Source organism: Emys orbicularis, chromosome 5 (genome assembly GCF_028017835.1).
Source record: "Emys orbicularis isolate rEmyOrb1 chromosome 5, rEmyOrb1.hap1, whole genome shotgun sequence".
NCBI classification, from domain to species: Eukaryota; Metazoa; Chordata; order Testudines; family Emydidae; genus Emys; species Emys orbicularis.
Window position 1 is genome coordinate 109,879,513 of NC_088687.1, and position 144,179 is coordinate 110,023,691.

Below are 144,179 nucleotides of genomic sequence, written 5' to 3' on the forward strand. Positions count from 1 at the left end.
TTTCCCTGAACCCATTTTGATTGGCATTAATTATATTGTCGTTCTTTAATTCTCTATTAATTGAATCCCTGATAAGCTGCTCCATTGTCTTCACCAGGATTTGTGTCAGACTGAGAGGCATATAATTATCCAAGGTACCACATTAACCTTTTAAAAATATTGGCACACATTAGCTTTTTTCCAGTCTTCTGGAACTTTCCTGGTGTTCCAAGACCTACTGAAAATCAGAATTAGCTGTCCAGCAAGCTCCTCAGCCAGCTCTTTTAAAACTCTTGGATGCAAGTTATCCTGATTTAAAAGTGTCTAACTTTAGTAACTGCTGTTTAACATCCTCCTGAGATACTAATAAGCTGGAAAAAGTGTTACCATATGCTATGACTGCATCACCTGTTTCTTCTCCAAATACAGAACAGAAATATTTATTGAACACTTCTGCCTTTTCTGCATCTTTATTGATAATTCTACCATTTTCATCTAGTGATGGACCAATACCATTGTTAGGATTCTTTTTGTTCCTAATACTTAAACTCCTTCTTATTGTCCTTAATTCTGCTGGCCATAGATTTTTCCTTGTGTCCCTTTGCTTTCCTTATCAATTTTCTACAATTCCTAGCTTCTGATTTATTTACATTTCTATTACCTTTCCATTTTTAAATTTTTTATAGCTGCCTTTACTTCCCCAAGTCAGTTTTTTAACCAATATGGCCTTCCTTCTTTCTTGATTGTAGCTTTTTGGGCATCTAATAGAGGTCCCAATTATCCCAATTCCCAATTATCATTTACATTTTTCTGATTAAATTCTTCCTCCTGGTTGATTTTTGTTGATTGTTTTCAGATTTGTGAAATTGGTCCTTCTAAAGCACCAAGTAATATGTATTATTGGTTCTGGCTTTATTCTATTTGCACATTTGTACCCAAGCGACCATTAATTTTTAGTTCTGTGATCAATTTCTTTTTATCTGTCAAGACATGGCCTAATACAGAATTCCCTCTTGTTGACTTCAACACTTTGAATTGTCATCTATGATATTTCAAGGATTTCAAGGATGTTTTAGTACTGGCAAAATGAGCCCTCCAGCATATGTCACGCAAATGGAAGCCCCCCCCCCAACACTTTATAGACAGGTGTGTAAGGAGCTGGTCATCCAGTTCCCTAATGCCACTTTATCATCTGTAGCAGACACAACTAATACCCCATCTTGTTGCTTTATCTGTTAGGACATTGATCCATGTGCATTCAGGATCACTTTCTTCTGAGTTATCAGGGATTCAGAAATAGGTGATGCCATTTTTGATGGAGTGCCACTCCCCTCCCCTTTTGCCCACTCAATCCTTTTAAAATAGATTATAACCATTTATTTTAACATTCCAATCATGGTAATCATCCCATCAGGTTTCCGTAATACCAACTTGATCAAATTTATGCTCATACCCACTGTGAGACAATCAGCTGGTGTGGATGATATGCTGGTCTCTCTTGGCTGGAGACAATCTAGAAAAAAAGTGAAGAAAGATCATTCATCATAAATTGTACTAAATAAGACTGAACCACATACTGTATATGAACAGCCTACCTGCTAGACCCATTCCCAAAGCTAATCTTTTAAACACTTTTTATTAAAATACAAGCCAAAGAACAGACTTGGTACTATTCCCAATTAAATGAGAAAGTAAATCAAGAACCCTGTACAAACACTCCTCTGCAATAGCCAAAGACCCGGTAACTTTTGCTCCCTTCCCCCCCCCCCGCCCCCCCAGTAAAAGCAACTGCAGCAAATTTATGGCTTAATTCTGCAATCCACACTCAGGCAAAACCCACATCATCACCAATGACGATGTTGCATGAGTAAGGATGGTAGAATAAACCCGATTAGAATGGCCCAAAAGACCATACGCCGGCAGGAGAGAATTAGATATGGATAAGGGAAAAAACAGGGTTTCCATCAGTGATCAGCAAAAACTTGTGTTCTGTGATTCTGCAGCTGCAGAATCCACCATTGCTGCATAATTCTACTCCAGAGTCTAAGCTTTCACTTAACAGATAGCTCCTAGATGAACTCAACCTAAGCTTTTGGGACCTCTGAGTTTCTTTTCACTGTGTTTCTGTGGGGACTGACCTGGTTAGATTTAATTTGTTTTCTTTATGTATGTTTATGTATAACTGTGCAGATAATGTCTGTGGACTATAAAATAGCCATGTTATGTTGTAAAAATTAAGTTACTGTTATTTATTATGTTTCTTTATAAGACATATAAAGATGATAATTAAGTTCATTCCTTTTGTTCTTTTGGGGATTTGAATGTGGGGAGGTTGACCCTGTGCAATCCTTTCTGAAAACCCTTAGAGACTGAATTCTGGGTGTCCATCTGCTTTTCTATAGGAACTGCATTTTTGTAAGGCACTGGAGAAGGGCAATGAAGGGAATTCTAGCCCACCCAAAGGTTACAATCGCATCTCCAAATTAAAACCCTCAGGAACTTAAAACTTCTCAAAAGCTTTCCTTCAAACTTAAATTGTTCTTTATGTCTCAGTATGATCTACAAACCAGGCAAGTTTGAAGCTTTTAGACGTTCAAATTGTGTATGCACAAAATTTCTCATTTGAAGGAGTGTTTTTTTAACATGTACTTATGTCAGAAAAACCCACTTCAATTAGTTCAAGCTTTTTTGTTTTAAATCACCTGTAAGCTGAGAGCACAGAAAGTTTTGCACAAATCTAGATGTTTGCTACCAACTTTTATTGATGTATCTAAACTTTAGAATTTTAAAATGGCCCAGGCTTTAAGGCAGCCTGGTTCAGAAGTCTTAAGATTATGGATGTCTGTTTAGGATAGGTCAGTTAGTCAAGATTGCTCAAATGGAAAGGCAAATGGTACCCTAAAAGGAATTTACAAGCTGCATTGACAATTTTTTCCTGTTTTCCATGGTAGAAATATTCCTGAGAGATTAATACTACACAACAAAAGATGTTATACTGAAAAATGAAGCACTTAGTAGGCAGTGCAACCTTATGTTTGAAAGCTCAGCATTAACTCTGGACCCCTATCATTATGTCTGTTTCTCTCATATTTACCTGTATGCCAGCATAAGTGATTTGTCAAGTAATTAAATACATAGCATCAAATTGAACTTCATAAACCTTACATATAAGTTATATTAGAGACTATACTGTTCTTCTGACTTGGGTTGATTTTTAAACCTCTTAGATCTATAAAAGTAGAACTGCTCAGAAAATTTTCATCAAAACATTTTCAGTGAAAAAGCTGTTTTGACAACGTCAGCTTTTTTTTCATGAAATCATTTAGATTTCACAAAAAAATCCTGCAGAAAAAAAAATCAAAATGAAAAATTACATTTTGGGAAATTGTTTGGAAAACTTTGAATTACATATTGGAATTTTGAAATGTTTTGAATGTTTTATTTGATGGGTTTTCTCATTTTTAAAATATTTTACAGTATTTCATTACATGTAAATGGTAGGAGTTCATACATGGAGTAGTATTCCACTATTACTGACATGTCATATTATGACATAACAGTTGAAATTCTGATTTATTTTAAAAATCATTAATAGCTAACCATACATTTACAAAGTGCTTTAAAAATATAGGCCCCAATCCTGCAATGAGTTCCATGTGGTTAAACCTCTATGGCCACATGGAATTAATTGTAGGACCAGGGCCACTGACAAAACATGTGCCCTACTCAAGGAACTTACAGATCAAAACAGCAACTATTACTCCCGAGGGAATTCTGTGCCACTGCGCAAGCACAGAATGAATGTGCCCTGCTGACTCCCCTTCACCCCCTCTCATCAGAATCTGCAGGGGTGTGGGCAGGAGCAATAACACTTTTTGCTCACCAGCTGTTGCCAGAGAAGGGGCAGTGGGCTCAGGGGCTGGAGCAGCCAGCTGTAGCAAGGGAGAGGGGTGCCTTCCTCACAGCACCCTGAGGGAGGGGGCCAGGTGAAGAGGCACAGGATATGAGGGAGGATGGACAGAGCAGGGCACACAGGGCTGCTGAGGGCAGGTCACAGAACGGGGGCTCAGATGGGCTAGTGTGGGGGACAGTCTGGGGCTGGGACACAGGAGATAGTGGGGTGACAAAATTGAGCCAGGGGCTGAATGGGAGCAGAGGCGGATTACGCTTTTGTGAGGCCCTGGGCCAGAGCAAGTGGAGGGCCCTCCACACCCCCTCTGCCTGCAGTCCCCCTGCCCCCTCACACTCCTGCTGGGGAGCAGGGTCAGGGCACTGGGACTTCCCCAATCCCTGGTAAAAGCACTGGGCGGGCAGAGTGGGGCAAGTCCCCATGTCCCAACCCCGCTCCCCGGCAGGAGTGCCAGATGGGCGGAGTGGGTCAGGGTACAGGGGCACCCATTTTTCCAGGGCCCCCCAATTGGCTGGGGCCCCTCCGCATGAGCTCCACTGGCCAAGTGGCTAATCCGCCACTGCATACAGCAACCATGGCTTTCACAAGTCAGTGCATGTGAAGCTGTGGTTATCCTTAATATTCCCCAGCGTGGAGTGGTAGGGATAGAGATGCAGCTCCTAAAATCATGTGGAATGTGTAGGGAGGTGCTGTAAAGGAGTTCTCCATGGACTGCAAAGAGAAGCAAGCAAGCCTGTCTAGGAGCATGTAGCTGGTACAGTCAGCTGGGCAATTGCACACAACAATGGAGAGCTGCTAGATGTCCTCACCAAACTGGGCAATCAGGAAAAGGCATTTCAGAAATTCCAGAGGGCTTTACTAGGGAGAGGGGACTTCTGGTCTCTGTGCCTTTTGGGCAGTGGAGTTCACAACTGTGACCAGAGTAGTTAGTATTGGGCATTGTGGGACAGCTGCTGGAGGACTGTTAAGGTTGACATAAGTAACACAGTGTCTACACTCGCATTGGGTCAACTTCAGGACATCACCTGTGGCTCAACGCTGCTCAAAGAGCTGGTGTTACTTTGCTGATGTAACAGGCACTTACACTGGTGGGAGACACGTTTAAGTGCAGACACATGCACAACTAGGTTGACGCCAGGGGGCTCACGTCAACCTAACTTTGTAGTACAGACCAGCCCTAAGTTCCTCCCTGCCCCCGCCCTCAATCCTCTTGCAGGTTTCCTGTTTCTGCTGTAGTTAAAGAAACTCTTATTTGTTTTTATGCTATAAGGTATTTGCTCTTCAAATTCCATTTCAGTCCCCATAATTTTCTTGTGTAGTGCCTGCTGTAATTTATACCCCTTTGTTTGGCTTTGTGAAGGTTGGATTTCCATTTTCTGAAGGCTATCTATTCTTGGGGACATGGGGAGAATCAGCAAAATTCTTAAATGTGGATAGCCAGTAAAATAAAGAAATGAGTTCAAACATGACTACAAACTGTTGAAAACAAAAACAAAAAACAACCCCGCAAACCCTTTAAAAAGAAATTGTGGCTTTAACGTTAAGAAATTAAGCAGGAAAAACAACTCTGAGGTTCCTCAAATTTGCCCATTGGTGTTAATGCTTTTTAGAACATAATTTATTCCTAGGGAAATCCTGTGCCAAAAAATTAAAAATTCTACACACAATATTTTAAAATTCTGCATATTTTGTCAAAATAGCACAATATATTGACACCAGTTTCAATTTTTTTTATTTCTTTCAAAATCCTTGTCAGCAAGTTGGTCCGTAACAATACAGACAACAAAAAAGATTCAGGAATTTTTTTTGACAAATAGATTCCTTACTAGACATATTAATACAGAACTTTGAGTAATAATTCATTTAAACTACAATACAGAACCATTTTCCCGCAGCCCTCAGAAGCAGTGCAAAGGCTTGTTGGAGTCAGGGGTAATGGAGGAGCTGAGAGAGAGGGAAATAATGCTGGGAAGGAACCTGGGAGTGAATCTGGAGGGCTGCTGGGTGTGGGTGGGAGAAGTATGGAACAGATTTTTTTGGTGGGGAGGAATTGTTAGGGAGTTGGGAAGCCTCCCCACTGCAGGCCCTGGCTGACCCCCTAGCCTTTTCTGTTCAGTCAGGAACATCTGCTCCTGTCCTCATGTGTCCCTGCACCCCCCTCCCCATTCAGCCAGGCATATCTGCACGTGTCCCTGCATCTCCATTCAGTCAGGCATAGCTGCCTCTGTCCCCATGCATCCCTGCATCTCCATTCAGGCACCCCGCTCCCTGCTGTCCCCATGTGTCCCCGCACTGCTACTCAGCCACCTCCATTCCCCTTGTCCCCATGTGGCCTGCACTCCCTCTTCTCTCTGTCCCTATGTGGCCCTACACCCCCACTCCCATTCAGTGGCAGATTAGCCATTGGGCCAACAGGGCCCATGTCCAGGGGCCCCAACCAATTGGTGGGCCCCCAAAATGGGCACCCCCAATGCACCACCCGCACAGCGCTTCTGCTGGGGAGCGGGCTTGGGACATGGGGGCTTGACCCACTCCGCCTGCCCGGCACTCCGGGAAGCAGGGGAAGCCCCCGTGCCCTGACCCTGCTCTACTGCAGGGGCGTGAGGGGGTGGGGTGGACTGCAGGCAGAATGATGGGGTGGGGCCTCTACTTGTTCTGGCCCAGGGCCTCACAAAAGCTTGATCTGCCTCAGCTGTATGTATGTATGTATGTATGTATGTATAGGTAACATGAACATGAATGTTCTTTCCCCTTATTAAGTTCTGTTCCATTAATATATTAAGTTTTTAAATTGCACAGATTTTGTTACTGAATAAAATTCTATTACTGTATCTGGAAAATAATAATTCTTTATTAGTTCACAATATATGCCGCAGCATGCGTAGCAGTTCTGAAAGAACCCACTTGGTACTGTATTGTGTGACAGCTCACAGGGTTACAAACAGTGTAATAATCAAGGATACAGCAAGTACCACAAAATTAAAAGGTGCATTGATGGAGTTATATTCATAAATGTATGCCAAGCACCACAGCATTCCTAACAGGCCCCAAAGCAGCAGGGCCAGGCAGAATACAGTACACCACAATGCATTAGTGTGACTGACTGTTAAAGTGCTCTTTTCAAAGCCTTCCTGAACCATATAGCTTGGCATTGAGCTCTTCTAATAGCCCTTGTGTCTATGTTTGTTCAAATCAGCAGACAGCCACTCCACTGCACCCTGGCAGCAACTTTCCCTCCCTTTGTTTCACAGATACTATGCAGGAAAGAGCAGGCAGCTATAACCATTGGAATTTTTTTCACTGAGATCCAGTCTTGTGAATAAACAACACCAGCATCCCTTCAATCTATCAAAAGCACATTCAGCTGTCATTCTGCACGTGCTGAGCCAGTAGTTAAATCTTTTCTTGGTGCTGTCAAGGTGCCCAGTGTACGGCTTCATGGAGTACGGAGCAAGGAGTAGGCTGGATCCCCCAGGATCACTATTGGCATTTCAATATTCCCAATGGTAATCTGCCATTTGGGAAAGTCCCTGCTTGTAGCTTTCTGAACAGTCCTGTGTTCTTAATATGCGAGCATGATACACCATCCCCAAGCAGTGAACACTGATGTTGGTGAAGTGTCCCCAGTGATCCACCAATGCTTGAATAACTATAGAAAAGTTGCCCTTTCTGTCAATGTACTCTGTGGCAAGGTGCGCTGGTGCCAAAACAGGGATGTGTGCGCCATCTATTGCTCCACTGCTGTTTGGGAATCCCATTGCTGTAAATCCATCCACTACGTCCTGCATGCACATTGCTGAGAGCCACAATCCTGCCTAACAGATTATTAATGGCCCTGCACACTTACATGACAACAACCCCCCCCACAGTGGATTTTCCAACTCCAGAATGATTTCCCATTGCCCAGAAGCAGTCCAGTGTTGCAAGTTTCTACAGTGCGATCACCACTTGCTTCTCCACTGTCAGTATAGCTCTCATTTTGGTGTCCCTGTCCTGGAGGGCTAGGGAGAGCTCAGCACTCAGATCCAGGAATGTTGCCTCGCACGTTTGAAAGTTCTGCAACCATTGCTCATCATACCATGCCTACATTACAATGTGATCCCATCAGTCAGTGTTTGTTTCTCGTGCCCAGAAATGATGCTCACAACTGCAGCTGTTACGTGAATGCTACAAACAACCTTGAATTGGTTCTCACTGTGTCCTACACAGCAAGCTGTCCTTCAAAAAATTGTCATGTTCCACACTGATTTGATTCCTCTTACAGCTCTGCAAATACAGGAGTATTGTGTGCCTTGTGCTTGCAATGCTCATAACAATAGTGCAGAGCCGTGAAGGCTCCATGCTTCTGTCACAGATGGTGTATAGCAAGAAGGGTCATGCAGGTTCATGGTTTTTTTTAAAAAAAAGGCACAAAAAGTTATGGGTGGAGACAGATGCATGCTGGGAAGTTGACCCCTTGCTCCGTCACCCCATGCAACTTGTTTCTGCCCCCACCATGCATTGCCAAAACTTCCAAAAGGACTGCACTGCACAGCAGCGGGTTGCAAAGTGGGATACCTACCCATGGTGCACCACACAGTGCATCAAGACAAGTGCTCCTGGTGAGTATGCACAGCACCGACACAAGGAGCCAAGTATGCACGTGTACAACCAATATACTAACTGCGGCAGTTTTATGCTGACTTAACTTGCCTCAACCAAAGTTTGTAGTGTAGACATGACCCAAGGAAGAAAAATGATTTCTTCGAATAAGTCTTCACCACACAGGATGTTGTGTAGATACTTAGGCTAGTAACAGTACATCTACTAGCTCTAGATGTACTAGATGAGATACTATCAGAGACGGAGGGTTTAAAAAGAGAGGGATGCTAGAACAAAGTGGTTCATGGGGGGGGGGGGCAAAACGTCACCAAGCACAGATGGTATTTACCCAAATTTTTTTAAATAGGCACACATTAAAATCAACTCCTCTATCAGAGGATTGGAGGGTAGTAAATGATGTATCCCTATTTAAATAAAAGCAGTAGATATGGTCCAAGGAATTTCAGACCAGTAAGCCTTACTTCTTACCCTGACAATTCGTTGAAATGTTAATTTAAAACAGAATTATAAAACTCCTTGAAGATCATACACTAGGGTCTAAACAACAGAGCTTCTGCAAAGGAAAAGCATACCTTGCCAATGTATTACATTTCTTTGAATACATCAAAGAAACAGTGACTAAAGGAGAACCAGTTGATATAATTTATTTACACTTTCAAAAGGCAACTGACGAAGTCTCTCACAAGAGGCTACTGTAGAAACTAAGTCATGGCATGAGACACACTTACAGATCAGAAACTAGCAAAGAAACAGAAAACAGTAGTAATAAGTAAGGCTAAGGTTTTGTCAGGGATATTTTTTAGTAAAAGTCACAGACAAGTCACAGGCAATAATGAAAAATTCATGGAAGCCAGTGAACTGTCGCTGACTTTTACCAAATATATCCATGACAAAATGGGGAGCCTGGGCAGCTGCGGGCGGCTGGGAGTGCCGTGGGTCCCCCCGCCACCCGCAGTGGATGGGAGTCCCTTTTGCTGCCCATGGCAGCGGAGAGCAGCGCGGGTCCCCCCTGCGGCCCGGGGTGGCCAGGAGCTCCGTGGGTCCCCCCTGCCGCCCACAGTGGATGGGAGCAGAGGAGGTCCCCCCAGCGGCCCAGGGTGGATGGGAGCATCGGGGGTCCCTCTTGCTGCCCGTGGTGGCAGAGATGAGCAGGGGTCCCCCCCTGCAGCCCGGGGTTACCAGGAGTTCCGTGGGTTCCCCCTGCCACCCACAGCAGCTGGGAGTGGCAGGGGTCCCCCCTACCACCTGGGAGGGCAGAGATACCCCGCAGCTCCCTGCCTCCGTAGGCGGCAAGGGACCCTGCAGCTTCCAGCTGGCACTGGCTGAACTCACATAGGTCTTTGGAAGTCACGGATTCCATGACTAAATCACAGCCTTAGTAATAAGTGATCAATATTTATCATGGCAAAAGCTTAACAGCTGGGGTGCCACGAAGTCCCATAGACTGTTTAATATAGATTAGATGATTTCTTCCCACCATTCTTTTTTTCCTACTGTACCACCAGTCTTATCTCTGTCAATGCCTCGTCCAAAAGAATTTCCCCATTTCTGCGGTCCCCAAATGCCTCATAATCAACTGCAATGCAGTAATGGAAGTGGAAAGGGGCTTTAAAGTGGATTTAAGTGTAATTTACATCAACTTTGGAGTCTATTTATACTTCCAGACCATCCTAAAGGATCTTAGTATAAGTGAGAATCAGACTCTTGATGAGCAGTCAGTGGTTCCAGTGTAGTTCCAACAACACTCCCTGAGATGCGGTGCCTTAAGAGGGCCATTTACTTTGACTATTCTTAAGGCCACATTCTCCCCCCCCCTCTTCCTCCTTCATCTCTGTGCAGCTGCAAGGTATCAGGAATCATACCTCAATTTATGCAGACATGATTCCTTCACATCATGAGTCTTCTTCTACCTTAATAAAAAAAAAACCTGTTTCTAGTGGTGGGCCCATTACCTGTAAGGACCAGCAAAGTTCAAGTCTTAGTTATCAACTTTCTCCATTTTGTTCATCTTATACTTTGAACTAGCACTTTTACATGGATACTACTCAATTGTACCTATCTTTCAAAGGTCTAAAATAACTCCTATGGTTAAAATCCTCTATCAACTTACTCCAGTTTATGTCTTTGTCCTAGTAATGCTTTGCTTATCTAGCAATAGCCTCCTCTTTCCTGTGCATCCCACAATCTCACTACTGTTAATGAGTGCAATGTCTGCCACTCCTGCCATTCCCAACCATTTTCCGGTATGCCACATCTATTCCCCATCTCCTTTCAAGAGTTTTGTATCTTTATGTATATAATGGAATTAATCCTGTGTGATGGCAGCCCAAACAGGAGATAATCTCAATCAGCTGTAGCATTTGGACTTGCTGGTTCAATGTTCTCCCTAAAACCAAGGCACAAACTAGCTTGTTATATATTCAAGGATGAAAACGGAGCCTAGCTATTAACCAACATCTGAAAAATGCTCACCCAGACAGAATGCAACTACAGACTGGGATGAAAAATAAAACAGGTTAAGTAATTGTAGTAGTAAGGCTGCTACATTTAAACAATTAAACACAGTTCATTTTTTTCTTATTTAATAAATAATATCAAAAAAGTGAACCGGTTCTTTTTTTACATTACTGGAAAAACAACAGTCACTTGTCTAACTTCAGCAATTATACAAGCTGTAGAGAAACAGGTTTAGATTTGAAACAAGTTTTTTTACGTGGATTTTCCGTATGCAGTTTAAGTGGAGGCCAGGGTGCCTGCCCTCACATCTATTGATGACTTTTCCTCTCCTGGGCTTGGTCTTCTGCTGCTCTGGTTCCACAGATGACCTCACTGTTTACAAGCCAAAAAAACCTGATTTCTTGTTTAACATTGTCAGCAAAAATGTAGCAATTTTCAACAAATGTGATTAAATTATATTACTCCCTATATAGTATCATCATACAGCTGTTAAAATAAGTTTGTCACAGGAGTAGTAACATGACATTTCATCGTGACTAAAACCTTATAGAAAAAAATTGAAACAAAATATTATATACGCTTACACACACTGGACAAAACACTTATGTAGTTTACATTTCATTTTTATTTATTCCTTGAAACTGCCCATATTGCAGATTTTTTTGATGAAATATGGAACTGAGCAATTCAAATTTTCTACAAAATTATGGTAAAAACTTGCTCAATTTTCTACCTTATTGCTAAGAAATTTTACAGGTGCACAGTTTGTAAAATATAACCCTTAAAGGACTGAATGCATATTCTTGCTGCAAGATTCAAGAAACAAACTAAAACTAAGCATAGCACCTACAGCTGGACAAATGCAGTACTGACTGTAGGCAAATGTTTACAAAGCTGGAACTATTCATCCATTTTGTAACTTTACGAAGGGAGGAAACAGTTCAGTCCTAAAAGGGTTAGGTAGAAACCCTAATATATTACTGTTTCTAACAAAGCTGCCACTCAACCCCACAGTACAGTGCTTGAAAACAAAGTCAACCGTCTGGCACAGGAAAGTACACACATTTTTTCAGTACTCGTCATAAACACAGCTGCTTTTGAAAGTAAAACGTAAATAACATGGTTAATAATTACAGAGCATTTTGTTTCAAAATTGACACCTCTATAGTCATTTGGTCTAAAGTGGGTAACTCACTTGTTTCATTTGTGTCAGATTTGTATTAGGGGTTTTTATGGTTTTATTTCTTTAGGTTCATGTCTTTTCAGGTAACCAGTATGATACCTTATAAGTCTGTGCAATGAAGACAGAAGTGAAATAGTGTATATCAGAATTAACAAAAAGACAGATGCAGGGAGCCTTCAGATAAAATTAGGAAAATGTCAGCAGCAGGTTATATTATACTAGTGTTGAATTCTGAAGTGCAGTTCTAAACAAAAACAGAACATAGGTAGCTTTGAGCATTTAACTTGCTTTCTCATCCTATTAGTTGGAACTATAAAAACATTCTGAACAGACTCAATTTCTATGTATACTTTTAGAAATAATAAGATAAGACAAGACTTAACAGCTACAGTAGAACAGTTCTATAGTTTCATATTGAAACATTCTATAAGTAGTTTAACAGAAATTTTTAGCATTCTTGGGATATTATTAGTATCATGAAAGATGATCAACAGCTCTTGATGCCATTAAAAGTAACAAAGCCACTCACAGGAAAGAGTTCAAGAAAATTAGTTATTTGAACTTAAATTACAACTGAGCATCTTTCTTAGTGACAGTGTGGATCTGGAAGACAATTCCTGTGTTACTAATTATCTACTAAAGACAATGGAGCCACAAGTCCAGGAAAAAGCCAACAAAAAGAGCTGTAAAAATTGTACATGAGCAGATACTGCTGAAATGGAATTTAATGTACTTTTTCACCCACTAGCCTGTGGTATGTAGAGTGGCAGAAATTAGGCCAAATGCATCATGTTTGTTAGATTCTTTAAAAGTCCAGGAATATTGTGTATACTCCATTGGGCAAACTTATTGCAAGGAAAGAAACTGAATACAAAAGTCTATTGCATTTACATGTAAAAACATTTTAAAATAATGTATATAAAAGCAGGTGCCTCTTATGGTTTGAAAAGCTATTTAAAAATATTCCTTGAAAGTTAAAAAGCTTGTTATGGTTTTATCTGCTGTGTATGTAATGGTTTGTTCTTTAATATTATAGTAAATCCATTACTAACCACTTCCTTTAATCCTCAAGCTAATAAGTGAAGAAAACCTGAGGCCCATAAGTTAAACAGTACTGTATAAAACATACTTCTAGCAAAAACATTGTGAAATGATTTCTGTCAACACAACCAAGAGAAAATTAAATAGCACACAGACAAGTAAACAGATTTGCAAATAAATGCCAGTAAACAGCTTAAAACAGAGATAAGGCCACAATGAAGTCTGCCCTTGGCCACTGAAATAGAGATGAGGCAGTATTTGTAACAATGTTCAAGGGAAGGTTACATAGTATAAAATGGCAAATAAGAAGGCCTGTGGTAGAATACAAGCACATTTTAAAAGGACAGTGGCACTGATTTAACAACTAACTGAATATGTTTTACAACGGATTTCTTCCCTTAACCACATTGTCTTCAGTCTTCAATGAATGCAAAACCAACATGTTCATCAAGCAGCTGAGGCAAACACATAGAACAGAGCGTCAGAGAAGACAAACATATTGCAGAGAAGCAATGCTTTAAAATGGTGCTGGTGCTGAAATTGGAAACTTGTAAAGTGGTCAATAGAAATCTATTCAAATAGTCAATGGGTAAGCCTGCAGGCCATGCTCTGTAGTAAACTACAGGTTCACATGTACACAGTAGTTGTGGCTCTTGTTTCATGGGATGGTTAAGGTTGAGCAATTCATAGAGCTTATATTCTTGTCCTTGAAGGGTAAGGTTACACTACATCCTATAAGCCTATCCCTGGTTCTGGGATTGCAAATGAGCCACTGGGATATATTTTCAAATATAGTTGAAGCGATCAATTACATAGAGAGGGATAAAAAAAGGCAAGTTCAGAATGAGAGTAACACAAATCAACTGAGTCAAACTGAGCCTTACATTTATGGTGGAGAGAAGGCTTGAACATTGCACTAATTGTTCGCAGGGAAAGAGAAAACCCCCTGGAAATAGAGATGGGAGTTGACTTCATTACAGTGCTTTTGTAATCTTATAATTGCCCATTTCTAAGTACTAAAATTTATTTCTAACTATTATGGTATGATCACTTCACAATGAAAGCACATCTCAATACAAGGATTACACCAACAGTTGGCCTAATTTACTGAACAGTAGGAAAAAAACCCATGCTTTTTGTGATTTCTCTCGTATAATGATGGGCATCACCTACCAATCCCATTTGTAGCAAATACTTCTCATGATATCTTAGTCACATGCCAACAAGACAGAAGACATGCTGCCAAATGAAGTCATTGGGAACATTCCACTTTTGAAATAAAATGTTTAAGTTACACTTCATACAAATTATGTACAAGATTAGAAAAAACCTGAATGGATCCTGAAACACTTTATGATACATTTCTGACTTTTAGGAGGGAAGGGGGCAAAAACCACCCTTCAAAACACCAACGTATTCCTGTGACATGACCAATCATAAACATGACTGTTTGAGATGTCACATATTTTGAACTCATGTAATGTTAGACCCTCATGAATTATCACTATAAATACATATTTTTAAAAAAGGAAAACAGAGAAATAACTATTAACAATGACTGAAAACAGAGCACTAACGTTAACATACATTGCATGTATTGCAGGCAAGGCAGAGGCATTTTATTTTAAAGCTTTTGCACAGACTTCATATAATCTTAAAAAAAAATATGCTGGCCTTTACAAGGTTCTACTTGCTGAAATAAAAACAATTTCAGTTCATAAAAAGTCATAAGACTTCAGTTTAAAAAAAGGAACAGTTCCAGCCACAGACCAAAAATATATATATTTTTTAAAACTGGAAGAGTATGGTAATTAGATTATACAAGCATGGTCAGGCTTGGAACCTGAATATACTTCAGAGCAAAAGCTCAGAGGAAAAAAAATAGAAACTATTTGGTAACAAAAGTGTACTATATGTTGTGATACAAAAAAGGTATGGTGAAAATGTACCTTTTATACTAAAGCTTATACAAGTTCCTTGGTCCGTAAAAATTATGTCACGTTCATGTTTTCTAGTTTGCTTAACTTGTATCCCAGCCACATTTCAATTTCTTGCCCATTTAAAAAAAAAATAGCTGAAAAATAGATTTTAATAAAGTTTATACGTTTTGGATTTTTTTTTTTTATTGTGGCTTCTATTTTTAAGATCAGCACTTGCAGGTAACAAGGTTCAAATAATATCACTTAGAATGGAAAGGTGTTTTCCCATGAAACCACAAAATTGTTCAGTTGTCTTGTCTGTAGCACTTGAAAGTCTGTTAAAGTCCAAGCAAACACTGTAGTTAGGAAACTACTGTTGCTGTAGATGATGTGACATTGGTTGGATTTGTGCTGACATTTGTGTAACTTCCCTCGCTGTTTGTATTTGTTTCACTGGAAGCCATGAGGCTTGAGTTGGCTCTGAGAATTGCTCCTGCAGCACTGCAGTGTGGTCGTGGGCCTGGCTCCGGTGTATATGTAAAGGTAAGGCTAGTGGAGTAGATTATGCCATCATTACGGACCAAAGTTACTGGAACCTGGACTGGCTGACGGACCCACCTCCAACCCTCTCGGAATGCAGAAATGTCTGGAACAACACACAGCATACTTTCTGCACATCTGACAGGAAAAAGGACACACGTTAGCTACCAAGCAGGTAGGTATTCAGTAAAAAAAGGTAGTAACTCAGAAAACGAAGAGATATGTAACAAACAGCAAAAATCAATTTATACTTGTCAGAACTTCAACACCAACTGTAAACAGAACTCCATCCACCAAAAAAAGAAGTAGAAAATAATACTGCACCTGTACATGGTTTCAGCTTCCACGTCCCCAAACCAGACACGTAAATTTGGAGTGAAATTCTGACCTGTAAGTTCCAGCATTGCTACATCTCCACCACCATTTAACTAGAGAGAAAATAAACCAGACATACAAAATCAGAAGGAATTACTCTTGTAGTACATATGAGTACCATAAACACTGGTTTATTACTTCTTTTCTAATTGATAAAAGCAGCAAACAAATTCAACTCAATAAAAGAAATCACATGATAGATAGCTCCAAATGGTTTGGTGTTCTGAAGTGAATGGCAACGCTTGAAGAAAGACCATTTATTTCACAAAATATAAATAGCCAGCAAGCAAGCAAGCATCTATGAGTAAAGAGCCTGCACTGTCTTCACCATTTGGTAGTTCATCAAAGCCCAAGGTAGTAAGAACTTCAGGACACAGGATATGACCTTTTGTGTAGCCAACCTTTTGAGTCCTCTTTCAAACAGAACGAGGGTTGTTGTTAACAAGGAAGGGTTTGGTCATAGTGTGTTAATTGGTAATTAGTTGTTATTGATAAGGAGTCAATATAAATTTCTAAATAAACAAAAATAAAGATCTTCGAGGATTTATTACAGAGGGCAATTTTAAGAAGTTCAACAATTCTTAAGAAATACACAAAGTCCATGTTCTCTTTATCGAGCATGTGTTCTTGTCTTGCATAACAGAGTTGAAAAATGTAGCTAAAATTTTATGGAAATATAAACAGTATTTTTACTTAACTTAGCAAAACACTTTTGTGGATGCAGATATATAATGTAGGACTAGTTCAGAATTGTTCTGCTTAAGAGAGTTTGTAAGATGTTTTCTAAGTGTGAGAACACAGTCTATTGATTAGAGAGGGAGAGACTGGGAATCAGAACTCTTTGCTTTTACTCCCAACTCTGCCACTGACTCACGAGTGACCTTGTGCAAATTATTAAAGTTCTCTTTGACTCAGTTTACCCATCTATAAAACTGGTTACATAATACTTACCTACAGCATCTCACAGGAGTACTATGAAGTTTAATTAAAGACTATGAAGTATTTAAAGATGCTCAGATGAGAAGCCCTATAGTAAGTGCAAAGTTTATTAACAAGAACAGAAAAAGTAAACAACTGACTTACTTGAAGACTTTCTACAACAGGCACAGGTGTTACTGGAGCATGGACTGGTCCCATCCCCTCATAAAATGTATATTCTGCCTTATCTGTACTAATGATTGTCCAAGAAGCTCCATCATTAATCATCTCTTTATTTGGTTCTTTTGGGCATGGAGTGGCCTTTAAGAAAGAATGGTTAGAAGTTTGGTCTTTATATTGGTTTGATATTCACACCAGAATAATGAGTAATTAGAATTGGTAAGAGGAAGTGGGTCACAATGTCTCATTTCAAAGTTATGCAACTTAGTTTCCCTGTGGCTCTTCCTATAACAGAATGTAGTCAAGGAACAACCCCTTGTACAATGCGGAATGGATTGAAATTTGCAACACATCCTCCTGTGCTAAAATAGTCATCAAGAGCCTTACAAGGCATACAAGACACAAAATAAACAACAAAAATATTCAGACAGAAAGATGGGTTCTAAATATGGGAAATGTGAACAGGTCCAGGAGGAACACCCTTCACTATTTTTAATGATTGAATAGGAAGGAAAATCTTGATTTTTTCCCTCTGTTATGACATGGGGTCATGGTATGGAAAAGATTGATAACCACCGCACTAGAACAAGTACAATTACTGAATGAAATACAGAGCTGAAAAATGTCAGTTCATATGCTTAAGTGTTCTGTGTTAATGCTTTGTTAATTTGTGTGTGTGGGGGGGGGGAGTGGGAGGAGGTGGCTGCATTGCCGTGTCAGGTTCAATGTAAGACATCCAAAAGATGTGACAAAAGGAGAAATTTTACTAATCTGTAAATTTACTTTATTTGATCCACTTTAGAGCCTTGGGTTATAGTTCCTCCCAACCAACAGATGGAGACAGAACATTAAAACTTTTGATATCACACCCGTGACATACAAGATTTGGCAGTTTGTCAACCTCCTCTTGAATTCATTGAAAGAAGTACCAAACAAAAAAATGGATTGATGTTATTCAATAACCATTAACAAATAAATTCAGTAAGTAGAAGAAGCAATCTTAACATGGGATTGACTCAGTAATGGCATTAAACCTCTCAGTAATGAGGTAGATGGCCAAGCAAGGGAGGTGGGGGCTGAACTGATCTAGAAGATTCCAAAAAAGATAATAAAATTTCCCCTTCTATGATCTTCTGTACCAGTCCAGGAGCTTGGAACTTTCCAAAGCAGTTCATCATTTTAGTATGGATGGGACTATCATTAAACTACTAGTGCCAGCAACAACCTTCTACAAAGGCTGTGAATGCAATCTTATTCTCCAATGTTTTCGCAAAGATGTGGGCAGAAGCCCTGAGGCAGCCTTGCAAATCTCTATTAAAGAGGCTTTGGCTCTTTCATAGAATCACAGAATATCAGGGTTGGAAGGGACCTCAGGAGGTCATCTAGTCCAACCCCCTGCTCAAAGCAGGACCAATCCCCAACTAAATCATCCCAGCCAGGGCTTTGTCAAGCCTGATCTTAAAAACCTCTAAGGAAGGAGATTCCACCTTTCTGCCCATGAAGATTCTACTGACCAGATAAAGAGAGCTTTAAAAGATTCTAGTGTTTTTTTTTCCTGCTGCAACATAAAGACACTCTGACCAATTCCCTAATCCATCATCTGATGAGGAATTCAGAGGTACATGATGACCTTTACATTTTGGTGTGGGACGAAATACTTTTATTACTGCTTAAATTTGGTTATTCTTTCTATTGAGTCTATAGAGCCCAGCCAATGTAGCCTTCCCTCTTTATGATTCTAGGGTCAAATGTGGTAGAGTGATTTCCCAATTCAGGTGAAAGACTGATGATGTCTTGAGCCTGAATTCAGGCAGAGTTGTCAGCATGACCACACCCAGGTGAAAAATCATATGACTGCTTGCAGAAAAGGCCTGGAACTCCCCAACTCCTCTTGCTCCTATGATTATTAATAAGGTTAGCGCCCAGAGTCTTAACCAGATCAGAACCCCATTGTGTGAGGCATGATATAACCATGCTTTTAGAACAGGACTTGAAAATAGAAGTCTAATCAAAATACTTCTCAGAAGGTTCAAAATGGTTAGTTAGCACTAGTTTCAAGTCTTAGCTAAGAACCATGAGGCTAACTACAAATCTCACTTTATCTGCTGCCTTCAAGAACCTAGAAATATTGGTCAGTCCCAGGTATAGTAGTAGTTCCTCGGCTTTCTTCCCTGGGATTCTGTGTCCAGTCCTTGCATCTTCAGCCTGACTGCTCAAAACCTGAAGGGCCTACCCGTGATGTTTGTTACTTCTTCTCTGGTGCAAGCCTATCTTTTTACTGTGATTCTGTCTCCCTTTTCCTGAATTATAGGTAGGGCCCTATCAAATTCATGGCTATGAAAAACACGTCATGGACTGTGAAATCTGGTCTCCCCCCTTGAAATCTGGTGTTTTGTATGATTTTACCCTACACTATACAGATTTCACGGGGGAGACCAGCATTTCTCAAATTGGAGGTCCTGACCCAAAAGGGAGTTGCAGAAGGGTCACAAGATTATTTTAGGGGGATTGCTTACTTCTGCACTGCCTTCAGAGTTGGGCAGCCTGAGAGCGATGGTTGTTGGCCGGGCACCCAACTCTGAAGGCAGTGCCCCACCAGCCGCAGCGCACAAGTACTATACCATGTCACCCTTATTTTTGTGCTGCTGCCTTCAGTGCTGGATGGCTGGAGAGTGGTGGCTGCTGACTGAGGGCCCAGCTCTGCAGGAAGTAAGGGTGGCAATACCATACCATGCCATCCTTATTTCAGAGGTGGGCAGCTGGAGAGCGGCTGCTGCTGACCCGGAGTCCAGCTCTGAAGGCAGCGCCACCACCAGCAGAAGCGTAGAAGTAAGGATAGCAGTACTGCAACCCCTCCCTGCAACTCCTTTTTGGGTCAGGACCCCTACAATTACCACACTATGATATTTCAGATTTAAATAGCTGAAATCATGACATTTACAATTTTTAAAATCCTATGACCATGAAATTGACCAAAATTGATCATGAATTTGGTAGGGCCCTAATTATAGGTATTAGTTGTGCTGTATTTGTTCCTGTTGGACTGTAATCCTAGAACTCATAGGGCAGTGGTTCTCAAACTGTGGGTTGGGACCCCAAAGTAGGTTGCGACCCCATTTTAAAATGGGGTCGCCAGGGCTGGCTTAGATTTGTTGGAGCCTGGAGCCCAAGCCCAAGGGCTTCAGCTCTGGGCAGTAGGGCTCAGGTTACAGGCCCCCTGCCTGGGGCTGAAGCCCTTGGGCTTCGGCTTTGGCCTCCCAGCCTGGGGAGCTGGGGCTTTGGTTTTGCCTCCCCGCCCCCCTGCTTGGGCGAACTCAGGCTTCAGTCCCCCCTCCTGGGGTCGTGCAGTAATTTTTTTGTCAGAAGGGGGTCACGGTGCAATGAAGTTTGAGAACCCCTGATCTAGGGCCTCAGCTGGGGGAGGCCTCACTACTTTGAAGCAGTGAAGGACTGTTACCTCTTTTCTAACTCCTCCTTGAAAATAAATTTGCCTTTGAAGGGCACAGGTGGTAGTCTGACATTAGAGGACGAACCCATTACCCATGGTTTGAGTCACAGAATTCTCCTGCCTGCCACTAAGGTGGCCATGGCTCTAGAAGATTAATAGACTGTCATATCTGGTTTCACACATGAATGAGAGTATGAAGTCCAGAAATGGGAAGGCCAAGATCAGTTCAGCATCCTCATCTTTGGCCTCTGCATACCTGCTCTACTTCTGAAGCCACCTTGCCCTTGCCTGGGCATAAACTGGAGTTTGCAGTGACAGGTCTGAGATCTGACAAGATCTTTTTTAAGGGATACCTTACTTCTGTCAGGGAGATCCCTAAGAGCTAATCCTTCTTCCACAGTAATTACTGTCCTCTTTGCTACCTCCCATTTGGCAGTGTCTGCCCAATGATCATCTCCACATCTGACACTCAGAGGACAGAGAGCCTTTAACGCCATGCTTAGGGTCCGCTGATTGTCAGTCTTCTTTCTGAAATAGGGGTGGATGGTCAGCAGCAGATTAGGAAAATTCCCTGGAAGAGGTTCTAGCCAACAGTTTCTGCAGCTCCAGAGTATGTGCCATCCTCATTAAGAGCATTGGCAGGTCCTGCTTAAATATGTGAAGTTCACCCTTCTCTTGAGCTTAGGGATCCAGACTGATCTGCTAATTTTCCATAGTCTCCTTTCCTTTGTCCTCTCTCTCTTTCTCCTCCTGGCTATCTTCACTCTGCCGCTAGTTGCCCTTTTCCTCAGGTGGGATCTTATATGCTGGCTGGTGTTTGGATAGGCTGATGTCCACTGAGTGGTATTCAATAGCACGTGCTCAGTGATTTCCGCTCTGTAATGGGCAGGTAGAAGGAGCTAAGATGTTCCCTTCATCTCCGCTTGTTCTTAAACTATAGAAGGTAGAGTTTCAAAGACTCCATAGAATCTGGGTTGTAGTTCTGGAATAAGCAGTCTGGTACTCACGCTTGATTGTGTAGGAAGAAGCAGGTGAAGATGAGACTCTGCCTCTAGCAATAAATGTAGAGGCTTCTTTTCCACAGAGCCTTTGCCCGCAAGAAGATAGTGTGCTGTTCCACAAATAATCTGGAAAAGGGGGTGGACAGTGAAGTGGCAAAGTTTGCAGATGATACAAAATTGTTCAAGATAGTAAAGCCCAGAGCAGACTGCAAAGAGTAACAGAGAGAGCTCATTAAATTGGGTGACTGAACAACAAAATGCCAGATGAAGTTCAACCCTGATAAGTGCAAAAAATAAACCCAACTATCCACATACAATGATGGGTTCTAAATTAGCTGTTACCACCTAGGAAAGAGGTCTGAGAGACACTGTAGATAGTGCTCTGAAAACTTCCACTCAATGCACAGCAGCAGTCAAAAGGTCCAACAGTATGTTAAGAACTATTAGACAAGGGATAGAAAATAAGAGAAAGTATCATACTACCACTATATAAAGACATGGTGTGCCCACACCATGAATACTGAGTCCAGTTCTGGTCACATTTCAGAAGGGATATAGTGGAACTGGAAAAGGTTCAGAGAAAGGCAACAAAGATGATGAAGGGTAAGGAATGGCTTCCATATGAGGAGAGACTAAAAAGATTAAGGCTGTTCAGATTAGAAAAGAGATGACTAAGGGTGGCGGGGATCTGATAGAGGTCTGCAAAATCATGAATAGTGTGGAGAAAGAAAACAGATAAGTGTTATTGACCCTTTTAGATAGTACAAAAACCAGGGGTCACTTAATGAAATTAATAGACAGCAGGTTTAATACAAACAAGTGAATGTACTTTTTCACATACCTAACACCTGCAGAACTCATTGCCATCATATGTTGTGATGGCCACAAGTATAACTGGGTTCAAATAAGAACTGGATAAGTTCATGGAGGATAGGTCCACCAATGGCCATTAGCCAAGATGGGCAGGGACACAACCCCATACCTTTGACTATCAGAAGTTGGGAGTGAAAGACAAGGGAGGAACACTCCATAACTGCCCTGTTCTGTACATCCCCCCTGAAGCTCTGGTACAGGCCACTGTCAAAGACAGGATACTGGGCAAGATGGACCATGGTCTGACCCAGTATGACAGCCTTTATGTTCTTATGAAAGTGGGAAGAGGCCCATGTGTAGCCTGAGCTGGGTTTAATCAGTGGGGAGGGGAAGCAGATGGCAGCCTTTCCTTTGTTCTCCCCCTCCATTCTCCAGGGAGAAATTAGAAGAGTTGATGGTTTTGTTCTTTAATCTTGTTCCTACCCCTGAGAAGAGCTGGCTCTGATCTGACTGGGCTTGATGAGTGCTGCAAGAATAGTTACAGTGGTAGGGTACCTCTTGAGTCCCCACAAGCATTTTTCAGGGAGGCTGAATGTACTGCACTCTAAAGCAACTTCCAGAGCAGCAGGAGCTGCTTTTTCTCTCGACTCCCCAGGCTGCTCTGCGTGGGGAGTTACAATCAGGTAGCTGATTCTCAGAGCTGCTGGTGCTTAAGCATTCCTGGTGTTTCTTGGCTTTCTGTTCCCTGATGGAGGATGTGTTTTTCTAATGGATAAGATCTGAGGTTACGACTGTTCCTGTCTAGCGGACACATTTTAAGGTTGAGCCATAGTTCGTGCTGGGGATGCTTCCAGACACTCGAGGGGGCTTCTCCCAGCTACTTTAGGTTCTTTCCTGGGACCACTGTCTCTCTTCGAGGCAAGGATCGAGCCTTCACTGAGGCAAAGCCAGGACTGAGTCTTCTTGCTAAGGCATGGTAGAGGCACGCCTTGGCTCGTCCTCTACTCCTATCTTCCTTATCCTGGGGAGGAACCCTGTATCCTGTCTTGCCCAAATAGGGCAAACCCATGAAATAGAGGGCTCTATATGGTACCCCTACTTTGACCAGGCTCCACGGAGGGACACTTTTTTCTGCTCATCACCTCTGAGTTTGGGCTCAGGTCCAGAAATGCTCAGCTGAGTTGAAATTTGGCCCCAATCTTGTTCCCTTGAAGGGGACAGCCACACTAAACGCCTGCTAAGAGTGGTCCACCATATCAGAAGAGATTGAGGGATCATGTCAGTGTGTCATTTGTGCTGCCTGATCAGCTACACACATGGTATGTAACCAGGCTCCTGTTAGGCCTCCAATGTCTGCTTTTTCACTTGTGGTGCAGAAGCTTGCTAGGAATAATTTTCTCCACCTACTGGAGAAATGAATAATTGAAGACAGAGATGGTAGACACTTATATGTGAGAGTATGACATAATCTACAGTCTTAATGTTCTGTTTCCATTTGTTGACCGTGAGGAACTATAGCTCAAGAGTCTAGTCTGATACAGAAGCCTGGAGAAAGAAAAGTAAATTTAACAGATTGGGAAGAGTAAAGTTTGGTACTTCCTATAGCAGTTTCTTTTAAAAACAGACTGCTGAGGCCAAAAATGTTGTTCCCAGATATTTTTGAAACAAACTTGATGATTACATTTCTCATTTAATACAATCTGTTTAAATAACTCACTTGAAACTGGATTATTCTCTCCTGGGAAAGGCACAAGTACATTCTTTCAGTATCTTTAAGGTAGAATGCACATTTATGGAGCTGCGATACTGGATCATCTGCATCCAGTAACGCTGTCTGTTTATCCACTTTTCGAATGATCTGTTGGTAAAAAATGCACAAAGAAATACACTTAGAACAATGCAATCTATGTTTTATTTACATCAGAGATTACACATTTACTTCTGGCAATTTACATGAACGGTACGGTAACAAGAGACATTTTAACACATACATTTGCAAGTTTAATTTTAAACATTTGATTAAAAACTCCCTGCAATTTCTAAAACAAGGATAGATATGAAGGCTTCTCTACTTTTCAGAGTCCTAAGTGGGTGCGTGCTGCATGCATATATTTCAACTTTTTTGCTAGAAGAGAGGAAAAAAGGATCAGAAACCAGCAAAATCTGATTTCTTTTGTTTGGTCTCCTGATGCAAAAGAGCAGCTGGTCAAGTATCAATACACAATTTTACAGAGGCAAATGCCTCCAGGTTTGACAACTCATATAGCCAACTGCAGTATAATGGGCCACTTACTGAATTTAAACCTTTAAAAATAGGGATTTATGGTAAAAGTATTAACACATCCTTATCTATAGTTTTGCAAATGCAACACTATAATAGTGCATCTCTTGACAGCCAGCCATGATGAATATTAGTTAAGACATGACTGTACAGTACACCTGTAAAGGATAGCTGTTTCCTACATTTGACAATCCAGCATAAAAATACTTAGTGTTGTAATTCTAAAGAGTTATAGTATTTGATTTTTAAAAATTAAAAAAAAAAAAAAAAAGATATAATTATTCCCTTACAGACGATGGAAATCTGAAGCTTGGAATTTTAACTCAACTTCTAGAAAAAAAGTTTAGTACTTCATTTTATGCAACATCAGCAGAAGCAGCAGCCATAGTGCTTGAAGATTTCTAAGCCACGAATCAGAAAGCCAACCATGTCCTCTGGGATTTCTAACGATGATAAATGGAATGATTAGCAACATTATTTTCAAGGTTTACATTTTTCTTCAGAAATTTTATGAAAAAAATGTAGTTTCTCGCCTAAAATTCTACAGCCAATATAATAAAATTAAAGGTGACCTGCAAACATATTTTATAAAAACAGTTGTAAGGGTGTGTGCTGAATGTTCCCAACTGCAAGGGTAAAAAATAAAATGTCATGCTAAATGCAAATTTACTTCCCCTTCCCCATTAGAGGTCTCTGGAATTGCAGATGATGGCGCCTTTCCAACTGGTGCCTGGCCCAGCAATCACACTACTGATGATGTCATATCTCAATATGGAACCCATTAGGGTCAAAGGGAATCTTTCCCTGATTTCCATGTATACTGGATCAAATCCCTAGAAACTCAGTAAATGATGGAATTTTCTATTAATTGATAGAACAGCTTAACAAAGTGGGGTTTTATTATTTTATACCATTTCAGTAGATAAAATAAACAAAAGTTTTGCCCTCAGCAGACCATTTCCATCCTCCAACTGAATTTGGTTGTAGAGAGAAATTCTCAACATAGTCATGCTGGGATATCTTATAGAGCAGGAATTAAATCTGTCAGAGTTTTATACTGTCACCATCATCGTATCTGAGTAGATTACAGATAAAAGAGACTGGTAATAGTGAAGTCTCTAATAGGCTAATGATTAATGGTTTTAGGACACTTAAATAAAGGGAAGGTTTATAATCAGTTATGTACTAATGCCTCTCAGGCTGGCTATTTGGGGGCACTCAGTGCACATATATCTATAATTAGCCTGTTAAAAAAGTCCTAAATAGTTACAATACCTTTCTCAATCACTGAGGCAGAACTGATTACTATCATGTAAGCTTACAGAACCAAAACACAATTTTTCTTTTGTTTATAGGCACAAAGTAATGATGATGTGCCATTTTTTATTATATGCATTTTTATTGTTATATATGCTTAAATAAGTTCAGTGCCAGTAATCATCCAAAATTACTTTGTATAGTATACGGATATTCTACTTGCCTGTAAGAGGGCACAGAAGTATACAGAATGATTTTAGATCCGATTGTAGCAAAGCTTTAAGCACAATAGAAGTGCCACTGGCTTGAATGAGACTACTCACATGCTTGAAATTAATCACAAGCTTACGTGCTTTAATACCCTGGTGCCTTTGTTGTCATTGCTAAGCTCGATCTCTCTTTTTGAAAAGCTCACAGGGTAACCTACATTTAGCATTTTGATTGATCTGTGAATCATGCCTTCTGTTTAGTTTATACTTACACACCTTATCCTTAACTAAAAGAATAATTCTACAGCAAAACAGAAATAAAGATAAAATATCATATTAAAATGAATAGCATTTTTGAAGTTTTTAAAAGTCAAAGCCAATTTGGCAGTTCTTCTAAAAACAAATATGTGCTAATCAACACATGAACTTGCATTTAAAACAATCCAGGTACTCTAATTAGTGTATTACAAATTAGCTATAGCATTGGAGAAGTTAAACTGTACCAGTCTTGGGAGTGCCATGCCAGTAACTGAACACACAAGTTTGACAGTCTGTCCATAATGAATGTAGCCATCTCGCACTGTGAATTCCTCTCCCTCTGATTCATCATCATCCACTGCATAAAGCAGACAAAGTTCTATGTTAAATGGTTGAACTCATTTCTCTCTTGATGGCAAGGGCATAAAATGGTACTAATATTACACACAAATATATACACGCACTAAGACTGAATCTTTACTTTGAAAATTGATTAAAAGGGAATAAAACTGGAGGTTTGTATTTTGGGGGGTGTTTTTGTTTTTTTGTTATTTTTACTTACAGAGATGAATGTAAAATGCTCCCCACTGTTGTGAACTGGCATGGAAATTACCTCCTTCTACGTGCAAGTATCTGGTGCTAACTGTTTGGGATCGAAGTCTATTAAATAGTGCCACTTTTGTTCCTGACGCAATACATACTGCAAGAAAAAATAAAGACTTACTTAATATTGTAAAAATGTTTTTTAATAATGCAACATTAATAAAATCAACAAACAGATGCATAATAGACTGGTTCAGACAGTAATTCCCTCATCAATCTGTAATTACGTGGTTTGTAAATTGAACACATTTGTGACACTCGGGAAAACAGTCACAGTTACAAAAGTTAATTGTTTATCTGTAATTGCTGTTCTCTGAAGATACTATAAATTCTTGTCAGTTTGCCACTCTTGGACAAGTGCATCTGTCTTCGAGTGGGAAGTCCCTTAGCTCATAGTTCTAAACCACTGGACTCAGAGGCTGCACTGCCCCACCCCACTGAAATACTTAGGCTACTCTGAGTGCCCAGTTCCTTTCAAGAATAAGGAAAAAATGTTCCTGTAATGACCAGTTAAAAAAAGGAAGAAAAAGAAAACCGTCCAAAATTACAGAAACTTCAACTCTCTGATTTGCTCAGATCTCTCTCTCTTGAAAGTACAAAAGGTTCAGAGAGTCTGGCAGAGTATAATCCCTCACAAGGAGGAGTTTGGGGTGTCGGAGGATGTTCTGGGTTGGGACTGATGGGTTTGGAGGGCAGGAGGGGGATCAGGGCTGGGGCAGGGGTGCAGGTTCCGGCTGGGGGTGCAGACTCTGGGGTGGCGCTGGGGATGAGAAGTTTGGGGTGCAGGAGGGTGCTCCGGGCTGGGATTGAGGGGTTTGGAGAGCAGAAGGGGGATCAGGGCTGGGGCAGGAGGTTGGGGCATGGGGACCGGCTCAGGGCGTGCAGACTCCAAGTGGCGCTTCCCTCAAGTGGCTCCCGGAAACAGTGGCATGTCCCTTCTCCGGATCCTATGCGGACGCGTGGCCAGGCGGCTCTGCACGCTCCCCCTCTGCAGGCACTGCCCCTGCAGCTCCCATTGGAGCACGTAGGAGCCGGAGCGGGGCCATGCCGCAGCTTCCGGGAGCCGCGTGGTGGGGCCCCAACCCTGCGCCCTGGCTGGAGCGGAGCCAAGCCATGTGGTGTGGCCCCTGACCCAGTGCCCCACATGGTGTGGGCCATAGTTTGCCCACCCCTGTTCTACACGGTATTTGCCATCAAAGAAAGCTCAATACAAGCTGCCAGATTTGCAAGACTGGCTACAAGAACATAAAAGTCAACAATGCATATTTTTAGCCCACTGGTGAGACTCACACAACAACAAGGCTATTTCTAATTGCACTTGAGGCTCCAGACGATGGGTCCCAACTCAACAGTGTAATGGGCACCAGAACAACACAGCTGGTCTAGATGAATGTTTTGTTAGAGTGCAGGTTGAACTATAGGGGCCTTGAGCCAAGACTGGTGTCAACCCTGCCTCTTGGGGCTGAAGTCTTTGGGTATGTCTACACTGCAGTTAGACACCTGCAGTTGTCCCGTGCCTGCTGATTTGGGCTTGCGGGACTTGGGCTGTAGGGATGTTTAATTGCGGTGTAGACCCACCTTGCAGGGTCCTAGAGCCCGGGCTCCTGCCCAAGCCCAAACATCTGCCCCACAATTAAGCAGCCCCTTAGCCCAAGCCCCACAGGCCCAAGGCAACTGGCATGGGCCAGCTGCAGGTTTTTAATTGCAGTGTAGACATACCATTTAAGGCTTCCTAGCCCAGTTTCACAACAGACAATAGACAATCACAATAGAACTGTTGGAAAGGACCAAGAGGGCTATAAAGTAAACATTCTGGTACCTCTGGCTTGTGATGGTCTCTGGAGCCATAAATCACAGTCCTTTCAAGGCACAGAACAGTAGCTGTGCCTCCCCATTAGTGCAACAATCAAATTGCATTTCAGAGTATTTTTTAAAGCTACTGGGTCACTTCTCCACATGTTTGAGCAAAAAAGGGAATGGAAAAAAAGAAAAACAGTGCAACCTCATGTGTTGACTTATGTGCTGAGAAATGGTTATAGTAGTGATTTCCAGTCATTTTTGTTGTTGTAGACCCATTTTTGTTGTTGGGAGCAGTGGGCATCTTCCATCTTCATGCTCCTTTCCACAATGCTCTGACACAGAGTCTACGATTTCTCCCTTTCCCCTTACTTCTCTTCATTTCTTTTCCTTCCTTTCCCTTTTCTGTATGTTTTGTTCTCCCCCTCCCACCCGCCATTCCTTTTTTTTTTTGTTCTTATGTTTTTTGCACTTTTCCTCTCATCCAGCAACCTCTTTTGTTTTCCTTTCTGACAGCTCAATTAACCTTCTCCATTCCCCCACTTATCAGAAAATGAAATGCTTTTAGTATTGAGGGATGTCCACTGGTGCATCTAAGGCTAAGATGAGTTCCACATGAGCAGAGAAGAGACACTTAGGCTGGCAGACAACTGCCTTCATCTGCAGATCTCTACTTATGAACTGCTCCTCCAACTACACTAGGCCACAAAGACAACCAAGAGGGAAGGTAGGGAGTTTTCAAGAAGTCATCTGCTACTTTAACTGCACATTTGCAAGTTGGTTCTGGGGACTGGGGTCTTTCAGCTTTCCCTACTTACATTGATTCCCTCTCCTGAGCCTTGCACCCCAATGAACTAGTCTGGAAATCCCAATGCAGGATTCTGAGATTGGAGAAGATTAGACTACAATATCTGAATACGAGAGAATCTCATGGATCAAGAAAAAAGGAACACACAATGCCTGATGTGCATCAATTGTGGATAAGCAAAACTCTAAGGGGAAGAAGCAAGGGTAATTAAAGCTTGGAGTGCTTCAGTACCCAAGAATTCTAGAGCTAAAAAACAAAAAACAGGTGTTCCAGAATGAGCAAACAAATTGAGCTTAAAGCCTTGAGATCAACAACATGAAGAATCCCAAACTCCAATAAAAGTCAATACCTTGAAGATAATCTCACAAAATAAATTTATAAATAAAACTGACCTCAATAAGAGAAAAGATAGTGAGAGACTGAGCGTGATGCAGAGAAGTGCAGAGTTGGTTGGGGTGATATGGAGCTAAATCACTAATGTTCCTAAAGCAATGTATTTGCTGTTGACTACTGGGAGGTAGCTTAAGTACCTCAGCAGGAAGGGTCCTCACCCGCTAGAATCAACAGCTTAGAACTTTGAGATAAGGAAGTTCTTGACAAGCCTGTGTATAAATATACAGACCCATGATTGGAAATCTGCTGAAGGAATTTTTTTAAGCCTATCAATCTATATTGTGAATGCTAACCATATTCAATTCACTTACAGCATAGCCAGGTAAATAAAGGAGAATATTGCAAAATACATCAGTGCACAGAGGTCTTAAATACATTACAGTAAATCTGGAAAATTGCACTGCATTTATTTTTAGTTGCAATCAAACCTCAAACATACAAGAAGAAAGTCATATGAGGTCAAACATATCACCACATAAAGTAAAGACCTGCACACTAAATACTTACAGTCTGCATTTTTCAGTGACTGTTTCTTTTTAGAAGGTTTGGAGATGACTTTGATCCGTTTACTGAGGAACACACCGATGTCGTCACTATTGCCATAGAACATTTTTACTGATAACATGAAGTGCTTTCTCTTGTCTGAGTCAGAGATGTATAATGTTTTGGCTGTGCAATAGTTCTGTAGATTAGAACAAACTACTGTTTCTTTTTCAGATAAACTTTTAGTTCAAGATAGCAGAAACACTTACCACATTAAATAATCAGAAAATATGACATGGGCGGGATTCATCTTTAAAAACGCCTACTCAAATGTTTTTCTTTACCAATTCCCTGAAAACACAACATTCTGCTCCAATTATTTAAAGCATACATCGTGAAGAGCATTGTAAAATAGATATTTATAGCATCAGTGAAGGAACTACATTGCAAATACAAGGTAACTGAAATAGTGCTTGCAACACCTACAAACAACAGAAATCTATGCACGGTCAGTTTTATTCTAGCTATCTTAGTTCATTGATGGCACACAAAAAATCCCATAATAATTTGTATTATTGTAAAACATATCTCTACATTTAGCAAAATACTATATCAATTCTTTTAAAAGTATTTTTATTCCCTCCTTTTAAACATTTGTTATACCTGCTTAGAAACTTGATAATTTCATTCTCTTTGCCAATTGACAAACCTTCCCCACCCTAATGTCTTATGGGCCACAATAACTAGTTAGTGATCAGAAAATAAAAACAACATGAGCGCATTTGCTGAAAGAGACAGTAGTGGTTAGAATGTCCCATGCTGTAAATTGCAGGAGTAATTATTATATGGGCTCTACCTTTCCTTCCAAATTCAGCTGTTGCATTTCTTGGTCGCTGTTTCCTATTCCAATGAAAGCACATGGTTGTGACTCTTGTTCAGAGCAACCATCCCGTTCCATTTGTTCTTTTTTTTTCTTCCATCCACTGCCCATAAGGTACACACATGGAGGGGGACAAAAAAACCTGAAAATGAACAATTTACAGATTACATACAGCTTTTATAAAAATCTTTGCATACAAGCGACAAAACTGAGTCTTGTCCTGGCAAATACAAAGTCTTCCTAGCCAAATTAGCATTTGATACTGGAACAAAAGCCCTCCATTGCAGCATAAAAGGGGAGACAGGTTAAAGATATGGCATCTTGCAACCTTACAGAGCAAAATCAGGAGCTTTACACTCTTGGAAAGGAGATATTCAGAGCTTTTAAATAGAGCACTGGTAAGTACTTAAAATGACACTGAGTGGGTGTTCATAGGTTACATATATTTCACACACACACACACACACACACACACACACACACACACACACACACGATTGCAACCCCTCAGTTAAGGTTGTGCTGAGAGTTTCACTTTAAGCCAGGATGCAAACTCTGTTTTGCATAAAAAGTATATTGTATCTTCCTCCAAATTTACAGCATATAATCTGTGACTAAACTGAATTTTGAGGATTTTCTCAAGTGAATCTGTTAGTTTATGAATCAAAATTAAACAAACATGGTTCCTTTAAGCAATTTATCCTGGGAATGGTCATCTTTGTGTGTGTAGCTTCCTGGGAACGGCAAGCCGCGGCGAGCTGCGGGGGGGCAGTGCCTGAGGACGGTCAACGTCAGCAAAATGTCTCGCAGCCCGCAATCAGATTACCCCGATGGGCCACAGGCTGCCTACCACTGCTCTAAGGACCGTAAAGTTGGTGTAGAGATACTAAGAGCTTTGACTGACAGATAAAATAATAAAAACATAAGCCTTTCAGAGAAACCACTCTAAAATATTAATTTAGTATTTACTGTTATATTTACATCCTTTCATCAATGACAAATGAAGACAAGACTTGTTTTCTGACAATGTGGATAAAAATCTGATTTTCTTTAAAAATATTTTTATATCAGATTTTTTAAAATCTAAATTAAGTATTTCTTTCTTTTTTAAAATAAACCTGTGTAAAATTAAATGTGAAATTATGACAAAACTATGGTAAGGACAAAACTTACTATATTCTATTAAAATAATTTAAATAAATACAAATAATAGGCTACCCCAGTGAGCCCTCAAATTGTAATGACTTAAAAGAGTACTGCTTTCTAAATTATACACAGAAACAGGGCGAAAACATCTTTAACTTTTGAGGTCAATTCAAGCTTTGAAAATATGTTACAATGTCAAGCACTGCATTAAGTATACCTATATTATTTTCAGTCTTTACAACTGAGCAAATGCTGGTGTTTACATATTTCCAAATGCAAGTACTTCCAGTTATGTTGTACAGAAAAGCTTTTGCCAAAGGACACTAGGAGGCGATAAAGACCACCAGAAAACAAGTTATAACCCATTTTAAGAACAAACTGGCTGCAACAATTCAACTTTCTTTTAAACTAAAACTTACGATAAGGGCATCAAAAATACTGAATTATATTGTAAATCAATATACAGACTCTTGGCTTACTAAGTTTTAAAAAACTGATTTCAAACTGTCAAATCAAAGAGAGAGAGACAAGGTGGGTGAAGTAATATCTTTTACTGGACCAACTTCTGTTGGTGAAAGAGAGAAGCTTTTGAGCTTTACAGAGCTATTCTCAGGTCTGAGCTCTGTGGAGCTCAAAAGTGTGTGTCTTCCACAAAAAGAAGTTGGTCCAATAAACGGCAATACCTATTACCTGACCCACCTTGTCTCTCTCATTTTGTGGGACCAACAAGGCTACAACACTGCAAACAAGTAAAAGAGAAATAATCATAATTATTAGACCTGCTTGACTGGTTCCCTTATTGGTCTAGACTTAAGGGTTAGCCTCTACCTCCAGATGGAGGCAAGTATTGGTTTTTCAATTTCTAACTTTATACAGACAATCCCATGATCTCCTGTAAAGAAGAGTTCAACTATATTGTGTAAAATACAGTGGAACCTCAGAGTTATGAACACCTTGGGAATAGAGGTTGTTCGTAACTCTGAACAAAACGTTATGGTTGTTCTTTTAAAAGTTTACAACTGAACATTGACTTAATACAGCTTTGAAACTTTACTATGTAGAAGAAAAATGCTGCTTTCCCTCTTTTTTTTAGTAGTTTACATTTAACACAGCACTGTACTGTATTTGGGGTTGTTGGCTTTTTTTGGTCTCTGGTGCTGCCTGATTGCATACTTCCGGTTCCAAATGAGGTGTTTGGTTGACTGGTCCATTTGTAACTCTGGTGTTTGTAACTCTGAGGTTCTATTGTATGTACAGTAAAGTGTGCATGTACACCACTGATGCAGTTATTTCTCGTTTAACATGGGACAAAAGAAGCCCCAGTCTTTGATTAGTTTAAAATAACTTGGAGAAAAAGCATTTGGAAGAAATGGGTTAAAGTAATAAATGAGAATTTCTAAGTTTTGGTGATGGGCTGATTTTCAACTACATATGAAAAGAGAAAAGAGAAAAAAAATTCCTTCAACTATTTTTAGTTTGAAACAATTTCCAGAGTTCACAATTAGAAATAGAGTGGGACTAGATGCTATGGAACAAAGAAAACTGCTTTCCCATTCATCTTCAATTTATAGGGTTTTCTAACTTCTAGTCCTCTATATTAACCACAAGGCCATAAGCTTCTAATTGAGTGGGAGGTGGAAGTTCCCAAAGAAGTAATCTGACCAACAAAAAAACAAAATGATTAAAAAAACTATTGCCTCTGATCCTCCAAACCTTTGCTAGAAACCTGACTATAAGAGGTACAAGTGAAAAGGCATACAGGAGTCCCTTTATCCATTTGATAGATAAGGTATTCCGTTGTTAATTTTTTTCCGCTATGCCATGAGCAGAAGATTGGTAGCTTCTTTTTCAAGTAAGGGATGGAGAAATTTACCTCCAATGTTCCTCTGTGAAATAGGTATGCCACTACTTGCTCCAGAGACCACTTGTGAAGATCTGTCATGGATCAGCTCTTTCTGTTAGTTCTTCTTCCCTGCTAAATATATGGCGATCAGAAGTGTCTTCTGGGAAAGCTCATTCCCACATTTGCCAAGCTTTGCAACGTAAGATGCAAAATTTGGTCCCTTCCTGCTTCTTGATGTACAAGCACAGTGACCCTATTATATGTGTGAAGCAGGGCCACCTTTTGGCATATCAGGTCTCTGAAGGTACTTGTATTTAGAACCACTCATCTGCTGTACATAAAATATTCTGTTGTTGCTCCTATAGAAAGACTAAATTCCTTGAGTGGGGTGGGGTGGGGTGGGGTGGGGGCACCTTCTCTGTATGTGCCTCATGTCATGTTAGACGAATCTGTGGTCACTACAATTTGAATGGCTGGAGTTTGAACTAAATCCCTAATTCAAGCTCATCTTTGGACTGGCACTTAGACAGAAAAGCCCAGAGGTTGTCCATCATCCAGAAGAAATGCGAGTCCCCCTTTAGTGCTTGCTTCCACTGTGATCTCAAGGTCCACTGAGTTGGTCTCATGAGAAGAAAAGCCACGGTACTCCTAATTCAGTTGAGGCCATCAAAACTCAAATGTATTCATAGTATGGCCTATGCTATCATCCATCTGATCTGACAAATCCTCTCCATCAGACTGGTCATGTGTTGAATCCTGTTCTGCAGCAGAAAGACCAAGCAGATCCATGCCTAGCAGAGCTCACACGCAACTCCAAATGTCTGCTGGGGAAAAGTAGAGACTTTGAATCTTACTGACTCCAAAACCCTTGTGATGACATGGAAAAGCGAACAGACTGCTTTTTGACTCCCTCCATAGCGGTGTCCTTGACCAGCCAATTCCCCAAGTAAGGGTACATGTGCACTCCTAGCCCCTGTAGGTATGGCACCACTAAGGCCAATGAATTTGGGAAAACATGGTGCTTCAGTGGTGAAACTATCCTAACTAAGCTTACCAGGGAAAAATGGGTTTATGCCAACGTTACTGAGTCCTGGCACTCAGCACTCTTGTTCAACTCTGGCTTCTGCTTCAAGGATTTACCTTTTGAAACACTCTGGCCTAGCCCTGTGCTGGTCTCAAAGAAGTCTTCATAGGTTCCCTTGATGTGGGTTTGGAGAAATACACCACCGTTCGAGGTGACATTTGCATGACAATATTTCCCCTTGTACCTGGTGGTCGACTTGGAGACAGTCAAGGCAGAAGATATGTTTGTCAATTACCCACATTGTTCTGAGCATGAAACCACTCAGCAGTCTTCTTTCCTTCTTAGGGGCTGAAGAAACTGACAACATCCACTGAAGAATACAATGCAACAAGAAAAAAAACAAACATGAAAAATAATTAGGCGCCAGAGTGCTAAAAATAGGCATCGGAGCCACGTGGCAAGCCTTGAACAAGACAAAGCACTCAATGACAAAACAATTTTAGCAATAACAACCAGGACCTAGTAGGCACATAGTAGAGCATACTCAACAATACATTGCAGAGAAAAGTCTGAGCAATAACTGAGGTGCAGCTTCTGCAAGGAGTTCTTTCACTAACAGCTGTCAAGAAATTGCTAACTAGAACATTCCAAGGATACTGAACAAACTCAGATAGTAGTATGTGACCACTAGTAGGGGGGCTGGCTCATAGTCCCATTAGTAAGCATCTTTTGAGACCGAAAAAACTTCAATAGCTTGGGGAGCTGTGCGTGTCTCACGCCAGGAAGCTGAGAACCAGGAGTGAAAATCCTGGTGGATAGTATCTTTACAGAAACATAACTAGCACAAATCTAATCTAGAATCAAAGTCCCCAGAAGGAACCCAGACAACTATGCTGAAAACAACATCTGAGAATGTAAACAATAACTAATGTACACATGCTATTGCCAAATGGTTCACCTGCAAATTTCTTCTGTTAAATTTCTATCACCCTTGCCATTCCAAAGGCTATTATTACTAAAGAGTAATATGCTCTCATCTTAGAAGAGCAACAGACCTGTCTATTATTATTTCTATTACATTAACATCTAGGAACCCCAAAGATCAGTGTACAGACAAGTAACAAAGACGTTGCCAGGTACTTGGGGACTAAGCCTCTTCCTAAGATTTTTAAACAAAATCACACTACACAACATTTGCACATCATATGGTTCCTTTCCACCAGGAATGTCATACTATTGATTAAGCCTCATCAAAACACCTGCAAGGTAATTATTACCCTCATTTACAGATGGATAAACTGCACACAGAAAGGTTAAAAAATTTTCCCCAAGGCCTCATAGCAAACCAAGAGAGAGCTAGGAACAGAAATGAGGAGTTTCTGTAGCCTCTAGATTACACTGTCTCTATGATTGGAAACTGGAATTACAAAAGGAGCCCCAATTTCTGAAAATTTAGAAGCCTGTCAAGTAAAGATGGATTATTCTCTACACATCTAAAGTGAGCCCAAGATACTTCCTTATCATTAAAGTCCAGGACAAAAAAAACATGGAGAGATCCTTCCATGAAGCTTAAAATACAATGTAACCGTAGGCACAATCAGTAATGGTTCAATTAAAAACCACTCTCTTTGGAAATGCAAGAAAAAAATGGATAAAACTAATATCCCATGAACTTGGTTAATCATTATAATAAAATAGCCTTAAAACCTTTGCTAACTTTGCTTAGCCCAGCAAGAAGAAAGGAATAAGGCATGTCTTGCTATGAGTAAAGTAAAATGAATTTGAAAATCAAGGACCTAAATCTGCACTCATTTGCACAAAGTATGTGGGGCAGAAGGGAATCCAAAGATTTAACTAAAACTGGCACTTCTGAGCCTTCTGTTGATACCGGCAATTTAGTTAATAATAATAATAGTTATCATTTGTGACGCCAGAAATTTGGAAGTCTAGTGTAATACTGTAATGCATCTTCTGCGTTGGTTTAAACACCGGTTTGAGAAGGAGAATAAAAATTAGATTGGAATATTTAGAACTATACATTTTGTTTAAATATTAAACAATTTTTCTTGTAATAACTAAATCAGTATTAAATCAGTTTGGAAATGATGCTATAATCTTATACTAAACTCCCAGCCACTGTCACCCTTGAGCTCTCTCTTCCTGAAACTCTGAAGGACTAAAAAGAAATCTGTACTCATTTGGTAAGTCTATCACTAGGACAAGAATTCAAAATAACTGGTGTGAAGAAAAACTCCAACTATACTCAATAGTGGATGGACCTACCTCCACAATGTCCACAGAGTGGTGGAGGAACATGCTATGCAAAAACATATGTATCTATTTTAATCAATATCTGATTACAGTTCAGTTTCTGAGCCACTAATGATGGCCATGACACCCCTGAAAAGTGATGTAAAATTTTTGGTACCAGATGATGAGGACCCAGTATCAAACACCCCAAAACAGTTCCCCCTCAGAAGAGCTTTGGTGTTTTAACATTTGGCATTTTGTATTTATGCAGTATTCATGTCATTCTGATTGCATCTTGTGATTACTAGTTGGCATAGGACAGCAATTCTCAGGAGTTGGGAAAGCATACTTGTATGCATGCCATAGTGGTTTTACTAACATTAGTAATATATACTCATGAAAATCAGCAAGCCACATCAAGAATGCCTGAAGCTCTACTCTGTATTTTATCCAAGGAATTGTTTAGGGCAATATTACCTGTCAAAGGCACATGGGAATATTTGGAAATTGCTAGGAACAAAGATCCATCTTGACAGTATCACCTCACATTTCTCAGGGTCATTTTGGGGAGGAAGGGGGGGACTTCACACATTTTCCTAACACAAATGGTGAGTTTTAATCTTCAAATAAAATGAGCCCTCCCCCCTTCTTTTATTGCAATCCAAACAGGAAAAGAGTAAATCTATCCCTAAAAGGGTTGGATGGTGGACGACTCCTACTCCTGAAGTACTTTGGGCCCAAGAGACGGAACAGATTTCTGTCTGACAGAGGAAAGCTCTTTAGAAATGTGTTTTCCTACCGATGGAGGCATACAAAGGGGTTAAATTAATTCAGTACGCTGTACTCCTTAACCATGTTATTTTTGAATACGATGTGATCTGGGAAGTTAACCATGTGTTCCTGCTGTTCAGTCATGATGAATCTTGATGGCTGTAAAATCCTTCTTTGTGAAGCAGCAGGTACTGCTTACTGCTACTCTGCCTTGAATTGTAACCCCCTTGCTATGTGTCTAAAAATGTTGCAGTCGGCAACAGAGGGCTGCATAGTTGCATCATATACACACAGTGCACTTGTTCACTTGTGTCCTTTTGTCCCCCTCATTGAGTTTCCTATTTGATTCTCAATAAGAAATGCAAGGCTCTAAAGAGATCTAAAAAATCCTTAACAATTCAATGGAACTGCTGAACCTGGAAACTGCCCAGAAGAGAAGCTTAGCAAAGACTGCAAGCTGTGCAGGTCTTCTCAGGAGAGTGGAAATGCACTGATGTACCAGTAACTAGGCACAGAAGTGTGAAGAACAGCCAACAGTGGCCTTTTCATGAACAACAGAGGCCCAACGATAGGAAATAAATCCATTTGTATTAGTGGATTACATCTCAGAACTCTGCAGGCAATTTTCTGGTGGACTCTGATTTTGAATTGTTTTTGTACATTGAGATGTTTAATATCTCAAACCTCAGGAAATTTTACAAGCAATATGATACAACAGGATGGGGACCGAGGTGGAGAAAGAAATATTAAGCATCAAAGGTAACAATACATGCAGAACCTGTGGCTGTTTTGTGGCTACTGCATATAGATAACATCTGTGTCTGAAACCTCATCTGCTCTAGTCCAGTATTTTTAGCTCAACAATTTAACTTTTGAAATTTGTTATGTACATCTTACAGTAACAGTTGTGCATTATAAGATAATTAGAAATCTAGACATAAGAGAGCTTTTTCTGATTGGTGCTGCAAGTCAGAATTTAAGTGCACCAGCAGAACAGTGCGGAAGAGCCTGCACACAACTTATTCATAAAACATATTCACTAACAAGCCTTCCCAAAATGCTTCTTCTGCAGCCTCGTGCCTTAAAAACTACCTGAAGTGTACTACAATTGCCTGGAAATGCAGTGATCAGATATGTTGTTGATAGCTGCAGTATAAAAATCTATACAAATAGGATCAGATAGATAGCATCTTACTACTTATATATTGACCTATCTTTGGCAAGAAATTGTTATAACAAGACATACTTTATACTAATTTTAATGATACATCTTGATGCGTCATTGCAATTACAGGCCTGATTCAGGCCAGCACGTGCTTAAGTGCTGTCCTGAATTGGGGCCATGTATATCTTTATTTAAAATTACTGAAAGAAAAGAGCTAACCTTCCCACCACCACCACTTCCTCCAAACAAAATACTTTAAACAGACACTTTACCATGGAAAAATAATTTATACTAATAGGAAAGTCTTACTAAGACTTTCTCCCATTTTTCTAGGGCTAATTTTCACTATAATCTCAATTGTTGATCCCCTTCAAAGTGACCAAATGAGGGTTTATGTCACTTTTTATTTCGGTAAAGGTTCGCATTCTACTTGGTTGCTTTTTTTTAAAATTAAACACTGAAATATTGTCTACCTGAGAATGCTCCACAAGTAATTGGAGAACTAGTTAACTCAGCTGGCATGAAGAGACACAGAAGCAGCTGCAGCAGATACAACAACGTTATTGGGGTGAGGAGGAGAAGTGAGGCCCAGGCTAAGGATATCCCTCTCCCCGCAGAAATCAAACTGTGTAGGGGAGAACACCCGCAAAGGACATGAGGATCTATAGAACCTCACTGCTCTCCCAACCATGTGAGCTAGATAAAAGAAAGAAATCCCAGGGTGAAGCGAACCTGGGGACTGAAACTACCAGCAGAAACAGACGCAAACATCTATATACTAAAAGCAGCAGTTTTCCAACATTCACTATACAAACACCTGTCTTGATGTTGGCAATACATTTGATATATTTCATGAATACATTTATTTAGAGTCAGATTATGGTGTTTTTAATTTAAGGCAATTTTGTTAGGTACTATGCTAAAATTAACGACACACCAGATAATATTTTTTCCCTCGATGGGGGGAGCGGGGGGGGGCGGGGGGAGCGAGGAGGAGGGAGGGAAGGAGGAGAGAAAGAGAGAGACTCTTGCTTACCTTTTTTCATTTCCATAGGACTTCTGTGCAACTTTTGCATGGAGAATTAGTACTGTTTGATCACCCCGCTCCTTTAGATAATTCCGCATAGCTTCCCTAAAAATTAAATTTAAAGAGAAAATAAGTTTTGAAGTTTTTTATAAGCTTTGTAGTTATAATAATTCAAATAGAACTTTAAGAAAAAAATACAGCTGATGTGAAAAGAAGACAAAATAGGGGGATATGCAGCAATATAGAGTTGGGTTTAAACCAGATATTTTAAAAGATAATTTTGGGGGCAAAAAAAAAAAAAAACAGTATTCAATTTGCACCTCACAACTGTAAGTTATACTATCATCACAAAGTTTTCCACCACAGGGAAACTTTGGGGTGCTGTAGAAGGACAGTATTTATTTCAATATGTTCATTCACACCAGGAGGGATGTTTTGAGGTCTCGTTGTTACTATTTACAATATCTTGCTACCCATATTTGTTCAAACACATTTAGTTAATTCAAGGTCTCCTTCCTTAGTTTTATCTGAGTCTTCCACACTGATGTGCTTACATGACATACATGGTCCATGTTGGTTTTCTAACATTCAACCATACAATGACAACAGAAGCCAGACAGAAGCTGTTTTGCTTAAAAACAAAGACAACCATCTCTTGAGTTGAATAGGTAGAGGACGACATTTTACTGGTCTTCTGCATATTACACCAGCCCTCCATTAAGTACTATAACCAATTCAAGGTCCCTTGGTCCTTACCTTCAAAGCCCATAACTAGGTAAGTGCAAATACTGAAAACTACCTACTGAAACTGACAGAAGTAGAGCTAAAACTCTATGGAAAGGGTTTCAGGACATTTTTGGTGAAGGCCATCCACCTAAAGGCAGCCACCCAGGAGATCAAACTCAACCAATATTTGGATAGTTCTTTAATGGCACCAAGACATTTGTTGACCCAGAACTTTACTCAACTAAGGAAACAATATTCTTAGTTGATAAGATCTGTTTCCAATAGAAAGACCCCTCAGATAAAGAGAGCCTATGGACTACAAACTCACCCAGGAGAGTGGGGGACAGAACATAATCCAACTGTGATGACATTTCAGTTTAAATTCTTGTACTTGGCACATAGATATCATGGTAACTGGTGCACCAGAAATATGTATATAAGTAGATAATACACCAATACAGAAATATGGGCCAAATTACAATTTTAAATGTGGATTACCTTGATCTCGCTAAATTTGGCTAATAATCAGTAACACGAATACTATGCTGCATATAGGCATAAAGTATAAACAATAAGGCATAAAGTATAGACAATAAAAAACTGTTTCTCTCAAGTATATTTACATATACTATCTGAGACTGTTTATATAGGTATTCAGATGTTCAGTACTTTATAACTACCAAACCAAAGATTAATATTTTCTCAATGAATTATATTTATGTATTTCAGTAGTGACACAAAATTCTCCATTTTAGCTTCATTTAACTTAGTCATAAACATATGTTCAAGTTGCAGAGTGCATTATGTAATACCCATGAATATCTACAGTACTCATGTTAAACAATTTCTCAAAGAGACTGTTACAAATATAGTAAAGAATGCCCATGTGCTGTCAATTCTAGTGTATATTAAGCATTGTGTCAGGATCAAATTATCTCTGCTCCTTTCTTCTGCTCTAAAGGCTGTATTCATAAAATCACAGTTGCCACATAGACCTAACCTCCTAAGAATAGAAAGACTATCCTTCTTTCTCTACGGCTTATCAAGAAAATGTTCAATAGGAACAAGAATACCTACCTCTTACATAGCCATTTTCATCAGTAGATCTCAAAGCACTTTAAGGAGGTAAGCACCATTACCCATCATAACTATATATTACATTTTATATATAACTGCAAAAGCAAGTAGCGCAATAGAATAGAAGTTGCTGAGAGATATTTTTATTCCTTCAAAGAACTTAAGCAATGAAGAGGAAAAGAATGTTTCAGAATTGCTGAAGAACATGTATCTGAAAAAAAAAGTTATTTTCCAACTGGAGATGGCAAGCAGGTGCAACAGGGTTTCTACAGGTATGTTAGCAACAAGAAGAAGGTCAGTGAAAGTGTGGGCCCCTTACAGAATGGGGGAGGCAACCTAGTGACAAAGGATGTGGAAAAAGCTAATGTACTCAATGCTTTTTTTGCCTGTCTTCACGAACAAGATCAGCTCCCAGACTGCTGCACTGGACAGCACAGCATGGGGAGGAAGTGACCAGCCCTCTGTGGAGAAAGAAGTGGTTCAGGACTATTTAGAAAAGCTGGACGAGCACAAGTCCATAGGGATGGATAAGCTGCCTCCGAGGGTCCTAAAGGAGTTGGCGGATGTGATTGCAGAGCCATTGGCCATTATCTTTGAAAACTCATGGCGATCGGGGAGGTCCCAGATGACTGGAAAAAGGCTAATGTAGTGCCCATCTTTAAAAAAGGGAAGAAGGAGGATCTGGGGAACTACAGGCCAGTCAGCCTCACCTCAGTCCCTGGAAAAATCATGGAGCAGGTCCTCAAGGAATCAATTCGGAAGCACTTAGAGGAGAGGAAAGTGATCAAGAACAGTCAGCATGGATTCACCAAGGGCAAGTCATGCCTGACTAACCTAATTGCCTTCTATGACGAGATAGCTGGCTCTGTGGATGAGGGGAAAGCAGTGGACGTGTTATTCCTTGACTTTAGCAAAGCTTTTGATATGGTCTCCCACAGTATTCTTGCCAGCAAGTTAAAGAAGTATGGGCTGGATGAATGGACTATAAGGTGGATAGAAAGCTGGCTAGATCATCGGGCTCAACGGGTAGTGATCAATGGCTCCATGTCTAGTTGGCAGCCGGTATGAAGCAGAGTGGCCCAAGGGTCAGTCCTGGGGCCGGTTTTGTTCAATATCTTCATTAGTGATCTGGAGGATGGCGTGGACTGCACCCTCAGCAAGTTTGCAGATGACACTAAACTGGGAGGAGCGGTAGATACGCTGGAGGGTAGGGATAGGATACAGAGGAACCTAGACAAACTAGAGAATTGGGCCAACAGAAATCTGATGAGGTTCAACAAGGACAAGTGCAGAGTCCTACACTTAGGATGGAAGAATCCCATGCACTGCTACAGACTAGGGACCGAGTGGCTAGGCAGCAGTTCTGCAGAAAAGGACCTAGGGGTCACAGTGGACGAGAAACTAGATGAGAGTCGACAGTGTGCCCTTGTTGCCAAGAAGGCTAATGGCATTTTGGGCTGTATAAGTAGGAGCATTGCCAGAAGATCGAAGGACGTGATCATTCCTCTCTATTCGGCATTGGCGAGGCCTCATCTGGAGTACTGTGTCCAGTTTTGGGCCCCACGCTACAAGAAGGATGTGGAAAAATTGGAGAGAGAGTCCAGTGGAGGGCAACAAAAATGATTAGGGGGCTCGAGCACATGACTTATGAGGAGAGGCTGAGGGAACTGGGATTATTTAGTCTGCAGAAGAGAAGAATGAGGGGGGATTTGATAGCTGCTTTCAACTACCTGAAAGGGGGTTCCAAAGAGGATGGATCTAGACTGTTCTCAGTGGTACCAGATGACAGAACAAGGAGTAATGGTCTCAAGTTGCAGTGGGGGAGGTTTAGATTGGATATTAAGAAAAACTTTTTCACTAGGAGGGTGGTGAAGCACTGGAATGGGTTACCTAGGGAAGTGGTGGAATCTCCTTCCTTAGAGGCTTTTACGGTCAGGCTTGACAAAGCCCCCTGGCTGGGATGATGTAGTTAGGGATTGGTCCTGCTTTGAGCAGGGGGTTGGACTAGAAGACCTCCTGAGGTCCCTTCCAATCCTGATATTCTATTAGTCATATAGGACTTTTCATATATAGAAAAGAATTTAGTTAAAAGAGCATCTGAATTTTAAAATAATGGTATATTCTTCAGACTATCTGAATGGATCATATTCTTACTTACATAATCTATTATGTATTCAGTATAGGATTGCTAATTCAAAGGGAAAAGAGATATAAGAAAGGACTCCAATTCACCAGTTTCCACCCTCTTTGCCCTCCTATACTCACAAGAAATCTATCTTCTGGAATACATCTACAAGATCCTAAAAGATGTTCTCTACTCAATTCTTTAAGCATGGATTCTCAATATAGAGACCAAGACCACGAGAGGCATTGGGAAGTCTTGGTAGGTAGGGGATAGGGGAGGGCATTGCTTTGTTTAGATTTTATGGGATGGAAGTTCTTAAACATTTTACTACATTTTCAGAACATGAGGTCTTGGTATGTAAAAAATAATTAGAACCACCCACTCTCACACATGGGAAATGGTTCCCAGGATCCCTGTCAATATCCCAGGAGGAAGATACTTTACTAAACAAGTAGCTGAACCCTGTGCATGAAACCTAGATTCATCAAAGTTAAGCATACAATACAGTTTATGCCCTGATATACTACAGGATGTTCATTCAATTTTCTATTTTTAATTAATCTCAGGAAGGTAGATTCTACTAATAACTTCAGAAGCAGAAAATTCCAAAAGTGATTAACTTCCAAGAGGGGAAAATACTTCATTGATTTTAAACCTAACCTTTAAAAAAAAATAAAAAAATCCACAAATAGGTATAGATAATAATTGTACAAGTCATATGGGAAAACAGAAAATTATCTGTTGAGCTTATTTAAAACTATTGTGGGATAAACTCTGGTTTGAGTTATAAGTACTCACAGCCTAAATATGAAGCAAGTTGATCACAAAGCTCGAGTACATCTGGAAATGCATTCCTGATGAAATGAACCCCAAACCTGACATGACATAAAACATGTTTCTTCTTGTTTTGCATAAGGCATCCTGCTCCCTCACGTAAAAGGAAGTAGACCAGGGTAACAGTGGGTGTGTTATGCCCCCAAATACTATTGTTCACACACAGCGCTATGAAAAAAGTGCAGTTTTTGTGCACATCAGGCAAACACAGTGGCCATCAATTAAGTAAACATTTGCCTACAGTTGCCACACAGCAGTATCCATTACTACAGTTTTCCCCTCTCCACAGAATAATCAGTATTTATAGTAACTGTGTGGTAACAATTGGCAAATGGTGACTATTTTATGGCTTCTACAGTAAGTTATTCCAAAACGGAACAGGAATAACTCAGATATAATATTTTACAGCCCTTCTCACAGCCTTTCATGAACAGCTTCCCTTGAGAATGTGGTACTATTCACAAAACTTTTAGGTTAACATCGATCCCTGACAGCATTCTTGATTGTGATATACATTGCAGCGCAAAAGCCCTCAAATACAATATTTAAATTCTGCCAGTAAAAGAGCTTTGGCATTTGACGTGATTTTATTAGTCACACTTATCAATGAATACAGAATATAGGGATAGAATATATATACTTGTCAATGAGGAGACGTTTGAAGTCATCTCTGGAAACTTAGACCTGAGCAGATTAATACCTACTACAATGCTCTACAAATAATAAACATTTGACTACATAAAAGCCAAGCGATTTCTGCAAAGAATTTTGAATTTCAGATTAAACAGAAAAATGAAAGGAAAGCTCGATGTTCAGAGTATTATTTCTGGTTGATAAAGTGTTTGTTAAAGCTTTCCATTTTTGGGAAAAGATTTTAAACCAACATTTCGAAATGTACTCCGACTCTCTGCCGAATGATTATCCTTCAGCACTGAAATTAAAGGCTGACAAGCTACAATTTGTTATTTATCTTTGAAATTTTTTAAAGGAAAAAATAAGTTTAGATAAAATGATAAACTATTCTATGCTTACCTGGTAAGACGTTTAGGTTGAGGTCGCTCACCGAATTTCCTGTAAACAAACAAGAAACCAGTAATTTAAAACAAACATTCTGTGATAGATTTTTACACTTAAATATTAGAATTTGCTGCATCTTATTTCCTTGATTATTTTTCTTTATTTTTTTATGCTGACATAATAAAGCATGTGTGTATATTTTACACACACACACACACACACACACACACACACACACACACACACACACACACACACACACACACACACACACACACTTAAAAACACAGTACAAGTACTGATAACTCATTTATGATTCAGAATGTTTTCAATTTAGTACACCTCTACCCCGATATAACGCTGTCCTCGGGAGCCAAAAAAGCTTACCGTGTTATAGGTGAAACTGCGTTATATCGAACTTGCTTTGATCCACCAGAGCGCGCAGCCCCGCCCCCCCCCCCCCCGTAGCGCTGCTTTACCGCATTATATCCAAATTCGTGTTATATCGGGTCGTGTTATATCAGGGTAGAGGTGTATGTTCCATTTCTATTTTTTTAAAGCAAACCACTCCTTTACAGAGTTTTTCTGTAATACTAAAGACATTTCTTACTCAAATAAATCAGAAAAATTACACGTTATTCAAATTTTAACTAAAATGAAAAAAAGCCCTTCACTGTGAAATTGTTCTTAATGTACCAAAAGGCCTGGCAAATGAAATCATTCATTGTTGTCCAGTTAGGGGGGAAAATGTAGTACAATTCCTACTAATGTCTTTGTTTACTATGCCTTCTGGAAAAGGTCACATTTGCCTCATTTTTCTGAAGTTTACTTTAAAAGTCCAAGTTTCTTAACTACATCAAAAATCAGAGATTATCTGCTATTACCATCTACTAGAAGTGCCAGTAAGAACTGTTACTATCAACACAATGACAACATTACTAATATTGTGACCATCAGTTGTCCGATTCTGAGTTGGCAAATACATTGCACTATAAATACTGCACCTTAGAATCACTTTTCTAAGAAACTGGGGGTTTTCCCCCCTCAGTAACTTCTTACAGTAGGCTTGACAAAGTTTATTATATACAATGGTCTCGAGACTCAAGAAAAATTAGGTTCTCAGCTAAACACGTAGGTATAGAGAGGGTGATTCAAAAACATCTAATAATCCATTAGCATTGTGAGGTAATACTACCTCACCACAAACTTTAAGCTAAATCTTCCTAAAAATGTTAAAGTATGTAAGAAGATGCACACATGCAGTTGTATAGAAACATCCTCTTCAATAATACAAAGCAAACCAAAAAGATTAAGTCAGAATTGTCAAGAAGATTTGAGAAACGGAAGGCAAGGATATTGCTCCTCTGCCTCACAACACGTCTGTTCCTATGTTCAATCTCTTAAAGGAAGTACAATCACAAGCTAAAATGAGAACAAGAAACATGTAGCAGCTAGCTCAACACCCTTCTACCTAAAAATAAATTATATGAGACAGGGAAGTCAACCATGCAATGAATACGCAGCCATTAGTGGAAAATACACTTCAGAATGGCAATGTTCTTGGTACAGTACATCAAACAGATATATCTTTCCCTTTATGCTTCATGAACAATGAAAAACCCATCTATAATAGCGCTCTACAATATTTGAGGCTCCCTATTGCAATAAGGAGCATGAGACCTAAAATTACATGACAAGAGATCCCCTAATTTATGGAGCAGATCTGCACTGAACTTTGTAGCAAAGCAAGTACAACTGATAAATAAAATTTAAGTGTACTGAATAATTGTATAAAGTAATTCCAGAAATGCATCACAAAGTGAAAATATACAATTAATGCATATAATTTAATTTGCATTGTAACAGAGGAATACCATCCTGCTTAGGAGACCACCAAAAGAGAAAAACTATAGGGGACAGGCAGCAGCATTGATTTAAGGTGATTAAATCAATTTAAAAACACACCTGAAATATTAAACCAGTTCAACTTTCTGTGTAGATCAGACCTTAGTGTTTTGGATGACATGTCTGTTTTAAATGAATCCACAAGCGTGAGTGAAGGATTTTGCATTTAGCTCTGAGCAGATGACAACCATCCACTCTCTGAAAATCAGGTCTCTTTAAAGTGTCTCAATTTGGGCACCCCAAAATTGAAGTACCCAACATTACTTGTCATTTTTCTGAGTGTTGGCCTAAAACCTAAAAAGTGTGTAAAAATTGATTTTACTTGTCATTATTTATGCTTTGTTTCTTGTTTACATTCTTCTCAGCTTGAATAATGAATGCAGATTGCTCAATTTCACTTATTTTTATGATCAGTATGTAGCTGCTTTCACTTTATTTCTTATGTGTTAGTGCAATGCTGAACTGTTTGGCCTTTGAATGTTATAAGAACTTATATGCTTCTATTTGGAATGTAAAAGTGTGTGTGTGTGTGTAATTTTAACAAGAATGTAAGCTGCACTAACATCTATTTAGTCACTGTTCTCCTTTGGAGTCTTACGACAATAGTTATATTTAAGGAATAAATAGGGTGAAAAAAACCTGAAGATTCACCTGCCTGAGACTCTCACTGACCAGGTAGTGAACGATCTCTAACCAATGCCATCTGACCAACAGAAGCAGAACCTGAAAGTTGAGTAAGCAGTATGACTTTGTGGAGAAGTGTGTTCTCTGTTGCAATGCTACCTATATAGTGCAACTCACTAAGATCACCTGATTAGGGTCCAATGCTGGGTGAGAAAAGTGGATTTTGAATTTTTATATTTATTTATATTCTGATCAGATCAGTTATTAAACTTTCATTTACTTATTTATATTACAGTAGCACTTGCAGACTGCAATCTAGATCAGGATCATATTGTACAAGAGGCTGTACTATTCAAAGAAAGGAAAAGTTCCTGCCCCTAACTAATCACAATCTAAGGCCTTCTCTATACACACACACACACACGTTTTTTCTGAGTTAAATCAGTGCAACTCCCTTGCAAAGAGCTCTCTTATTTCAGTTTAAGAGAGTCTTATGTGGTGTTACTGTGGCTTTAAGAGAATGAATAGAATCTCCAGCGTATGGGAGCTGACAGTGGGAGGAAGAAGTTGGTTTTAGGTTAGACTGATAGATGGACCTGAGTTAAGATGCTTTGTATATATGTTAGCTATGTAGCTAATAAAGAGAATAGTTAAGGTGCTAGCAATGAAAGATGTTAAAAAAACCACCTACAGTAAAAGTTAGAGAATTGAAAAACAAGTTTGATTGAACTAAGATGGATCAATTAAGAACTCCCACATTTCTAAAAATGTTGAAAAATGATGTGGAAAACTGGAAAAGGTTTCAACAAGTATTTGATGGATTTTTGAGGACATAGGGATCTAATCATAAAGAAGATGAACAAAAGACTGCCATCTTTTTGAATATTTCAGGTACTGAAAGAATTTCATTATATAATTCATTTGAGCTTAATGTTAGAGAATGAGCTCACTATGAGTTTGTCTTAAAAAATGTTAGGAATACCATTTACCAAAAAGAAATGAAACATTCGAAAGATTTCAATTTCACTCAAGAAATCAAAAGTAGGAAGAGACTTCTGCATCACTTTTAACAGATCTAAAGATAAGAAGTCAGAAACGTAATTTCCAAGAATCTATCTGAGTCAATGATAAGCAGTCAAATTGTGATGGGTATAACAGATACCAGTGTAAGAAAAAGACTGTTAGAAGAGTCAGGTCTAAATGTGGAAAAAGCAGTGAGAATTTGCCAAACTGCTGAACTTCATCAACAATAATTTCACATTTTAGAAAGAAAACAAACTGATGTGAATATACACTTAATAAGAAAAAGTCTATGGAGGAAAACAGTGAAAATATTAAAGTTGAAAAATATGAGCATATGAAAGAATGTTCTAGATATGGAAGAAGACACCAACCTAAACAACGTCCAGCATATGGTCAAACCTGTCATATCTGCAAGAAACAAAATTCTTTTGCAAAAGTTTGTAAACATAGAAGTCGAAAAAAAATAGAAATATACACTTAGTTCAAAATTCAAAAGTCTCAGTGAAGATGCTGAATAACGAATACAGAGTTTATAGTACACATGAAGACAATTTGTTTCTGGGTATTTTGAAACAGTCATTCTGTGAACTACAAGAAGGATTGGACAGTACACTATCTACTAATGGTACATTTATTTCATATGTAACAGATACAGGTGCACAAGCTAATATAACTTCAGAAGAAATTATAAAATATCTAAAAGTAAAAACCTGTATTAAGTGAACTACACATTTATTTGCAAACTTACAGTGGCGAAAAAATTCTTGTTATGGGTATTTGTGAATTACAAGTCATAGTTAAAGATAATTTAGAAAATATAAGTTTTTTGTAGTAGTTAAGGGACTAGTTATTTTTATTTTAGGTTTAGAAACATGTTTAGCACTAAATCTAATTGGTAGAATTCAAACTATTCAGGATTCTGAAACATTGGAAATATAATATCAATTTACAGAGTTATTCACTAGCATTGGTAAATTAGATACAATGCATAAAATAGAGTTAAATGAAACAAAGAAACCAATCATACATGCAACTAGAAAAAATATCCTTAGCTTTAAGAAATAGGGTACACAAGGAATTGTAATGGTTAGTTAATTTAAATATAATTAAAAGAGTGTGAGAGCCAGTTGAGTGGGCGAATTCATTAGTAATAGTAGAAAACAAAGATGGATTCTTATGGTTATGTTTAGATTCCAAAGACTTAAATTAATATGTTAGAAGGAAACATTTTAAAATATCTACCAGGGAAGAAATATTTGGACAAATATCAGGAACAAAATACTGTACTTTTCTTCTTTAGATGCTTTGAATAGATTTTGGCAAATAGTACTGGAGTAAGAAAGTCAATTGCTATTCACATTTAATACATCTTTTGGATGTTACTGTTTTAAAATATCACCTTTTGGATTATGTTCAGCTCCAGAGGCATTTCACAAAGCAATACAAAATATTTTTGAAAATATATATGGCACACAAGTGTACACAGATGATATAATAATATGGGGAAGAACTTTCCAAGACACACCTTATATTGGAGTGTCCACACCAGGTAGTTCCACTGATTTAACTAAGTTTCTCAACCTATTTAAATTGGTATCATTTTCTTGTCTAGACAAGGCCTAATTAGATAAGACAAAAAGTATCATCATCCACATTTTACAGATAGCGAACTGAAGCACAGAGAGATTAAGTGAGTTGCCCAAGGCCACACAGGTCTGTGGTAGAGCCAGGAATTGATCCCCAATATCCCGAGTCAATCCCAAAACCATCCTCACTTTGTACACTTCCAGATGAAAGTTACAGATTTTGTTGAAACAGATGTGTGACCTTCTACAGGTACTGCCTCTACTTAAAGGAACTTTTTATAAGCATATAAAGCTAAAATCAAGCCTGAGAGAACAAACTATTAACTCTCTAAGCTGCTATCTTTTTAAAATACAAATACTTTTTGGAGTTGTAGGTCCATGTTTGTTTACTGTAAGCCCAAATTGTGACTGCCTATATTACATTGAGTTGCCTTTTCTACAACTGTGTTCTCAGTCCCATGAAGTCCATGGACAGGTGAATGTCATATGGCATTTTTCAAATGGAAAAGAGGATGCTACCCTCTACGTCCTGACCAATATTTTTCTCACTACAAACAGGTTCTAAAGTCCAAAGCTTTGTATGCACAAATGGTCACAGTCACACCAATATTCATATATAATTTACTGTCTGCAACATCTTTTGGAATGCCTTATGCATGGAAAGCAATGTGAACAAATATTGTTTGTATCTAACTGGTAGCAAGGACACATATGCTGCTTAGCAGACTGTTGGTGTTCAGTGAACAACATAAAGGGCTCCATGCACTCAGCAGCACAATGGACCCAAATTCTGCTGCAGGTACTCTTCAATTCCACAGCAGGTAACACATAACTGCATTGCAATATTAATTATGTTAATTTGCTGCTTTTTCATAATGTGTAGCTGATGGGAAGTAACATCTTCTATGGGATCTCTAGATAAGGGCAAAAGTTCCCCAATAAGGCTGAATGTTGAGAATCCCTATACAAACAACACTAAGCTTCTGGAGACAGTATATGATAGCTAGGTAAAGCTCCACCCCTTATGGGCCCCAGCTGCTGTCACACTTCTAAGGGGGGCCCTGTGCCACTGACACTCCAGTGGGCATTGGGGTTACTGGTGCAGATGCAATAGTTATTGGTGGGTTATCCTGTGCTGTGTGCTTAGGGCCTCAAAGATTGCCTTAACCCATCTCTAAAAACAACAACCGAGGAGTCCTTGTGGCACCTTAGAGACTAACGAATATATTTGGGCATAAGCTTTTCGTGGGCTAAAACCCACTTTATCAGATGCATGGAATGGAAAATACAGTAGGCAGGTATAAATACACAGCACATGAAAAGATGGGAAAATGCTAGTACTGACCCCCCACTTGGTAAGGCAACTCCCTTGTGAGTGAGGGGGAGGAAGAAGGAACTGGGTGGTTGGGGGGTTAGACTGGGACTGGTGGGCAAGAAAACTGGGACTGGGAGTCTGGAGGGGTAAGACTAGGACTTGCTGAACAAGGACACTAAGTTTGGGATCAGAAGCCTGAAGAGTGATGACTAGGACTGGCTAGGTGAGGAGAACATGAATGGAATTAGGAGTCAGGGTGGGGAGAAGGCAGAACTGGGACAGGGTCAGGTTGAAGGGGACACGACAGATGGGGTAATGATTGGGGGGAATGGGCAGAAGAGACCATGCACACTAGAATACAATTGTCTCCAGAGCCTGGAATGGAACCCAAGATTCTTGATTCTCACCATTCCCCCTCTGCTGTCCGCAACTATCTGTGAAACCTACTGGCAAAGTTTCCCACCCCCTTTGGACCAGTGGTACCCAAAATTTTCCTCCCACGCCCCCCCCCCCCCCTTACCAGTAATGGCATGTGTCCACACACACACACACACACACACACACTGGGCCGGGAGCTGAGTCACAGATGGGCTGGGGGCCGCAGCCGGGGGTGGAGCCAACAGCTGAGCCAGAGCCGCGGCTGAGAGTAGGAGCCAGGGGCCAAGTTGCAGCCAGGGTCAGGGGCCAGGAGCGGAGCCGGGGCTGCAGCTGTGGCCGGAGTGGAGCTGGGGGCGCAGGGGGGCTGGGTGGCGCTTCTTCCGTGCCGCCCGTGCCCAGCCATGACCCCCGGACATTCCTCTGCACCCTCCTAGGGGGGTGTGCCCCACAGTTTGGAGACCACTACTCTAGCCAGAGAGGACGACAACCTTCTACTGCATCAGTTACTCTGTTAGCACAAAGTGTAGAGGTCTGTGTTTTGGATCTAAAGGTTCCAACCCTGCTCAGGAACCATGTGGGTATCAATATGGTGCCGTGTGACTGAATTTCTACTTTTTCAGTTTGTAGTTTGAAAAACCTAGGAAATTACACACAAGAACTATGTAAAACACATTAAGGTTGCAATGTCAAGTATTCCAAAATTAGGAAATGCCAGAATTAAAGTTGCCTGTGCAAAATCCTTAAATCAACAAATCATACCTGTTTTTACTATTCATTCACCACTCCATTTGTAACAAGCGTAATTCAAAAGTCTGTATCACTGAATTTTCACTAAAGTTCTCAAGCAGCATTTTTCTTACTTTGTCTATTTGTAATTTTTTATTATTATTGATGAAAATATTTCTTCTTCAGTTTGCATGTGTATGGTGAAATCAACATTTACTGATAAAAAAACCTAATTCTTCCAAGCCTACATATAATGCTAAGTATGCTGAAAAATCAGGTCCCAGGGGTCTCAAGTTGGGCATCCAATATTAGTGGGATACCTCAGGCCCAATCTTTTGATGACCAGGAAATACAAAAAGATTAAGTTCCACTGAGGTGCCACGTATGAATGAGTGCAACAGTGTTTGTGTCGAAGAGAAAACAGGTCCTAAACAGCTCAAGAGCAGACACTTGCACTTGATTCCTCAGCAGAAAACTGGGTGAAGAAGTGTGTAATTCAGTGACATCCTCAGACATCATGGTGATGAGCATGGTAATAAGTAGCTAGAGTAGATGGAGTCTTAGCCTGACTTCTGGGTCAGGTAACTGAAGATAACTTTTTAACCTTCTTTTCTTACCATGTATCTGCATGGCTCAGGTGATGTAAACAAAGGGAGAAAAAAACTGCTTGATGGACAGGAAATAGCCATCATGAGTTCATGCTTGCTGTACAAAACTTTCTTGTTATTACCAGCAAGTAGCACTCCTTCAATGCTAACATTTGTGGAAACATTAGAGTAGACAAGGCCCAAACATTTTTTACTTACATGTCATATAACCTTCTGAACAGTGTTACATGATGGGGATAACAATGTCTGAACTTTGCCTACACTAGTGTTGGGCAAGGAGGTTTACCAAGCCCTGCATTGTATGATATCACATTTACCATATGGCATGGTTTTCAAAACTATTTTTATGTTTTGTTTCATACTAGCTAAGACCTGTCAATCTGGGCTTTTTAACTACCATTTGAGAGTCCCAATAGAAGAAAAAGAGCAAAGAGAAGAGAAGATAATCAGATATCAAGATGATCTGACTTTACAACGTTATTGTAGCAATGTCAAGTGGAAATTGTAGGAGTAGAATAGCACCCTTCAAAAGATGAGAAACAGTTTGTACGACATCAACAATTGTTTAGAGCAATCAACACAAAGGCATACGCCCCCATGTTTAGTTATAAATGACCTAAAACCTTGAGAAAGTTATTTTAAGTAAAAATGAACAATTTTTATATTAGTTCCTGCTATATCTCTAGCATATTGACTGCTAAAATAAAAACTGAATTTTAAAATTTAATTGCGTGTCCTGATTTCAATGGTATCAGATAAGACCCTTCATGGAATCCATAATTTACATTAATTTCAGCAGCTATTTCATTCTAGATTGTGTAGACCTAATGTAGGATATCCAACCTACACTGCTATGAAAGTTAGCTCAGTATTGAAATAACCCCAGTATATTTACACTTTTCCTTAAATTATACTAAATGAGGATTTCAGGAATTTGAAATGTTATTGTAAACATATCTTCTTCAAAGTGCAACATTAATTGTCCTTAAATCAATATTTAATTTATTCATTTATACTGCTCCAGGTTTAAGAATTAAAATGAATAAAAAATTAAATGGGTATGTTGTAATTACATTTCCCCATGTAACTTTGATATACTACAGAAAATAAATTTTGTCATATGTATGAATTCCAACAAGATTCCTAATTATAATGGTACCACAAATTAGTAGCTTATTGAGGGCAATCTGGACGTAACAAAAACATGAACACCAATGCTTAACTGCTTTTTTTGTTCCCATTCCTGCTATTCTTTATGGTTTATATTCACTTTCATGTCACAGATCTGGAACAGTACCCCAGTGATGAGATACCGTTACCAACATCTATTTTCACTTGTTTTAGCATATCCAGAGTTCCTTGGACCCTCACATGTACAAGTCCTAGTTCTCCAATACATAGATACAGTAAGACTTCCTGAGAGACTAAGACAAATTTTGAACAAACAACTTGCTATGTCTTCCCAGTTCAAGACACAAAGAACGACTCCCATAAAGTTTCCTGCTGATGAACACGGGCTGAAATATACTGTCACTTTATATTTTAAATATTATAATGTGTAGGAAGTCGCATGGTAGAAACCACAAAACAAAATTCACACATGCAGCCTACTAAGCTAATAAGCCCCAATAAATGTCTGATAAAGGCACAGTTAAAAATGAGAAAACAGCCCATCTTACTGGGAAAAACAAAACAAAACACAAAATATAACAATGCAGAAACTCTGAAGTAAAATAGAACAAAATGTCTTGTCTTCCCTCAAAGGAGCCAGAAACATATTATAGCAAATATCTAGACCTCTTTCTAAAAGATATGCTGTAGGTCAAACAAAGTTAAGGGGCTTGATGCAGAAATTACTGGGTTACTAATTTCTTTGGCCTGTGTTATTAAAGAGATCAGACCAGATTATGCAAATATTTTCTTCTGGCTGTAAAAATCTCTGAATATCCTTGTGAAGAGAATTCAAAAGGAAAAAGCCCTGCTTCCTTCCCAGAAGTAAAGCTGGCCAAAACTTGGAAATCCCATTCCATGAAAAATTTGGGTTTTTTTTTCGAAAGAAAAAAAATTGCCCTAAACCAGTACAAAATGTCAAAAAAGCAGAATTACTCACTGGAAATGTTTTTTTTTAAATCCATTCTGGGAGAACCAAAACTATTTTTTTTTTGGCCACCTGCCTGGAAAATTCAACTGTCTTAACAAGGGTGTGTGTGTGTGCTCTCATCAATTTCATGGGTGGAGGCAGAGCACTGGGGTCTCTGCCACACCAGCCCTCAGGGACAGCTTTTGTCAATTTCACTTGCAGAATGTGAAATTGACGAGAGTCTTCCAGGCAGGCAGTAATTTTGATTTTCCCCAATGAAAAAAAAAACAAAACAGAATTTTTTGGCAAAATTGAAATTTTCTACAAAAATGACATTTTTGTAAGAAAAAAACATGCTGATGAAAAATGTGCAATCAGCTCTACACAGAAAGCATGAAGCAGATGTTCAAAAAGGCACAGAATATGATTGGTACAATTTCTGCCCACAAAATTTTCACCCACAAAACTGAACAGCAGAAAATTTTGCACTAGCAATTAAACTTCAGGCACAAATCAGGACAAATTAGGGACAAATTAGGTTCAATCAAAAACACATTTCACTTCACCATAAAAGCCACTGAATAGTGAAACGAACTCTTGTTTTAACTGTAAAAATCTCAAACCACCGACGCATTAAAACGTGGCTAGTATTGCAGGGATTGTCTATACTACAGAACATCTTTAGAGGGTTCAAACAACTTTTCATGAGCCAAAGAGAGATTTTTGCAATATTTCAGACAGATGCTTAGAGACGGCATTAACCTTCAGATTTGGGGTTAGGAGGAAACTTCCCTTGAGAAAGTATCAGAGCGGTAGCCGTGTTAGTCTGAATCTGTAAAAAGCAACAGAGGGTCCTGTGGCACCTTTAAGACTAACAGAAGTATTGGGAGCATAAGCTTTCGTGGGTAAGAACCTCACTTCTTCAAGACTTGCATCTGAAGAAGTGAGGTTCTTACCCACGAAAGCTTATGCTCCCAATACTTCTGTTAGTCTTAAAGGTGCTACAGGACCCTCTGTTGCTTTTTCCCTTGAGAAAGGTTATCCTGTTGCCTAGTGCAAGGTTTCTTGCACCTTCTTCTAAAGCATTTGGCACTGGCGACTGCCAGAAATAAGATACTAGACTTAAATGATCCAATATGACAATTCCTAAATGTGTTTATCAAGTGAGGATTCTCACTCTTTTAGATGTCAATCAAGTGCATGGAGTAGGGGACTGATTCCACTCTACTCAGGAGTTACAGAAGGTGAGCCCTGTGAAGTGTGTGCTCATTACTGGAGCAAGGCAGCTAAAAGAACTAGACCCTACGTGGAGGACATAGGGATAAAGAAGGTATTGGTTTTAACTGCTAGAGGAGAGTAACGCTTGAAAGACAGAGAACCTTGAACAGGACTCTAGATTTTCATAAAAATTGGTAGAGGAGTTTTGATACACTCTATGGGGGATCAACAAAGAAGGAAGTAATAGAATTTCTGGCATCTGCCAGAGCAGCAAGGGTAAGCAGGAAGGCAACTTCGCAGACTTGGGAGCATGACAATAGAGCATTTTTTGCTCATTTCTGCAAATGGGTAGTACACTGAGGGAAACTTAAAGGGAAACTATGGGGACTGGCATTCCAATGAACTTTGGGTGACGTTCTGGTTAGTGCTTTAGCATACAAGATGACTTTTAATCCTTCATTTAAAAACCAAGTTTCTCAGCTGACAGATGTGATTATTTTATAAACCATATGACACAAACATTGTAACAATTAAATTTGAAAAAGTGAAACAATAATAAATAACTTCAGCTTGGTTGAGGAGCAGTTGGAGGGAAGTTTCTATTATTACTTTTTTAAAGGAACTAACAAAATCAGTCTGACCACTGTACTTTCATGTTTTCTCTCTCCCCACAACATTTTGTAAGTCACTTGTGGGTTTTTTTTAGATTGTAAGATCTTTGGACAGGCATCATGTCTTCTAGTATGTTTGTACAGCACCTAGCACAATGAGGCCTTGATCCTGACTTGGACCTACCAGCACTACCACAATATAAACAAAACATATTTTTAAAAAGTATATATTGTGTTGCTATGTTGTTCGGAGTCCTATTCTTGTCTATTGATGACCCTTGTACCCTACATATTCACATTTGCAATGGTAAAATTCACTTTACTAATAGTATTTTTATAAATTTTGCTTAAAATACTGCTACTGGCACAAGGTTCAATTAAAAAGAAATACAGAGAATGAAATTCACAGTTGCCTAGTCAGTATTATATTTATGAAACTTGTATGGGAAGTAATATTTTTTTCAGCAATTAATTGGCTTGAGCAAAAGCTGCATCTGCTGGAATCTTTATTTTTCAAACAGCCATATTGGGACTCTACTTCTCCTTTACATATTTTGTCTTTTTTCTGGTCTCTCTCAGGTAAAATTTAATTATCACTGAGTAAGAGGAATGCCAGTTTTTTATAAAAATATATAATTACAGAATTACTGAATATGGGAATGCAACAGATGTAATATATATGGATTTTAATAAAGGACAGAGTCCCATGAAATCCTGAAAATTTATTCAAATTAGTCTGGATGTGACAACATCATGTGGAATTAAAACTGGCTAATAATAAAGCGCAATGAATCAAACTGAAAGGGAGTGGAGGTGTTAGAGAAGGGACTATCTTTTGCCATCAGAGTTCAGCTAGTTATTAAAATATTAATACTTCTGAAAATAGGAGTATACTCATTAAATTCCTGGTGATACAAAATTGGGAGGGGTTGCAAACACTAGCGAGGATAGACAAATGGTATAATGCAGAAAAAGTTTAACTTGTAGTCAAGTTTTTCTACTTGCAATTCCACACCAAACACATCACACAACACACATCACTGAAAAAGCAAATATTAAAAACCAATTTCTGCTTAACAAGACTCTTAATTAAATCAAACTTTACATATATCCTGAGTGAAAAAACTGTCTGCAAAACTAAAATAACCTTAACTCGAACCCTATAGAGACATCAGCCTCAAATCTTCTCTTTTTTTACTATAGTTCACAATTAGGGCCTGATACTGCAGAAGTTTGCATAGCCAATGCCAATGGTATGCAAGATGAGGCCCCCTAAGTTGTTTCATTTTGGATCAAGGACTTTAAGGACTCTAAGAGGTTTGCATATATAGTTGTCGACATCTTAAATTTGTAAATGCCAATGTATGGTGTAATGACCATAATACTGCCATCCTCCTATGTTCCCTTGGTTATACTTTTCATAAGAACTTGGAAGCAATATGTAAAAACCTTAAATATGGAGTATGATCCAGGCTTCAGAAGCTTAATATCTATAGACCCACTAGTTCTGTATTTACAGATGTGCATATACTGGTACTTAACACATTAGTGACTTAGGTGCTAGGGAACCATGGTGACAGGAACCAAAGATAGAAACATGAATCTTAAGCATCTGGGATTTCTCTATGCTGTAATTAAATTAATAATTTGTAAAGTATATATTTTCCTATGTTGTTTAAGGCTGTGAAGATCTATGTGACCGTAAACACTGGTAACATTGCTGTCTGCACATCACCAAAACAACTGTAATCCTCCCATGTAGTGATGTCCTCAGAAACAAAAACAAAATCTCCTAAGAGACAACCTTATCCATTCATGATTTTTTTCCATTCTGTGGGTGCATACTCATGAATGATTTTCATGGATTTAAAGCCAGAGGGACCATTGTGATCATCAAGTCTGACCTCTTGTATAACACCACAATAATTTCTATGAAACTCAGTGTCACAATTGTGTATTTAACCTGAGTTGTTGACTCACAGTTTTCAATATTTGATTGTTGTCAGATGATGTTGATTGAATTGGGTATTTGGTTTGTACTAGACTAGATTTTAGACTAGACACCTGACCCAGGTGTCAAGAAACATCAAATAACATGCAATGTGCTGTTGAGACCCTGATTTGAGATCTGGATTTGAGCAGGTTGCGTTCTGCAGTTTCCCAAAGCTAAAAATCTGTCACACACAAAAGCCATGCACTTCAGGCTTAAAAACAAACAAACTGCCCCCCAACGCAGTTAAAAAAATGGAAGCAGGTTATTTTTTAGAAGCTATCCAAAGAACTAGGGAGCCAGTTGATATTTGAGATTTGTTGTCACTTAATATGCAAATAAACAAAACCTATTAAGATGCCATATGCCCCAATATGCATATTTTGAATTTTTTTATTGAAACATTAAGGCATTTCATACTTTATTATTCCAAATGTTGTACGAGGCATGGAGCAAAAGGATAATTGACAATCAAGTGCTTTGACACTCAATTAAATGTTTATTGGTATTACAATTTGTTAGAATTTTCTAAAATTCAGGGAATAGAAGGCACCTTCAATAGAAAAATCCTAGTTTCTAAAAAGGAAAATGTAGGCTGAATAACCAGAATAATTTTAATATTATTATACTATAGAGGAGCTTCCCTAAGGGATATGGTGGAAGCTACATTGATAGGGACATCTGATGCTAAACTGGACAAAATACCAGAAACATGTATTACTGTAGGGAACAATCCTGCACTGAGAAAGAGAGAGACTAGATTATTTGATGGGTCTTTTCTCTCTAATTTCTATGATTCCATAAATAAATTCTTTAGAATTTAAGTGCACTAGCTGTTCTCATCCCCAACCTTCCCTCTTAAATTAACTTTTACTGATTATCAGAACTTTAGAGGCCATTGCAGCCTAAGTTAATAAAAGCTGTGAAAGTTTCCAACTCCTGCTTATTAGTCTGGGTAACCTCTGAGGGAAAAGAATCTTAAAATTCCTCAGCTTGCTCACATCCTAAACATTTTAGGATGCCCTTTGCTGCTTCCTCTCACTTAAATATGGCCACGAAAGTTGTCTCTGTGTCATTTCCTCAATAAAAATGCTGCTGGAGCAGCAGCTCAGTTCTATGCAGAAACCACAGAAAATTATGCAGATCCACTGTACCACAGTAATGAACATTTTTAAAAGGACTCATTTGTTTAAAATACTCGGTAGAGTCTCTGCAAAATGAAAAGTTTTCTTTTCACAAAATGCCTGCTTATGCTGACAGACAGCCTGATAAAATAAACGGTGTTGCAAAGGTACTTTGCATCTGAAGAATTGGCACTGTTCTTGGAAAAAATGATCTTGCTGCCCCCGCCCCTGCCAGTACAATTATATCATAAGCACAGCCTTTAGGGTCTGGGTCTGTCAGTCAACACAAATCTAAGAGTTCACAAGGTCACCCCTCCTGCCTCAGCCCATGCAAGGTATGCGCATACCCTGATAAAATCGCTTTCAGCCACCATGACACTGCAGACATTTATTATTTATATGCTACAAGCATTTAGAGGCTGCGATCTGGATTGGGGCCCCACTGCTCTAGTAGTCATATAAACACATTTAGAAACAGTCAACACAAACGATAACAAATACAGACAATGTCAAAGGCACGTCATTAGTTAGCCTCAGCCACTTTTAAAATGAACTGCAACATCTGCACCCACGCTCATACTGCAGCTAGCTTGCTTCATTACTGCTGACCCGAAATACACTCTTTGCTGCCCAAGCTACAGAAACAGATACAAGAATTAAAAAACTGCACCAACCTAATGGTATCTGAGTAACTGAAAGTGAATAAAGGCATGACATCTCCTACCCCTGTGCTCCAATGTCACTTCAGCTGCTCTTCCCCCTTTGGAGGAGGAGTCCTGGACGGCCTAACTTCAACATGATTCTTTGGGAAGTCCAGAAGTAAAAGAATAAAACAGTCCCCCCCCCAATCAATATACAGAAAATTCCTCAACTGTTCTTCAAAACTTTCTTAAAAACCCACCTGTTCCATGATGAATTCCACTGACCATGCACCATTATATCTTTGTATGGCATGGTCCTGTACTATACCAGACTACGTTCACAGACGGCAAGTCCTCAAAACAGAGAACGTGCTACTTGTTTGAAACAAGTCTCCTATTGTACAGCACTACACACACTTTTGGCACTATACCAAATAAAGCTCACATAAATACAAGAGGAGAGCGCTGGTTCACTTAGTCACGCCCTCTCACTGGAAATCACTTGTTCAATTAGAAACTAACTCTCTCCCTTTTCTTACCCTCTTCCATCCTCCCACAGTTCTTTCATCGCTGTCTTCTCTCTTTTCCAATCCCCACAGAAAGAAAACAGAGGCAGCCACAGTTGCAATGCTGCATCGTTGTTCTGTTTTAATAAGTAGGTTAACTTTTAAACAGTTTACAAGAGTAAACAAGCTCACTTATACAAAAGTGTCATTTTGCATTTGGAAGAAAAACTCAGCTAGTAAGTTATCACAACTTCGCTACCTAATTCCAAGGAACACAAGCTACAGTCCAACCTAAAGCGGTTAGCATTTTAATCCAACTAAAACTCATGCAATTCTGCCACAAGGATAAATAAAGAAACCAAGAAAGCCAGTATGATAACTTGTCTAAGGACAACAATGTGCCTGACCATAAATCTGAAGATACTTTTCATGTATTCAAATGGTACCGTAATTTTCTGCTGTTATAGGCTGCACTATTCTAATTATCTCAAATCTATGAAAGGTTAATATAAAATTAATATAAATACAAAAAAACAGAATGCAATGAAAACCAGAATTTAACGTTTATTCTAACATGCTATAAAAGGAGTAATTTTTAAAGATACCTTTTATCAGAAATGCTACTGCATTTTGTATTAAACCCTCATGAATTAATAAGGCTGACTGAAAAGCTCAGTGCAAACTGCAGACTTTCAGACACTTACCTCGGCAACTGAAAGAGATATCAGCTTGAAAAATCAGCATGCCAACAGAATCTCAGTCCCTAAAACACAATATAATTTGGCTCAGCTATTGTGATTACACTGGGAATGTTCAATGTAAGGCTCTAGTCTGAAATATCTTTATCCACCAAAAAAGGGACGAAATAGAGATAGCAAGAGGTAAAATGTATACAAATAGTTCAGAAAATTAGCCATTGAAATGATCAGTGAATTTAACAGGTGGTCATACTCTGGAGTGATATCATAGTGTTACGTATTTAATGCATCTCAATGACTGCTACCTAATTTGCTCAACTTACAAGTTGATGTTTTTTCTAACTGCCAGCCCTGTAAACTTCCTCTGGGACCTCAAAGTCAAGTTCTGTTCTCTCTTGAGGCCTGGTCCACATTTAAAAGTTAGGTTGACATAGTTACAGTACTCAGGGGTGTGAAAAATTTACACTCCTTAACGCTGTAGCTATGCTGACCTAATCACCAGTGTAGATAGATCAATAGAAGAATGCTTCCATTAACCTAGCTACTTGGAGAGGTCGAAAAACCCCTTCCATCGCTGTAGGAACAGTCTACACTACAGCACCTAAGTGGAATAGCTACAGTGGCATAGCAGTGCTACTGTACCACCTATAATGTAGATGTGGCCTGATCCGCATATCACAATCAGTAAGAGATTTTGCAACTGAATTTATTTATTTCTCGGAAAATAATCCTGCTCACTCTCCCAAAGCTGTACTAACTCTACAGTGCTAGCCGGAGTAAAAACTTATTTTTCAGCTGATGAAACTGTGAATATAAAGAAGAAGAAGACAGACTGAGTCAGAAGGACCATTTTTTACAGTCGTTTTCTGACCAAAACTGCATAGTGATGTTCAGACTATAGCAGCAATTTCTAAATTGCAGTAGGAGTTAATTTAAATTAAATAAACCTTCTCAATGTAAGACAACTCCCACCTGTTCATGCTCTCTGTACGTGTGTGTATATACATCTCCTCAATATATGTTCCATTCTATGCATCCGAAGAAGTGGGATGTAGCCCACAAAAGCTTATGCTCAAATAAATTTGTTAGTCTCTAAGGTGCCACAAGTACTCCTGTTCTTCTCAATATATTATGTGTTTGCTTCTGTTGCTATACTACTTAAGAGTCATAAACTGACAGAAGTTAGAAATGAAAGAGACCTACTATTAGGCTATTTAGGCAACTTTCCTGCCAGTGTGGGATTGGTTGTTCTCTACAGTGTAATATGAGGTTTTGTTCTATCTTGTTTTCAATGTCCAAAACACTCCTGTTTTCACAGAACAGAGGTTCCTGTTCTTAACTATACCTTCCATCTCTGAAGTGGAAGACAGTAATAGACTTGAATCTTATACTCACATGGAAGGTGTCTCGTACGAATCACACAAAATCCTGAGCCATAATGAATTTCTTTTAACTGCCATCAGTCCATGCAATGCCAGTACTACACACTATAAAGAGAAACTATGAATGACCCAACAAGGAAGTGGTAAAGGACTAAACTGAGCTTGCAATAGTGTCATTACCAAGGAGGAAGGCTCTTGCAAGACTAAACCAATCTGCTAACCTTAAAAGGAAATTTTTTTTTTTTTCCTGAGCATTTCTGACCCTCTTAAACGATCTTTTAGGCTCTGGATCAGGATGCTCACAATCCACTTTTGAGAGACTTCTACCCACTGCTCAACTAAGTAGGAAAGGGTGATCATTCTTTTGTGCTCTTATGCTTACCTATGCCCCACAACAGGGAATTTCATCACCACTACTGCAACCACTACTTCCCTACCAACGGATCAGTTACAGCAAACAAAATAAAATACAGTTATTGCTACAATTTCAAAGAAAGAGAAGACAGAGAATCTTAGCAGCATCTCAAAAGAGAGACTTAATATTTGAAGGAAACAAAGAATTTGTTCAATATTTCCACACAGTCTCTCACAACAGAGCTGGAGAAGGTGAGGGAGAGCTTTCCAAGAAGAAAGTAGCTACAAGTTTGCTATAAATCTTAGATTGCTGTTGCAAAAAAACGAAAAACAAAAAAATGAGCAATTGTTAACTAAGGCCATTTCTATGGGTGCTTCAGCAGCACAGCTATAGCACCACAGCTATGTCGCTGTAGCACTGTAATGCAGATACTTGCTATAGCAATGGAAGGGGGTTTTCCACAGATTTAGGTAATCCACCTCCCCATGAGGCGGTAACTAGGTCAATGGAAGAACACATCAGGAGTTAGGTCAGCTGAACATGTGAATTTTTCACATTTGAGTGCTGTAGCTATGGTCAGCCTAACATAAGTGGAGACCAGGCCGAAGATTAACAAGGACAATGAATCTGCAGCTTTTAAGCAAGTGTCTTGTAGGAGTAAAATCTGGATAATAAAGTTTTATTCTGCTAGAAGTTAGGAGTACTTTAGCTGTATTGTTTCAGTGTGTTGGTGACTTGCCTGACTAGACTCTGTTTTGCTGGTTTCCTCCCAACTTTGGACAGACATTTAAAATATATGGGGATTACAGGACACAAAGCTATGTGGCAGTGAAATGTGTTAACCCTTGTGATATATTGTTTGAGTATAATTTGGAGCTAAAGTATCATTTGTCTATCTTGCATTTGTATTGAAATATTAAAACAATAACAAATAAAGTTCTGCACTTTAAAGAAGGCAGAACTAGTCTACTAAAGACAACCTCAAAAAAGGGCAGCGACATCCCAGGTATAATATCTAGAAAACCTGAGAATATGTGAAAATATGATTATATAACTGATTACCCTTGCAAGTATAGTGAAGTCTTAAATTCTCTCTGTGACGGAGGTAAAATTAAACTATCAAGGTGGAAATACAACTCTATTTTTTACAGTAACTTCCTGAGAGAGTTCCTCCCCACCCCCTTGCAAGAGCCAGTACTGCAAACTCAAACTGAAATTTCAAAGACAAGCTGTGTTCCTTCTGGCTCATCCATCATTAAGTTTAATAAAGATCTTGCAGCTGGAATTTAATTAACAATTCTGTTTATGATGCATGAGCCAAAGCAGAATCTAGATCATTCTCCTATAGGTGTGGGAAATAGTTTCAAATATTTTTGTCACCAAGATAAGATAGATAGAGAGACTGACTACACTGAGAGAACACAACTGTTGAATATGAAGGTGTCATTTTCATACACTGTCACTCTTCTGACTATAACCATATGTGAAAGGACACCAAACCCTCTGCAAGTGAAAGCAAGAGGGACATGACATTCTTTCTACCTAGAATTCTTCAAAAGTAGAACCATTTAATAAAATAATTAACTTCAACTTAGTAGTCAATCAATAATTCTGCTTTTCCCAAATCGAAATAGCTAGGTCCAAAACGCCTCTTTAAAAATAAAAAAATGAAATGTGAACAGGCTACTCTATTTACATATAATTTTCTAAAGTTTCAGTGGAAGGACCAAGATGATGGTGTTTGGGAGGGATATTATGACCGTTTTAGAATCATTGCCCTAAGTTAACTTTTGGAACCCTCTTACCCTCCCCTACCATGCTGTAGGTAAGGACATAAAACAGAAAAAACACTTCCCAGCAGAAATAAAAATCTTACTACCATTGATAACCAACATGTGGGGAGTGGGTTTACTCAGAAAATTATCCTGAAGAAAGACTTCAGCCTTATCCCAATCTTTTCTACTTCCCTGACAAACTGACACAAGAAAAAAAACCCGACACTCCAAAATCAACCTGTCTGGTACTATGTGGGTGCTTGAAAGGCAAGCCCTTGAAACCATGTAGTAAAATAATCAGATACCAGTGAGGAAAGCTCTATTACAAAAGAAAGCTTCTGTGTACCATATGAGGCTGTGTGCATAACCAACAATAGAGGGGAAGAGGACATTCAAAAAATTTGTTTTCTTTCAATTCTGTTTGTAACCCCTCTACTCCCTACCCCACCACACAATTTTTGGGCAAGAGAGTCATACTCTTCATTTTGTGTTTGAGAACCTTTTTGATGCAAGTGGGTGTACGATGTTTATATCTCCCTCTCCCTTTTACTTCACGTCTCCCCCTTCAAGGACATCACATTAAACTTCCCTTCCACCAAGGAACGGTTGCAGCTACCTCTACTACTTATTAAGGCCATTAATGCAGTAAGAAAGGATCGCTAGAGTGATAAAAGATGTTCCAAGGGAGAGAGTGCTCCACCTGTTGGTCCTGAATTCAGAAAATGACAGATTATAACCATCAACAGTATTTAGGCAGAGGATGAAATCAAGCCATAATAAACTCGTTGGTAGTTATTCATTGGGGCCATTTCCTAACTTCCCTAAAAGCATTTTCTTCTTCACTAGACAAAAGCAATGTGAGGAAACATGTGAATGCACAAGTTTTGCCAGTCTGCTTTCTGTGTGTTTTAATGAAATCATATTTAGTAACAGTAAGTTTTACAAAATTATAGGGTTTCTTAGATTTCAAAGTGATCAATTACATCACCAAAGATGTACGTGGTTACAAAACGTTCAATTGAGTGTCATGGCCTAGAATTAATCTTAAATAAGCAGTACTATGAGACAATATACCCAACAACACACCATCCCATGAATATACAAACATCAGCAATGCATACACATGTTGGAAAAAAGATGATAATGTTTGTGACAGTGTACCCCATAAGGCTTTATGGAGAGGGGGTGCTTATAAATGTATGTATGACATAACTGGAATATGTTTTGTGCTGCCTGTGCCATGCAACATATCTCCGTAAAGATATATGGTCTACTATATCTATTCATCCTATTTGTACATATATATCATTTTCTACTTGAGGTTAAGAATATGGGCTGTATGCTTGCTTGGTTTCTAAGTAAGCTTTGGGAGGCATTTGGTCAGCTTCTTTAGGAAGGAATTCGCCAGGTTAAGTACCTGATCAGGAAACACTTGGAGAACAATGCATCTTGGAATGCTCCAATCCACATAAGAAGTCTTCCTGGAGACATGCAAGATACCATGTGGACAATGGCTTCGGCCTGTAAAGACTGAGTCATGCAGGGACATGTGACTTGCCCAGGTGACTCCAGAACTCCATCTTGGAGCTGGACTTTGCATAGGAGGGAGGAGGGGGGTCTCCACCCACAAGAGAGTCTATTTAAACCCATGGGAGACCCCTCCATTTTGTCTTCAGCTGGCTAAAGAAGGAGCCTCTCCACCCCCCCAGGATACTTGAAGGAAACTGAAACAAACGACAGTAACTATAGGGGGTGTGAGTGATTGCTTGACCCAGGCTAAAAGGAGATTAGCCTGTAAAAGGGAGCATTCTGGAACTGGTGAGGAACTTATCTGTATTTAGTTTGATTAGACATAGATTTGCGCGTTTTATTTTATTTTACTTGGTGACTTACTTTGTTCCGTCTGTTACTACTTGGAACCACTTAAATCCTATTTTCTGTATTTAATAAAATCTCTTTTTATTTAGTAATTTACTCAGAGTATGTATTAATTCCTGGGGGAGCAAACAACTGTGCATATCTCTCTATCAGTGTTATAGAGGGCGAACAATTTCTGGGTTTGCCCTGCATAAGTTTTATGCAGGGTAAAACGGATTTATTTGGGTTTAGACCCCATTGGGAGTTGGGCATCTGAGTGCTAGAGACAAGCACACTTCTGTGAGCTGTTTTCAGGTAAACTTGCAGCTTTGGGACAAGTGATTCAGACCCTGGGTCTGTGTTGCAGCAGACGGGAGTGTCTGGCTCAGCAAGACAGGGTGCTGGAGTCCTGAGCTGGCAGGGAAAACAGGAGCAGAGGTAGTCTTTTGCACATCAGGTGGCAGCTCCCAAGGGGGTTTCTGTGATCCAACCTGTCACAATGTTGAATATTGAGAAGAGAGTTACCAACTTTTTCCTGTGTATTATGGCAGCCAAGTAATTTTTATGTTTTAAAAGGTCATAATTTTATGAACAATTAAAATAATTTAAAATGTCTTAAAAGTTTCATTATTTTGTTAAATTAATCTCCAGGCAAAACTAAGCCATTGCTTTCTACTCTGGCTATTTCCTAAGTGAAATCACTTCATAGAATTGAGTCTGCCCTCTGCAGAAAAGGGTTAGCAACAACTGACATATAATTTGTGTTATCAATTATTTTTGTGGAGAAAATCAGACATTTACATTTTCTAAATAGCAAAAAGATTTTTAAAGTTGAATATCTGATGCTAGATGTTTTATTAACCACTTATTAAGGATTGCTGAACATACAGGGTCAGAGGAAGCTATGGTACATGGCTGATACAAGGATTCATTGGGAAAGAATTCTGGAATTGCCACTTCCCACATGATGATAGAGAGGTAGATGGTCTCTCCAAGAAACAGCATTGAAGAAGGCAACTTCAACAGATGCACTGAACTGGAGCCAACAACACAGCTTACCAGGTGGGAGACCTTAGATCGTCCATGAAAAAAGCGTGGAGTTGCCGCAAAGATTCTTCTAGAGCTAAGATAGATGGACAGAAATAGTCACAACTTAAACATCAGGGGATAATCTGTTTATCTGAGAAATTAAAGTTCAGATATTAGATTACTAGTGTCTTCCTTCAGGGTATCAATCTTTCATTGGAAATATGGATAATGTGATGTGTGCTATTGTAACCCACACACCTTCTGGGTGCGTTGTTCTGTCTCATCTAGTGGCACCAAGACCACTTAGAGAAAGAGATAAAATGAGTCTGTTCTACAGCCTTAGCTAACAGACAGTTTGCTTTTAGCTCATGCGGTAGAGGCTCATGCACTAAGCTCCAGAGGTCCCAGGTTTGATCCGGTGCGCCAACAACCGGGGTCTGTCAGCGTTACACTATGATAATGGCATGAAGAAGGGCCATGGTTACACCAAGAAAAGACTGTCTTATCTAAATCACAAAGGAAACCCTCTGTAGTCAACAAGTAATGCTGAAAAATTACTCTCTAGATTGATGATGAAAAAGAATTCAGAATGTCCATTTTGAACGGTTTTAATTATACTCAGACTTTAAGATCAGAAGGGATCATTGTGATCTAGTCTGGCCTCCTGCATATTGCCGGCCACAGAACCTCATCCACTCCTGAAACAGACCCCAAACCTCTGGCTGAGTTACAGAAGTCCTCAAATCATGATTTAAGGACTTCAAGTTACAAAGAATTCACCATTTACACTAATTTAAACCTGCAAGTGACTCGTGTCCCATGCTACAAAAGAAGGCGAAAACCCCCTTGGATCTCTGCCAATCTGTCCCTGGGGAAAATTCCTTCCTGACCCCAAATATGGCGATTAAATAAAAGGAAGTATTTCTTCACACAACACACAGTCAACCTGTGGAACTCTTTGCCAGAGTATGTTGTAAAGGCCAAGACCATAACAGGGTTCAAAAAAGAACTAAATTCATGGACGATAGGTCCATCAATGGCTATTAGTCAGGATGGACAGGAATGTGCCCCTAGCCTCTGCTTGCTAGAAGCTGGGAATGAGAGACAGGGGATGGATCACTTGATAATTACCTGTTTTGTTCATTCCCTCTGGGGCACCTGGCACTGGCCACTGTCGGAAGACAGGATACTGGGCTACATGGACCTTTGGTCTGACCCAGTAGGGCCATTGTTATGATCAGTTATACCCTGAGCATGTGCACAAGATACCTGGCAAAGGTACCTCCCCATCTAGTGTCCTGTCTCCAGCAGTTGGGGATTTATGCTACTGGCAGTCGACAATGGACCACATACCAGTGTAGGCAAACTCATCTTACCATCCCTTCTATAAACTTATCAAGCTCAGCCAGTTAGGTTTTTTACCCCCACTGCTCCCCTTGGAAGGCTGTTCCAGAACTTCACTTCTCTGATGTTTAGAAACCTTTGCCTAATTTCACTGGCCAACACTTATTGATGGCCAGTTTATAGTCACTTGTTCTTGTGTCTACACTGGTGCTGAATTTAAATATCTCCTCTCTCTCTCTCTCGTATTTATCCCTCTGATTTTCTTTATTTAGGTGAATCTTGGTAATTTTAAACCCCTTTTGCAAGAAAACAAGGATATGTAGTTGGATATAACATCAAGGCTTCATCTTACATGGCTTTTCAGTTTGCCATGATACACATGGTATCCCTCTCATAATATGAACATATGCTGCTCACCCAAGCCTAACTAAGGGCAATTCCTTGTCCAACTGTAGGGTTATAAATAGAGGATTTTCCAGAATTCTAAGTTATTAAGTACATATCACAACTTAATTCTAAAATTACACACAATTCTAGAGTCCCTGCCTGAAATGGACTCATACAAATTGAAGAAAAAAAAATTATGGGATGAATACTAACTTTATCTTAAAGTTTCTTAGAGCAGGGACCAACTGCATACTAATCTGGAGAATGTCTAATAGAAAACTTGCAATTTTATAATACACAGGGAAATATTTTGTGTGTGTGAGAGATATTTAATTTGGTCTTTCCCTAGTGATTTTCAGGATGCTGTTATTAATTTATAGGTACTACTCTTTGAGTAGATGATGTCACTGTGTGGGGGTGTAGAAAGAGCTGCAAGACTGTCTGTGATGGGGGAAGTGAGGGGTGGGGGACAGGTTCGGAAGCTTGAGGTACTTTTCACTTCTGTTTTGTACTTTTTCATGTACACAGGAAATTCCCTCTGTGGGAGGGAAGACCAACTTCCTAATGCAAACATAAGAATGAGTATTTAAATAAATAAAGGAGAGTTAAAAATTTTCCAGGTTTCCATACCTGACCGTCTGCAAGGACACTAACGGAATGCCAATTCTGTAGTACCTATGATGATGATGAAGCACCAGCCATAATTGCCGCTAGTAACCAAAAAGGAAAACATAATGGAGCTACACCGGCTTTGGCTTTGTTTTTCAAACAGGAACTATGTAAAAATTAGAGTAGCAACAAAGCCTGCTGTACACCACTGAAAACAATGGCAGCTAAATGCTTTAAATTTGTGCAACAGGGTGAGCTGGTCCTTTAAGGTAGGCTACAGGCCCAGCTCTGCCTGTTCCAACTTTCACCCTCAGAAACTAGGAGTTTCCAGACAGACACCAGGAATTATTGGCTGGGCAGCCCTGCATGTTGGGAAAGGAGATAGGAACCAGTAAGAGGTCCTCTCATGGATCAGTAAATGGTTAAAAGAAAGGAAACAAAGGATTAGAAATAAATGGTCAGTTTTCACAATGGAGAGAGGTAAATAGTGGGGTCCCCCAAGGAGCTGTACTAGAACCAGTGCTGTTCAACATTAATGTAAAGGGAGTGAAGAGGCATAATTTGCATATAAAATTACTTATTTCAGATAGTGAAGTCCAAAGCTGACTGAGAAGAGTTACAAACGGATCTCAACAAACTGAGTGACAAAATGGCAGATGAAATTCAGTGCTGGTAAGTGCAAAGTAAGGCACATTGGAAAGAATAATCCCACCTATACATTCAAAATGATGGCATCTAAATTAGCTGTTACCAGTCAAGAAATATCTTGGAGTCATCATGGATAGTTCTCTGAAAACATCCACTCAATGTGCAATGACAGAATGTTGGAAACCATTAGAAAAGGGATAGATAAGACAGAAAATAACTGTGCCATTGTATAATTCCATGGTACTCCCACACCTTGAATACTGCTTTAAGTTCTGGTCACCCCACCTCAAAAAAGATATATTAGAGAAAAGGCGCAGAGAAGGGCAATGAAAATAACTAGGGGATAGAACAGCTTCCATATGAGAAGAAATTTAAATGACTGGGACTGTTCAGCTTACAAAAATGAGACTACTAAGGGAGGGGTATTATAGAGCTCTATAAAATCATGATATGGAGAAAGTAATAAGGAAATGTTATTTACCCCTTCACATAACATGAGAAATAGAGGTCACGGCTGAAATTAATAGATACCAAGTTTAAAACCAACAAAAAGAAGTACTTCACACAACCTGTGGAACTTGTTGCCAGAGGACTGTGTGAAAGCCAAAAATATAACTGGGTTAAAAAAAGAATTAGATAAGTTAATGGAACATAGGTCCATAAATAACTATTAGCCAAGATGGTCAGGGATGCAATCCCATGCTCCATGTGTCACTAAACTTCCAACTGCCAGAAGCTGGGCCTGGATGACAGAGGATGGATCACTCGAAATTGCCCTCTTCTGTTCATTCTCTCTGAAGCTTCTGGCACTGGTCACTGTCAGAGATAAGACACTGGTCTAACCCAGTATAGCCATCCTTGGAAAAGAGGAGACTAAGGGGGGATATGATAGAGGTATATAAAATCATGAGTGATGTGGAGAAAGTGAATAAGGAAAAGTTATTTACTTGTTCCCATAATATAAGAACTAGGGGCCACCAAATGAAATTAATGGGCAGCAGCTTAAAAACAAATAAAAGGAAGTTCTTCTTCACACAGCGCACAGTCAACTTGTGGAACTCCTTGCCTGAGGTTGTGAAGGCTAGGACTATAACAGGGTTTAAAAGAGAACTGGATAAATTCATGGAGGTTAAGTCCATTAATGGCTATTAGCCAGAATGGGTAAGGAATGGTGTCCCTAGCTTCAGTCTGTCAGAGGGTGGAGATGGATGGCAGGAGAGAGATCACTTGATCATTACCTGTTAGGTCCATTCCCTCTGGGGCACCTGGCATTGGCCACTGTCGGTAGACAGGATACTGGGCTGGATGGACTTTTGGTCTGACCCAGTACGGCCATTCTTATGTTTTATGTTCCTCAGGTTCTTTGAAGACACCTGAGGGAAGAGGTTCTCCTGTGGAGGAAACATAGAAGGACTAAGGAGATGACAGGTCTGGGAAGCTAGCCTAGGAGGCAGGTGGACAAAAGAGTAAGGAACCCAAGAGAGAAGAAAATTCTACGGACTCTGTTACAAACCTTGGGGATGGGGGGGGGGGGGGGGAGGGGAAGCAGGGGAAGGTAGGGGAACTGGGGAGGACAGAAATGATTTTAAGCTAAATACCCAAAAGCAGTCAAGTCCCAGGAGCAAAGCTGAGACTAACAGAGTAAAGACAAAGGCTATGGACAAAGGGAACATAAAGAACTGGTGATGTAAACTAAGTGCTAGCTTTCTTTTCCAGGGCCCGGGGTCTGGGCTTCCAATACCGGGTGTGAGTAAGATTGCTCAGACCCTTGAAAAACCGTTTGACCTCCAAAGAGGACAAAGACTGGCTTCTTTATGGAGCTATTGTGTGTTTTGGATTTTTGTATACCACAGAAGGTGAATTTTCCTAATTTAAATCAAAGGTCTAAATTAACAGCACAACCACAAAGGGTAAACAGAGGCAGCTGGGCATCAGATTCCAAGGAAGTAGCACTATTGTGTCACACACTTATAGGAATATCTTCCCGGAGTTAACTTTTAGAAATAAGTGTCACACATGACAAATGTATGACACTTACAATAAAGGAAGTGGATTCTATCAGAAAGAGAAGATATCATATCAAAGCACTGCCAACAAATTAATTCTTTCATACTGTGGCTAGAATAGCTCATATTCAAAAAGTTAATGTAACAAGAATGCAATATTTTTTCATATTGTGGCTGGAATAGCACATGTTCAAAAATTTAATGTAACAAAAAGAACCATTATGGTTTTACGTAGCAGGTTTTCAATGCTGTCCTAACCACAGATACAGTCACAAGAAAACTCCTTCTGCATAGTAAATTATTTTAAAATTTAAGTCAGGTATTTTATTTTAGGCACTAATTAGCTGTAAATTTCAGCATTCAGAAATGCTGTTTTTTTTATTTTCAGCAGGTCAAAACACTATCTTAATCCTCCCTCCTCCAGAAAAGTTTCATTCCCTTGTAAAAGTGCCACTATAAAAAAAGTTTAAGAAGATGTCCTGCTGGTTTTTTTACAGTCTTTATTCTAATAGGGTCTCTATAAAACCACAAGCATTTACTGTGAATGCTTGCGCAACAGAAGACCTACAACAGCTATGCAACTGTGTCCTAACCTAGTAATTAGTATCCTGCAGAGTAGAAAATGTAGTGAAAATATTTTTTAAAAAATAGTTTATAGTACCAGTCACACTACACTTATTTATATACTGTAAAGAATTCTATTTTACATACATTTTAAAAAATGAAAATAAGTTCTTCCTAGCTGGTTCACAAACTCAATGGACTAAACAAACATGGTATCAGGGTGGGGGGTGTTTCAAAGGCACAAACGACAGTTAAGCACTCAACTCATTAGACAGCCATAGCTTCCCACACACTTTTAAAACTATGAAAGAACAGCAAAATTTGAGGGGAGAGAGAAAGCCAAAAGAAACTAAGAAAGAAAAATTCCCCTATAATGAAGCTCTTACTCTCTGTTCCTCTCCTGCCCATTTCCCTTCCCTCAACTAGCTGCACCCTGAATTTTTAGCTCTCTTTCATTCCCTTCTCTTTATTTCAGTCTCATCTTTTTTTCTTCCCCAAAGGGTATTTGGAATCTCCCACCACTCTAATCTGACTTACTCTAAACAAGAATGGCTAAATGTCAATGATTTTTTTGGGGGGGGAGGGAAACAGACTTTTTATTTAATTGGATTTTTTCCCATTTAAATCGATCTTTGATTTTATTTAAATAACAAGGTTTTCTTTTTAAAATGAAACCGGTTTACAATGAAATCTGGATTAAATACAAAAAATGTTATTGGCCTAACCTTATAAATAATCTCTTAAAACAGGGGTTCTCAACCAGGGGTACGTACGTATACCTCTGGGAAAGGCAGAGGTCTTCCAGGTGATGCATCAACTCATCTAGATATTGGCCTAGTTTTACAACAGTCTACATGAAAAGCACTAGCGAAGTCAGTACAAACTAAAAGTTCATACAATGATTTCTTTATATCGTTCTATATACTATATCAGTGTTTCTCAACCAGGGGGTCATGATTTGTTTTATAATTATATGGTAAAAACAAAAAAGTAAGCAATTTTTCAGCAATAGTGTGCTGTGACACTTTTGTATTTTTATATCTGATTTTGTAAGCTACTACTTTTTAAGTGAGGTGAAACTTGGGGGTATGCAAGACAAATCAGCCTCCTGAAAGGGGAACAGTAGTCTGGAAAGATTGAGAACCACTGTCTTAAAACACTTAAATAAAAAATAAATATGCTAAATCCATGAGTCTATCAAAAACTGAGTTTTTCTATATAAAGAAACAATTGGGGGAAAACATGTAACTTTTGAGGTCAAGCTTTATAAATATGGCACAGTAGGTCATGTACTGTACTGAGGGCTTGATACTGTGGGGGACCCAGGGGTTCTGCTACTGACTGCAAGAAACTGGCAAAGTCATCACAAATGTTGGGACAAGGCTCCTGACTCCAGGAGACACCATTATTTATCTCATCAGGATCATTCATTAAGCCCACCTGAGGGGTATTTTACTCCTATTTTACAGCTTCTCAATACCTGAGCTCCAATTGGCTCAGTTCTCAAATCATGACTATTTATGACTCCACCCACCATGTGTACTCGCTAGCTCAGAGGAAAACACTTATCTGACCAGTAACTATCAGCCTGTTTCTGGATGGTCCTGGGCACTTCAAGTAAATGGTCTTGCTCTATTTTCCTTGAATGTGTGCATAGAGATACAAACACACAGAAATCAATTAATTTCTCAACCACCTCCTTCTGTCTCCAAAAAAATAAAATATTACAGTGCAAAAGGCATGTGGGTTACACAAGCAGAAGTCTTGGACCATTAGTTGGGGGTGGGGTGCGGCAAAGAAGTTATGTTACAAGGGAGAAGGAGCAGAGTGTGCAACCAGAAAGAAACAACTCTGGTGTTAAAGCAAGACACTTGGAAGAAGGGACAACATTCTTCACAGAGCAGTCTCTACTGTTGATTTTAACACCGGGGAACTGAAGGGAAAAAATCCTACCATGGCTGCAGGTTACAAAACAGACCCTCTTTGGGAGTATTTTCAAGAAATTTCTGTATCTCAGGTAAAACAAAGGAACACATCCCAATGTAAACAGGGCAACAAAGATGCAAAATCTGGTTGTCAAAATGAAACATTATGAAAAAATGTTCCTCAGAAGTCAATGACTAGGAAGATGTGGCTGTGGACATATGCCTGAACAATTTGGATCAACTGGTTAGTAAACTTTTTTTTGCACCATTCTTATGGACTGCCTACCATGTGGATTACTTATGAATTTCAAAATGTTCAAAATAATTGGTATGTTAGTTTGTTGTTGGAGTACTTATCAATTACATTTTTACTGTTACTGTTGGACTTCTGAAATGATTTTTTTATTGCCCAATACAATCAAACAGACTAGGTGAGGATTTCCTGTTTAAAAAGTAAAATTTTATTAGGCATTATTAATTTTAACATTTCCCCTCCCAAAATGTTTGGTATGTTGCTAGAGATAATGATTTAAACTGATTTAGATAACCGTATGATTTATTATTTTCCTTATGAAACTGGTTTTAGAAAATAAGAATGGCCATACTGGGTCAGACCAAAGGTCTATCTAGACCAGTATCCTGTCTTCGGACAGTGGCCAATGCCAGGTGCCCCAGAGGGAATAAACAGAATAGGTAATCCTCAAGTGATCCATCCCCTGTCGCCCATTCCCAGCGTCTGGCAAACAGGAGAGGGACACTATGCTTGCCCATCCTGGCTAATATCCATTTATGGACCTATCCTCCACGAACTTATCTAATTCTTTTTTGAACCCTGTTACAGTCTTGGCCTTCACAATATCCTCTGGCAAAGAGTTCCACAGGTTGACTGTGCATTGTGTGAAGAAATACTTCCCTTTGTTTCTTTTAAGCCTGCTGCCTATTAATTTCCTTTGGTGACCCCTAGTTTTTGTGTTATGAGAAGGAGTAAATAACACTTCCTTATTTACTTTCTCCACACGATTCATGATTTTATAGACCTCTATCATATTCCCCCTTAGTCGTCTCTCTTCCAAGCTGAAAATCCCAGTCTTATTAATCTCTCCTCATATGGAAGCTGTTCCATACCCCTAATCATTTTTGTTGCCCTTTTCTCAACCAATTCCAATATATCTTTTTTGAGATGGTGCGACCACATCTACACACAGCGTTCAAGATGTGGGCATACCATGGATTTATATAGAGGCAATATGATATTTTCGGTCTTATTATCTATCCCTTTCTTAATGATTCCCAACATTCTGTTCACTTTTTTGACTGCCGCTGCACATTGAGTGGATGTTCAGAGAACTATCCACAATGACTTCAAGATCTTTTTCTTGCGTGGTAACAGCTAATTTAGACCCCATCATTTTATATGTATAGTTGGGATTATGTTTTCCAATGTGCATCATCTGCCATTTTGTTGTCCAGTCACTCAATTTCATGAGATCCCTTTGTAGCTCTTCGCAGTCTGCCTGGGACTTAACTATCTTGAGTTGTTTTGAATCATCTGCAAATTTTGCCACCTCAATGTTTGCTCCTTATTCCAGATCATTTATGAACATACTGAATAGGACTGGTCTCAGTACAGACCCCTGGAGGACATCACTATTTACCTCTCTCCATTCTGAAAACTGACCATTTATACCTACCCTTTGTTTCCTATCTTTTAACCAGTTAACAATCCATGAGAAGACCTTCCCTCTTATCCTATGGCAGCTTACATTGCTTAAGAGCCTTTGGTGAGGGACCTTGGCAAAGGCTTTCTGAAAACCTAAGTACACTATATTCACTGGATCCTCCTTGTCCACATGCTTGTTGACCCCCCCCAAAAAAAAAATTCTAGTAGATTGGTGAGGCATGATTTCCCTTTACAAAAACCATGTTGACTTTCCCCCAATAAATTATGTTCATCTATGTGTCTGACAATTTTGTTCTTTACTATAGTTTCAACAAGTTTGCCCGGTACTGGAGGCAGGCTTACCAGCCTGTAATTGCCGGGATCACCTCTGGAACCCTTTTTAAAAATTGGTATCCTCCAGTCATTTGGTACAGAAGCTGATTTAAATGATAGGTTACAAATTGCAGTTAGTAGTTCTGCAATTACACATCTGAGTTCCTTCAGAACTCTTGAGTGAATACCATCTGGTCCTGGTGACTTATTACTGTTTAGTTTATCAATTTGTTCCAAAACCTCCTCTAATGATACCTCAATCTGGGACAGTTTCTCAGATTCGTCACCTAAAAGGAATGGCTCAGGTTTGGGAATCTCCCTCACATCCTTAGCCGTGAAGACTGATACAAAGAATTCATTTAGTTTCTCCACAATGGCCTTATTGTCCTTGAGTGCTCTTTTAGCATCTCAGTCATCCAGTGGCCCCACTGGTTGTTTAGCAGGCTTCCTGCTTCTGATGTTCTTAAAAAAAATATTGCTATTTCTTTTGAGTCTTTGGCTAGTTGTTCTTCAAATTCTTTTTTGGCCTTCCTAATTATATTTTTACACTTCATTTGCCAGAGTTTATGCTCCTTTCTATTTTCTTCACTAGAATTTAACTTCCACTTTTTAAAGGATGCCTTTTTGTCTCTCACCGCTTCTTTTACTTAGAATAAATTATACCATTTAAACAGTGGTACAAACAGCTACAGTAGGAGGAATCTTTCATTTCCAATCTCATTTTTTTTAAAGCAGAAATGCACTGAGTAATAGTGAGTGAGAGTGACATTTTTACCATTTTATGTCAGGGTCCACTTTAGACATAAGGGGTTATGAATGTCCGTCATCTACTGTGTCTACAACTTCAGTCATTTACTGATACCAGCAATGCTGCAACTAAATATACTTCAGACAGTAAATTACCTATATCAAAAAAGAACATTCTTCATCATCCAATAAAGCCATGTATGAGTTCACAATCAGGACTAGCAAATTCCAGCAAGATAAAAAGATTGCTTATTTCATTTATCACACAAAATTCTCTCTTTCACGTCATTCAGAACAAATATTTCATTGACACGGTTCAATCATTATGATCAGGCTATGCTCCACCTAGCAGAACAGACATCACTAGAAAGTTGCTGGACAGAGTATTTGAGAAGCAAACCGAACAGTGTCCAAAAAACATTGGCAAGATATGGATGGAGCAAAGTACACAATAATCCAGTAATATGTGCTTATGTGACAACAAAAGATGGGGTTCTATCAATTGTTTCTGTAAAACATACATCCGAAAATGCCCAAACATCAGAATATTTAAAAGTAGCAGCAGTAAAAGCTATTACAAACTCTGAACAGAAATTCAAGTGTTACGTGCATAGCTATGTCACAGATAATGGAGCAAATGTAGCAAAGATGAAAAAAATCTAGAAGAAGATAATGAAGGGAACCTCTAAGTTGTAACATATGGGTGCAGTGCTCATTCGATGCATCTTTTAGCCAAAGACAAAAGAGGTGGAACTTTCACAGCCAAAGTAGTCAACATCAGACTAAACAGAAATGTAGAAGATATGCTGAATATCCTGAAGCCTATTTCCATAGTCTTGGACAAACTGCAGAATATTGCAGCTGTATTGCTAATGATGTTGAAATTTGGAAAGAACACCAAGATACATTGAAAAAAGAAATAGCCAACAACAAAGTTAACTTGCAGGCAGATGGATCAAGCACTGACTCCACCTCATTTTCTTGGCAATATTCTCATCCCAAAGTACCAGGCTAGATGCCTAACTGCTTAAGAAGATGCTGCTATCACATGGGCATCTGGTAGTCACCCATAAATCATGCCAACCATAATAAATTTCAGAGCTGGAGGCAAACCATTCAAAGTTTGCTGATGTTTTAGAAAAAGTCACATCACTGAACCAGTAGAAGTCACTGGCTAAGCACCTGCAACCAGAGTTTGTTGAAGTGCAAATCAGCTTTTGACAGCAGGAGCCTTTTTTGCAGATACAGAAAGAATATTTACTTTATTTGGACTAAATCATCCGAAGTTGAGAAATCGACTGGGACCTGAAAAAAGCAGGAAAACTTGTCTTTCTTTTCCAGCCTATGAATAAAAACAAGAAGGGAGGGGATGAGATCAACTAGTTTTAAAAGTCTGAAGGACAGCTTAAGTAACTGAGGGTACGTCTACATTGCAGTTAAAAACCCACGGCTGCCCTATGCCAGCTGACTCAGACTCACAGGGCTCACGCTGCAGGGCTCTGTAGACTTCTGGGCTCAGGCTGGCATCCGGGCTCTAGGACCCTGTAAGATGGTAGGGTCCCAGAGCTCAGACTCCAGCCCGAGCCCTGTGATCCCGAGTCAGCTGGCAAAGGCCAGCCTCAGGTTTTTAACTGCAGTGTACATATACCCCTAGGAAACTCATCTCATTTTCAAGAGCTTTAGGCAAGTAGGAAATTAAGCTCCAGTCACTTTCACTTAGGCATATTTTTCCCAGTCTGATCTGAAATAATCAGTTTAAGCCACCGACTACAGTTAATCCGTCTGTTTAATAAATCATTTAGTTGTAAATGTGAAACATTTTGATAAGAGAAGTTTACGTACCCAAAACAATTAAGGTTGTTTTACTTAATAAAAATAAATTTTACACAATATTTTGGGTGCTTGTTTAAATTCCAGTTACCATCCTAATGCAGCTTGACACAAATCACGAGCAAAAGGTTAATTATCTAGTAATAAGCAATGTATCATTCACTGTTTTCTAACATACAAAAAAATGTACAATTAATAAGGACCTAAAAATATTATGCTATGTAATTGCTTAAATAAATGTGTATAGTTTTAGTGTACCCTCCTAAGTAGCAAAAAGATGTACCAAATCTAGTTTAAAGGCTCTACTTAGTCATAACCATTAGGCCTTGTCTACACTACAGGGAAAAGTCGATCTAAGCTACGCAATTTGAGTTACGTGAATAGCGTAACCCAAATCGATGTAGCTTAGCTCTACTTACCATGGAGTCCACACTATGCGACGTCGACAGGAGACGCTCTCCCGTCGACTTCCCTTACTCTTCTCGATCAGGTGGAGTACAGGAGTCGACAGGAGAGCAATCAGCGGTCGATTTAGCGGGTCTTCACCAGACTCGCTAAATCGACCGCCGATGCATCGATCGCCAAAGCGTCGATCCTCCGATAAGTGTAGACAAGCCCTTAGAACATGTTGATTTACATCTACCAGTGAGAATGCATCTTTCTTTGGAAAATAATTGAACTACAAATGGAAGAGTTGATTAAAATTGATGATTTAAATCAAGGCTTTCTGCTTGGAGATTTAAATCAACCCACCCTGCCCTACGTTTTGATGTGGACTATGGCAACTCACTTCTTGCCTGAGAAATAGGAATGGCTTTCTCTAGTATTTCTGACATGTACTCTCTTCCAAGGACCAAGTGGATCGGCTCATCAAAGCTCCTAGTCCCAGAAGCAAAGATCCACATTTGGGCTTGAATTGCAATATGCTGTTGCTTGACTAACACGTTGGCTCTGTGGAGTAGGGAAGGAAATCTGTGAGAGATCCACATAGAGGATAGTTGAACAAGTATTTGCAAATTAGACTGGCCAGAGACAAAATACAGAGGACAGAGCCTTGAGAAACCCACACAGCAAGCTGGAGGTGGGTTAAGAAGGCTCCTCCAAGTGAAACACTGAGGGTATGTCTACATAGCAAAGAAAAACCCACGGCTGGCCCGTGCCTGCTGACTTAGGCTCACTGGGGTTGGGCTGTTTCATTGCTGTGTTTTCATTCTGGACTTGGGCTGGAGCCTGAGCTCTAGGACCCACACACCTCTCAGGGTCCCAGAGCCTGGACTCCAGCCCAGAAGTCTACAAAGCAATGAAACAGCCCTGCAGCACAAGCCCCACGATCACAAGTCAGCTTGCATGGGTCAGCCATGGGTTTTTCTTTGCTTTGTAGACATACCCTGAATGAACAATTAGAGAGGCAGAAGGAGAGTGAAGTAAGAACAAAGTCACAAAATCCAAGGGAGGACAAGGTTTCAAGAAGATGATCATGGTCAACTGTGTTTAAGGCAGGATCAAGAAGAATGAGTATAATTGGTTCTAAGTTTTGGCCAAGAGGTTATTGGAGACTTTCAGAGTCATTTAAGTGGAGTACAAGGGTTGAAGCAGAACTGGATGGAATTAGAGGAAAGAAACTCAAGACAGCAGACATTAGCAATTAAAGAAAGAAGGGAGATAGGGCAGAATCTAGAAAAACAAGTGGGGTCACTTTTTGTTTGCTTGGTTTTCTAAGATGGAAGAGACTAAAACATGCTAATATTGTGAGGTGAAGGAGCCTGAGAAAAGAGAGAGGTTGAATAGAAAAGAAAGTGAGAATAGGAGTGTGAACAATGGCGATGGCATGGGATTATGGTTTAGTTCAAGTGGTGTAATCTGTATGTAGAAAAGGCTTAGGCTATGTCTACACTTGCCATCTAAAGCACAAAAAGTCCTTTTTTTGTGCTAAAACCGCGGGAGCATCTACGTTAATGACTTTTGGCGGTGACACTCAGAAGTTTCACCGCAAAAAGAAAACCACCTTCACGAGAGGCATACAACTCCTTCTGCTGTTCTTTCTGCACTGTTGTGAAAGTGAAGACACGTTCTACCTGTGTAAACACCTTTTGGCCTCCGGAGGATATCCCACAGTTCCAAAAGTGACCACTCTGGCCAGCATCTCTGCTGCTCTGACACCCGGTAAAGGGACGTCCGCCCCTCCCCCTGTAAACCCCGGGAGGTTTGAAACTCCCTTTCCCTTTGCTTGTAGATATGGCGGGGAAAGCAGCCAGACAGCAGGGGAGTTAAAAAAAATGCCACAAAAGAAACAAGGAAGTAATGGGGCTGCTGGGACATGAAGCAGTGCATCACGGGGCACTGAGTAAGGACCCAGAATGCCTTCCGCTCACCCTCCTCTTCCCACAAGACCTATCGAGAGAGTGATGGAAGTGCTGCTACTTTAAACACACTCTGATGCCTGAGGAGTTAAGTGAGTACACAAACCAGCACTTTTCTTTCACCGGTTCCCTAACACCGCTGAAACTGACAGCACAAAAACTCTGCAAGTGTAGACATACCCTTAGAATAATAAAATTCAGTGCTTGAAATTTTCAAACACCAGAATCAAGATGGAAGCTTTTCCTTGTGAGTGGAAGAGCCTCTTTCTTTAGATACTTCATGCTTATCAACTATCAATTTCTGTAGAAAGCTTTAATTTTTTTTTAAAAATGTAAAAATGTAAATATTTACAACTGAAAAGATAAGCTTTTAAATCTGATGACGCAGTGTCATCTTCCTGAGTCTGCAGATTGATGGTTATAGTTCCTCTCCTGCTACACCTAACTGTTAAACTGCAATAGTGTGAAATTAACAAGACTTTACTAAATTTCACTACTGCTAGTCAGAATTCAGGCTCCAATTCATGGGAGTACTTAAACACATGCTGAAGTGCTATCCTGAATACAGATGCTTCCCTGAATTGGGCCTTAGTGAGTGCTTCACAAGGCACTAGAGCAGGGGTAGCCAACATATGGCTCCGGAGCCACATGTGGCTCTTCAGAAGTTAATATGCGGCTCCTTGTATAGGCACCAACTCTGGGGCTGGAGCTACAGGCGCCAACTTTCCAAAGTGCCGGGGGGTGCTCACTGCTCAACTCCTGGCTCTGCCACAGGCCCTGCCCCCCACTCCACTTCTCCCCGTGCCCTCCCCTCAGCCTGCAGTGCCCACGCTCCTGCCCTTTCCCCCCAGAGCCTCTTGCACGCCACGAAACAGCTGATCGGAAAGTGCAGGGAGGGAGGGGGGGGTGCTGATGGGCGAGGCTGCTGGTGGGTGGGAGGCACTGGGAGCGGGGTGGGGGAGCTGATGGGGGGCTGCTGACATATTACTGTGGTTCTTTGGCAATGTACATTGGTAAATTCTGGCTCCTTCTCAGGCTCAGGTTGGCCACCCCTGCACTAGAGACAGGCACCAGAGCTATTCAGCAAGGGAGGATGACTCCACTTCCTGCACCCTTCCAAAAAAAGAAGGAAAAAAAAGGAAACAAAGGCTATGGCTACATTAGAGAGCTTACAGCGGTGCAGTAAGCTGCTGTAAGCTAATGGGAGAGAGCTCTCCCATTGTTTTAATTACTCCAGCCCCCGTTAGTGGTGGTAGCTTTGTTGATGGGAAAGCTTTTCCTGCCGACATAAGTGTCAGTGTGGACAGCGCTAAGTTGCCATAATTATGTAGGGTTAATTCACACCCCTGAGTGACATAACTTATATCGACTTAAGCTGTAGTGTAGCCATAACCCAAGATTCATCCTCTACTTTCCAGCAGCCTATTGTACCTTATGTGGAGGCAGTTTCCACACGAGTTACAACAGAAAGCTGTGTTCGTCACTCCAGTCTACCTACTACTCAACAACACTCTTCCATTGTTTTTTGCAAATGTATCTCTATGTCCAATATATCAGAATGAGGATGTTTAAATGCTATTTATTAAATAAATAATTTTAAATACTTATTGTAAAAGGGCTAATTTTCTAAAAAAAAAAAAAAATGTGGACCATTACTTTTGCACTTCTCTATAAACTTGTGACTTCTGCATTTTTCTGAGACTAACCCTTTTCTTCATTTTTAAACTTTTTTGTCATGACAAAAAATAATTAGCCTTAGCCAGGACCTATGACAGAAAGGCAGAAAAAGTGTGCAATGAAGTCAGAAAGGAAAGGAAGCATAATCAAAATCACAGGAAGATTATAACATTTTAAATTAAATAGACAGCTGATCAACAATGCTATAATTAAGTACAGAGCACAAACAATACAGAACTGTTTTCTTCCCTCAGACTGCAATGGGTGTTTCTTAGGCTATGTCTACACTAGCACTTTTGTCAGTAAAACTTTCTTTGGTCAGGGGTGTGAAAAAAACCACACCCCTGACCGACATAAGTTTCACTGACAAAAGCACCAGTGTGGACAGCGCTTTATCTGCTGGAGATGCTCTTCCACCAAAATAGCTACTGCCGCTCATTGGGGGTGGTTTAATTATGCCGATGGAAGAGCTGTCAGCTGTCAGCATAGAACAGCTACACAGCTGCAGCAGTACATCTGTGCTGCTGTAAGGTCTGTAATGTAGACATAGCTTAAGAAATGAAGGGGAAGGAAGGTGGTGTAGTAGCACAGGTATTTTTCATCCAGGTTAGTAGACATGGGTAAACTTGTTCAAACAAAATAAGGATTTTATAATGGGAACTCTCAATCTTAATATAGCTAGCAAGAACGTTCAATTTACATTCAGAAAGAAAATACTTGCGCATTACCATAGTTTAATAGGCAAAACATAGGAGACTTGTGTTACAGAGCAACTCTGATATTTGTTTAAACTAGTGTTGTCAGTGTTAATCAAATGCCATTCTCCATCTCAAGAAGAGCGCAGCAAACATGACTCTGCTCCAATGGAGATTTTATTGTATTAGTCCCTTATATATTCAGTTTAGTCAGTACAATATTTTTACATTACAACAACATTCTATATAGTTTTTAAATTTTCCCTTTTTCAAGACCCTTATGGGCAGGGTCAAAGGTTACTTGAAATTAAATTTCTAGCTTGCCATCTGTGACAGGGTGTATAAACCCCTCACTAGACAGCAAGGAGTTAAAGAGTAGATCTGGGCAGAGGAGGGCCCATGCCGAGCATGCTCCGCTTGGAGGCAAGATCTACAAGGGAGACGCTCAATTAAGGGTGGACAGAGCAGGGAGGAGGATTGACTCTGGGAGCTCCAGAGCAGAAGGCAGCCAGATACAAATTGAGTGAAGGCATGTTGGAGAGCAGCAGCCTTTGCGGGACAGAGAGGGGATAGGCAACCACCAGGACAGCATTCACCAGGACAGACTGCAGAAGACGAGATGGAGGTAGGAAGTGGCCCAGGGAGGCTGACTCGAGGCAATCCAGAGGAAGGCTGGTGGGCGTGCCTCACAGGGACATAGGTCAGAACTCGGTGGAGCGGGAGGGCCCACATTCCCCTAGTTTTTCAACTGTAACCATTAGGCAGGGGGAACTGCCATCGACCGTAACCACTGGGGGCAGGGGAACTGCCATAGACCGTAACCACTGGGCGACAGACCCCAGGCCTGATCACACCATCCCCAAGAGTAATTTACAGTAACCAACTGTCCCACTGTCACCTATCCCAAGTATTTTTTTCATTGCATCCAGTAAGATAAGCATAGTAAGCTATAAGTTTCTGTTAACAATCAGCAATGATAGTGTTAATATTAGCACGTAATATTTGTAAATACTCCTTTGTAAAGTGTATTGTAAACTTTATGGCCTCCTTTGTAAAGTGTAATCTCTGGAGGTGTTATATAGAGCTAAATATCAGTTAAGTCATTGGGATGCACAGATATGATCACTTGAGCTGAACTGAGACAGTCCATGTCTCAAACTTGTCACTGTCTCACTGTAGTATCAGGAAGACAATGGACAGATTCATATTTAGAAGATTTTCTTTCATCCCATAAGGGCTAGAAGGTTAAGTTCTGCAGTGCAACTCTTCAGCTACAGAATCATAGAATACATATGGCCCTAAACATATCCTGAACTTGTCAACATTATAAATACTCGAACAAGGCAGGGATGTAATTATCTCCTTTATAGTCTATAAAAACAGTTACAATTGTTTAAGAGTTGGTGTAAATAGAAAAAATCTCTGTTCAAAAAAACTTATCAGTTGTGTTTAGAACTTAAAGCTGAGAAAGATCTGTATGCTAAAGAACGTGTATCTGCTTTGCTAGGTAGCTATCAGCAGTGACTATGAAACTCCAGAAGAGTGTGTGTGGCGGGGAGAAATAGCTGGTTAATATCTTAATCATTCATATGAAATGGCTGGAAAATATTTGTAAATTAATTTCACACACAGGGAGTCATGGTCCCAACTAATTATTTTGGTTAACTACTCTACTACCTCTCTACAGTCCTGAGATAAAATACAGTTAGGTTTTAAAAGCAGAGTTGTGATTAGGAAAGTTATTTGAGTACACACCCAAAAAAGTTAGCTAGAGAATTCCCAGTTCACCTTCACCAACCATGGAATGTTAGAAAAAATCTTGAATGCAAAAAGACTAAATGTTGGCAGAAGTGCTCAACATCATGGAAGAAAAAAAATGTTGGCTCAGAAAGCAGTTGGCCAAAGGAGATTTGGTCAAAGGAGGAAGAAGTATCAGAACTTATCATTGGAAGACATCACAACATATATAAAGAATTGACTAGTTGATCTATCTATCAAAAAGTAGAAGGGGAAAAATCTGTCTCCCCGATATAACTGATTTTGCCCTATTTTCATTCCTCCAGCTCACTACAGTTCTCTTACTTTTGTTTGGTAAGCTGGAAAGAAATGTTACATAAAAGAAAAGCCAAATCATCTATGCAGGTTAACTTGTATAGAGAAATAAAGAGATGGCCCCAGAAGGTTTCATGCCTGCTCTGCTGAGAGCTCTACAATTGCACTTTTCTTGACACCATATCTGTCTGATTATTCTGCCCCTTAAGAACTTACATGAAGGGAGTAGCATCCCTTCTGTTGCCACTGTAGCTCCACGCTAATAGCAATTAAAGCTATTAAAACTGATTAACCATGCAAATGATTACTACTTTTTGGTTTTTCTTTCCATATTGTTTTTCACTGAACAAGACAAAAACCTACGTAATTCTGATGTCTTCCCTCAGTATTTTGATTCTACACATTTCTGGTAGGTGAGATAAAACCCTGCTTCCACTTGTCAATAACAGAACACCTGACAGGGAGCATGGCCCAGCAGCTAGAACACAGTTCAGAGAATCAGGAGACCCACTGACTCTGCATGACCTTGGGGAATTTTCAACCTCTCTCTGCCTCAATTTCCCCATGTATCAAAAGTGCTTTCAGATCTATGGCTGAGAATCACTGAATAAGCTCCAAGTATTATATATTCTGTTAGTGCAGATCTTGGAACTTACATACAATGGCATAAATTCAGAGTGGGCTTGAAAATATCCCCTCCGTTCTCCAACCCCCATTTTAAAGTTCCCTGCAGATAACAAAATTAGTACATATTAGAACTACCCAAAAGTAGAAGCAGCTGCCCACCAGAGAGAAACTGACATGTTTAGTAAGTTTCACACAGTGCCCTGCTGAGCAATTTTCTATGCCAGAGATGAGCAACTTTAAGGTAGACTAGGCCACAAAATCCACTAAACCCCTTTGGCAGCCATATAGGGTTTTTTGTTTGTTTTTCAAAAAGATTGCACCAGGTTGCTAAGGGGCGCAGTCTTTTAGAAAAGCTGCTGTTGCCTCATATCGCTAGGCTCCACTTCCCCAACAGCACAGGCTCCGACTTTACCCCATGCCATCCAGCTCCAGTTACCGCCCCATTGGCTGACTGTTAGGAAATGAGAACCACATTTTCCCTATCCACCCATCAATGGGAAGGAAGTAACCAGAGCTGTGTAGCATGGTGCAGCAGAGTGAAGCAGAATGCCATGTGTGAGGTCACACCATTCAAATCTGGCCCAAACACTCCTCCAACATACCAACCGGGAAGATATTTGCCGTTACACTACCCAATTCTGGTTACTGCTTCCCCATTGGCAGACATATGCCCCGACTCATCCACAGCCTGGAGAGTAGGGGGAGATAGGCTGGCCCCAATCAGACTGGCTGTGGGAGCTGGGAGCCAATGAGAAGGCAGTTAGAGCCAGGTGGCTTAGAGAGAAGCCCCTTCCCTGCATGCCTGAAACTGGGGTGGTTGGGCCAGTGAGCGGCACTGCGACCGAGTGCCTGGGCTCCTGCTCCCAGTTCTAGGCTCTGCTCCACCACACCCCACACTTTAAGCACTGTGTCTGGTGCTCAGATTGGGTGAGCCTAGGAGCTAATTGGGTAGGCTGGGGCTCAACTCTGCTCAGCCTCCCACGCACAAAAATATTTTCACCAGCCGCCTCTGGACAGACCAAATAAAATGATTTGGCAAGCCAAATGTGTCCCCCAGCTTGCCAGTTACCCATCCCCATTTTATGCAGTGCCTTTTCCCAAACTTAAGGTGGGTATATAAAACTGACTAGGCTTTTGTCAAATTTCATTCTGAATTTGATGTTCATGGTCTGCAAAATTGCTGCACACAGGAGTTGTGGCACAGGTGTAAACTTAGGGCTTGTCTACATAGAGACTTAGCAAAAGGCAAGTCAGGCTGTAACAGTTCATCACACTAGCCTTCCATGCACTAAGTTGACCTACTGCCTTTCACTAAAAATTTAGTAGAACTTTCGTTCCAAATAGCAGGAGGTCAAAGTACACTATGGAACTTTTAGTGCCCAGCAGTAGGGTCCACACAGAGACTTAGTGTGCAGCAAGCTAGTTTACTGTTAATGCACACCTTGTGTGTTTGTATGAAATGGTATGATACCACCTTAAATAATTACAGATTTGTTATCTTGTGTGTATTTCGATCCCTTTCTGCTTATTTTTTGACAAAACCAGGTTTGAAATTTACAGATCTGGGTTTGAAATTTACTGTTCTTAGATTCAATAACAGTATAATGATTTTTGAACTGCTACTCTCAATTTCCTCCTTAAATAAATGGATCAGCTGTTGGACAGGTGCTCTTTTGTTGCTTGCCTATTTCATAGCCTATTCCCCTGCATCATATAAACTTGCTTATTGAAATTATGTGTAAGAATCAATATTAGCCATGTCTTGGTACACATATGAAAGCTTACTGTGAATTTCTTATTATTGTATGATGACCTTCCACAGTGGAACATCAATCACCCAGCAAATTCAAGTAAGAGGTCAATTTTATGTTGGAAAAATGTACAGCTTTATTAGAATATAAACACTTGCACTGGTTATATTTAAGTTAATGAACATTACAACTGTTCCTTTTATTCTGCTAATGTAATCAAAGTATTTTTTTTTAATTAAAAACCCACTTGCATGTTCAACTATGCCTTTCCTGTAAAATGCTTCTTGGGAGCCAACAATTTAATATATTATAGTAACATGTAGGTCAATTAATGAAGTGCTTATAATTAATTTCAAAAGACTTGGGATGAAGAGTACTGTAACAGAGTAACAGCGTACTGCAACCATAGAGTTAGGCTTGGAAAATCTGATTTTTTTTTTTTTAAGACAGATAATATCAATGTTTATTTTTAAGCATTTTTTTCTATTTTTAATCTATTTAAATTTTCAAAGTTGTGGGAAATTATTTGGGGGCTGACAATTATTAAGTGACTGTAGACACAGATTAAAAAAATTAAAGCTTTACAAACATTAAAAACAAACGGTCAACATTACATGTCAAAATATACAGAGTAAATATCCTTGAAATCACACTTTAATAAGTTCTCAAGCAGCATTTTTCTTACTTTGCCTATATGTAAATTTTGATCTTCATCAATGGAAATATTTTTTCATCAGTTTGTGTGTGTGTGTACAATGAAACTGACATTTACTAACATTTACTGATAAAAGCCTACATAAAGTTCTGCTTCGCACAGTTTTCTACTAAAGATGAAATCAAAATTATGTACTGGGTAAATTACACCCCCAGAGATATAAGAATGTATTGTATAAACCAAAATATTTATGATGTTTATATAATTTACATCTTAGGACATCTAAAAGCACAGCTTCTTTCTTTCTTCCCCTTTCAATCCCTGCTCTCCACCAAAGAAGAGTAAAAGTTTATTATTATTGACTATATAGTTTAGTACTAAAACTTTGACCATGAAGACCCAATATCTTTGTAAGCCAACCCAGCTAGAGACATTTCTCCTTCTTTCCATATTTCTTTTTTTAGTACAATAGCATCTTGTTAATTTTTACTAATGTAGAAGAACACTATAGTGAATTAATTGTTCTATTGCTAATTTGAAAAAAGTACTGTTCTCTTATTTTGACAAGTGCAATTTCCTTTAAATAATTTATTATACTTCATAATGTACTACAGTATATTTTGTAAAAATAAGTCATATCTCTAAGACTTCATTATAATATTCTAAAATATTTTGCTAAGAAATGGAGAGAGCAAATTTTTTTGGTGTGTGTCAAATAAAATATGTACAGATTAGTGAAGTTCTACATAGTACCATAATCTGAATAAAAACAAGATATTTGTTTTTAAGTCACTCTACTCCTGCATTGGACACTGCAATCCTTTTCGCAGCAATTAAATAACGGTCATAGAGGACTTAGGGTAATGAATAAGGAGCAAATGCAAACACACTAAAAATCAAAGATAATATTTGCATACAACAATCCTTAATAAAACCATGAAAAAAAAAATGTGTGTTTAGAACTCTCTCAAAGATTTTCAAGGATTCCCAAAAGGTTTCTCAATAGCCAAATTTAGAACAGTAATACTCCTTGCTAATGATTTATATGTTAATACTTCCTGCTTGTGTGATCTTATAAAAACAACCTTCTAGACTATGTATATGTGTGCATACAGTATAAACATCCATAGTTTTACTATTCTCAAATCTTAACCATAAAGTTTAAACCTAGAGTGATAGGCACATCTCCCTCCTCCCTTTCATCACTAAGCTCATTGCACAGCTGTTTACAATTGCTGTCTGGAGTTGCTTTCCTCCAATTCCTTCCTAGACCCCCTCTAGTCCATCTTCTGTGCCTTACACTCCATTGAAATTGCTCTTGCCAAAGTCTCTAATGACCTCTTCCTAGCTAAAGCTCAGAACCAGTACTCCTTGACCTGTCAGCTGCCTTTGACATCCTCTTAATTGAAATATTGTTCTCCCTTGGTTTCCATGACTGTCCTCTGCTGGCTCTGCTACTTCTCTAATCACTCCTTTTGCATATCCTTATCCACCCTCCAACTTTCAATGGCAGTTCCCCAGAGCTCTGTTCTCGGTCCCCCCTTCTCTTTTCCTTCTACATCTTGTCTCTGGGTAATCTCATTCACAAACACAAATTCACTACCATCTCCATGCTGACAATTCACACATCTTCTTCTCTACTCCTCTCTTTCTCCCCTAAATGCCTTTTGTCTACACTAAAATCTCATCCTCTCTCGCTAACATCTCCACAGCCTCAACATGGCTAAAACAAAGCTTCTAGTCTCTCCCAACAGTCCCCCTGCTACTTTCTTTCCTAGCTACAATGGACACCACCACCATCCTGCCTGTCACTCAGGCTCATAACCTCAGTGTCGTCTTTGACCTCCAGGTTATGTCTAAATCTTGCTGATTGCTTCTGCATAAGACCTCTAAGATATAATCTATTCTATTCATCCACAGAGCTAAAACTTTCATCCAGCATCCCAATTACTGCATTATCCTACTCTCTGGCCTTGACAAATACAATTTTGCCCCACTCATATTAATTCAGAATGTTGGTGCAAAGACCATTTTCCTAGCACGGCACTTCGACCATGTCACCCCTCTCTCTGCATTCCTCAACAGGATCTCTTCTTCTCTACTGAATCAAACATTAGCTGCTTGCCTTCACTTTCAGGGCCCTTCATTGTCTGTCTCCTCCCTACCTATTAACTCATATGTGCCACACAGACATCAACTCCTACCTCCAATCAATCCATGATGCCAGCCACTATCACGCACTTGTTCAATTTTTAAAACACCTTTGATGCCTTCTCATATGCTGTCCCTCATGCTTGAGAGGAACTCCCTGTAAACATCTGCAAAAACTCACTCATCCTCCTCTACACTCTCTTTTGGTCAGCAGCCTATGACACCATCTGGCACACAGGTTTGCTGTACAAGATGTCAAAAATTCTTCCTAGATGGGTTGCCACGGCAACTGAGCTATTGCTCCAGGGTAGACATGTGAAAGTGGCTCTGGGCCATAAAACCAGCACTTGAAGATTCCAGAAGAATAGACTCTAGAAAGGCTTCATGCTGGAATCAAATTTATTTTATGCATTCACCAACAATTTGCCATACACCATCTCCAGGAGATTCATGTAGTCCCATGATACCTGCTTGGCTCAAAGGACTGTAACTTCCAAAAGACTGAAGAGAACCTGAACAGTGATACTGCTGCCAAAGGTGACTAATGTAAGAAATGGAGACCAAACAAGTACATGAAACACTGCATCAACATGCTTCCTCTTGCATCATGCTCAGAGCCAACTTGAGCTTAAATATGTTTTTGAATGGTCAGAGGTTGGCACATGTTCTAAAACCAGTGTATGAAGGGGTCACTCTAAGTCACACACTTCTATACAAATGCCACCTCACTAAAGATCAAGAGCAGAAACTGTCTTCTGAACAAACTAGTAGTTTTCTCTTGGGGAGTCAATGCACTATGTGGTTTGGGGCTCACCATATGCTACTGAGTTGGAGAATGTTGTGCCAGTTTGGTTAAGCTCTGCACGTGCTACACTATCAGACAAACAACTCAATCATACCAAGAGAATTATTACAGGCATACTGAAGGCAACAAAACTTGTATGGTTACCAATCCTAGCCAAAAATCCTCAACCTAACAGCTGGCATCAGAATATAGCCAATAAACTGATCAGGGTGCAAGATACCTTTATCAATACATCAAGATATAGCAAATGCCATACTTGCCACTGTTCAGGAATATATGGAATGTACCCCATCATCAAATGCATAGCAGAAATCTTATCTGGACAGTGCTGCACACTCTCTATCCAACTGATGATATCCTCAGCTCACCGTGGTGGTCAGAATTAAGAGAGAACCTCTCCCACCACCTGTAACTCTCACATCATCACCAGGCTGGATGAACAGCAACCTGGCTTTGGGCTCCCATGCCACCTTTGGAGACAGTTTAATAGGTCTAGGTGTGGCATGGTTCGCTATGCCAAGACAGACCATGACTAGGGCATCAAGGACAGCCATCTGTGTACCTTTAATGCTGTGCAGGATGGCTTCACTTTTTGTGTTGGGTTCCCCAGAGGTCTTCCCATAGTGAACACTGCTGACTCAGTGGCCACTTACTGGCTCAAGACCATTTAGCTGTTTTGGCATTGGTTTGTTTTTTAAAAGCTTGTCTTGCTCACACGCAGTCATGTGCACACTCTCCCTCTGTAAATACATATAGTGTGTGTGTGTGTTTGTGTCACACCGTTCTTGTGATACCTACAAAAACACTTGACAATGGAAATGCTGCTGATGTACTAATATCACTGCCTATCATGCTGACCAATACTGTCTCATCTGTCTGTTTATAGCCATCTTGTCTTATATTTAAAATGTAAGCTCTTTGAAGCAGGGACCGTCTCTTTGTTCTCTGTGTGTACAGAACCCAAGTACAATAACTAGTGCTCCTAAGCACTACAGTAACAAACAATAATAAATCTGCTAATTTTACAAGTATAATTAAAAATTGTATAACCATACATTATTCACACAGCTAAGTCTATGAAAAAACAAGTTCATCTTGTTACCCCATCCATCCCTGTTTGCTTATACCACCCTTCTGTTTCATCTTTTTTTAAACAAAACTGTAAGCTCTTTAGTGCAGGAACTGTCTTTCACTATGTCATATATTTGTAGGAGGCTCATCACAATGGGTTCCTGACCTAACTGGGGCCTTTAGGTACTTGCATAACACAAAATTGATGAGAATGAAGGTTTCCTACTGAATATATGCATCTCTAGTAGTTGACATTTTCATTAATACTTCATAGCCTCAAAGTGATTAAAGTTTTCCCAATCATTCACATGCAGAAAAGCTTACCATATTCTGTCCATAAATTATCCATTTCCATTAGTAAAATATTTCTGGGAATAAGACATTTTCAGTTACTTGTCTGCTACATTTCTAACATATTTTTCGTTATCTCTCTCTCTGCCCCTGAAGTGAGTAATTTAGGTTCAATCATAATAATGAATGTATACTTCACTATTCCGATAAAAATTTATTTGAAATAAAATGGTATAGTATATAACTTTGTGTAGATAAGAAACCAGGTATGTTTTGGCCATACCGGAAAAACAACTTCTGTGGTGAAGTGCTAACCTCGCTATTTCATGAATAAGTTACTGGCACAAGTGAATAGATGCTTGCAGGTTTATTTACTGTAATTTAAGTTTTAGCATTCAGTTTTCATAGAAAGATTGTTTTTATAGAAAGACATTCAACTTGCATTGACTAGAAAACAATCATTTACATACTTTGTCTAGCAATCTCAGTGTGAATAGAAATTGCAAGCCACCACTGAAAAATTTTCACTTACTGAAGGACACATCAGATTTTAATTTTAACATATCCACAATGAAAACAGGATATAACATTGCATAACAATGCTAATTCAAAACTAGAGTATAATATTGCTAATCCACAAACCTGATAATTCTCACAAAAACCAATCAGCTCATTCCACTTTATAATATGATATATTCTAAATCATGGCAAACTAAACTACACCTGTCAAAATTTAGTCATCTGCATTTAGCAAGGTTCTACCAGATAGCAGGTCCTGAGACCCATTATTCAATATACTAACATATAATCCTCAACACGATAAAGCCACACCTGTTAATACATTTTAGCATGTCTTTTAAAGTTTACCTGTGTGATAGAAATATGTTTGAAGTGATTATCCATAATAATAAATGTTTCAGGGTCTCAGGTAGTAACAAATGAACTCCCACCTTTATTAAGTATTATGATTCAGGGTTTCAGGGAGTAACAATGAACTCCCTCCTTTAATAGGAATTAGTACATTTATACAGGTTTTGACCAATACAACCAATTTTAGAATCCTCAAGCACACACAGTCTTTTTCTGTTCTCATGTTAAAGCACAACATATTTTCTTCTCTCCTACTGTTAGCATGGTTTTTTCATTCATAAGAAATTTTCTAGGATTATGAATTAGTCAAAATGTAGTACATATCTCTTAAGAAGAAACAGGATGACACAGACCTAGAGCATTACTGACAACAGTTTGCTAATCAACAAGCAAAGAAAATAACTGTCAAATGATCAATTAAACGAAATGAACATAAACTGGAATACAATTAATCTATAACTAACCCCACAGCAACGTTTAAAACAAACATTTTAAAGCATTTTTGTCTTGTTCCCCCAACCTTAGGATTCTAAATAGTTCCAGCCAGAAACTGAAACAAACACCTGCTGCCTTAAAGAATGTTAAATAGGAAAAACAAGCAACAGCAGCAAGCTCCATTTGAACATGAAAGAAACCAGGCAACATCCAGGCAGCAGCTCAGATCTTGTTTTCAACAATCAAGAGAAAAAATGGAACGTCCATCGAGGCCAAAATGAAACAATGCCACTTTTGCCAAGAGAACAAAAGCAACAACCACCAACCCCACCCCCCAAACAGGCTGATGGTCTCTCTAACTACATAGCCATGGCTGGAGACAGTGTAATCTCACCGGGAAAAGAATAGTGTGTCTGTGACATTCACTGTGAAAATATCAAAGTAAGTCCACCATGTAAAGATACCCAGCAATATTCTTACCAACCAGGATTTTGTTTTGAACGAACAGGTGGTGAGCAGACAAGGCCTGCTATTGTACTTGCAGCCCCATTCCTCAAGTGTGTGTTCAGTGGAGTGGATGCTACTACTCAGTGTGGCCCAAGACCCATGGTGCCTGCTACGTGCAGTGTAACTCAAGATGTGGTAGAGGTGTGCAAAACAGCTGCTGATGCACCCTACCACTAGTGAATCTACCATTATTACCTAACAGCAGCTGATTAGGAGTATGTCACTGATTACCATGACACAGTTTACAGGTAGAAGGCCATTATTCAGTATGACCCAGTGGCGTTAATGGGGATGGCAAGCAGTTTTCATGCTGAGTCAATGTGGAGCAGATGGAGTGGGAAGGCTGCTATTCTTCTGTTGGGAGGGAGGCAGCTAAGAATATTCGTTTGTAACCCAGAGAGAATGGTGAACAGGCAGCAAAAGGGGAACTCCACTCACTTCTGCAAGGCAGCATGGGTCTTGCTTGGGAGGAGGCTGTTCCTACTGAATGGGACCTAGAGCCTGGTGAATTCAGCGCAGCACGGCGCGCGGGGAAGGAGTGTTCTGTCCCCTCTCATCGCGCCCCGCCAGAAAGGAGGAAGGCACCAGTCGGCTTTCCCACAACCAGACAGGAGCCTTTGTCTGGTGCCCCAGGGCCGGTGGCTGAGGGGACCCCCGCCCGGACCCGGGCTGGGAAACCCCACGAACAGGTACCCACCTCGGGGGGGGGGGGCGGAGAAGGGAGTGTGTCCAGCACTAAGCCCACCTCCCCCCCGTCCCGCCTGGGGTTTGGGGATCTCGGCCCGCCCTGTGCCCGCCCCCAGACTATCCACCTGGGGATCCCGGCCTATCGCCCGGGGGCCTTCTCCAGTGCAGCCACCTGGGGGGTCCCAGCCCCCGAGGGTCTGTATCTCGGGGCCTCCCCCGGATCGCCCGGCTAGGAGCTCCCGCCTCCCCGGACGGGGGATGGGGAAGCAGCAGGACCGGGGGACGACGGTGGGTGGGCCCCAATGCCCGTGGAAAGGGATCGCTCCCGGCCCGGCGCTGCGAACCCCCCGCACTTACCCTGTCACAACAGGCGCCATCTTCCACAAACTCTCGCCAAAACTCCTACTCTCGCGAGAGCTGTCTCCTCCTCCCCTGGCCGAGTGCGCGCGTGCGCGGGCCCGTGAGACACACACGCGGTCGCGAAGGGGAGAGAATGGGGGAGCGCGCCGCCCCCTCATTCCCGGGTTCTCCCCTTAGACACAACAGCGGCAGCAGGCGTGGGAACCTGCCCAAGACTCGCGAGAACTCCAGCAGCGGCCTGCCAGGCACTAAGGGAGAAGCCAGATTAGTATCGCGAGAACAAAGTGAAAGGAGAGGGTGGGGGATTCTCTCGCTGCCGCGCTGCGCGTTTGTAGTCCTTGTTTCTCTGACTGTCCGTGAGCCGGCGGCAGGCGAGGAACAAACCATTCGGGGGAGAGGTGCGGGAGGCAGTCAGACTCTCTCCCACAGGGCAGGAGCGGCGCGGTTCTCTGCCTCTTGCCCGGCCGCGGGGCTGGGAGCGCTCCTGCGGGACGTGGAGCCGCCCTGGCCTGCGCGCGGTGGCAGCAGGAGTCGCGGGAGCAGTCACGGCCTTCCCTCCAGCGCCTCCCTCTCCGCGGGGCGGGACGGCCCAGCCCGGCTCGGGCAGCCGCCCGCCGTAGGAGGTTGCACGCTGGGTAACCGCTGATGTCTTAGCGGCCCACCAGTCTCCCCGCTAGTCTTAAAGGTGCCACAGGACCCTCTGTTCCTCTATTTCAGGGACTCGCTGAAACCCACCCTCTGCTAGTGGCTGTGCGTCCTTCCTCCCTCCACACTAGGCTCCCCCATTCTCCCACCCCCTCCCAGGCCTCCATGGGACACCCCCCCCATGCTGGGTTATCAGTGCACCCCAACTCGCCAGGGGCTCTGCGTGCATCCCCATTTCCCCTGCTCCGTTACACACAGATAAGTAGAGAAATGCCCTGGTGGTGAGCATGGGCCTCACTTCGTTCAATACAGTTAACTTGGCAACTACCTTTTGGCTGCACTGGAAAGGTAGACGGGAGAATGAGCAGGCAAGAGAAGCGATGTCAGTAACCAGGATATTAAATGATCTGCACATGGACAAACTTTGTAGAATCATATAAGATTAGGGTTGGAAGAGACCTCAGGCGGTCATCTAGTCCAGTCCCCTGCTCAAAGCAGGACCAACACCAACTAAATCATTCCAGCCAAGGCTTTGTCAAGCTGGGCCTTAAAAACCTCTAAGGATGGAGAGTCCACCACCTCCCTAGGTAACCCATTCCAGTGCTTCACCACCATCCTAGTGAAATTGTTTTTCCTAATATCCAACCTAGCCCTCCCCCACTGCAACTTGAGACCATTACTCCTTGTTCTGTCATCTGCCACCACTGAGAACAGCCGAGCTCCATCCTCTTTGGAACCCCGCTTCAGGTAGTTGAAGGCTGCTATCAAATCCCCTCTCATCCTTCTCTTCTGCAGATTAAATAAGCCAGTTCCCTCAGCCTCTCCTCAGAAGTCATGTGCCCCAGCCCCCTAATCATTTTTGTTGCCCTCCGCTGGACTCGCTCCAATCTGTCCACATCCTTTCCGTAGTGGGAGGCCCAAAACTGGATGCAATACTCCAGATGTGGCCTCGCCAGTGCCAAATAGAGGGGAACAATCACTTCCCTCGATCTGCTGGCAACGCTCCTACTAATACAGCCCAATGTGCCATTGGCCTTCTTGGCAACAAGGGCACACTGCTGACTCATATACAGCTTCTCGTCCACTGTAATCCCAGGTCCTTTTCTGCAGAACTGCTGCTTAGCCAGTCGGTCCCCAGCCTGTAGCAGTGCATGGGATTCCTCCTTCCTAAGTGCAGAACTCTGCACTTGTCCTTGTTGAACCTCATCAGATTTCTTTTGACGAATCCTCCAATTTGTCTAGGTCACTCTGGACCTTTTCCCTACCCTCCAGCATATCTACCTCTCCCCCCATTTTAGTGACATCTGTGGATTTGCTGAGGGTGCAATTAATCTCATAATCCAGATCATTAATAAAGATGTTGAATAAAACCGGCCCCAGGACCGACCCTTGGGACACTCTGCTTGATACCGGCTGCCAACTAGACATCGAGCCGTTGATCACTACCCGTTGAGCCTGACAATCTAGCCAGCTTTCTATCCACCTTATAGTCTAAAATAGTCTTGGCAGTAGGGATTTAAGAGGAAGTGGGAAATCCTGCTTTGGGGCCCTGAAATTGGCATTTAGGAGCCTAAAAGGTCATTTGCATAACTGCACTAGGACTTTCCAGTTCAGGGTCTGGATGTCTATCAGATGTCGTCTACATTTGAAAAGTAGACTACTGGTGTGCAAGTTCACTACTAGCTCTTCTTTCACCCCTTCAGCTTCCTTTTGCTGCTTCTGTGGTATCAGTAACTTATCTAGCTTAACACTCAAATCCTCCATATTAATAAAAAATGCAATATGAGAATGAGATTCTAAAGTTTACTTCATTCTTATCACTCTACTTTGGGAGGTCTGGCTCACATGGTTACAAAAGATTGAATTTTCTGTCATCTATATGATTTTTGGTCTGCTTCTTCAGCTCACTCTGTACTGCTAATGCTAATAAAATGCAATGGAGAACACCTTCCTAGACAAACTACACTAAACTTGTGCATTTTAAGAGACTGCTTTGCCACAGAGTTTGCTAGAGTTTAATTACAAACAACTAGTGTTAGTTATCATTACGAATACTCTTTTCCCACCATGATTTCTGCCTCCTCATTAGTTCCAAAAGGATTTTGATTGGTTCCTTACAGGCACGCTCCTCATCTGAAGCACAATGCATACTGCAAATCCTCTGTATTGTTTGTGGAGCAGTAACTCACAATCCCCTTTTAAAAAGCTCTTCCTGAAAACATCTTTTTTTCCAGGACTGATGAATGATCTCAGTTCATGGTAGTTCCATTGCAGTAAGAATGGTTTCTGGATTTTTGCCCTAGTTTGTCTGTAAATGGTCACTTTGTAGGGCCTCTTCTTTTTTGTGTGTGTTTTGAATCAAACTGGAAAATCTAAAAATATTCTTGTGTACCATATATAAAGACTTTAATATTTTCCAAAGAGGACATATTTTTATTTAAAATATTGGATCCCAAGGAGGTATATTGTTTCCAAGGATTAATCATTAATAATTTGAGAAAAGTGCTTCCTATCACTGATTCAGATGCATTTTTAAAAACCCCAGGATACATATTAAACTATTTTTAAAAAATTCTGTAGTAGCATAAAAGGTCACTCACCCTCACAGTCCAGAATTAAAAATCAGGAACACAACTCATAAAATCAAAGACAAGGCAGTCTCTGGAAAGAAAATAAACCTCAGGCAAATTTAAATTTTTGTATGGATTTTTTTAAAATATTGCTAGTACTGACCATTTTTTGTTATTTCACGAAGTGCTGAGTATTTAATTCCTATTGATTTCAATGGGAGTTGAGAGCATCCAGCACTTCATGAGACAGGGCGCTAACGTCTGATCCTTAATGGAAGACAGTACCAGATTTGAGGAATAAGAATAACTTTAAATACAGTATAGGGCAGTAAGGACTTTGGATTTATTTGTTATACAAGTCAGTGCTTTAGCTAGTCTGTGCCAATCCAGTATACAATCTTGTATCTAACCAGCCCCTATTGAACTCAATGGAAAGAGTTCTAAATCGGGTATTAGGGACTACATTTTGGGAGCCCAACTTGAGACACAAAGGGGACTGATTTCAGAAAGTGCTGATAACCCGTCCTTTAAAATTTAGCCCCCTTTCAAGGTGTCAAGTTGGGCACCTGAAAACAGTAGGATTAAAATTTTCAAAAGTGACTAAATAAGGAAGTACTGTTTTTAACCTAGTTTATAAACTTTGTGGCAACTACTGTCTACTACTACTACTGTTTGTACAGTGCCTAGTACAATGGGGTCCCATTCTTGGTTGGTCCTTAGGCACTGCTTTAATAAACATAAGAGTAGTTAATAATTGTATTTTTAAGCCCTAGCTGCTTTATAAAAGATACTGACCCTAACAAGCAACATATATGCCAGTACCTCACAGCCTATCTATATCTTAGTTCATTATAAGTAATACATTTCATCTCACAATGTTTCAGTTTACATTTCTGGATGTAAATCACATAAACGACTAGTACTTACTATGATATAGCCTTTCTGGAATTTTATAAGCACAGGATGTGCGATATGGTTTAACCACTTTTCTAGGAAAGAAAATAAATACAGTTGCCCACAGAGTATATCTTACATCTAAGCTTGTGTGTATACGCCAACAAAAGTTATCACTTAAACTGCTAACTGAATAACAGCTAGATCTCAGAAGTGCCTTTGCTGTTTAAAATGGAAGTTCTTATTCAGCATAGCTGAAAGAAAAGAAGGCGATATTACAGTATCTCCTTTTAATCAATAAGAATAGTTATTACTAGCAATCTCAAAAAGGTATGTTTTTGAAATTAAACAGTTTACACTTGTGTGTTGTATTCTCAAGTAGGCCACTGGGACAAAAAAAAAAAAGAAAAACTATAATCTGTCTAAATCTTAATGCTAATAGGCTATATCTTACTATATATTATTTTACTATTATTATGGTAGCTCCCAAAAGCTAGAGTCAGGTTGGGGTTGCATTGTGCTACACACTGCAAAAAGAAAACCAACCAGGTTGATAGTCCCAGCCCAAAGAGCTTACAATCTAAAGACAAAATGCAACAAGTGAGCATAACAAACAATAGAAAGGAAGAGGGGGAGGGAGGATGAGGTTAACAGTATTAATATCATGTGGTTATGTAGGTTAACAGTGTGCACAGCCTGATGGCTCTGAATCACTTACTTTTTTTTAGCATCATTTTAAAAATTCCCTATCAAACCACAATCCCTCATACTGTATTACCATTTGTCCCCCACATCACCACCTAGCTACAAGTATTTAATTGCAGTGTAGACATACTCATTGAATTCCAGTACTGTGAAGGTGCAACTATAGGGTGCCCATTACCTCTCTCACACACCCAACAATCAAAGTTCAGAACTGCTGACATTTTCAGGGCTCTTGAGATTGTAAAGGCCCTGCCCTGGTGTTAGTGGGAGTTTAGGGAGCTATTGGGGCTGTGGCTCCTAGAGTACTTGCTTCGTGCAGTGATAAATATATAATACACACCAAACCTGTTCTAGTATTAAGAAAACACTAGATATGATTACAAAATAATTTACTGAAAAGAGAAATAACAAATATCCTCTGGAATTTTATTCCGTAGCATCTCCCCCAATCTTTCAAAATATGCTAGAGAAAAGTGAGATGATATACTGTCTGTGTCCCTCCTTGCCATTCTTTATTCTACATATAGGATTGCTTCTGAGATGATGAGAATAGTTTAATAGGAGCAAGTTCATTTTTGATTTAACCTAACTGAAATCAACGGAGTTACAACAGAAATTAAACTGGTCCATTTTTATTTTATTTTTAATGGAATTACATCTTTATGGATGCTTAATAATAAGCATAGAAAAAATGCATCCCAGAAAAAAGACATTTGCTTTTTATCTATAATTAAAATTGCACTCTGGATTGAATCTGTAACAACTACAATTTTGAACTGATGTGAAAACAGATGACAATTAAATCTATGTACCAATCTATGACCTATAAGGTAAAAATAAACTACACTTAAAACAGATGCCTTCATGCAGGAAAAAGTAGTTAACCAGAGGTGCTGCCTCAGCTCTAATCTTTTCATCATGTACAATAGTGACCTACCTGCATGCTGGACCAAATCTCACACCCAGGACTGTCCCTAAATAAGTGAGTTAAAATGCTTGCTATTAAAGACATCCTTTGAAATAATGCATGCTTACATATTTCAGCACATGAAGTCTGCAGGTCAACATGGAAAAGCTCAAAATCATGATTTTCTAGGAAAAGCCCTGAAATAACCAAAACTCAATTTTGATTTTTACAGATGGAAAGGCAGACCACACTCCTGACTGTACATACTTTGGTCTCATAGTTAGTGCATGAGGGAGTTTCAAACTGGCTATAAAAATATTACAACGAAGACCTCTGCAGACCTACCCCATAAAAAAGTTACTAGACACATACAATCCCTTGATAAAACTACAGCTGAAACTCTTTGACATAATTCAACCCATTTTACTATATAGTCGCAAAATCTGGGCCCCAACCATAACCAGATACTATGTAAAATGGGATAAAATACCAACAGAAATCCTTAACCTGCAATTCTACAAACTAGTACCACTGTATGTGTGTAATGCCAACAGACCCCAGTCGTCAGCAGGCGGGATTGAACCGGGGAACTTTGGAACTTAGTGCATGAGCTAAAAGCCAACTTGCTCTTAGCTAAGGCTGTAGAGCAGACTCATTTTATCAATCTCTCTAAGTGGTCTCAGTGCCACTAGATGGGACAGAACACCACACCCAGAAGGTGTGTGGGTTACATGTGCACACAGGAATTTTCCCAATAATGACTTCAGAGCAGAACCAGGACATTCACCCCTTTGCCGGGAGGCAGGACAAGGTGGAAGAACCACTTTAGTCCCACTTAAACCCTACTTTGTCACACATGTGATGTAGAGGCATTGTGCTGGTCCTCTGCACAGGGGCAAATTTAACCTGATGTGCTCAGTGACATAAGAGAAACTGTCCTTGTCCCCAGTCTAGGAGGACAATTTTTGTTATTAGTTTGGTTCTATAGTTAGAACAAAAATAAATGGGAAAGTTATACATGCCGAATGAAGTTTTTTTTTTTTTTTTTTTTTTTTAAATCAGAAGGGAATAAATTGAAGACATTGTTGAGGAAACTTCATCCTGAAGAAAATTAGTGTGTGATACTGCCAAGTCAATGTCATTATGGATTATTTGTAGTGGAAGGGATAGTTGTACGAATTTGACCTTTCCAGGGCCTATCTAACTTTTATGCCATAATTTTTTCATTTTGAACCTCTATTTTTCTGTATCGCTTTTGCTTACATCCCATCCTGACAAAATGTGTTTCAATGATAATCCACTGGACTCTGAAATAGCTATTAGTGGAAGTAAATTCCAAAACACATAGGAATATCTTACTGCTTTTATGCAATGTCTATTACATTCATGATTAAAATGAATCATTTACTTCTTTTTCCAGGAAAATTTCAATTGAATTGGGCAGCTAGAGGTCTGAATTATCCTCCAGCCCACATCATTTTTATTAATGGTGGAAAGAGCCATGCTGTGTACATGCAGTGTTCATTTTGATGAAGTTTCATCACCCTAGGACCTATGATTAATGACAGAGGAGGAGCACTGAAGTGACAGTTAGGGTTTTGCCAGCTTGTACTGTATATACAGCTGTTGCTGCATAGGGGAGGGAAATGTAAGGCCTGGCTGTCTGCTCAAAACAAAAAGAAATGGCACATGCTATTAGTTCCAGATCACTGGAGTCCCTGCACCACCATCTGCTTGGGGTCAGAGCAGTTGTCCGGGTCGGCGTCAGTCATGCACAAACTAAATGCTTACCACTGAGCTGCACCCGGCAGTACATATTTACAAGAACAATAAAGCAAACCTGCTCCCTAGACACAGGCAACACAATACTGTGTCACATTCCAAACAAAGGAACACAACAAAAGTTGATATGCATCACAAAAGACGTACTGGGGATCTCATCTTTGTAATTTCAGGCTGCTAACACAAATGGGGGTGGAGTGAAACTGTCACCAGTCAGCTGAAAAAATAGTGATCGTAGCAGTGTATTTGTGTCAGACATAGTAAAGGATTCAGAGACATGAGAACTTGAAAAAGATGCCTCGGGCAGAAAGCTCTCCATAATTTAAAAAAAAGAACGAGACCTTTTCATGCATCTCTGTATCTTTCTGTGCATTGATCTGCATGTATGTCTGTATAGTTCAATCTGTGACTCTGTCTTTCTTTAAGTGCACAAACAGTCTCTAACTAGATGGATTTTTGCTTATTTCACACTTTTACAAGCTCCAGTAACCAATGGAGTAACAGAATTTTTATGTGGCAATGCATGTTATCTAGAGGATCCTTTGAGCTTCCCAATTTACAATCTGCTTTGCACAGAGTGAACTCAGAGTTTAGCTCTCACTAACAATTTCCTTTCGCCTCCCTTTCCAAGCTGAGTTTAGTTCGGTTTCCAGCAGGGAGTGTAATAAATGTCTCATAAAGCAGAGATGGCTGAGGGGGAAAACAAATAACTTCTTCTCTTGTGTTAGAGTGATGCCCCTCAGGCTGGCCAGGTGTCTCTGCTTTTCATGTCAGGCTTTTCAACCAGGGTACTTCTGAGGAATCTAAGAGTCTAAGGCTATGGCTACACGACAGCTTAAGTCGACATAATTTAGCCACTCCCCTGAGACACATAACTTAATGCCGACTTAAGCACCAACATAGTAGGACAGCTTCACGCACCGACATAGCTATTGCTGCTAATGGGGGCTGGAGTAATTAAGCCGATGGGAGAGCTCTCCCCCTTTGGCTTAGAACGGCTACATTAGAGTGCTTACAGCAGTGCATCTGCATCCGAGCAGCTGTGCTGCTCTAAGCTCTCTAATGTAGCCATAGCCTAAACCGTTCTTCAGCCCCAAAGGCAGCCAGTGAGAAACTGACTTTCACCTAAAAAAACCCCTCTCTGATGCAGGAGTGGCAACATGGCTCACTAGATAGCATAGTGGTGATTGTTGCAAAACATACACACGGCTTTCCAGTGCCCCGGTACAAAAACTATAACACCCACATATCCATCCCTTGAGAATATACAGCCTTGCCTGTGGGAATGGTTGTAGTCTGTCTTGTGTTGCTACACATTGTTTTTCACATTCCACCTTGACATTTCATCTGAGCTGCATGGTCTTGTTAGCAAATCGTTAGCCTGGACCCATGCAGGCCAGATACTGATGGAATCCTCCTTAGCTGCACCTGCCTGAGCCTTGGCAGAGGTAAGTCCGCATACACCTGTTACACCTATGCAACAGCTATAAGGCTGGTGGTGCCTGCTGCTTCCACTGTGCACTATTTTTGCCTGGTACATAATATGTAGCAGTAGACCTTCAAGCTGGCTGCACCTACTTTCCTGCCAAACTCCACCCACTTGGCTTCACATGCAGTAGTACACACCAGATGGTGCAGGAGCTCTGAAGCTGGTTCTGCAGCCTTTTGCTGAATGTGGAGAAGCACTTGCTCCACTCTGCAAAATTTCACCAGAAGCAGTGCACGTTGGCACTAGCTCAGGAGATGCACCGATGAAGCACCTGCATATCTCAGTCCTGAATTGGGCTCCACAAAGTTCATGTTCTGTTCATGTAGCTTTTATGTGAGTAGCCAGAGCTAAAGACAGGATTTGTTTTAAAAAAAATATCAATGTTATAAGGACTGATTTTAAAAAGAAAAGCTACGTTGAGTCAGAACAGTAGTTCATTTATAGATTGTATATGATAGTGCTGAACATTTAAAGTGTAAATAATTTGAGTGCCCCTTAAATTAAAACAACAACAACAAAAAGCTGACAGACTGGATGTTTCAGGGGACTACTAACGGGATAAAGGGAGGAAGAGCCTTTCACCTCTAGGTCAGTGATCTAAATCTGGTCGAAGTGTGAGAGACTGAAAGTCATGACCATCTGATAACTGTCCAGTAGCCTATGAGACATTATTTGTTGTTCTCTCAGTCTAGTTCCTAGAAGACAGGTGTCCACGTCATGGAAATCATCCCATTTGGCACTCACTTGCACTCTTATTGGCAGCCTCAGCGGAGAGGCCAAGGACTGAATGAGCGTGGAGAACAGATCACATTCTCACCCCCATAAGTGGTGCCTCCTGAACAGAGTTCAGGCACATTTGTCAGACAGACAATGTTGTGGGAAACAAGGACTACTGTTACCTGTTCTTCAGATAAATGTAGGACTTAACAATCCAGGAATACTTCATGAGTGCTAAATTAACTAACAAAACAAGCTAACGCAAGAATGCATTCTGGCTTCATAAAATAATTTTACATATAAAAATTGAAATATCTGCAAACCATAAACAAAGTATGTGTGCGTGCTCATGCACAGATGTGTGTGGGGATGTTTGTGTGCACTCCTGCTAAACTGTGCTATTTTTTTCTTTTATGAGGTTTTCAGTGAAGTTCTCTTCCATCTTTGTCTGCTCTTAAAACTAATCTAAATAAAAATCACTTACAAAGTTTCATGTTGTGGATGAACCATATGATAGGGCTCCATTTTATAAATCTAGGAATGGATTTTCAGAAGAGCTCCACATAGGCACCTAAATGAAGTAATCAGATTTTCAAAAAGCTCAGTTCTCAGCAGTCCCATTGAAAACAATTCATTTAGGCACCTAAATGGGAGCTGAGCCGTTTAAAAAAAATCTAGCATAAAGTGTGCATGTTGTGCATTTTTGAAAATCTGGCCCGGAATTTGTATTGCCTCATTGTTTTGCCAGCATCAGCCTTGATCACACATTCTTTCCCCAACCACCTTTTACCGCTCTTATGCCAATACTTCTGCACCCTCCCTGAACTAATTCAAAATGTCACTACCCTGTCCTTCAAATCCCTTTGCAAGACCCACTTCTACCACAATGCCTACAGAAGAATGCCATCAGGTAATGGCTTGGTAAATGGCCAGTAGGGAATACTGAAATAACAAAACAAATGAAAAATCATATGGATATCTTGTAATTTTAAAAACAGACAATTCTGAATGATTCAAAACCAGCTAAGAGCACACTTTGTGTATAATATGTAACCACATGCTACTATTGCTTGTTCTTTCCAGCTGAGTATTACACCCACTTGTTGCATCTTGTCTTAATTAAATGGAAAGCTTTTCAGGACAGGTACCACCTCTTACTTTGTATGTCTGCACAACACTTGGCCCAAAGAGTCCGCCATCGTGACTGGGGTTTCAGGATACTAAAACTAAATAAATAAATAAAACACTGGAAGGAAAAAAAGGTTGTAGAGTATTAAACATACTAAACAGCCATTCCCCAATCAACACCTTGAAATAGTTTTATCCTCTTATTTTCCATATTTTTTATCCTTCATTGTTTGTAGAATCCTTTTGGGGAAAAAACTCTAGCTGTTTTGTTTTGATCAGTTTTGTAACATTTGCTTTTTCCCTTTATGTAAAAATGGAAAAGACGCCAATACTAGTTTATTTACTTCCTTATTCACGCACCACGTTAACTGCTGTTAGTATGAACACAGACAGCTATGGAATAGGGTTTGCTCATCATTTGTTTAAATTTTATTGCAGGAGCATAAGAAAAGAAAATATTGTTTTTAAAGTCCTACAAAAACAATGGCTATTTTGGAGCAGCAGTGATGGAAGGGGCGACAATCTAGTGAGAGGGAAGAGATGTTATAGGAGAGAAATGGAGAGACAGGAAAGAAAAGGAGTTGGAAAGATAGAGTGAGAGACTGTCACTGCAATAAACAGTATGGGGGTTGGCTGAGGAGACAGCATTAAATTGGTTCCAGTCTCTGCTCTGAAAACAGGCCAGAATTTGTTACCCCCCATGTGCCAGTCTTTTCTGTAGCAGAGAGAGAAACTAACAGACACTATCTCCAGAGCAGCTGAAAACTGACAAAAAAGCTGGTCTCTTATTGCCAGGCAAGCAGCAGTTCACTGTCTTGTTAGTTTCAAGCCATGACAGAAGCACCATTGACAAAGTGTGTGGTGCATTTGAGGGAGCAGAATGTGACAATGAAAGAGACCTGAGAGAGGCAGAGAAAAGAATAGAGGGGGAAGATGAAATGGGAGTGTGGGAGCAAACAAAGTAAAAGAGCACAGTCAGAAGAAAAAGAATTGCCCTAAACTTAATAAAATTAAATCATCATAATAAGGAAGTTCACCTTTAATGCAATGCTTTACAGACGGTCATCCTCACTGCACCTCTGCAACATAGGCAAATATGTATTATAATCACCATTTTACACATGGGGAAAAGAAACACAAAGCAATTAAGTGACTTACCCCAGGCCACACAGTGAGTCAGTGACAGGAATAGAACATAGGAATTCCCAGCTTCTAGCCGCATGCCGCGCACATTGTCTAGTTCCAGAGAGAAGCAGAAATAATTGAAGAAATCTAAGAAACACAAAGACCAATATATGCCCCTCCTGCATAGAAAAGTGCAGAGAGGAACAAACTAACAGAAAACAAGGCCATGGAATTGGCTCATTCTCACCTTCCCTCCCCAGTCATAGGAAGGGGGACCAGAATGTCAACAGGGTGAGCAAAAGCAGCAGAGGCCAGGGAATTACAGACAGACCAAGCCCCAACATTGCAAAGCCATCCAGAGGGACTCCATCTCCTCTACCAACTACAGCAGCATGGCTAGATAAGTAGCTATATTGCCACTGGCTGCCTGGGTGCTCTCTGCTCTGTGAGCCTTCTAAGATGGGATCAGAGCACACAGAGGAGTTAATACTGCTTGATAAAGTGTTGTATTTCTACAGTTTTTACTGGGTCCTTCAGCACTTCTTGGAGGGGTCAAGAGACGCTTGCAACAAAAATCAGAAACAGATAGAAGTAGAAATGCACCCATTTACTTCAATGGGAGCTGCGCATGTCTATCCAAGTCTGAATTGGCTGAATACATAGAAGCAAACTTTCCACCTCCCAACACTCTCCAGAAACTGATGCTGTGTAATGCCAGAGCACACGGTTGAGATTTTTTAAATATAATCATAATAATTGGCATGCCAAGTTTTCCACAAGTTTCAGCTGTTTAGTTGGATTATTTTTCCACGTATGATAAAGGCCAAATTCTCCTCTGAGTTACACTAGTAAAGCGCCTTTAAAATCAATGGGGCTGCACGGGTGCCGTTGAGAGGAGAACTTGGCTATGAAGACACAAAGGAGTCTGCTTCTGTGACACAGAAGCCCATTGGTTAGTCACAACTCTGTGTCAGCAACTCTTGTCAGGCCTGACATACTCACTACACCTAACACACTGATGTCATTATCTGTATCTAAAATGTGGCATGTAATATATCATTTGAAAACTGATGACACACTGGTGATTAATATCATTGTGAAATGTATGTATTAACATTATAGGAGGAATTATGGCTATTCACTGATATTATGCTTTAAAGTTTGTGACCAGTTTTTGGGGGGGGAGGGATAGCTCAGTGGTTTGAGCATTGGCCCGCTAAACCCAAGGTTGTGAGTTCAATCCTTGAGGGGGCCATTTGGGGATTTAGTGCGGGATTGGCCCTGCTTTGAGCAGGGGGTTGGACTAGATGACCTCCTGAGGTCCCTTCCAATCCTGAGATTCTATGAGTCTATGACCAAACAACGGGAGAAACCGGTTCTCTCCCAGACAGCAGTGAATGCAGCTGTCTGCCTGTCGCCAATGTAAGTTAAGCAAGGTGTGACCCAAAGACAAAGAAAAGCACATTTACATGTGAGGTAAATAAAGCCATCAGAAGAGCAAGGGGGGAAGATGACCACCTAATCTCAATGTGGGATGGAGACTGCAACCCCAGGAGGCCTTGCTGCCTCTTGAAGCAGGGTCTATGAACTTTGGGAAGATGTAAGCAGAGAGAAAAAGCCATTTTGGCATCCTTCACCTAAAGAGACAAAGGAACCAAGCACTTTGAGATCTATGAAGGGTCACGGCCAGAGAGTTTGGTCAGCCATACTGTAAAGGAGACTTGGTGAACAAGAGTGTCTAATTTGTTAAATCAGGTTTTGGTTTTAGAAATGTATTTTTACTTTTGTTTGCTTGTAACCCTTTCTCTCTTTATTCCTTATCCTTGGTATCACTTAACCCTATGTCCTTTTGTTAAATAAACTTGTTTTACTTTTACTGTAAGCCAGTTCAGTGCACTAACTAAAGGAAAGTGTGTGTTAATCCCATTTAAATTAACAGGCTGCAGTGTATCATTTCTTTAAGGAACAACAAAGTTTACAATTTCTATAAGTGTGCAGTAAGGGGGCTAGACGTTGTAGGGATATAGTTTTGTGGAGGGTGTTGGGGTCACCCTGCAAAAAGCAACTGGGCGGTGGAAGCTAGGGTGTGACTTGCATTCTTGTAGGCTGGCTGTTGGTGTCAGGGCTGTGAGCTACAGCATACCATTTAAGGCACCCAGAGTTGCAGGGCAGATGGTGACAACCCCTTACTGCTCTGGGTTGAACCCCAAAGCGTCGCAAACAGCTTTGAGACATTCAAAACAGACTCATCCTTTGTCACATACCAGGGTACAGTGCAGATCAGTGGGGGACTGTGTCATCCCTGCCCTGCAACCTTGGGTGCCTCATGATGCCTTGCAGAAGGAGCTCCCATGTGGGCCACTCATGAACAGTCTTCCAGCATGCAAGCCACACCCTGAGTGTTTGTGTGTAACTGCAGCCTGCCAGCCACACTTGGGTTACACTCTGGCTCTCATCAGCCTTGGTTATACTGCAGGGCCATCCCAACACACCCCCAGTCTTAGATTTCCCCCCAGAAAGGTATGTCCTGTGTTGCCCAGCCCTCCCGTGGACAGTTCAGATATTTTAAATCCATTATTCCTTTAAGGGAATAATATGCCAGTTTATTATCTCAAATAGTTATTCAGACACACCAGATTAAAAGACACTGGATTAGATGAAACAGTAAAAGAAGTTTAACTACAGCGAGATAGATTTTAAAGTGAGAACAAGTAAGGAGGTATAAAAGTCAGAAAACAGTTACAAGAAAAATAAAGATGAGATATTTACCAATGCCTAACAAACTATATTAGATTCCACCAAAGTTTCTTACCATGTACTCCAGCAGATTACTAATCAAACTCTCAGGTCAGGACCCCTCCCCCAAAGTCCAACACCTACTTCCTGTGTCTCTTCAGATGTAGTGAATGCTAGAGGCGGGGAGAGAGGGAGAGTGCCTTGGGGTGTTTGTCCCTCCTTTTTATAGTTTCAGTCTCCCTCTTGAAAAACATTTCTAGCTGGGTACTAGGGAACAAAGATTCTATATGGAAGGATGTTCCCTGCTGGCTTTTTCCTCACCTGTTTGAGCTGTCTTTGTTTCCCTCCCTGCTTCATGACTATTTGCTGCTTAAATACAAATTACAGGAAGCTCACATTCCTTTGTTTAGGACTGACCTGTTTGCCGACTTCTGTTTGGGCAGCACTGTGGGGTTTGGAACATGTGTTAATATGATACAGGGAAATCCTATAACATTACATACAATGTTGCCACACATTTTTTCAGTGCAATATGGACCTGCAAATTATGAGTTTTCAAGTGAGACCTTACAAGACATGCTTTATACAAAAAAAACTACAATAGTGTGCAGGGTGTGAACACAGTGGTATATTCTGCCACACCCTCCTTCCATGATAACATAGCAAATAAAGAAATGGCCTGGTGAAGCAGGGAACCACTTGGAGAAAGGATTAAGGCAATGGATGGGGACTCAGGACATTTATGATCAATTCCTGGCTCTGCTATAGGTTTTTTTGAGCAAGTTTCACAGTGTCTCTGTTCATCTGTATATTAGGGATAATACTTCCCTAATTCCCAGGGGTGTGGCGAGATTAAAATTAATTACTGATTCTGAGACACTCCAATAAGATGGTGTTGAGAGCTATGTAAACCCGTAAATTGAAAATCAGTTTAGGGCTGGTTCCAATAGGCAGTGAAACCTGTAGATGCAGTGTTCTTCTGGTGGGTGTTATACTTCATACAAGTATATGACTTCATAGACTTTAAGATCACAGGGGCCATTACGATCATCTAATCTGACCTTCTACATAACACAGGATGAAGTACATCACCTAATAATTTCTGCATAAAGCCCACAACTTCTGTTTAAGCTATGTATCTTTTAAGAAGATATCCAGCTTGATTTCAAGATTTCAAGTGATGGAGACTCCACCATATCCCTATGTAAGTTGTTTCAATGGATAATTACCCTCACTGTTAAAAACGTGCACCTTATTTTTAGCCTGAATTTATCTAACTTCAGCTTCCAGCCAATGGATCTTGTTATGTCTTTTTCTGCTAGATTAAAGAGCCACCTACTATCAAAAATCTTTTCACCATGTAGATACTTGCAGACAATGATCAAGTTGGCCATTAACCTTCTATCACATAAATTAAACAGATTGAACTTCTTTACTATATGGCACATTTTCCAGACCTCAAATCATTCTTGTAGTTTTTTCCTGAACCCTCTCCAATTTTTTGTCATGAAATGTAGATACTACAGCTGGAATCAATATTCAAGAAATTGTCTCAGTAGGGCCATATAGGGTATGTCTACACTGCAGCTGGGAGGGTCTACACCAGTGGTCCACAAACTTTTGAGGGTTGCACCCTCCCCGACCCCGTCTGTGCCCCTGCACCCTACCCTGGAATTGGGGCTTCAGCTCCGGGGGAGGAGGAAATTTGGCCGAGGTAAGGCGGCTGAGGCTTGGGCCACAGCTGGGAGTGGGTCTGGGGTCAGGAATGGAGCTGCAGCCAGGGGCTGGGGGCTGGCAGCTGGGCCCATGACCGGGTGCGGATCCACACCGAGGCTGGTGCCAGGGCCATGCGCAGGGCTGGGACCTGGGGCCGCAGCTGGGGGTGGGGCAGGAGCAGAGCTGGGGACAGGCAGGGCTGGGCAGCGCTCCGTCCATGCTCCCCCTTGGTGGCTGGCATGGGCCCTCCGTGCCACCCCAAATGTTCCTCCATGCCCCCCTAGGGGAGCGCACCCCACAATTTGGGGACCTCTGGTCTACACTCATATTAGTGAGGCTTGAGCTAGGGCACTGAAAAGAGCAGTGTGGACATCTAGGCTCTGGTGGACACTAGGCCAGCTACCCGAGTTCGGACTCAGGGGGTTGAGTGGGCTTGAGAGCCTGAGCCACATTGTCCATGCTGCTATTTTTAGCACACTAGCTCAAGCCTCACTAGCGAGAGTCTGTCTACCTGCACTAGGAGGCTTGCTCCCAGCTGCAGTGTAGGCATTCCCATATAGAGGTAATACCACCTCCTGACTCCTATTTGATATTCCCCACATATACATGCAAGGATCACATCCATCCTCTTAGCTATAGCATCACACTGGGAGTCCATGTTCAATTGGTTACCCACCATCATCCCTCAAGTTCTTTTCAGAATAACTGCTTTCTGCTTTGCAGGGTATAACCCCCATCTTCTACGTATGATTTCTATGTAGACAATTTGTTCCTAGATATATGACCTTACATTTGGCTGTGTTAAACACATGTTCAATGAGCTCACTTTACCAAGCAATCCACGGTGGTCTGTACAACTAACCTGTCCTAATTATTTACCAGACTACCATTTTCCTCATTTTGTGCCATCTGCAAATTTTACCAGTATATTTAGCATATATTTTTTCTTCTTCGAGTGCTTGCTCATGTTGATTCCATTCTAGGTGTGCGCACATGCACACGTGCGGCCGTCGGAGATTTTTTGCCATAGCGGTATCCGTAGGGTTGGCTGTAGCGCCCTTTTGAGTGCCACGCCCATGCGTCGGTATATTAGGCGCCGCTGGCCCTACGCCTCTCAGTTCCTTCTTACCGCCTGTGGCGGCTAGTTGGAGCACCTTTCCCTTGCCTTGCAAGGGCTAGCGGTTCTTCTACTTCAGTCTTTGAGCCTTAAGGCCTTGTAAATAATTTGTTTACAGTAGTTAGTTAGTAAGTATGCGTCCGAGCCTTCCTTGCCAGACTCTGCCCCGAGCACTTCAGCCTCGGTGCGCAGCTCATCCCTGTCACCAGGCTCCGCCCATCACTGCTTCCTGTCACCGGTGCCTAAGAAGAGGTCGAAGAAGAGTGACACCCCGGCACCGAGCAAGAAGGGCAACAGCCCACATCGGAGCCACATGGGGATGCCCCCCTGATGTTGCCCCCAAGCCCCATGAGGGATCCACCACCGACTCCAGGGAGTGGTAGGGGACTCAGACGGGTGGCAGTGCCAACGCTTTCCCAGGCTCTCCTGGTGCCCAGAGAGCAGAGGCCTCTACCAGCACCACCTGCACCACGTAACTTGACGATTGGCTCATCAAGGGCAGATCTCCGGAACAGGTGCAAAGGGCCTCAATCTGGTATGTTCCATCTGCCACGACCTGGGCCTGTTGATAAATGAAAAGAAATTGACCTTAAGGCTGGTGCAACAAATAGAGTTCATTGGGGAGGTTCTCAAGTCCACACAAGCCAGAGCCTTCCTTCCGGAGGCGCGTTTCCAGGCCATGTCGGACCTGATCTCCCATGTGAAAAACTACCTGCTCACCACTGCTCACACTTGCCTGTGGTTGTTAGGCCGCATGTACATGTGTGGTCCAGCATGCCCGGCTCCATCTCTGGCCACTACAAGTATGGTTGGTGTCGGTCTACATCCCCAACAGACATGATCTAGACCAGGTGGCCAAGGTGCCAGTTCACATCCGATCATCCCTGGATTGGAGGTTGAGCCCCGAATTGGGGTTGGAGGGAGTTCCCTTCACGGCTCTGTCCCTGATTTCCAATGCCTCAGACCTGGGTTGGGGATCCCACCTGGGTGAGCTCAGCATGGAAGGCCATTGGTCGCGGGACGATCTGTCCCTCCACATAAACATCAGGAAGCTCAATGCAGTTTGCCTGGCCTGCCAGGCTTTCCTGCCCCACATGAAGGGCAAGGTGGTGCAAGTCCTGACAGACAATACCGCAGAGATGTATTACATAAACAGGCATGGCAGAGCCAGGTCGTTGGCCCTTTGCCAAGAAGCTCTCCGCCTTTGGGGTTTCTGTGTGTGGCATGCCGACCATCTGGTGGCCGCACATCTGCCTGGGGCCAAGAAAGTGTTAGCAGATCACCTCAACAGGACGTTCTCATCTTGCCATGAGTGCTCGCTCCACCCGGAGGCGGTCAGTGTGATCTTCTGGAGGTGGGGGACTCCCCAGGTGGACCTTTTCACGTCCCATCAGAACAGGAAATGCCACGTGGTCTGCTCGTTCTGGGGATTGGACAGGAGCTCCCTGTCAGACATCTTTCTGCTCCCGTGGTCGGGAGCTCTGATGTATGCCTTCCACAAGGTCCTTATGAAGATCAAACAGGACAAGACAAAGGTGATCCTGATGCTCCTGCATGGCCTCAGCAGCACTGGTTCAGCATGCTGATGGACCTTTCGGTAGCTGCCCCACTGTAGCTGCCTCTCTGGTTGGACCTGCTGTCCCAGAACCATGGCAGTCTTCTGTATCTGAACCTGGCGGCGCTGCACTTGACAGCGTGGCTTCTGTATAGCTAAATGCAGAATGGGAATGCTCGGCCCGGGTCCAACAGGTCTTGTTGGGTAGCAGAAAGCCCTCCACCAGAGCAACCTACCTGGTCAAGTGGAAGAGGTTCATGTGCTGGGCCTCAGAACTGGGTATCTGGGCTGAGCAGGCCTCGCTGCAGGTGATCCTGGACTATCTTCTGCACCTCAAGCTCCAGGGCTTGTCCTTGTCATCTATCAAAGTCCACTTGGCCGCTATTTTGGCCTTCAATCCTCCACTCCAGGGCAGGTCGGTCTTCACTCATGACATGATGGTCCAGTTTTTGAAAGGTCTGGAGTGTCTCTACCCACACATCAGGGATCCTGTCCCCCTCTGGGACCTCAATCTCGTGCTGTTGCGGCTCCTGGGTCCTCCCTTCAAGCCTCTAGGTTCCTGTTCCCTTCTCCTCCTCTCCTGGAAAGTTTATTTCCTGGTTGCGTCCGCCTGTAGGGTCTCTGAGATGAGGGCGCTTACTTTAGAGCCGCCCTATACGGTGTTCCAGAAGGACAAGGTCCAGCTGTGGCTGCATCTAGCGTTCCTGCCCAAGGCAGTTTCACAGTTTCATACCGGCCAAGACATATACTTACCTGTCTTTTTTCCGAAGCCTCATAAATCAAAAGAGGAATGCAAATTGCACACCCTGGATGTCAGGAGGGTGCTTGCCCTCTACATTGACAGGACCAAGCCGTTTCGTAAGTCAGTGCAGTTGTTCGTTGCGGTGGCAGACAGGATGAAAGGTCGCCCAGTGTCTGTGCAGAGGATTTCGTCTTGGATCACGGCCTGCATCCATTACTGCTATGACCTGTCAAAGGTGCCTCGACCGGCGACCATGACTGCCCACTTGACTAGGGCGCAGGCTTCATCAGCAGCCATCCTGCCCAGTGCTGATTCAGGATATCTGCAGGGCCCCTACTTGGTCATCTATGCACACGTTTACGTCTCATTATGCGCTCACCCAGTAAGCCCGAGACGATGCTGGCTTTGGCAGAGCAGTGTTGCAAGCCACATGACTGTGAACTCCGAGCCTGCCACCTGGGATACTGCTTGTGAATCAGCTAGAATGGAATCGACATGAGCAAGCACTCGAAGAAGAAAAAACGGTTACCTACCTTTCGTAACTGTTGTTCTTCGAGATATGTTGCTCATGTCCATTCCATTACCCGCCCTCCTGCCCCTCTGTCAGAGTTGCTGGCAAAAAGGAACTGAGAGGGCGTAGGACTGGCGGCGCCTAATATACCAACGCCTGGGACTGGCATTCAAGAGGGTGTTACAGCTGACCCTACGGATACCACTAAGGCAAAAAGTCTCCAACTTTCTGATTTCCCCAGGTGTCCTTGACCCCTGCTCTGCCCCAGGCCCCGCCCCCAGTCCACCCTTTCCCCCAAGGCCCCACCCCGCCCTGCCCCAGGCCCTGCCCCGCCCCGCCCTGCCTCTTACCACCCCAATCCCACCCCGCCTCTTCTGCACCCTCCCCCGAGCGCCCCCCGCTCTGCCTCTTCCTGCCCCTGCTCCTTCCCCTCCCCCTCCCATCCAGCGTTTCCTGCCCGCCGCTGAACAGCTGATCAGTGGTGGGCGGGAGGTGCTGGGGGCAAGGGGGAGGAACTGATAGGTGGGCCTGCTGGTGAGTGCTCAGCACACACTATTTTTTTCCTGTGGGTGCTCCAGCCCCAGAGCACTCATGGAGTTGGCACAGATAGGATGTTGTGGGGGGAGGAGGGGGCTGTGTGGCATGGCATGGGCCCGCCCCCGAGGGCAAGGAGCATGCTGGCAGCACAGGGCCGGGCTAGGCACTGTGCGTCTGGCAACTGCCAGTTTGTAAATAGTACCCTGCACTGGGCTTGGCAGAGCGGGGCTGCCCTGCCATGTCATGCCCCATTGCCTTGACTGGGCCCTCACTCTGGGGACCAACCTCCCCATGCTATGCACCATTGCCTCCATGGGGGCCTACAAATATGTTTGACGCCGGATCCATGAAAGGTTAATCTGGCCCTGTGCATGCAGGCGCATGCACACCTAGAATGGAATGGACATGAGCAACACATCTCGAAGAACAACAGTTACGAAAGGTAGGTAACCATTTTTTCTAGGTCATTGGTAAAGATATTGAATAGGACTGTGCTGAGAACAGGTCCCTGTGGGACCTCACTATAGAAACCCCTCTATTAGAATACCATAAACTATGTTGAGTGGCATTAATCATCCTACAATCTTTTAATTGTTTTGTGATTGTGTCCTGTATCAACTTTTCTGTGATTTTGCCCAGGACTGATGTCAGGCTAGCTGACCTATAGTTTCCTGGACCATCCCAATTACCCTTTTAAAATATTAGTACACGGGGCGGCTCTAGTTTTTTTGCTGCCCCAAGCACGGCAGGCAGTCTGCCTTCGGCGGCATGCCTGTGGGAGGTCTGCCGGTCCCGCGAATTCGGCGTACCCGCCGCCGAATTGCCGCCAAAGCCGCGGGACCGGCAGACCTCCCGCAGGCATGCCGCCGAAGGCTGCCTCACTGCTGCCCTCACAGCGACCGGCAGGCCGCCCCCCGTGGCTTGCCGCCCCAGGCACGCGCTTGGAGCGCTGGTGCCTGGAGCCGCCGCTGTTAGTACAACATTAGCTCCCCCTGTCCCCAGTCCTCTGGAATCACCCCACCATTCCAATATTTCTTTTTAAAAAAATCAGCATTAATGGTTCAGAGAGTTCTTCAGCCAATTCTTTTAATACTCTAGAATGCAAGTGATCTGTTTAACTTTAATAGATGCTGTTAACATCCTCCCTAATTACTGATAGAAGTAAAAACATATTTTTTTGTCACTGTAAGATAAGGATTCATCATCCTGCTTCTTTCTGAATACAGAACAGAAATCTGTTGAATGTTTCTACCTTTTCTACATCTGGATTGATAATTTTACCATACTTGTCTAGTATTGAGACTATACCATTGCTAGGATTTTGGTGATATATTTAAAGAAATGCTTCTTATTGTCCTTAATCATACTGGCCATAGAGTGTTCATTGATACCTGTAGCTGCCCTTATCAAATGTCTGCATTTCCTGTCAATTTGTACTTGTACTTGTTTCTTTCAGTTTCTCCATTTTTTTATTTGGTGTGAGGTTTCATATATTTAAAAAAAATTCTGCCTCTGCCTCTCTGAACCAAGATTTTATTTAAATCAAAGAAGCCTTCGTTCATGATTGTGGTTTCTTAGGCAGCTAATAAAGCATTCTGAAAAAATTCTTTATTAAACATAAAAATGTGACAAATATTTCCCCCCAGTCAATTTTGTTCATGATTGTTTTCAGCTTTGGGAAAGTACCCTTTTTAAAGCACCACATATTATATATGTATAACTAGTTTGGGCTATATTCTGTTTGTACATAGCAAGTTAAAGTACATAGTCATCACTTATTCCTAGGTAACCATCAATGTTTATTTCAATGATCAGTTCATCTTTATTTGTCAGAATGAGGATCTAATGTAGCGTTACCAAGATGGTTGCAATACTTTTTAATGTTAGAAAGTTATTTTCTATCATTTTTTAAAACTCCAAGGATTTTTACCAGTGACAGCATGAGACTTTCTGCATATGTCCCTCAGACTGAAATCCCCCAACAAAATGCATTTTTTCTTTCTGCACATTGTACATAGATATTTCAGGATTTGCTCATCTTGATGCCTTGGCTATAGCAGACCTCTACCAGTACTCTGTTATGTGATTTATCAGTTAGTACATTTATCCACAAGCATTTCAGGTCCTGTCCTTCTGACTTGTTAGTAACTCTAATATGTAATGATTACATTAATGTAGAGTGCCACCCACTTCTGCTCATTATAAGAAGAAAATAAACCTATGTGGAGCATGGGGAGCAGAAAAATTGTCAACATGATAAACACAAATCTATTGAGAAGTTTCTCAAAAACGTAGGTGCTAAAACCTTTGATTCTTTTGGGGGGTTTCCTTTGCATCACGTATTTATCGAATGGCTTCATAATGGCATTTTGGAGTCATCAGCATTTATTATCTTTTGTTTGTTTTGTGTTTTGATTTTTCCAAATTGCAAAAATAATTTTTCATGAATTTATTTTTTGGCTTGTATTCCTTACCGGCCAGCAAACTCTGGAAAGTTCTTCATACTTAATGACTGCCAAGGCCCAGCTAGACTGGGGTGGGCAAACTTTTTGGCCCGTGGGCCACATCTGGGTATGGAAATTGTATGGTGGGCCATGAATGCTCACGAAATTGGGGGTTGGGGTGGGGGGAGGGGGGAGGGATCTGACTGGGGGAGTGGACTCTGGGGTGGGGCCAGAAATGAGGAGTTCAGGATGTGGGAGGGGGCTCTGGGCTGGGGCAGGGGGTTGGGGTGCGGGTGGGTGAGGGCTCTGGGATGGGGCTGGGGATGAGGGGTTAGGGGTGCAGGAGGGTGCTCCAGGCTGGGACTGAGGGGTTCGGAAGGCAGGGGGGATCAGGACTGGGGCCGGGGGTTGGGATGTGGGTGGTGGTCGGGGTGCAGGCTCCGGGCGGTGCTTACCTCAAGCAGCTCCCGTAAACAGTGCATGTCCCTCCTCCGGCTCCTACGTGGAGGTGCGGCCAGGCGGCTCTGCGCGCTGCTCCTCCGCAGGTGCCGCCCCTGCATCTCCCACTGGCTGTGGTTCCCAGCCAATGGGAGTTACGGGGGCAGCGCTTGGGGCGGGGCAGTGTGCGGAGCCCCCTGGCTGCCCCTATGCATTGGAGCCGGAGGGGGAACATGCCACTGCTTCTGGGAGCCGCGCGGATCTATGGCACGCACAGAGTGGGGCAAGCCCCCGACCCCGCTCCCCAGCTGGAGCGGGTCAAGCCCCAGACCCCGCTCCCCCACGGAAGCTCGAGGGCCGTATTAAAATGTCTGAAGGGCCGGATGTGGCCCCCGGGCCGTAGTTTGCTCACCCCTGAGCTAGACCATCTACACTGAATCATCACACAGTCATGGAGGTCCTAAACATGTCCTTCAATGGGCAGTTTAAAAAAGTAACTTGTATTTTATAAAGTGGTAGCTAGTGGGGTCTTTATATAATTAAATATAAAAAGCTATTTTCCTATCAAGCTGTTTCGTGAGGAAACTGCAGTGTTGATTGAGGAAGTTTTACCCAAATTAAAAAAAAAAAAGGTTTGCCAATGAGGAAATGTGAATAACTGTCTTTCGTCAGAAAATGAGATTTCAAAGAGACAGAGGGAGAGGAGAAGAAAAAATCTAATATTATGTAAACTTAATGAAAACAATTTGCATGAAAAACCTTCAGTATTCAAGTAAAGGAATGTTAAATTCAGTAAATACCACACACTTGCCCCTCTCAGTCTGATGTTTCCTTTATTTCTTCAGGGAAATATAGAATTTGATTTGGCCAGTTTTAGAAGCAAAAAATTATGGGGAGAATCCACAGCTACTTTATTGACTTCTATGGAGCTATGACAATTTGCATCAGCTGAAAATCTGAACCTATTACCTATTGCCCTATGAAGGGCAATCTTCAGAAAAAATCTGCACAAGTACATCTAATAATGATAATACTTGGGTTTTATAAGAGGTTGACGTTTAAAAATTCACCTGCATGAAGCGTTCTCTTTGTTGCTTGGATCAAGGTTTCTGTTTCACATCTTAGATTTTATCACAGGCTTCTGGTTTTATTTATGGTTTTAAGTAATGAAAACACCATGTAAATAAATTTTAGAAGCTGAACAAAACAGGGCGTTTCCTGTAATACACCAACTTAGCCTGGTGTTTGATTCTGAAAATCAAGTTGAGGTATTCTACAGCTCATGAAGAGTGTAAGTTAAACAGTGTAAAATGTGTCATGTGTCAACAAAAGGGTTCCAAAAAAAATATTAATTAGCCAAAGCCATCATTCAAAATTTGAATCGACCCAAATCAGAATTTGAAGTCAGGAAAAAAAAAGAAAGTGTGGTTAACTCTTCATTTGTTTTTACTCATCTCTACCAGTGACAATTTCAGGTACTATTAGAAATGCAGGTACCATATGCTTGGAAAAGAGTGTGCACTAATAAATTATTATTTAACGTGTTTATTATGGTAGTGCCTAAGGCCCAACCAAAAGCAGGGCCCCATTGTACTAGGCACTGTACAAACACGCAATAGTAGACAGTCACTGCCCCGAAGAGCTTACAATGTAACTAGGACAGGCACAAGGTGGCGTGGAAGGGTAGAACACAGAAGCAGAGCAATCAGTAGTATGGAAGCAAACATCATGTTAGTTCTACAATTTTTTAAAATGTATTTATGTATTGGGAGGGTGGGTTTAGTGAGCAGAGGATTAATTAAAATGGAAAGAAAAGGGTAAAGCAGGAGATAAGGAGGGCTGGGGAGAAGAGGGGCTGATAGGAAGTGAAACTGAGGTGACAGTCTGTGAGAGCACAGCACAGGGCAGAGAAAGTACAGTCATTGACCATGGGTCTAGAAATCAGGAATGCCCAAATGCCTATTCTGGCTTTGCCAATGGTTTGCTCTGTGGCCTTGGACAAGTTATTTCAATTTTCTATGTCTTGGTCCCCCCATCTGAGAAACAGAGATATTAATGCTTCCAGGAAGGGAGAGAATAATTAACAATTTAACTCATTTTGCCTCTTTCTCTCCATGGAATGTATTTGAATAAATTCTGATTTTCTTTCATTAATTTATTAAAAATTTGTCCTGAATTTCATCTTCCTGATGGCTTACTCTTTGAATTGAGTAGCTTTATTGTGATTGGTCACACAAGTCAGGAAGTGCCATTTAAGTTCCCTGACTGGATGACCATAACTCAAACAGTTTTCTAGTGCAATTGCTCATGGAAAGAAGTTTAAAATTCAGTTTCAGTGAATACTTGAGGGTGTGGCCATCACATTTGCTTTTCACAAGTATTTGTGGTTTTAAAGCTCAAGTGCCCACATGTTTGCACACAGCAAACACAAAAAGGGTGCAAAAACTCAGCCAAAGTGAATTTGTTTAAAAATTCAAACAAGTTTACAAAAAGTAGTTTTGCAGTATTTGCTCAGCTCTTATAGCTACTCATACTTAACGTTCTCACAAAGGTGTTGTAAGGATTCATTAATGAGTTTGATACTGCTCTGGCTGTACTCATGGGCCCTTCAAGCTGATTCACCAGTCAGGGTCCCTAAAGATCGTAATCATTTTTCTCCTTAGCACCCCTTTTACACCCTCAGAACTCCACAGACTCACAGTCCATGTAGGGACAGTCCTGCCTTATGTGACCTTTGCCAGGTAGACTACCACTTGGGCAGCTGGGGCACCCTCTTTTACCCCCTGCATCTCCTTCCTGGGCTTTGCTGTCTGGGGTTCTTCAGCCCTCTCTCCCCCACCCTTAGTCATCAGGGGACAGAGCTCTTTTCGTGGAAAGTTCACCTCCACGTACTCCGTTAATTTCATGGCCGCACCAAGTCATTCTGGCTGCTGCCTCCAAACCCAGATCCTTGTAGTCTTGGGAATACTCTGTATAAACTACTCCAGAATAATGGAGTCCATTAGGGTTTCAATGTCGTCTCTATTTGGCTGCAACCATCGAGTTGCCCAGTCCAACAATTTTTGCACAAAGGCCCTGGGGCGTATCCCGTCATCCCATCTGGCTGCCCTGATATTTTGGCGGTATTTCTCAGCTGACAGGCTGACCTTGTCCAAAATAGCAGCTTTTGGTGTATCATAGTCTTTCGCCTGATGTTCACTCAGGGCCATATAGGCTGCCTGAGCCTCACTGGCCAGATAAGGAGCCAGCCGAAGTGCCCATGCACCCTTGTGCCATCCGGTGCTAGTAGCCACAGCTCAAAAGTTAATAAAAAGGCATAAGCGTCATCCCCTGGCACCATTTTACATAGTTTTACATAGTTCCAGGCCCACTGTTCGATTCCCAGTCCCCTCACTGGCATTCACCAGCCTCTGCAGGAGCTATTGCTGTACCTGGGCCTGCCCTTCGATGAATTCCTGCAGCATTTATTGTTGCTCTGCCTGTCAATTCAGGAGTACTTGCCTCTCTGCCTGCTGGGTCTGCTGAATCTCCTTTTGTTGCTCCACTAGCCAGCCCAGATCTCCTGCCTTCGTGCAGGTCCCTCCTCATGTATCCTCTTCTGCGGAGGGACTTACTGATCCTGGAGAAGCCCCCACATGTCAGAGGGCGCCTCTGTTGCTACTCAGTGACCTCACTGCCTGGCCAGTTCAAATGGTTTCACAGTCACAAATGCAAACTGGACTGTTTATCCTTCACCAAGATGTGCATTTATTTCCCTCTTACATAACAACACAGACTTACAGCAAGGATTGGCTTCCCTGCAGTCCTCACTCCCCAGCTCACCCTGTGAGCACCTCTTGAGCTGCCCCCTTACTTCCTGTTTCTTCCCCTTATATTCTCCCCAACAACCTTGTTAGCCCTGTGATTGTCACCCAGGTGCTCACAATCCCAGACCTCCCCCAACAGACAGCATATAATTGCCCTTGACTGGCTGCAGCAATGTCAGTGATCAGGGTGCTGCTGATAGCACTCAGTCACATGCTCCCATTGAAGTCACTGAGAGCTTGGCCATGTACCCCACTGTGAGCAGGATTGGAACCAATGTGCTTTTATGACCTATTATTATTACCTAGATATCAGGAGAGAAGAATATTTCTTTCCCTGCCAAAACCTGTTCTTCTGACATTCCCAGCCTAATTTCTAGTCCAAAAACATTGAGAAAAGTTCATGTAAGACCTCCATACCCACTGACATGCACCCAGAATCAAACACCAGATACAGCCTCAAGCCACACTTTGGATCTGGATTTCAGATGGTTCACAGTGCAGATCTGCTGTTTCACTTCAACCCAATAAAAGGCAAGGGGGCTGTTAGCAAAATTCAGATCCCGATCTGGAATACCTGCAATCTGGCTGAGTGTTTGGATCTGTAGTTTGATTTGTGCTTCTCTCTAGTCAACAAAACACAAAAGGGTAAAATGTCTCTAAACTGCAATAATCACGTCACAATTGCAAGACCTACAATAGCTGTATGTTACATGTAGGCCGTAGCCAGTTTATTAAAGTTAGATTTGTAAAGTGGGCGTACAATGAATGGGTGATCCAATAAGTCACTAAAATCAATGCTTTTTAATCACAAACATTGTGTGCTTCATTTACGTGTGTGTGTGTGTGTGTGTATGTGTGTGTACACAGAGAGGGAGAGAAAGGGCTGCATTTTAGTTTAGCACAGACTAATTACAAAACAGGCCCCGTACAGCTTATGCCAAAAGAAAAAGTTCAAGGCACGAAAAATCCAATAAGAATTACATCATTTCCTTGTATCTTCCCTAAGGGGAAGGGATTGGAGAGTATGAGTCAGTTTGCAGAAATTAAATGAAAACAGGCTAACTTTACTGACTTTTCTCTACTCTTACCTTATGGAGTAAAGCAGACAGTTTGAAGGCTTTTACAGAAACATCTTATAGCATGCTAGATTTAAAAATAAGTGAAAAGTACACATGTAAAAAGCATGGTTTTGTGATGAGGATTATGTAAAGAAACAGCAAATGGGAAAATCTCATGAGTACGTTGGGCAGCATGACCTGTGGAATGTGCATGGGCCCAAGAGCCATGAGGTCTTGAATCCTGTCCATGGCTCCACCACTGATATGCCATGTGGCTTTGGATGAAATATTTTTGCAAGCTGCCTAGAACAGTGGCTCTCAACCTTTCTAGACTACTGTAACCCTTTCAAGAGTCTGATTTGTCTTGTGTATCCCCAGTTTCACCTCACTTAAAAATTTACAAAATCAGACACAAAAATACACAAATGTCACAGCACACTATTACTGAAAAATTGCTTACTTTCTCATTTTTACCATATAATTATAAAATAAATCAATTGGAATATAAACATTGTATTTACATTTCAATGTATACTATACAGAGCAATATAAACATATCATTGTCTATGAAATTTTAGTTTGTAATGACTTCGCTAGTGCTTTTTATGTAGCCTTTGTAAAGCTAGGCAAATATCTAGATGAGTTGATGTACTCCCTGGAAGACCTCTGAGTACCCCCAGGGGTACATGTACCCCTGGTTGAGAACCATTGGCCTAGAAGATATGGACACAACACCCATATCCATTAGGTGGTTTTAAAAACCTCAGTCAATCTTTCTGTATCCCATCTTTCCCATCTGTTATATGGAGAGGGAGTGGGAATAAGATGTAAGAATTAGTGAATGGCTGAACAGTGCTTTGTAGATACAGAGGTGATAAGCAATATTGCCTGTCTGTCCTGGCAGTTGCACAGCATTCTGCCATTTATCCACTCCACCCTCCAAACAACTTACAAGGTAAACAAATGTTGTTTAAACCCCGACAGATTTCTCAGTATGGACTTCTTTCTGTTTAATTTACTCATTCAATAACATTCTCTGGATAAAGATTAACTTCTACCAAATGAGAATGGTAGCATTAACTTCCCCTTTATACAAGTCCAATGCAATGGATAATCAGGCTATGTGCAAATTAGACACATTTCTCCATCACTGACATTGTTGGAGAAAAGAGAAAGCTGGTAAACACTATATTGTATAACATCCCCCATTGTCAATTAATACTTTCAATGTCCAAAGCCTACAAAATATTTGGGTACAATACTTTACAATAATAATAATAGTCATTAATTAATAAATTTACAGTTGACCAACTAGCAGGCATAGTAATCACCTTGTATCCCTTAGGTTACAATGTGCTGTGGTTGATGAGATATTTTAGAAGGGTGGATTTTCTGTCTTTCTTACTGTGCACTCTTCTGTTTTTCACCAGTAGTTTCTACTATCCCCATATGTCTATTTTGTCTCTTTAGACCATATTGTCCTCTCTACTTATTGGGCCAAATTCAGATGTGATGTAAATTAGGGTCCCTTATACACATTGGTACAGTGGCAAGGGCAAGAAGGTCTGAGAGAGTCTAACCATGTGTATGATACTGAAAGGAGGATGGAGGGTGGGAAAAAGGCTAACGTGCCATCTTACTCATCACTTCCATTAACAGACTGAGCACAAGACTGGAAGCCATGACCTCTTAAGGAAGACTATGGCTCCTGGAGTCATATGATTACATCACATCTCAGTTTTCATTTAAAAATAAAAAGTAAATCTTGGTGAAGAGAAGTTTGGAAGCATGATATATGTAATCAAAGCAGTGATACCTGTCTGAGTCTGCTGACTGCTTGAAACAATAGTTCTGAGAGGTGTGAACTGTACAGTGCATGCCAATGATGTATTAAGTCCTAGTCCCACTGCTCTGAAGGTCCCACCAACACCATCCATCAGAGGCGTCCATGTGGCCAGAGCATAAGAGTGAAAAGGACCTGGCCCACCCAGATAAACCCGGCTGCTGAGGTAGTTATTGGGGGGCCCATTGCTGCCACTGCTGCCTCAACCACGCCAGGAAAGAGACTGAAGGAGCTATGTCAGAGGGTCGGATTACAGGATGGAGCCACATGCCCCCACATGTCATGGTGTGCCTAGGACACCAGATTGCCTTAATCAAGCTCTGTCCTTAGCACCTCACTTCCTCCTCTATTGCAACTAGTTCTGCATATCACCAATCAGCTTCACCACCACACAAATGCAAGTCAATATGATAGGCAGAATGAGACATGTGTCTGGTGGAATAGGTTTCATCATCCTAAATGGTACCTGTCCTCTAGGCTGGTGGTCCTACTTAAGCATAAGAGAGAGACCTTCTGAAGTGTTCTACTAATTGTTTATACACCTTACCAGAGAAAGAGCCAGGAAAGGAAAAACAGGTTGCCCCAGCAGCCAAGACATCTGGTAGGGGCCGGAGTCACATTATGATCATTTTCAGTGAACAGGCTTTGTTTTTAATTGCAGAATGAACACTCTAAGTCAGCATTATGGCTGTTTTGCATCACTGAAGCCAAAGTGATAGGAGGGGCCAGGATCCAGCCCAAATTGTATCATGTGACCAAGACCTTTTATAGTAAAGTCTGTGCTGTATCAACTAGACAGTATCTATTCTGTCACTCACAAACAAATCAGTAAGGTGAAGTTGCAGACATGTATCAGTGGTCTGAGTACAAGAAGGTTGGAGTTACATAAAACCTCAAATGCTAGAAATCCAGCTAGTACAGAGTTAAAGCCCTGTCTCACTAAATTACTTAAGTACACATACAATTTGGAGTACATAAATTGACTTCAAGTCTCAGAATATGCATGTGCTTAAGTGTCTTGCTGAACTGGGACCTAAGGTTCTCAAAGACAATGACTCGCACTCTGAGAACAACCACAACATTAACTCTGTCCCAGGAAGTACAACAGATGCAAAATCTCATAGTCACAGACATTAATATCAGCATTCCATTAAACAAAACAGTCATCAGCAAGCGCAAATAGAGCCGTTGTAATGCTACAGTAGAAATGGGGCTATGACAAATTTACTTCACACTGAATTCTGTTGCTATGTCAGTTTCCATATGAAAAGCTAAAATACAAATTTATCTTCTGTCATTGTGGGCACAAGAAAAGCCATTATTTAAGATAATTCACTTTGTTGGTGTTTCAAGAATCAGAAGTTTAGACAGAAGCATTATGGATCTTTACTTAACAGAGTCCATATAATCTTAGAAAGCAATAAAACTAAACAAACAAAAGCACAATTTTTAAAGGCCATTTTCCAAACTTAAAAATTAAAAATCCAGCTCGTCTGAAATTCTGGACAGTAGGGAAACCAAGGGACACCATTGTATTGGAAGTCAATTTAGAAACTCTGGCTAGGAGCCTGCAGACTTGAGTGTGCTGGGACTAACTGTCAAAAGTGGCCAAGGCTGTACAACAAACAGGAGAATACCTGTAGGCGGAGCTGCCAGAGAGGCCACCACAGCCAGGGACATTCCATGGGACAGACAGAGGAGTGATCAAAGAAAAATGAAAGGAAGGGATTCAAAGACTGCAAAGGGAAGTCAAAAGGAATAAGGATGCTCAGCCAGCTTTTTCTATTCTCTGTTTTTCTTGTTGTCAGAGGGACAAAGAAATTCTACCCTGTATGGAACATGACAATGGCGGAATGTGCTATCGCTGAGGTTACGGCGTCTGGGGCTCCCAGGGAGTATACTGTGTCTGAGCAGCAGGAATGAGAGATAGTGTCTGGATAAATGGATTCAGAGTGTGCCCAACTGTCAGTAGAGGAGAGCTGAATCAAATCTGAGCTGCTGCAGATAGCAGCACCTATTCAGGTCACCTGGGTCCATGGAGACACCAAGACATAGGAGTTTACAGACTTGAAATATAAGTAAGGGGTCAGATGAGCCAACACTGGATGGGGGGTTTCCTCATTCCCCTGGTCATTTATCAATGGGAGATATTAGGAACATCTGAGGTTCTCTCAAATCCCAGGGTATTTCTATGAGCGTAGGCAAATGGAACCAGTGTAGTTAATTATTTCTCAGAAAAGCCATCTCTGACCTTCATTCCACACATGACTCCCGCCAGGGTCGCAAACAGAATATTCCTAAGGAGAGGGCCAAATTTCCCCTCCCCTCCCAGCTCCAAGCTCTCTCCCCTACACTCTCCCCCTGCACCCAACCTGCACCCCACCCGCTGCCTCTGCACCCAGCTTTGAGTTCTCCCACTGCACTCAACCCTGAAACCTCCGAGCCCCACAGCCAGCCCTGTGCTCCCCACCCACATCGCCCCACAGCCTGTCCTGAACTCATCCCCTGCTGCTCCCCCATACCCAGTTCTGAGCTCTCTCACACTGCACGTGCATCCAGACCCACACTCTTCCCCCTGCTCCACACATACACCCCTCCTACTGCTCCACAGCCAGCCCCATGCTCTTCCCCCACATTCATATATAGTACCAAAGGGACAGAGCTGATTCACTAAAGTGAGGGATGTTAGATTCTGAAATTCTTTGCATTTGAATCTGCAGTTGCACTCTGCCAGATAAGATCACAGGACTACCAGTGTGGTTCAGAAATAAAATGAATACCTGTTAACTTTGGAGTTGGGACAAAATTCCTTCTGTTATAGCAATATAAACTTAATGACAATACCTTCAAAGAATCTGGTTTTGCCTTCTTTCAGGGATAAGATACTGGGCTAGATGGACCACGCACTTAGATCCTACAGAGATAAGCATTACAAAAATGCCCATAAATAAGTAGTGTTAAATTGAACCAGTCTGTTCTAGTATTATAATACCTACATACAATGTTTATTGTGCTATAGCGTTTAGTAATCACAATGTGTACAACTACCTCAGCTTAGTAATTGAGATGTTTCTTGCATGCCAGCCTAGTTTGCTGGAGAAACAAGAAGGTTGAGGTAATATCTTTTATTGGACCATCTTCTGTTGGTGTGAGCGAGAAACTTTTGAGCTTACACAGAGCTCTTCTTCAGGTCTTCTCTAGTTTGCTGGTAACACTGATCAATCTCGTCATTATTCAGATGATGCTCAGTTCTTTGGTCAAAATTCAATCCTGATTTAATTGGACACTTATTCACTGAAATCAACAGATTTTTACCTCAGGTGAAATCCTATCCCCACTGAAGTCAATGGCAAAACTCTCTTTGATTTCAATGGGGCCAGGATTTCACACCTCCTTGCACAGTCTGAGTTTGGTCATATCATGTCTCTTTTTATCAACTCAAGGTACTGGTGTTAATGCTCTGCGTGAGCTGGGACAGGATTATCTGAGAAACAACATCTCAATCTCTACCCTAAAATGACAATTAAGATCAACTGGGTAGGTTTCGCTTCCACTTCCTGGAATTAGAATCAGTAGGATTAATGTCAGGGCTTTCATAGTTGAGCTCCCTGCTCTTTGGCTCTGAAAGGCCATGGAGGGAAGCAAATTCCAAAGCCTAGTAGGCTTCAAGACAGGAAGTAAGCTGTATTATTTGTCTGATTTGGGCTGCATGTTTTTATTCCTGACTGTGATGGGATGTACAAGCTATCACTCCATAGTCCCGGTATACAGCCTGTCCCAGTGATGCCCCTAGGAACAGGCCCATCAAGCCAAAGAGTGGCATAGGTCTTGAGTAAAATCCCAACAGGAGTTTCAGAGTCCCAGCTGAGGGCTGTAGCAGACAGGTGCAGCTAAGGGTTCCTCTTATAGACTGAGAGGCAGAGGTTTGCTGACCAGAAGTCAGAATATAGAGCTCCAGAGACACCAGAGCTGCCTTTTTTTTATGTTTGGAATTTACGGATAGTTAAGTTACATGAAGGGAATGTAGCCAGAGACTTTGCTGGTTTGTGTTCGTTTAGGTGAACAAGGACCTCATGAATAAACTGGAAACTCAGAGACTTTTCTGCTTAACTAGGGCCTCCTGTGGAAGAGCACCGCTTTCTTTCTAGCCAGTCAGATCCTGGCCCTCTCTATGGACAAAATGGTAAGATGGTTGCAGACATTTCTGGAGGCAGCCATAGTAATTTTTAATACTATCCATGGGGAGGAGGGTAGTCATATGCTTTTTAAGAGTGTAATTAAGTGCAACATCAATAAGTACCCTATCAATCTATAATCAAAAAATAAAAATCCACAGCTTCCTGATTCTTAAACTTCCTGTGCTTATATAGTCGAACAATATAGAATTGTGTTGAGAAGGAAAGAACATTCCCACTGGTACCTGTCTGAGTTAGGGATTACTCTCTAGTTTGAAAATATGCCTGGCAGCCCAAGTGTAGTTTTAGAAATATCAAATTCTGCAAAGCTAACATTTGGCCCTCTCATCAAGCATGTATTTGTTAGTGCTGCTTTGTGTTTCTGACACCTTGCATTTAAAAAAAACAACATATATTTTTAGAATCTTTGATTCTAGGGCTCTCTGGAGTTCAAAAACAGGAAGTCCCTGTAGTCAGTATGCTATGCCAGACCACCAGAAAAAAAAAAAAGCAAACCATCACTATTTTGTAATTACAATTGTGCAGTGGGCTTTGACAGTTTTTTAAAATAGTTTCCTGCCTCAACAGGAAACATCCTGTTATTCATGTAGCACTCTTTGCTACCTAATGTGAAGGTGTCATGTTTTCAAGTTTATATAGAAATTGTGTTTCACAAACCCTACTGGACCAGTTCTGCTCTTAGTTACACCTGTGCAACTCCATTGACCTCATCAGGGGCTGCAGAGGCATAACATACAGCAAAATTAGACCCACTGGATGACTATTTTTTGGAACAGGCTCTCTTATTTTTTCCATAGATAGCTCCAAAATTCCTTTGGAAAGTGTCCTCTGCATCCACAACAGCACAATCCTTTTGTTACCTATGTGGCTTCCACGTATTGTACATCCTTTCAGCTTTTGTACTTTATCTCAGGCAGAGACTTAATGGAAGGCAAGGCACCTTCAAACCTGTAGATATTCAGCATGTCAGGGCTACAAACAGGAGATGTCAAATTCTGTCAGACTCTGATGTTAAGAGACATATCTAACCAGACCTGAGGAGAATAGAAAAAGCTAAGAGTGATTACTAAAGTAGAAAAACTAATAATCTGTTAATGAAATTTCAATCATATTGTCTCAGAACAACATGTAAACAATGGCAACAAATGCATGGGGCAGATCCACTTTCAAGCACACCTGAATGAAAAATGTTATAGACTCAGATTGCAAAAGGGAAAAGGAAATTGTAAATCAACAGCAACCTGACATGGAGTGAACAAAAACCAGTTAAACCAATACCATATTACATTATACTAAAGATTTTTTTTAAAGGGGACAAAGAGGACCCAGGGTATGATAGACCACTCAGCCTGACTTTGATACCTGGAAAAATACTGGAACAAGTGATTAAACAATCCATTTGTAAGCACCTATAGGACAATAGGGCTATAAGGGATAACCAGCATGTATTTATCAAGAACAAATCTTGCCAAACCAACCTAATTTCCTCTTTTGACAGGGTTACTGGCCTGGTGGATAGGGAGGAACCAGTATATGTGACACATCTTGTTTTTATTAAGGCTTTTGACAAGCCCACGTGACATTCTCAAAACTAGGGAAACTGGTGTAGATGAAATTACTATCAGAGGGGTGCACAACTGATTGAGAGATCTTACTCAAAGAGTAGTTACCAATTGTTCATTGTCAAAGTGGGAGGATGTATCTAGTGGGGTTCTACAGGCATCAGTCCTGGGCCAATATTTTCATTAATGACTTTGATAATAGAAGGCAGAGTACATTTATACAATTTGCAGATGATGTCAACTTGGAAGGGATTGCAAGTTCTTTGGAGGACAGGATTAGATTTCAAAACAACCTTGACAAATTAGAGAACTGGTTTGAAACCCACAAGATGAAGTTCAGTAATAACAAGTGCAAAGTACTTCACTTAGGAAGGAAAAATCAAAAGCCACAAAATTGGAAATAATTGGCTAGGCAGTATCTGGGGGTAATAGTGGATCACAAAGTGAATATGAGTCAACAATGTGAAGTAGTTGCAAAAAAAGGCTACTATCATTTTGGGGTATATTAACAGGAGTGTCGTATGCGAGGAGGTAACTGTCCCACTCTCCTCAGCTAGTCAGGCCTCAGTTGGAGTACTGTGTCCAATTCTGAGCACTGCACTTTAGGAAAGATGTTGATAAATTGGAGAAAGTCCAGAGGAGAGCAACAAAAATGATATAAGGTTTAGAAAATATGACTCATGAAGAAAGGTTAAAAAAATGGGTATGTTTAGTTCTGAGAACAGAAGATTGAAAGGGGGACACGATACCAGTCTTCAAATATGTTAAGGGCTGTTATAAAGAGGATGGTGATCAATTGTTCCCCATGTCCACTGAAGGAGGGGCAAGGGGTAATGGGTTTAATCTACAGGAAGGGAGATTTAGGTTAGATAGTAGGGAAAACTTTGTAACTATAAGGATAGTTAAGTTCTGGAAAAGGCTTCCAAGGGAAGTTGTGGAATCCCCATCACTGGAGGTTTTTAAGAGCAGGTTGGACAAACACCTGTCAGGGATGGTCTAGGTTTACTTGGTCCTGCCTCAGTGCAGGGGGCTGGACTTGATGACCTATCAAGGTCCCTTTCAGCCCTACATTTCTATGAGGCTATAACCTATTAAAAATACTAAAACAAAACAACTGACCTTCCAAAAAAGTGACATTTCAGTCATCTCACACAAGAATGCTGGAACTACAGAAATGAGACATAAGAGTGAAAGAATGACCAGGTATAATTTCAAACTAGTAATCATTAGATCAATAACAAAGAATTCATCTAGGAAAACTGGGAATTGAACAATGTAAAAGCAAGCACAAAAAGTTATGTTTTGGCAGAGAGAAGAAATTGTCACCTAATGTCAGCAGAAAAATTTGTCTAAATGCCAACAGCAAAAAGAAAATGTGAAAATCACAACAAAAAGAAACATTTATCATTCACAAATTTCCATGTCACCTGTGGCAAACTCTGGGAACAAACTTTCCACAGGGAATGAGAATGAGTATTTACTGGCAATAGATTATTATTCCAAATATTGTGAAATCTCTCCCTGAAAGGGAGATTGGAATAAATCACACAATAGAATAGCCACTCCAGAATGGCTTGTTACATCTGAGGAGAGACAAATCTGAAGACGCATCCACTTTTAATTTTAAAAAAATCTTGAAGTTTTGCAAGAAATCAAAGACTGCAAGAAAACAAGGTATTTCAATTTTGGAGTACAGGAACAGTCCTTTAGGCAATTGTGAATCAATGGCTCCAAGGCTGATGCACCAGTGAATCCAATGTACTGGTATAAAGCCTCATTCAGAGCAATTGCTAATCCAGCATGTCCATAAAACCCATTAGAATTCTTTGGGGCAAATAAAAACAAATAGACAAAACAGAAAATGCTATTGTAACAGATGACTCAAAGTTAAGTTTCAGTGGTAGCCGTGTTAGTCTGTATCAGCAAAAATTACGAGGAGTCCTTGTGGCACCTTAGAGACTAACAAATTTATTTGGGCATAAGCTTTTGAAAGCTTTCGTGGTTTTTTGCTGATACAGACTAACACAGCTACCACTGAAACCTGTCCCCATGCAAGGCACTGAATTTAACCATATGAAGTGGAAATCCATCAACTTCATGAAAAAACTCATGATACATCTGATGAAGTGGGTTCTAGCCCACAAAAGCTTATGCCCAAATAAATTTCTCTAAGGTGCCACAAGGACTCCTCATTTTTTTTCAAAGTTAAGTGTACCTTCTAGTTTGTACCCAAACCATCACTGCTTCACAGTTCTCACAAGGACAAGATGCGTATTTCATTAGACAACTCCAATGCCTTCTCTAGGGCACAGGCCCGGCCCCACCATGCACACGCCTGGGACACTTTCAGGCTAGATTACTGCCATGCAATCTACTTAGTGCCTTGATGAGCATCTGGAAACCAGCTGGTGCAGAATGCAATGCTTACTCCCTGGAAGGGGAGGGGGTGGAAGAGTGTTGTGAGTCTTACTTTGGTACGCGCCACACTGATCTGGCTACAGCTTGAGCATTTTGAGGGGCTGATTATGATTAGAGCCGGGAGATGGATTTTAGTCAACAATTTATATGACAAACGCAGCCATTTGTTCATAGACTGATTTTTACACATTTGTTCACTATTCTACATTATTCAAAAAATGCCCAATGCAAACAAATCTGTAAGTGTTGGAATATTGAAAAAAATCTCCTGTATATTTTAGCTACTATTAGGATAAATACAGGGCCATATAAGTATCTAGATAGATATTTTATTTGGCCAGATTTGTGTGCCATTCCTATGTATTAATGCTGGTGAAAATGAAATATATTATAGTAGAATCCAGAGGTCACAATCAAGATCCGGACCCTATTGTGCCACACTCTGTACAAAATCATATGAAGACATTATGCCTGTCTTGAGGTGCTTATATTATTCAGTGGGAGTGTTGCTTTCCAGTAAAAGTCTTATAGCCTAAATAGCATAAAATAGATTAATCTGGTTCACCTTTAAGATATTGGGCCAAATGCATCCCTGAATACTGAAGTCTATGGCTTACACCAGAGATGAATTTTGTCCATTCTATTAAGCAGAGGGCCAGTGGGTATATCATGGAATTCTATTCTGTCCCAAAGAAATGTGAAATGAAATGTGCTAGTGATGCACATTAAATATATAAAACCTGCAAAACTTGGTACAGATAGATCCAGTATGTGCAGGATACTCCTGTCATATACAAAGTTTTTCTCCTTTGATAGAAATCACTATTGTGTTTGATGCATATAGAAAATACAGCTCATTCAGATACCACTGAAAAACCAAAGAATATACATTTTAGTGGGGGACAGAGGAGGTCTCATCATGAAAATACCTTCTAAAGTCATTCATGTTCATGGGAGTTAGATTTCAATGTGCAGAGAATAGACCCTCAATGAATTTTTTTTAAGCATAAATATAAAAAAATGAACCTTTGCCAAAGTGAAAGATGAGAATGAACACACCAAGGGCCCAATTGTGCCAGTGAGGCCCAGCCCTGAGTATGGGGAATTCTGGGAGAATCGTGGCACCCTGAAACTCCTGAGGAGCACATCTGCCATACCATCCCTTTAGAAGTTACACCATGTGCTCCACTTGATAGCTAGTCAAAGAGCTCACAAATGAAGGCCATGTAAGGACATGGCTAGATAGCTGACTCTACTGGCTAGAGTGGAGGAGGTTGGGTCAATGGCCCCATGTCCTCCCCATCCCTTTTGAAAGGGCTGACACCCAGAGTAGAATTGGAGGGATCACAAGCACTGAGCAGCCCTTGCTCTGGTTTTCTAGTGAATAAAATACAAATCACCTCTAACAAAGGAAAGATAATCCATAATAAGGCTTAGGAGCAAATTACTCTGTGTCCACTCACATTTTGGGTGCACATTCACAGGATTGTGCTCCTGAAATCGTCCTCTAACTCTAAAATGATGGATTTTAGCTAGACAGCAGGAACCTTAAAGGGATTGGAGATTCACTTAAAGGGAAATCAGTTCTCTGTTGTATAAATAATAAAAATAACTGCATGAAATGTATGTCTCACAGATTCCATTCTGGAACTATTAAAACCCCAAAGTTAAAATCCAGCGTACTGCATGACCACAATAATGATTAATTTATGGAAAAATGAAGGGCTATTTTGTGTGTGTGTTCAGCAGTAAACAGCACAAGTTCTCATTTTTCCACTTAAAAGAGGCACTAGGGACTCTAACATATTTTTAAAAGGCAAACACCCTTTTCACACTTTGTACCAGATCCCCATTCAGTAATACACTAGATTTTTCATATTTTCATCCTGGTTACTAAGTACTGTAGGTCACTCAAGTGTCTTTTAAGCAAGAAAACTGGATCTGGTTGAAGTTAGGAGTAAATCTAATGCAGTGGTGCTCACACTTTGCCACAGCAAGGGCCACATCTACTTTACTGAAAATAGATTAGATTTGAATACTTTTAATCGGATTGTGCATCCCACAGAGACTACAGGTCACATCATGGAGTGTTTCATCTTGATCCAAACAGCCAGTTAGATCTAGGATTCCTGTACTGTTGAGGGATAATCCCAACTATTGTTCTGTAGATGGACTAAATGGAAACCCCCTCCCCCCCCAGTCACAGGTGGATACGCATGCGTGCGCACACACAAAGAGAAAAAGTGCTTAAATTCTGTAGGGACTGTCTTGGCCCTGAAACAGGAGAATGGCGGATGGATGGAAATACTATCCCAACTCAATACAGTAAGCAGCCACTAGTAGAGAGATTCTTCATCAACTATGTATTTAGGCTGGTGTCTGGTATTAACATTGGAGGTGATGGCTGATTCCAACCACTTCATCGTCAAGCTGGCAATGCAAAATCCCAAATCCTAGAGCAGCAGCAGTCTTTAAATGAGGTGCCCATATATCAGTTATAAATTGAACTTCCTGGCATCATGGTGCATCTCACTTCCAGCAGTTGAACAGGCAATAAAAAATAATCCAATTGTAGCACCAAATGGGTGGGCAAGATGCATCCTAACTACGTAATGCTCTTCCAAGGCAGGCCAATAAAAATGGCTGCTTTCTAAAGAGACTTTCTCTTAATGCTGTTAGGAATATAGAATATCATTCAAAACTGTTTTAGCAGCAGTTCCCCCTAAATCCCTACTCATGCCCCAGAAGATTAATAAATGCATTGTCCAAAGCTTGTTTAGCATCTGACACTGACCTAAATGGAGGCTAGATACAGAATCCAATGCTTGGTTTGAAATGGGAAGATTCTTTAGACCCTTTAAGTGAATAAAACCATCGACACCTCTGTGTTTAATCTTGTGGGTTTGTCTATTTCTGGCTGTGTATTTTTATCGTGACACACACCTGTTACTTTGGACACACACTGTACAAGAAAAGGTTATATAAATCTCATGCTTATGAAGTGATTCCACAGATTTACAACTACCATATATAAGATCATGGAATTCTGCATCCAACAATGAATTATTCTGCTGGAGTGGAACAGCAGACAGTTATCAGTATCTCAGAAATCCTGCAAATTTCATTTAATCCTACCATACAATTCTCTTTCCTTAGATTCAAAAGGAATCCCAGTGATCCAGAAACTTTTAGTAGCTTTTTGGGACATAAATTTTGTAGACTCTTTACATATATATATATGCTTTGCTGCTGTTCTGGGGTTGGGTTAGATCTAAAAACTATAGAGGTTATTTGGACACTTTTTCTAATGACTTACAATACCCACTGAGACTGAAAGCAAGCCAGGGATTTTTGGAAACCTAAAACCTTTCTTTTTTATAGTTTTGAAAATCCTTGGAGTTTAGCTTTGAACTTTAACCAAGAAAAGTTATATCTCCTAAACAATGGCATTTGTTGATTGGATGAAGGACTAGATCAATATTGGTTTTGGCAACTGGCTTTGGCTGTGTTTGCCTGCAGAAATATGCAGGTTGTAGTGTTAAAAAATTATGTCAGTTCCTCAGCTTGTGCCTCTTTTTCTTGGAGCTATGCCTGAAAGTTTCCAAAGTTACTTCTGAAAGTTAACCTAGAGTCTGGCCTCCTCAGCAAAGGAAGTTACACATCAAATAATGGAATGTAATCTACTATTATGAACTAGCAGCAGCCTTTACTCTGCCTGTTTTCATGCTATTATCACATATGAAATCAAACTATGAGAAGGAAGATAATCAAGGAGACTTCATAATATAACTGAAGTATTAAAAGCATAGGGTCTGATTCTCATTTATACTATTTAAACCACTGATTTAAACCACTCTGGCAGTCTAAAAGGGCCTTAAAGTGTAAATATAGATTCATATATTTTAAGGCCAGAAGGTACCATTGTGATCATCTAGTCTGAACTCCAGCATAACACGGGCCATAGAACTTCTCTAAATTAATTGCTGTGTGAAGTCCAATAGCTGTGGTTAAACTAGAGTAGGGTTCTCGAACTTCATTGCACCATGACCCTCTTCTGACAACAAAAATTACTACACAACTCCAGGAGGGGGGACTGAAGCCTGAGCCCACCCGAGCCCCACCGCTCTGGGTGGGGAGGAGGGGGCCAAAGCCTGAGCTCCACCGCCCTGAACTGCGGGGCCAGAGCCCAAGGGCTTCAGTCCCAGACAGGGGGCCATAACGTGAGCCCCGCCACCCAGAGCTGAAGCCCTCAGGCTTCCACTTCGACCCCAGGTGGTGGGGCTCAAGCTTCGGCTTTGGTCCTAGGCGGTGGGGCTTGAGCTTTGGCTTGGGGCCCCAGGAAGTCTAAGCCAGCCCTAGTAACCCAAAAATGGGGTCACGACCCACTCTGGGGTCCCAACCCACAGTTTGAGAACTGCTGAACTAGGGTGTATCCTTAAGGACATTTTCCAATCTTGATTTAAAAGTTTCCAAAGATGGAGAATCCATACAACCCTTGATATATTGTTCCAAAGGTTAATTACCCTCACTGATACAAAAAGTGTACCTTATTTTGAGTCTGAATTTGTCTAGCTTCAATTTACAGCCGTTGGATCATGTTATTCCTTTGTCTGCTAGATTGAAGAGCCCTCTATTATCATATTTCTGCTCCCCACCTAGGTACTTATAGTCTGATCAAGTAACTCCTTTACCATCTCTTTGATAAACTAAACAGATTGAATTCCTTGAGTCTATTGCTTATAAGGCATATTTTCCAATCCTTTATTCATTTTTGTGGTTCTTTTCTGCACCCTTCCCAATTTATCAACATCCCTTTTGAATTGTGGATACCAGAAGGGAACATAGTATTCCAGTGGCGGTCGCACTGGGACCAAATACAGAAACAACCCTGTTTGCCACTCCTGTTTGCCCACTCACGATGTTGCGTGGTGACTGATTTGTATACTAAATCTTGCTGCTAAGCTCCACCCCCATGCTGTCAAGGAGGGATCAGTCATTCAGAGACTTCAGAAACTAGGTCTGTTCAAAGACCCAAGGGTCGAAACCACACATTCCTCACAGAGACACCAACAAACAGAACTCTCTTACTGGTCCCATTCAGGGGCCTGAAACCCAAGCCACACAGAGACAAACAATCAACAGGTGGGCCAATCACGCCAGTCACCAAGTCCCATTACCTCCAAGCACGAGTCCATAACTATGCCCTGTAAAACTCTCCTGTTCGTCCATAATGGACTATTTTTTATAACAGAAGCACTTCCCTATAACCAGATGTTCACTCTAACCCAAATATCACCGTGCACATTGCACTGCACTGATGCTATTTGGGACTGTTCTTCCAATTCTCTATAAAAAGAATTTAACTAATTCACTATATAAGTAGTCCCACTGTATTAAAGAAAAAAATATTTAAATACTGTGTATTGAAAACATCAGGAAATAAGACATTGAAGAGAAAACAACTGAAGAACTTTGCATTATAATGAAGAACTAGTAATAGGATTTTTATGGAAAGAATTATCCAGTCCTACCACATAAGGATACAATATGTTGTTTGGGCCACATGCAATGTGTATTTTTCTAATTTTCTCTATTATTCTTTTGAATGCTGTGATGCCTGCCATAATTTAAAGCAAAAGCCTTCTAAAACCATTTGATCTGTGTATGTATCCCCATGCTTTGCTTTGATAATTTACCCCATCATATGGATCAGAGGGTCATCTACACACCTCATTCTGGAACAAACCCTGTACTTTCTGAAGCATCCCATAGTTTAAGTGGAATTAAAATGTAAACATTTCTGTGTTTATTATCACAATGAACACAGCTAAACAATTTTTCCATGGAACATTCAAGTCTACTGGCAGTACTTGGTGAAGAGACTGCAGCTACTATAATATATCCTAAGAATTTCAGGAGTTTTCAGATTGAAGGAACGGTCAATCCTGTGATTTTTATCTAATCACTTCTTCATCTAGTACTGCTGAAAAGTAATGGTTAAGCCCATAAAAATATTATTAACATAAGTTAATAAACTTCCTCCTTAGATTAATTTGATGCATTTTCTCCCTGAGGGAAATCAATGTACAGTGCCTTCTGTAGTCCCTCCTCCTCCAAACTGGGCTTTAGTGGCATGAAAAACTGTAATTGACTTCAATGGAAATTACATATCTGTGCTTGCTATGACATAAGGTGCAGATGGTCTAATGAGCAATCTGTTTCTTATGCCTGGCCTTCTTTTTAGGGAAAATGTCTTTTTTTTACAGTTAAGCCAATATAAAGTGTGTGTGTGGGGGGGGTGAACATCATTTGCAAGGGAAACAGTTTCAAGAGTGCAAGTATTATTATTAGCTGAGCAGAAGGAAATGACTTGGAGATGAGAGTTTTGGTAGGTCTGGGTTAAAGTGTCGAAGTATAGATGTTCAAGCAGTTTGCAGACCACCTGAACCACGAAGTCTGTGTTTCTCCTTCTTCCCCCTTCCCAAACACACCCGAGGGAGGCTGGCATCATTGGCTGGGACATGTTGCTATTAGTTTAAAGTGGGAAATGGGAGGCAATTTACATGTTCCATTTGAAAGGCTAAATGAAACTCACTATGTCTACGAAACAGTTTAGACTTCCCGGTTCATGTCTTGAGTAGGTTATATTCCTCTTTCACTATGACTGTCACATCTGTAAAGTAACCTTTTACAAAGCTACTGCTGAGAAATCCAGACCAA

The 144,179-nt window shown here is 40.9% G+C and overlaps 1 protein-coding gene across 1 annotated transcript; it reads right to left on the reverse strand.

Moving 5' to 3' along the window:
• Positions 1-15,307: 15,307 nt before the first annotated feature.
• Positions 15,308-98,920, reverse strand: RBPJ (recombination signal binding protein for immunoglobulin kappa J region). Its single transcript, XM_065404840.1, has 11 exons — positions 98,816-98,920; positions 46,356-46,394; positions 40,571-40,666; positions 31,312-31,477; positions 30,480-30,654; positions 26,934-27,071; positions 26,617-26,729; positions 24,084-24,224; positions 17,090-17,245; positions 15,956-16,059; positions 15,308-15,769 (listed from the first exon to the last, which is right to left on the reverse strand). The coding sequence occupies exons 1-11, from the start codon at positions 98,833-98,835 to the stop codon at positions 15,454-15,456; spliced, it is 1,464 nt and encodes a 487-aa protein (XP_065260912.1). The 5' UTR covers positions 98,836-98,920; the 3' UTR covers positions 15,308-15,453.
• Positions 98,921-144,179: the final 45,259 nt, after the last annotated feature.

Bases quoted from the DNA above. Each gene is read 5' to 3' on its own strand.
- RBPJ (XM_065404840.1), bottom strand. From the start codon at position 98,835: ATGGCGCCTGTTGTGACAGG. The intron at 40,667-46,355 runs GTAAGCATAGAA...TTTAATTTTTAG, and splicing joins CAACCTAAACGTCTTACCAG to GGAAGCTATGCGGAATTATC. The intron at 15,770-15,955 runs GTGCAGTATTAT...TTTTCCTGTCAG, and splicing joins GAAGCTGAAACCATGTACAG to ATGTGCAGAAAGTATGCTGT.